This window comes from Podarcis filfolensis, assembly GCF_964270895.1.
Source record: "Podarcis filfolensis genome assembly, chromosome: W".
In the NCBI taxonomy this organism is placed as follows: Eukaryota; Metazoa; Chordata; class Lepidosauria; order Squamata; family Lacertidae; genus Podarcis; species Podarcis filfolensis.
This window is the reverse complement of record NC_139619.1, coordinates 40,793,020-40,919,734: the sequence shown is the minus strand read 5'-3', so window position 1 is coordinate 40,919,734 and position 126,715 is coordinate 40,793,020. Positions and strand designations below refer to the sequence as shown.

General features: G+C 46.2%; 1 protein-coding gene across 1 annotated transcript; it reads right to left on the bottom strand.

Annotated features, from left to right (window-relative positions):
- Positions 1-18,895: 18,895 nt before the first annotated feature.
- Positions 18,896-84,637, bottom strand: LOC310753815 (inositol polyphosphate 5-phosphatase OCRL-like; the record flags this gene model as incomplete). The annotated part of the gene is made up of 13 exons (XM_083595149.1): positions 18,896-18,962; positions 71,818-71,920; positions 72,004-72,115; positions 72,935-73,062; positions 73,753-73,837; positions 74,361-74,390; positions 77,272-77,423; positions 78,234-78,399; positions 78,862-78,972; positions 79,468-79,603; positions 81,010-81,113; positions 83,101-83,186; positions 84,628-84,637. 13 exons carry the CDS (start codon positions 84,635-84,637, stop codon positions 18,896-18,898), a joined length of 1,290 nt encoding a protein of 429 aa, XP_083451275.1.
- Positions 84,638-126,715: the final 42,078 nt, after the last annotated feature.

Genomic DNA, 126,715 nt, shown 5'->3' with positions numbered 1-126,715 from the left:
TTTTGACCTACTGTCACCCCTTTTATTTCTCCATTTTTCCTTATTGATTTCAGAAAGACCTCCAGTACCAAGATGAATAACAATGGGGAAAGAGGACATCCCTGCCTTGTACCCTTGGTTATTCTTATGTCTTCTGTAGTAATATTATTTACTATCAGCTTTGCTCTCTGTTCTGTATATATAGCCTTTATTCCATTAAAAAATTCTTTTCCCACATCCATCAATTCCAAATTTTTTAACATAAATTGCCATGATATATTATTGAAGGCCTTTTCTGCGTCCACAAATATTAACATAGCTTGTTTCTCATTCCTGGCAGTCAAATATTCTAAAATATCAATTATATTTCTTATATTGTCTTTCATCTGCCTGCCCGGAAGAAAACCCGCTTGATCTTTGTGTATAATTTCTTGTAATACCTTTTTCATCCTCATTGCCAATATACTTGCAAAGATTTTATAGTCTGTATTCAACAATGAAATAGGCCTATAATTTTTAACTTGTGTTAAATCGGAATCTTGTTTTGGAATAAATGTGATAAAGGCTTCTTTCCAGGTTTCCGGGATTTCTCTTTCTTTCATAATGTTATTCATAACTTCTTTCATTGGTACAAGTAGGATGTGTTTCATTTCTTTATAGTAACTTGCCGTAAATCCATCTGGTCCTGGAGCTTTCCCTTTTTTCAATTCTTTTATTGCCTCTTTTATCTCTTCAGTTTCTATTGGGGCGTTCAGTCTGTCTTTTTTTTCTGTCGAGATCTTCTGCACCTCTTTTTCTTTTAAAAATCTTTCTATTTTCCTCATATTATTCTTTTCTCTACTTTTGTATAGATGTCTGTAAAAGTCCAAGAATCCCTTTCTAATCTCTTTCGGATCATCTATTTCTGTACCTTCAATGATGATTTTATTAACAGTATTCTGTTCCTTCCTTTTCTTAATCTGCCACGCCAGCCATTTTCCTGATTTATTAGTGAATTCAAAGTTCCTTTGTCTCATTTTTTTTATATTCCATTCCACTTCTTTATTTATTATCATTGCAAATTGTTTTTGCAAAACCTTTATACCCTGTCTTATTTTCAAATTGTTAGGTTTTTTTATTAATTTTTGTTCATTGTCCATTACAGTGGTGCCTCACAAGACGAAATTAATCCGTTCCACGAGTCTCTTCGTCTTGCGGTTTTTTCGTCTTGCGAAGCACAGCTATTAGCGGCTTAGCGGCTTAGTGGCTATTAGCGGCTTAGCGCCTTAGCGGCTATTAACGGCTTAGCGGCTTAGCGGCTTTAAGAAAAAGGAAACAAACTCGCAAGAACTCGCAAGACGTTTCGTCTTGCGAAGCAAGCCCATAGGGAAAATCGTCTAGCGAAGCGACGCAAAAACCGAAAAACCCTTTCGTCTTGCGCGTTTTTCGTTTTGTGAGGCATTTGTCTTGTGGGGCACCACTGTATTTGCTTTAAAATTTCCTTTTTTCCTTTCTCTCTGCTTTTATTTTTCAATGAATTCTGCTGGATAAAAAATCCTCTCATCACAGCTTTGCTGGCATCCCATACTGTCTTCATTTTCGTGCCCTTGTTACAATTATTTACAAAATAATCTGTCAAATACTTTTGTGCCCTATTAATGATTTTTTGATCATCTAGAAGGTAATCATTAATTCTCCATCTGAAGGTTCTTTCCTCATATCCTTTTATTTCAAATTTTATTGCACTGTGATCCGAAATTACTCTTGGTTGAATTTCATTATCCAGTATTCTCGGAGTTAATTCATTGGATACCCATACTTGATCTATTCTTGACATTGATTGATTTGGCTCAGGATGAAATGTGAAGTCCTTTCCCAACGGGTGTCTAAGTCTCCATATGTCTATTAAATTACAATTCTTTGTCATCGAAAAAAAAAGTCTTAGGTAATTTTCCATCCTTACTCTGTTGCTCTCAGTCTGTCCATTTCCATTGACAACACTCCATTCATATCTCTCATTATTACTATCTTTTGGTCCATATATTCAAACAATTTTTCTTCTAAATTTTTGTAAAAATCAGTCTTATTATGTGTTCCCCATAAGGGAATAAGGGCAGATTTTTGTTTATTACAATATGCAGGAGTGGGCTGCAAAAGACGGAGTTTGGCCTCATTAGGTCCCCCTACCATGAACTCCTTGGGTGGGCCACCCTGCGTCCGCCTCGGCATCGCGCCTCGCTATTCTGCTACTCGAGATAACACTGAACTGCTCTGCAGGGTTGTTGTAAGGATTGCAAGTCAAGGAATCCAAAGTGCCTTTGAACATTGAAAAGCCCCTAGTCAATGCATTGAACTACTGTCGCTTTAAAAAGGAAACTCTGATTAGTAAAAGTTTGGGGAATTAAAAATTGGTTTGTTCTGGGGGCGCTGAAGCTGTGTTCTGGCTTGAAAACCCAGTGAGACCACTGGGCCATCTACTTCTGTATGGTCTGCCACAGCCAGCAGCTGCTCTCCAGGATTTCAGAGCTCTCTTTCCCATGAATGGGTTGAAACTGCCGCTTTTTGCATCATGTGCCTCTCCCAGTGGGCCACCCCGAGCCATTTCCTGTATAGCGTTCTACATCCCATGTAGTCCTGCTTCTTCCAGCTCAGTTCAGTTCATTCTGCAACTGTGCAAGTTAGGCCACATCTGCTTTATGCATTCAAAGCACCATCATGCCCCTTGACATGCTAACAGTTGCATCTTTGTATTCAGTCCCTTCAGCACCTTGGACAGCAGTCTCTCAAGGCTCAGCCACAGGTACCTGGTGCCCCATGCTTCCTAGGCCCAGGTCCGTGCTTTAAAGGCACTGTGTCCGAGTGTTTTGTTGTCCCAGGGCTTTCTAATTCTTTTTTTTATTTTAATTTATTTATTCAAAGTTATAACAAAACATATTTTCCAAAAACATATCCTTATTTCCCCACCCCCCCCCGTTTTTCCTCCCTCCCCCCCACAAACCCATCCTCCCACCCCACCCCCCGACTTCCCTCAGTTCCAGTCTTTGGTTTCTCCAATAACGCTATTTTCTGCATGTTACAGAATTGTGTAGATCTTCAAACTGTTTAGCGAATTATTATCAGTAAAAAAAAATGTGAATGTTTATTCAAAACCTGCCAAGGAGTCCAGTTCGCTTTGTTGCGTCTTCAAATACTTTGTAAAAGGTTCCCATTCATCCTTAAAGTCACAGTTCTCCTTGTCCCGTAACCTATATGTCAGTTTTGCCAGTTCTGCATAATCCATCAACTTTTCTTGCCGTGATTCTTTAGTTGGGGTTTCTTCAGTCTTCCATCCTTGTGCTACCAGAACTCTCGCGGCCGTTGTCGCATACATGAAAATGTTTTTCAACTTTTTTGGCAGATCTTTCCCTACAATCCCCAACAAAAAAGCCTCAGGTTTTTTAACAAATGGTAAATGGAACATTTTCTTCAATTCATTGTATATCATTTCCCAAAATTTTTAATTACTTTACAATCCCACCACATATGATAAAATGTTCCCTCCTTTTCCTTACACTTCCAACATATATTTGAACTAGTTTTGTACATTTCCCCTAACTGCACTGGTGTTGTGTACCATCTGTACATCATCTTCATGTAATTCTCCTTCAGTAGGGAACAATCTGTAAATTTTAAGTCAGTTTTCCATAATTTAACCCAATCTTCCATCATAATGTTGTGACCTACATCTTGTGCCCATTTAATCATAACTGATTTTACCTCTTCATCTTTCGTCTCCCATTCTAATAATATGCTATATGCGGCCTTCAGTAGTTTCACTTTCCCTTCAATCACTTCCGTTTGAAACCTAGATCTAGTATAACTAAATCCTTTCTTACTGTCTTCTTTATATGTTTCATGTAGTTGTGGATAATGCAACCAACTCTGAAAGTGGTCTTTGATCTCATCATAATCTCTTAATTTCCATTTCCCCTCATGTTCCTTTAATAAATCAACATATGTGAGCCATTTTCCTTTCTTTCCAAGTGGTTTGAGCAGTAATGCTTCATGTGGTGAAAGCCACCACGGAGTCTTTTGTTCCAATAAGTCTTTATATCTCTCCCATACTCTCATTAATGATTTCCTGATTATATGGTTGTAAAAGCTTCTATGAATCTTCCCTTTCCCGTACCATAAGTATGCGTGCCAGCCAAATCTGTTGTCATGTCCTTCTAGTTCTAATGCCTCTTGCTTGTCCAATCTCATCCAGTCCCTGATCCATACCAAACAAGCAGATTCGTAATACAATTTAAGGTCTGGGAGGGCAAACCCGCCTCTATCTTTTACATCTGTAAGTATTTTATGTTTTATCCTTGGCCTTTTGCCCCCCCCCCCCCCAGATAAATCTTAAAATCTCTTTCTGCCATTTTTTAAAGCATTCTTCTTTCAGGATGACTGGTATAGATTGAAAAAGAAATAACATTTTTGGCAACACATTCATTTTAATCGCTGATATTTTTCCTAACATTGAGAGATTCATTCTGCTCCATATTTCTAAATTTCTTTTTACCTCAAGCCAGATTTTTTCATAGTTATTTTTAAATAGGTTTATATTTCTTGATGTTAACCAAATCCCTAAATATTTAACCTTTTTATGGACTTCAATCTCAATGTTTTGTTCTAATTCGGTTCTTTCTTCTTCCTTCATGTTTTTAACTAATAATTTAGTTTTATTCCTATTTAGCTTAAATCCTGCCACTTCCCCAAAATTCTGAATTTTGTCTATTACTTTAGGGAGTGAAGTTTTAGGTTCTTCCACTGTTATCACTAGGTCATCTGCATACGCTTTTAACTTGAATTCACTTTTCCCAGTTTTTACACCTGTAATCTCTTTATTTGCTCTTATGTTTTTGGCAAGTACTTCCAAGACCAGAATAAACAATAATGGTGATAATGGGCATCCTTCTCTTGTTCCTTTTTGGATCTTACAGTCATCCGTAATCACCTGATTTATAATTAGTTTAGCTTTTTGTTCTGAGTAGATTGCTGCTATTGCTTTTAAAAACTTAGGACCACTTCCGATTTGTTCTAACAGCTTTGTCATGAACTTCCAAGATACATTAGCAAAGGCTTTTTCAGCATCTATAAACATCATTGCCACTTTCTTTTCATTTTTAGCCTCCAAATATTCTATTATATTCAGAATATTCCTTATATTCTCCTTCATTTGTCTTCCTGGTAGGAACCCGACTTGATCTTGATGTATATATTCATTTAATATTTTTTTAAGTCTGTTAGCTAAGATATTTGCAAACAATTTGTAGTTATTATTTAACAAGGAAATAGGCCTATAGTTTTTAATTCGCAGCACATCTGCATCTTGTTTTGGAATTACTGTTATATAGGCCTGTTTCCATGTTTCTGGGATTTCGCCTGTGTTCAGTATTTCATTCATGACATCTTTCAATGGGTTCACTAATTGTTCATTTAATATCTTGTAATATTTTGCTGTAAAGCCATCTGGGCCTGGGGACTTGCCATTTTTAGAGCTTTTTATTGTGTCAAGTATTTCTTGCATTGTTATCTGGGAATTAAGGGTGTTCCTTTGTTCTTCTTTTAAATATGGCATATTGCTATTTCTGATGTACTCTTCTATCTTAAATGTTTTTTTTCTTTCCCTTGTCTATACAACTCAGAAAAATATTTAACAAACCCTTCTCGTATTTCCTTCAGCTTGTCTGTAATTCTGCCATTTATGTTAATTTTATTTATGGAGTTCCTTTGTTCACTTTTATTCAACTGCCAGGCTAACAACTCCCCCGGCTTATTTGCATGCTCAAAATATTTTTGTTTTATTCTTTTTATTTTCCAGCTGATTTCCTCGTTTATAATCATTGAGTATTGGGTTTGTAATGTTTTGATTGCCTGTTTTACTGCCTCTTTATTTGCTTTGTTTGGCAACTGTTTCTCCTTTTTCCTAATTTCCTCTAATATTTCTATTTTCTTTTTCTCTCTCAATTTCCTTTTAAATGAATTTTGTTGTATAAAGAGTCCTCTCATTACAGCCTTGCTTGCATCCCAGACCATCTGTAACTTTGTTAGCCCTTGACTGTTTATTTCAAAATAATCCATCAAGGTCTTTTTTGCTTTTTCCACAAATTTGTGATCGTCTAATAAATCATCATTTAGTCTCCATCTAAAAGAGATTTGGTTTTCTTTTTGTAATTCCATAGTCAGGGAGTTATGGTCTGAAAAGGTTCTGGGATTGATTTCAATTCTTTTGACTCTTGTTTCCAATTCTTTGGAGATCCATATGGAGTCTATTCTCGAACTGTTGTCATGTACATAGCTGTAAAAAGTATACTCTCTATCAAACATATGTCTCACTCTCCCGATATCTATCAGCTTTAGATTTTGAGTCATGTCAGCTGCTCTCCAGGATTTCAGAGCTCTGTTTCCCATGAATGGGTTGAAACTGCTGCTTTTTGCATCATGTGCTTCTCCCAGTGGGCCACCCCGAGCCATTTCCTGTATAGCGTTCTACATCCCATGTAGTCCTGCTTCTTCTAGCTCAATTCAGTTCATTCTGCAACTGTGCAAGTTAGGCCGCAACTGCTTTATGCATTCAAAGCACCATCATGCCCCTTGACATGCTAACAGTTGCATCTTTGTATTCAGTCCCTTCAGCACCTTGGACAGCAGTCTCTCAAGGCTCAGCCACAGTTACCTTGTGCCCCATGCTTCCTAGGCACAGGTCCGTGCTTTAAAGGCACTGTGTCCGAGTGTTTTGTTGTCCCAGGGCTGTCTAATTGTGACTCATGTTCAGCATCCCTTTCCAGGGCAGCTTTATTTATTTCATGTCTTTAAGGAGTCCTCTGTGCGGGGCAAAGGCTTGTTGCTGGGACAATAGGAGGCTGCCTTATACTGAGTCCCACTATGGCTCTATCTAGCTCAGTCTTGTCCACAATGGATGGCAAAAACTCTCCAGGGTTTCAGAAAGAGGACATTCTAGCTGGAGATACAACACATTGAACCGGAGAGCTTCTGCATGTAAGCAGCTGCTTTACCACTAAGCTATGGCCCTTCTCCCATTGCTTCTGCCCTGAATGAACTGCAAGCCTGTCCTCCAGTCCTCCCAAAACTCTCTTTTGTGGCTACACGCTGCAGGAGGTCATTGGTTGCAGAAGTTGAGCTGTCTGCACAAGTGACTGAATCCATGAGAAGGCTGATCTGTAATGAAATGCTGACTTTCAGGCATCTCTTGAAGACCTTTTTTATGCCAACAGCTCTGTGCTATCATTTAAACATTTCTTGAGCACCCAGACATTTGAATTCTTTGGACTGATTTTAATGTCCACCCTCCACCCGCTTTTGTACATTGCTGTCTTTTATGACATGCCCTAGCTTCTGAGAAGCCTTTCGCTCAAACCAGTTAGACATGACATGAATTAGTCGTTTTATCCACCCGGCATGTATGGAACAGACCCTGACGAATCAAATGACAAGGCATAATTAATCCCTCAGCTGAACTGAACAGGGAGCAGCAGCTGGGGTAGAACATGCAAACAAGAAATTATTAGTTCAAGGTACAGAAGCCCCAGAACACCCCAGCCACATGGAGTTAAGAATAGCAATTCCAGATTAAAGGGCTTGCATCTGAGACATTTGTTCCTTCCTTTTTTCCAAGACAGGTGATGTTCCTACGAATACATGGGAAATTTTGAAAGGACCGTGGGCATTTCCCCTCCGCAGCTGAAGATCCAGAGCTATCTGAAGAGGGGGAAATACCAGGTCTTGCTCAGCTGGAGATGTCTTATTTCCTTTGAAGATATAAGCTGATTAGAATTTTAGGCTGCCGGGGCTGGGGCAAAATCTGAGGATGGGAAAAATGATATCACTGGCAGTCACATGGGAGGCTGCTGAAAATGCACATGGAGAAACAATGGGTCCTTGAACTGAGGGGACTGTTTGACCTGCAGGAGGAAGCCAGTTGTTGAAATGGAACATGGATCTGAGAAGGAGCTTAGAGGGAGATTTCAACATCCAGCTGGAGCCATCAATGGCAGTTCATCACTAGTTTGGAGTTGGGGACTCTTTTTCAGTCTTAAGGGCCATATTCTCCTCTGGGAAGCCTTCCAGGGGCCATGTACCTGTGGTGGGAGGGGCCACAGGTGAAAGTGGGTGGAGTGATGAATGTAAACTTTGGTTTCCTAAGGGAGGCTGGTTTCTACACACATTCAACTCTCCACTCTCTGTCCTTCATGACTCAAGGTTGCGAGGGGAGGGGTAGTACCTCTGGTGGGGGGCACGTTGTGCTCCCTCTGGGGTAGTTTGTCCACCTTTGGTCACTACAGCTCTCACCTGTGGCTCTTAGAAACTGTCAGTCTGCAGCAGCAGCCACACCCCAGGAATGGCTTCAACTGGCGGGCTAACCAGGTGAGGGGAGTTGATGGGTCTCAAACCCTCAGTGAGTTAGGGGCTTCCCCTGCATGCAAAGCTAGTGTCGGGTACTGGTTAGAGGAGGAGGAATGGTGGGCGGCTACAGCCAGGGAACCCCCCAGGGAAGCATCAAAGTGGGAAGGCCCCAAGCCAGGAGACTGCTGGTGGGATGCAGGAGACAGGTCAGAAGAAGAAGAAGAAGGGGGAGCAGATGGCTTGGAGGCTAAACAAGCAACAGGTTTAAGGGAGACTGAGGCAGCTGAGGAGGAGCAGGAGAAGGAGGTGGAGGCTGAGGCTGCAACAGATCCCCAGGCACCTGCCATGTCCACTGTTCCCTTCTCCCCTCCTCCTCTGTCCCCAGGAACAAGGGAGGCATTACATGGAGCAGAACAAAAGGCACAGAGAGCCCCTCCACGACTGTTGGGAAGTCAGCCGACTGAGGAGGAGCCTCAGGATAGGGATGCCATATTTCTAAAAGTAGAAACCAAGACACCCCGAAAGCTGTGGAGCTATTTTTAGGAAGACCCCCAAATTGTTGAGCTTCTTAAAGGAAGACCCAGAAGCTGTTGATGTCTGATAGCCCTACCTTAGGAGGAGGCTAAGATCCTCCGTTCTGGCAACTGGGGCTAGTCCTGCCTGTGGAGTTTCTCTGTCGGGTTTTGTCTCTCTGAAGAAAGAGTCCACCTTACTGCTCATCTCTGAGTTTTGATGCTGAACTGCAGCTGAATCAGCCCTGCCAGCCAGGCTCCGGACAATTGAGCAGATGAGACCACTAGGGGGTCCAACAGTCAAGAAGGTGGTTTCTGCCCGTGCTGTAGAGGGAAGTGACGAGCAGTGGGGCTCATCCACCTGGGAAGGTAGCTCATTTAAGAGAAGGAAGTCCCTGATCCTAAACCTGATTGATCCATTTAGCCCAGTATTGCCCACTTCCAGCCTGAGTGGCAGAAGCTCTCCAAGGTCTTGGGCAGAGAGAGGCTCCTACCTACATTGAGCTTCTAACTGCAGGTGCTAGGGACTGCACCTGGGACCTTCTGCATGCAATGCAGGTGCTGACACACTGAGGCTATGGCGCCTCCACAAAACCTTCAGGTATGGGCAGGAGGTGTTGGGATACTGCCAGGGAGATAATGTCCATCATGACTCCACGTCGTCTCCGGACGTCCATCGATCTCCCGTAGACACGCAGTATCAGCAATTAGCGACACGAGCTCCAGAAATAGATTGCCACATTCCTGGGCTCATGCACACTCTATCAGCAGATAATGCACAGCAAAAGTCGCACTCAGGAGAGCATTATTTACAAGTTTTATTCAGCGTTGATCAGAACAAAAAAAAACATGACTGCCTGCTTCAGTGTCTTCGACACCAAGAAGAAAAACGAAAGCAACAGAAAACATAAACATCCTGTGAACAGGAAATGCGCAGGCTGTGACACAAACATCCTGCTCCCTTTTAAGGTGGAACGGAAATATCCTAACATCCTCCCCCTGTCCGTGTAACCTGTAGTACCTGTGGTTCAACCCAATTGCAACCTTTGTACGTAAACCTTAAGTTGTTCTCTGTTAACAACCTTAGACAATAAATCAGCAGGAATTTCATTTCCTGCCATGTAGGACACCTGAATGAGTCCTTTCTGAATACACTCTCTTGCACGATGTAGCTTAATCTGCAAGTACTTGGTTCTTTGCTTGCAACTCTCTGAGTTCAGCAAAGCCAAACAGGATCTATTGTCTTGATACACTTGTATAGGACATTTCACAGAAACTCCGATGTCCTTAAACAGTTGCACCAACCATTCACAATCCATGAGTGAAAATGACAGAGCATTGAGTTCTGCTTCACAGGAACTTAGGCTAACTGTCGTCTGCTTTTTGCACAGCCAGTCAAACAAACAGTGGTTGTGCATGTAGCATACTCCAGAAGTGCTTGTACCATCCGTGGTGTCACTTCCAAAACTTGCATCTGCAAAGATTTCAAGACCTCCAGTCTTCTGACTGGTGAACCTCAGCCTGTAGTGCATAGTCCCTTTCAAATAGCGGGCTATGCGCTTCAGAGCTTTCCAATCCTGAACAGTAGGATTATTAGCATGTCTGCTAAGCAGTTTAGTGCTTACAGCTATGTCAGCTCTTGAACATCTAGCAATGAAATTCAACTTGCCTAGAATGCATCTGTACAGCGTAGTGTCAGAAAACGCTTCAGCAGTACTATCTACCTGGTAACCTGTCACCATCGGTGTGTCTGCTGGGTTTGCATCAACCAAATTCAACCTGGTTAATACATCAGCAATTTTCTGTGTTTGGTGTACCAGAAAATTACCTGCTTGGTCCCTCTCCACCTGCAGAGAAAGATAGTTGGATACCTCACCAAGATCCTTCATGTCAAAGTGCTCCTTCAGCTGAGCTAGGGTGCTTTGGTAGAAAGCCTGATTCTTCCAAAACATCAGAAGATCATCAACAAAACATAAACAATACAGTTTGTTTTGCCCCTCCTCTTTGACAAACACACACGGATCAGCTTTGCCCTGGTGAAAACCTAGAGAAAGCAACATCTCAGTGAGTTTTGTGTTCCAACACCTGGCACTCTGCTTGAGACCATATAAGGATTTCCGCAGTTTACAGACCATTCCCTTCTGTATCTGCATTCCATCAGGTGGAAGCATGTACAGCTCCTCCCCCAAAATCCCGTACAAAAAAGCTGTATTAATGTCATGATGGGAAACATGCAGTTTCTCCTCTGCAGCGATTTTGAGCATCAGCCGAATGCTCTCATATTTGACGGTGGGCGAGTAGGTCTCGTGGTAATCCTGTCCTGGTACCTGTGAAAAACCTCTGGCAACCAATCTGGCTTTGTGTCTGACAACCTTGCCATTCTGGTCTGTCTTGGCCTTGAAGACCCATTTGCTGCCAACCAGTCTCATTCCTGGGACTACCGGTACCAGTTCCCAAGTTTAATAATAATAATATAATAATAATATCTTTATTGTCATTGCCCCCTCTCAGGGACTAATTAAAACAATACAGTATAGTACAGCAAGGAAGATTAGATGACTTTCAAAGTCCAGGCTTCCCATTCAGGGCTGAGATCGCTCTGGAGAAGAAGCTGTTCTTAAGACGGCTCGTTCTTGTCTTCATCGTCCTGTATCTCCGTCCCGACGGCAGGAGCTCGAAGAGACAGTGACCAGGATGCGATGGATCTTTTACTATGTCCAGTGCCTTCCTATGGCACCTTGTGGCATAAATCTGCTCTAATGTGGAAAGTGGGCAGCCAACAATGCTCTCTGCTGCCTTAACAACTCTGCACAACCCCATCCTGTCCTGGGTAGTACAGCTTCCGTACCACACACATAAGCCATAAGTGAGCACGCTCTCAATGGCACAGTGATAGAAAGCAAGCAGCAGTTTCTGCGGAAGATGGTTTTTCCTTAGAATTCTCAAAAAGTACAGTCTCTGCTGCGCCTTCTTCACAAGCCCCCTTGTGTTGACACTCCAGGACAGATCCTCTTGTAATTCAATGCCCAAAAATCTGAACGTTGTTACCCTCTCCACACAGACCCCATCAATCAAAAGTGGCTGGATATTGCTCTTCTGTCTCCTGAAGTCCACCACAAGCTCCTTTGTCTTCCTTGTATTTATGAGCAAGTTGTTAGCTCTGCACCACTCTGTCAGCCGCTCCACCTCATCTCTATAGTCCGTTTCACCCTCCCTTTCAGGGATGAGCCCAATCACGGTTGTGTCATCTGCAAATTTGACAACCCTATTACTAGGGTGAGCAGCGACACAATCGTACGTGTAGAGAATATAAAGGAGCGGACTGAGTACGCATTCCTGTGGTGTTCCTATGTTAGTCTTAAGCATTTTAGAGGTATAAGGGCCCAACCGAACCCTCTGGGAGCGGTCTGACAAAAAGTCCAGTATCCACCCACAAAGTGATAACGGAAGCCCCAGATCTTCCAGTTTAGACATCAGACGTTGTGGTAGAATGGTATTAAATGCCGAGCTGAAATCTAAAAAAAGCAGTCTGGCATAACCCCCCCGCTGCTCCAAATGTGCAAGGACGGCATGGAGGGCAATCGCCACAGCGTCCTCTGTCGATCTTTTTGTTTTATAAGCAAATTGGAATGTGTCCAGTCCCTCTGGTAGGCAGGCAATGACATGATTTCGTACCAGCTTTTCAAAGCACTTCATGATTATAGGTGTGAGTGCTACTGGACGAAAGTCATTCAGATCTTCTGGGTTAGGTTTTTTTGCTATTGGAACGATAATAGAGGACTTTAGGCAGGATGGAACAATAGCCTGGGCTAGGGATCGATTTAAAATCCCAGTGAAAACTCCTGCTAGTTGATCTGCACAGTCTCTCAATACCCTTCCAGCTACCCCATCTGGCCCTGTGGCCTTCCTTGGGTTGATTCCCTTCAACACCTTCCTCATCTCTTCTTTTTCCACAGAGACTGCTACATTCCTTTGTACTGATGATGGTGATGGTAGTGATGATGGCAAAGCCTTCCCAGGGAGTGGTGGTGGTGGTGGTAAAGCCTCAGCAGGTGTTGCTGCAGATGTTACTTCAAAACGGGCAAAAAAGGCATTCAAATCCTCTGCGAGGGATGCCCCTCCCTCGTCTGCCAGGGAATCCTTGGATTTATACCCTGTTAATTCTTGTACACCTTGCCACACCTGCCTGGTGTTGTTACTTTGTAGATGATTCTCCAGCCGCTGTCTATACGCCTCCTTTGCTACACGGATACCTCTCTTTAGATCCGCTCTAGCTAAGCTGTACAGTGACTTATTTCCACTTCTGAAAGCAGTATTTCTTGCCTTTAGCAACCCCTGGACCTCCCTTGTCATCCAGGGCTTCCTGTTTGGGTAGATCTTTATCCGGCGCCTCTGTGTTACATTGTCAGTGCAGAACCTGATATAGTCCAACACTTGCTCAGTATGAGTCTCTATATCCTGTTGGGCGAATACCTCCCAATCGGTGTCATGAAAACAGTCTTGTAGTTGTTGGGATGCTTCAGCTGGCCATATTGTAATATCCCTCTTTATAGCTGGAATCCGTTTCCTCAATGGAATATATTCAGGAGTCAGAAGCAGGAACACATGATCAGATTGGCCTAGATGTGCCAATGGTTCGGCCTTATAGGCCTGTTTGACATTTGTATACAGCCTGTCCAGAGTCTTTTCTCCCCTGGTTGCACACTTTATGTGTTGATAGAATTTAGGTAGAACCACTTTCAAATCTGCCTGGTTGAAATCCCCGCATACAAGAAATGCAGCCTCGGGATACTTGCCTTGTTGTCTGCTAATGGCATCATGCAGAAGACCCATTGCCTCTTTGGTGTTCGCATCAGGTGCAATGTATACTATAGTTATCAGTACTGCTGTAAATTCTCGGGGGATATATATAGGTCTGCATTTAAGCATCATAAATTCCACAGTTGGAGAGCAGTGGCTAGCTATCACAGCGTGGTTTGTGCACCAGCTGTTATTCACGTATGCACACAAACCTCCCCCCCTTCTTTTACCAGAGTCCTCTGTTCTATCATGGCGGAACACTGTATAGCCCGTTAGTTCTATGGCTGAGTCAGGAGTAATTGGTGTCAGCCAAGTTTCTGTAAGCAGCAGAAGACAGCATTCACTCACAGTTTTCTCCGTTGCTATCCACAATTTCCACTCCTCCAGCTTATTCCCCAAAGATCTCACGTTCGCATAGAAAATGCTGGGAAGCGGTAAGTTATAATGTTGTGTCTTTAGCCTTAATTGCCTTAATCGCCTTCCTCCTCTGCAGCCTCTCTTCTGTTTACGGTCTCTCCTGTGTCTCTTTACTCCCCAGTTCTTTGAAGTCAAAAAATCTTCCTTGCAGACGCGGAGACACTCACAATTTGTGCAGCACTCACTCCGTAGCCGAATAGATAACATGTCCTGCCGACTATAAACAAGTCTATTTTGGCAGGACAAAAAAGCCAAATTCTGAGTTAAGGAGCAACCAGCCGCTGCATCTACACGCGCCGCCATCTTAGTTTGGTTCCTGTTCAAGGAATCAACTTCAGCCTTCATGGCATTAAGCCAAGGCTCAGCATCTTTAGAGGTTAACTCCTGAACCTCTTTGAAGCTTGAAGGTTCCCACACCTTCTCTAAGCTACTAAGAACAGCAGTTGCCGTCTTAGCAAACTCATCAGCAAATCTCTTTGGAGGTCTGCCTTTGGTCGCCCTTTCAGACCTGTGAACCAGACGCAAGTCTTCTGGACTCATCTCCTCCTTCTTAGGAGAAAAGTGACCAATGGTGAACAGTGGTTCTTCCAGTTCATTGTCAGATGCATCAGATGGTCTGACTGAGGCCTTTGCGCTCTTGTAGTCTGCTGTGTCATCACTGTCGCTGACACCAGCAGCAGCGCCGCCCACTGAACTGGAATCCGAACTCTGATCATCACCACCACCACCACCATCATCATCCTCATCCTCAGCTTTCTCAGCTTTCTCAGCTTTCTCAACATTATCTGCCTTTTTCACATCACCTTCATCCTCCTCTGGGTAACTCTGGAAAATTCCCACATTTTCCCCCCACTTACGATTGTACTCAACACTCTTTGTGAACTTAATGGACTTAGAGTTAGTCATCCATACTCTGTATGCACCTTTTTCGTACCCCATGAACAAACCATGTGCCCCACGCTTCCCAAGCTTGTTGCTCTGTGGGGTGTGTACCCACATGTCAGAACCAAAGATTCTCATGTGCTTGACGTTCGGTTTCTTACCAAACATCTTCTCGTAGGGAGTACAACCAATAGGTGATGACAGTCTGCGATTATAGGAATAAACAAACGTCGACAGAGCTTCCCCCCAAAACTTCTCAGGGAGGTTGGCATCATGCAACAAGGTTTTCAGGCCTTGAAGCAAAGTCTGATTTGCTCGCTCCGCAAGTCCATTCATCCATGGCGATCTAGGCGTTGACAAGTCATGCTGGATTCCCTTCTCAGTCAGGAAAGCTTCAAACTGCTGAGAAGTGAACTCCCCGCCCCGATAAGTAAACAAACAGCCGATACGTTTACTGTGAACATTCTCCAACCAAGCACAGAATGCCTTGAACCTAGGAAACACTTGCGATTTCTGCTCAAGCATAAACACATGAATGTACCTAGAAAAAGAATCAATTAGAACCATGAAGTACCTTGCTCCACCCAAAGAGGGCGCAAGTGGACCAACCAGGTCTGCGTGCACTAGCTGGTAGGGTTTGGAAGCCTGCCTGCTAGACTCCTTGCCTTTTGGAGCAACCTTCACCTTGTTCTCTGCACAAGATACACATTTCATGTGAAACTTACAGGGTTTGATGTTCAAACCTTCAACCAACTCAGGCATCTTGGCCAGCGCCTGCGAAGACATGTGACAAAATCTTCGATGTTGATCATGAATACATCCTGCATGGAGAACTTTGTTAGTTTGTGCAACACAACAAGAATCAACATTAGACATAATAGCATTGTCATCATAAGTTATACAGAATAAGCCATCCATAAACTTTGCAAGCAAAATGTCCTCTTTGCCTTTCCTGATGACACAGACGCTCCTCTTGAAGGAAATCTCAAAACCACGCCCAGTCAGCTGTGGGACACTAAGCAAATTGTCCGCAGCACCTGGAACAAAAAGTACATCTCTGATGGTAGTGTGCAGACTTGCCAGTTTCACAGTCCCTACTCCTGCAATTTGCAACGTCCTTCCATCAGCCAGGTGGATCGCTCCATCTTGAGGTGTGAAGGAGATAAACAGGTGCTTATCTTTTGACAAATGGCGGCTCGCACCAGAGTCCACAATAAATCTGGCCTTGGCCTTTGGAGCAGCTTTTCCACTAAGCAAAACCTTGTTTTCCACCGGCGTGGGCTTTTGCTGCTTGCCCCCCTGCTCCTGGCCATCAAACTTGCCTTTAGCCTTTGGTGAAGCTGTGCCAGCAAACAAAGCCTTGTTTTCCACTGGCGTGGGCCTTTCACCCCCCTTCTGCTTCAGGCCATCTGCAGGCATCTGTCTCTGTTTACTTCTGGCCTTCCGGCCTCTGCAAAGTTGACCTTGGCTCCCATGGGAAACAGAGCTCTCAGCTGCCGACTCCTTGGCTTCCCCTGGAGGCTGGAATGCTGCCTGGGATGACATCACAGTCAGCTCCCCCTACAGCTTGCAACCGGTGCCCTCGGCATCCCTGCATTCACTCGCATTCTGGGAAACAGCCAGGACCTCCGATGCAGTCAAACTCTGGGCTGGGATGACTGGCAGATGAGCAACTTTCAAAGCATTCCACATCTGACGTGCAGTCGTGTTGCCAGCTAGCGTAGCAATTTCCTCCAGAGAGACGGACAAGACTATTATGTCTACGGCTTTCGAATTCTGAGCCTTCCATCTATCTGTCAGAGGAACTGGAGGGGCTTCACACACAGTATGCCACACTCCAAACTGACGCAGCAAACTCTCACACCATTTTGCCCAGGTCTCATAATTGTGCCTGTTTAACTTTGGGCACTCAGCAGCTTCAGAGGCATGGAAAAACTCCATTCCAGCTCTTTACTTGAGCCGTGAGTCTTTTTCACTTCAGAGACTCCTTATCTTGGCACCCATAAATCACGAAGCCTGCTTGGCTCGGCTCCCAGGCCAATTAGGCCAGCCGGACATCAGAGACTCTTGCCGCGGCAAACAGAAAAGCCTCATTTGCTTTTGCTTTCCCACACATACCTCAGCAGTCTATCGCAGTCTTACTCTCCTGTAAGTGCCGTGAATCTGGGCCCGAAACCTGTTGTTGGGATACTGCCAGGGAGATAATGTCCATCATGACTCCACGTCGTCTCCGGACGTCCATCGATCTCCCGTAGACACGCAGTATCAGCAATTAGCGACACGAGCTCCAGAAATAGATTGCCACATTCCTGGGCTCATGCACACTCTATCAGCAGATAATGCACAGCAAAAGTCGCACTCAGGAGAGCATTATTTACAAGTTTTATTCAGCGTTGATCAGAACAAAAAAAAACATGACTGCCTGCTTCAGTGTCTTCGACACCAAGAAGAAAAACGAAAGCAACAGAAAACATAAACATCCTGTGAACAGGAAATGCACAGGCTGTGACACAAACATCCTGCTCCCTTTTAAGGTGGAACGGAAATATCCTAACAGGAGGCACTACTCGGCATCCTTATATTCCACCCTTCCTCCCAAAGGAGTCCAGGGCAGCAAAGACACAACAGTTAAACAACCAAAACATCCAAAAACAGTTCCTACACAGAAGCAGACTAAGAAAAATCTCTCCTTAGAAGGCTTCTTGAAAGAGGAAGAGGAAGTAGGCATTGAAAAGATAGCAGAGAAGGGACCCCCGATAAGATGGTACCTGCAGGAAGCCGTCATCTGCAGAGCAGAGCCATCCATTGGGTATATAAGGGGTGATATGATTTTTCAGGTGCCTTAGCCTCAACCAATACCTCAAACTATCAGTCAACCTCCTCAGTCTCCTTTATGCTTCTGATGAAATAGGCTATGCCTGCATAAGTTTTTGTTATGTTGTCCTAAAATACCACTACTCTTTTGTCTCTTCCTTCTGAAGGATCCCGGTGAACAAGCAAAAAGCCCTTGAAAACACACACACACACACACACAAGGACAAGACAAGACAGGGCTGTGCACCACAAACCATCCCAAAATAAGCCTCCATTCCCCATCAATCAATATTGGGCTAAAATCTATAGAACACAAAGCTAAATGCATCTAAAAACTGGTTTTGAAATAGCCTTGGTCTTGACTAGTCCTTCAGCATTGTGAGTTTAGGAGCTAGTCTGCAAGGGTGAAAATCTAATGGACGATTCCATTGTTGAATTAACCAAGCAAGGGTCATAGTTGCCACCTATGTACCTTGTGGTTGCTCTGTGCCAGAGGGCAAATGAGGGTGGGCCTCCTCCCTCGCCTGGCTGGGAATGAGAAAGGAAAAGGTCAGAGTTGTGTGAGAGAGCTGGGCTGGTCCGGTTGGCGCCAGCGCTTAATGGCGGTCTCCCGCTGAGCTCCGCTCAGGGAGACTGCTCCACGAGTTCGGGTCTGACCGCTACGGCGAAGCGGGGACCCCTAAAATCACAGGCGCAAAAGCCTGGGAACACGGAGACTCGGTGGGCACCTTAAGCGCCCCCCTTTACCGCAAAGGAGCCTTTTTAAAGGCTCCGGAGCGGCATCGGGTGAGCGCGGAGCTGAGAGTCGCTACCCAGCCCGTGGAGCGAAGCCGCGTCGCCATTAGCGGAGAGCGCCGATTCCTTCCTGACATTTGGACTGAATTGGATTACCCGTGAGTAAGACGGAAAGATATTATTAAAAGAAATTTCAAGAATTTGGCTGAAAACGGAGAAGGCAAAAAATAAGGAAGTCTGCCTTCCTCGGACTGCATGTAAACAAAGCAATGAAATAGGAAGCTGCAATTTGACAGGAAGCAGCTTTAAACTTAACGGACTCAGACATTGGACTTAATTCCCCCCCGCAGCAGGCAGGGGCAGGGGGGGGGGGGAATTGTGAACTGTTATACCTGCACGGAAGAAGCATAGAAGGGGAGACTTCTGCCGTTCTGAACCCTTGGGGAGAACTGCCTGGAAAGTGAGTCACCGAGACGGAGAGCTGTCATTTAGAGACTGGTAACAAAGTTGGCTCTTTACACCTTTTGCAACAAGTAAACACTTTATTGGATACAAATGGGCACTCTGGAAAGATACATCTGAGTATATTTGGAGAATATTGGAATAGTCTGTTACTATTGTTTTTCTTTTGAAGGGAACTTTTTGTTTTTGGTACTTGGAACTTTGAGCGGCTCCCTCTAGAGGCCGCAGAAAAATTGTTACAATTGCTGCAATTTTTACTGTGAGAAACAGGCCTGTGGAATTTCCCATTTGAAAGCTATTCCCGTGGGAATGACCTTGGGACATGAGTGGCCCAATAGAAGCAAGAGTAACGAGAGCTAAAGGAAAAGTGGAACAAAAGAGAAGGGCCTCAGTAACAAATCCAGTTGCACCTGTTATGACTTCTCCCATGGATGCTGCAGCTGTGGCCAATGCATTAGTTAGAATAAACGAATCTCTGGAAGCGCTTACGAAGCAGAGCACTGAAAATTCTAAACAGCTGAATGAACTGTCAACAAAAATAGATAAAAATACAGAGACAATAAATAAATTAGTTCAAGAAAGGGAGGCAACCAGAAAGATTGCAGAGGAAGCGAAAACCTCTGCAGAAGAAGCGAAAGTTTCTGCAGAAAATACACAGGAAAAGTTGGTGCCAGTCTGTAAAAAGCTAGAAGAACATGATGCTGCCCTGTCTTTATTGGAATTACAGAGGAAAAACAGAAATCTAAGATTAAGATTGATTCCAGAAAATGAAAAGGACAATCTGACAGAATATCTTACAAAAGAATTTCTGGAATTTTGGCAGGACAGCTTGAAAGAAGAGGAATTTAAGATAACAACTGCTTTCAGACTGGGCAGGAAACAAAACAGAAAGAGCCCTAGAGATTGTTTAATAACTTTGAGATCTCAGGAGGAGAGGGACAAGATACTAAATTTACATTTTCAAAGAGCTCTTGAGATTGGAGATTTTCGTGTTCAGATTTTTAAAGATATTCCTAAATATATCTTGGAAGTCAGGACCTACTATAAGGATTTGGTCACTTTACTGAGAAAGAACAACATACCATTCAGATGGGAGTTCCCGCAAGGCCTGTCCTTCAATTACAAAGGAAAGAAAATCAAGATAAAAACAGTGCTAGATAAAGAACAATTTTTGGCAAGGAACGAGGAGGACCTTCAGAAGGAAACGGTGGAAACTACAGACTCAGCAAAAATACCGGATATTTCAAACTTATCTTTTGGAGCTAAAACATTAACAGAAGAAGGTTTACTTGGAGCAGTTGGAGGAGTATCTAAGTAAAAAAAACAAGATGTCTCTGCAAATTTTAAGCTGGAATTGTAATGGACTGAACCATCCTAGAAAAAGGAGGGAGGTGTTTCATATTTTGAAAAAAGAACAATTAGACTTGATTTGCTTACAAGAAACTCATGTGACCAGAATACATCGAAAACTACTCATTAATAAAAGATTAGGACAAGAATTTATTTCATCTGACAAAGTGAAGAAAAGAGGAGTGGTAATTTATGCAAAGGAAAGATTGGTACCTAAACTAAAATTTAAAGATGAACAAGGAAGATATTTGGCAATTGAAATTCAAGTTCAAGGAGAAAAATTATTGGTAATAGGAGTCTATGCACCGAATGAAGGGAAGTCAGAATTCTTTAAGAAATTGCACGAGACACTAATGGACTATCTAGACTATAATGTAATTTTAATGGGAGACATGAATGGAGTGGTCTCTACAAATATGGATAAAGCACAAAGACAGGTGGTCTCCAAGGATGGGAGACTACCTAAGACCTTTTTGAAATGACTGACAACATGAACCTGATTGACATTTGGAGAACAAGAAACCCTCTTGAGAGAGAGGGAACTTTTTTCTCTGAGGCAAAAATGACTTGGACTAGAATTGGATATCTAGTGGGATGGCACCAAAGATTAAAAAAGTGGAAATCTGCCCAAAGACTTGTTCCGACCATAACGCCGTAAAGATGGAGATGAACCCAACAACAGCTGGTTCCTTTAGATGGAGGATGAATGACTCCCTGTTTAGAGATGAAGAGGTGTACAAAAAGGCCCAGAAAGCAATAAAGGATTACTTTGAGATAAACCTGAGAACAGAAGTGGAAAAAAGAGTAATTTGGGACGCAAGTAAAGCCGTCATGCGAGGTTTTTTAATACAACAGAATGCCATAAAAAGGAAGAGACAGAATGAGCAAAAGGATAAGATTTTGGAAAAGATAAAAGAAGGAGAAAAAAGACTGAGATCTAAACCAAAGTCACATGAAATTTTGAGAGAAATTAAGTTTTACCAGAGACAATATATGGAATTGATGAACCAAGAGATAGAATGGAAAATAAAACAAATGAGACAAAGGACATTTGAATCGGCAGATAAATGTGGGAAATTTCTGGCATGGCAATTGAAGAAGAGACAAAAACAGAATACGGTTACCAATTTAGAAGTGGAGGGAAAGAACATTTATAAACCAAATGAGATTAGAAACTGTTTTCAGAGTTATTTCAAGAGACTTTATGCACAAGGGCCGGTGAATGAAAAAGAAATAGAAGAATTTCTTAAAAAATATGGATTACAAAAAATTTCTGAACAAAGTAGAGTGATTTTGAACCAGAAGATAACTGACCAAGAAATTGAGGGAGCCATTCAAAATATGCAATTGGGAAAATCTCCAGGACCTGATGGACTGACCTCCAGATATTACAAAGCTTTGAAAGAATGGCTTATGCAACCGTTGAAGGAGGTCTGCAACGAAATTTTAGAGGGGAAGAAGGCACCTGAATCGTGGAAAGAAGCTTACATTACACTTATACCAAAGACAGAGACTGAAAAAAACCAGGTTAAGAACTACCGCCCTATATCACTACTCAATGTGGATTACAAAATTTTTGCAGACATTTTGGCAAAAAGACTGAAAAGAGTTTTGGTGGGGGAGATTCATAAGGACCAAGCGGGCTTTCTTCCAGGAAGACATTTGTCAGACAATGTGAGAAACATAATAGACATTATGGAGTTATTGGAAGTTAATATTAACACTAAGGCAGTTTTAATATTTGTGGACGCGGAGAAGGCCTTTGACAACATTTCTTGGAAGTTTATGAGAAAGAATCTTCAAGGGATGGGGGTAGGCCAAGGTTTTGAAAATGGTATAAGTGCAATTTATTCTGAACAAAAAGCAAAATTGATTGTAAATAATGTGGTTACAGAAGAGCTTGCTATTGAGAAAGGGACACGACAGGGATGCCCAATATCCCCACTACTTTTTATATCGGTCCTGGAGGTCTTATTAAACATGATTAGAGAGGATCAGCTGGTTAAAGGGATTCAGGTCGGAGCTAAACAGTATAAACTGAGAGCATTTGCAGATGACCTAGTTTTAACCTTGCAAGAGCCAGACACTAGTACGAAAAGAGTCTTAGAATTAATACAAATATTTGGTCAAGTAGCAGGTTTTAAGCTGAACAAACAGAAAACGAAAGTACTGGATAAAAATTTAACAGCTGTTGAAAGGGAGAAGTTTCAGAGTGAAACTGGTCTGACAGTAGCAAAGAAGGTGAAATACCTAGGGATTAATTTGACATCTAAGAATGTGAACTTAGTTAAAGACAATTATGAGAAATGTTGGTCAGAAGTTAAGAAAGATCTAGAAACATGGTCAAATTTGAGACTTTCCTTGTTGGGCAGAATTGCAGTTATCAAGATGAACGTCTTGCCGAGAATGCTGTTTTTGTTTCAAACATTGCAGATTTTGGACAAAATGGAATGTTTCAAGAGGTGGCAGAAAGATATATCTAAATTTGTCTGGCAGGGCAAAAAGCCCAGAATAAAATTTAAGATATTAACAGATGCAAAAGAAAGAGGGGAGTTTGCCCTGCCGGACTTAAAGCTTTATTATGAATCAGCGGCTTTCTGCTGGCTGAAAAACTGGCTGCTTCTTGAAAATACAGACATTTTGGATCTGGAAGGGTTCAATAATAGATTCGGCTGGCATGCGTATATATGGTATGACAAGGTTAAAGCTCATCAAGGTTTTAAAAACCATATTGTTAGGAAAGCATTATATAATGTGTGGACCCGGTATAAAGATTTGTTAGAAAACAAAACCCCTAGGTGGTTGTCACCAATGGAAGCTAAGGAAGTGAAAAAACTTAATATGGAATCAAAATGGCCAAAATATTGGGAAATTATAGAATATGAGGAGGGAAAAGTGAAACTGCAGAGTTACGAGAAACTGAAGTCAAAAGTAAGAGATTGGTTACATTACTATCAGATAAATGAAGTTTTTAAACAGGACAGGAAAATTGGATTCCAGGTGGAGAGGTCAAAATTAGAAACAGAGCTTTTGGAACCCAGTACTAAAAATTTGTCAAGAATGTATAACTTGCTGTTGAAATGGAATACACAGGATGAGACGGTTAAATCAGCTATGATTAAATGGGCACAAGATATCGGTCATGACATTATGTTTGCTGACTGGGAACAGCTATGGACCACCGGTATAAAGTTTACGGCATGTAATGCCTTAAGAGAAAACATTATGAAAATGATCTATAGGTGGTACATGACTCCAGTCAAGCTTGCAAAAATTTACCACATGCCCAATAATAAATGTTGGAAATGTAAGGAAACTGAAGGTACCTTTTACCACCTTTGGTGGACGTGCCCAAGGATTAAGGTCTTCTGGGAAATGATTTATAATGAAATGAAGAAGGTGCTTAAATGCACATTTGTGAAGAAACCGGAAGCCTTTCTCCTGGGCATGGTGGGCCAATTGGTATCAAGGAAACATAGGATGTTTTTTATGTATGCTACAACAGCAGCAAGAGTACTTCTAGCAAAGTACTGGAAGACACAAGAACTACCCACACTGGAAGAATGGCAGACCAAGGTGATTGACTACATGGGACTGGCGGAGATGACTGGCAGAATCCGTGACCAAGGGAGAGAGACGGTGGAAGAAGATTGGAAGAAATTTAAAGTTTATCTCAAGAACTGTTGCAAAATTAATGAGTGCTAAAATGTTTTGGGTCAGGTAAAACAGAATTGCGGGGAAAAATAATTGGATATGAGAAAAAGGATTCAAAGGGAAAAAAAGTGTTATAAGTTGACATTGGGGCTTGCTGGAAAACCTTAAAACAGGGATGCAGAAAGGGGAGGTATGAGGAAGTCGATGAAAGAAGGTTTAAGAAAAAATGTGAAGAAATTATACGTGTTTATATGTTTGTTTGTTTCTGTATTGTTTTGTATTGTCTATTATTAAGTGTTAAAAAACCAATAAAAATTTTATAAAAAAAAAAAAGAGAGAGCTGGGCTGGAAGTTGGCAGAAGTCACAGAGAGAGAGCCATGCCTGATTTCTTCTTGATTCGAAGGCTGTAACTGGAAGAAGCAAGACCTTCTGGGGCGTTAATGCTGTGAGCCTCTCCATCTTCGGCTCAGGTTGTATATGTGTGTGAATAAACCATATATCATAAAGACACCACAGTCTCTGCTGAGCCTCATTCCAAGGAAACTTGCTCTAACAACCTCACTAATGCAGCCCCTTCAGTCCTTTATTCTAGTTCCCCTTTCCATGCCGTACCATACAAGGCTTTGCCAGTATTTTCAGGGTCATCTTCCACGACAATTTAGGGTTGCCATATGTCTGGGGAAACCCGGACATGTCCTCTTTTGGGGGACCAACATGCCTATCTGGGCGATTTTTTACATTTTAAAGGAAATGTCCAGGTTGAGGGGGAGTTGGTGGGGTCTCGGGCTCAGGTGGCTCGGGAGTGGGCTGCTCTGCCCGTCATGGCCCCTGCCAGCCCGAGCTGGGGAAAGGGGCATGGCAGTGGCGACCCCGCCCACCTCTTTTCCCAGCTCAGGCTGGCAGTGCCTCAGGCTGTCCTCTTTTTTTGCTCTTGTACCTTCGTTTTCAAACAGCTTAGTTCTTGAACGTTTTGGCTCCCGGAACTGATTCCATTCAACTTCCAAGGTACGACTGTAATCAAAATAAAAACAACAACCACCCAGTAACCCACAATTGGATGACCCCATTGGGTTTTGGAATTATGGAGGGATGAAAAACTTACCGCATTCCACTTTCTCTACACTATGCGTGTACCCCTGACCGTGTCCTCCCTTACTCATTTCCCCCCTAAACTAGAAAGCCCCAAATGTTTTAGCTTCTCATCTGGGAGTTGCTCCAGCCCCTTGATAATTTTGGTTGCCCTCTGCTGAACATTCCTGCCCCCGCCCCCCAAGCTCTGCCTTCAACTGCAAACGTGGCAGACAATGCCTTCCCTGCAGTTGCACTGCCAAAAAAGTTCAGTTTTACTTTTAAGGACAGGAAATTCTCCTGCAGGCCATCTGTGCTAAAGAGAGGGTGCAGACCACCCAATTTGCATAAAAATAAGACAAGATTAAAAGTGTTGAGTTTTCCCCACCCCATGGAAAAGGAGCAAATGAAAAATCCTCTCCTGAGCTGTGGCTGCTACTTCCTGAGCATGAGAGATGAAAAGGGCCTGTATGGATTTGGCAAAGTCAGCATTCACAGTTCGAGAATCACACTTGGCTCATGACCAAGGGTGTCCAAAAATAGCAAAAGCCAAACCTTTGGCTCAGAGTTGAAATGCTGACGTTCCTCTTCTCTATGGCCTGCTGGTCAGCGGATGCCTTGACCAAGACCTGGTTGTCTAACTTTAGACCTTTCGCCTACACCTGCTGTTCTGGGCTATGAAACAACAGCAGCAATTCAGCCCTTGGCTCACTGCAAATCATGTGTGCAAACACAGAACCTGGCTTGGGGCTGCTTTGCCTCTGACTTACTTTGCAACATCCTCTCCCTCCAGAGGAATCTTGCTTTGAACAAAAGTAACCCACAGTGGAACGGGACGCGGGTGGCGCTGTGGGTAAAACCTCAGCGCCTAGGACTTGCCGATCGCATGGTCGGCGGTTCAAATCCCCGCAGCGGGGTGAGCTCCCGTCGTTCGGTCCCAGCTCCTGCCCACCTAGCAGTTCGAAAGCACCCTTAAGTGCAAGTAGATAAATAGGTACCGTTTTATAGCGGGAAGGTAAACGGCATTCCGTGTGCTGCTCTGGTGCTGGCTCGCCAGAGCAGCTTCGTCACGCTGGCCACGTGACCCGGAAGTGTCTGCGGACAGCGCTGGCTCCCGGCCTCTAGAGTGAGATGAGCGCACAACCCTAGAGTCTGTCAAGACTGGCCCGTACGGGCAGGGGTACCTTTACCTTTATCTTTTTAACCCACAGTGGAGGATCAACTTCACTTTATAAGCCCTGCCCCCCCCCCACTCCACCCCACATACGGGGAAAATAATACTGTTATAACTGACCTCTCCTGAGGATCCCTTGCTGTTATTCTGTGAGGTCCAAAGCTTTTCGTGACTCCACCAAGCCCCAAACAATGTGGTCCTTAAAAATATATATGCCTGCACCCGCTTTTACACTTCAGTGGCACTTACTTTGACATGTTGACCATGAATCAGTGTGGCCCTCAGCCTGAAATGGGATCAGCTATCGCTGGTCTGCCCCTTAACTCAGAAGTTGCTGGATCCACATTTCAAAGCCTGCCTTAAGACAGTAAAGCATATTTTTCTACAGCTGAGGTGGGGAATCTGTGTCCCTCCAGATTTTGCTGGTCTCCAATGCCCATCACCATCATGACCAATGGTCTGGGGTTATAGGATCTGGAGTCCAGAAACACCTGGAGGGCCTGAGCTTGAAATTAGGAGTGTCAGTTTTTCACTCTGGGCCTGTGACATTCTGAACAAAGGGACAGTCTCTGCAAGAGCGCTCCAATGCTGAAATGAAAAATATGGCATGTCAAACAATGGCTTGGGATCACACATCCGCTCTGGAAGTCCTAAGGCCAGATGTGTGGGAGCTGTTTGGGCTTACTCACTGATCAGAGAAAGGAGTTCTGGGCACATCATTTTTTTTTAAAAAAAACATTCCCTTCTTTTCCTTTTTAAATTTATGCGAGTGGGTTCTGAAACAAAACATTGCAGCTTGGCGAGTACTTATTCCCAAGGCAAGCCTAAGACATTTTGCTGCCTGAGGGAAAGGACAAAATGCACTGAGGTCAGCTGGGTTGTTAAAAAGGTAGCGGGCAAGGCACGTGACAGCTCTCTTCTCCCACAGAAGCCGCCTAGTCAGGAGGAAGAGCTGAGGGGAATACTTTGCTGATAAATCTCATGGTAGTAATGTGCCTAGATAATTAACATTTTCTGTACAAGTATGAAATTGGTATTGTTTAAACAGTTGAACAAAAATATATATTTCCTAATAACATCAACTCTGATTTGGACCTATTTATAGTATATCCTGAGATTTTACCAAGACATCTATATTTTGCATTATTCTCCAGACATGCCTGGAGTTGTTCAGTGACCCAGGAATGGTAAGTTTGAGACTGGACAATAATTGGACATAATGGCCAGGTCCAAATATGTCTTTTTAATAAGCAGTTGAACAATCACTTCTTCAGGTGGTAGGTTTCACTCGTTCAAGTCTGTCCACATCCTCAGAGGCAACAGGTTGTAATGGATCGCATCCAACTTGACTAGACCCAGTGGCGTAGTGGGCTGCGGGGGCACAGGGGCAGTCGCCCCAGGCACAAAATTGTTAGTGCTGCCTCAATACAGCTGCACGCTTCCATCACTGGGGTCCGATGACAACGGCTTGTCCATGCAATCAGGTAAGTGACCTCTCCAGACAATGGGATGGCTCTTCTTTTCTTATCTCTGTGGCTGTGATCCCCTGGGTGATGTGGATGCCATTAGGCAGTCGAATGCGCATGCATACTCCGTCTGTTTCCCTCCCTCCTACCCCCTCCTCCACGTGGCCCCGGGAACTGGCAAGCCATACTATGTCTCTGACTAGGCAGAGCTCTGGCACCCTCCTCCCTTGGTGGAGTCTACCTCTTTTTATCTGCAGAAAAACTCATGACAGGATTCATTACAGGAGATCTTGGACTCTGTATCAGACCCTGATGGCAAAGGTGGTTCTGTTAGACTGTGAACCACCTGAAAGAGTCTCCTGGTACTGTTTTCACCAACAGATCCAGCAACAATGGTCCTCCTCACCGTCGCTATCGCCACTTGGTAGGCTCGACGTTGAGCTCTAACCCGTGTGTGGTCTCATTTGAAGTGGGTTTTTCACCACCAGCACTTTAGCTGTCTCAGGAATTGTTTCATCACCCTCAGCCCCAGGGGTAGAACCACAGGGTCATCCAAGTGCCATGCCATTGGAGAGGGTGCTTTTTAAGGTTTGTGGAGCAGCACCCTCTTATTCCCCACCACCAAATGTGCTTTCCATGTGTTTGGCCGCCGTCTATCGGGTCTCCCCAGATGAATTTGCTATTAGAAGGAGGCATGTGAAGCCATCATCCTGGAAAGAGATTCTGGAGAGAAGCACTCGACCCAATTTTAGCCTTTGGTTCTGTGAGAGGCGCCCAGTGCTTGGTCTTACTAGCTGCAGCTCAACTTTAACTATGTTTACAGCAGAGGAGCAAGTCCTGGAGGGCTGGCTTCCTATTCTGCCTCTATGGGTGAGTTGGCATTGATGAGGAAAATTCCGGGGTGTGAGGCTACTCAACAGCCCAGCTCGTCGGGCAGAGCCCGCGGGTACTTGCGGTCAGAAATGAAGGAGATTCCAGCCACAAATTGGAGCAAAACAGCGGTCAGGAGACCAAGATCTTTTTTTGTTGCGCAACAGGTTCCCACAGGAGTAAGAACCCCGAACATGGGGTGACATTGACTTTTAAAACTTCCCACGGTCACCCAGAATACATTGCATACAGACCCAATCGCCTTCTCAATCGCTGGTCCAGGAATCAGCGTGTTTTAACATGAGTAGAATGTATCCTCTTACTCAAAATGCATCTCTGGGTTATTTGTGGGGCATAGGAATCTGGGCTGGGACAAACTTCCTCTACATGTGACTAAAGGTGGGTGTGGCCTCACCTGTGCAGGTAACAACAAAAGCACAGGGCAGGGCAGCCATCTCTCTCTCTTTCACCACATGCATCGAAGAAGCAACATCTGCTTAGCCAAAGATGCCCTCTTGGCCTCCAGCCAAGAGAGGACAAAGGGACTGTCTTCTTATGGAATAGTTTTCAAGTGTATGTTACTTTTCTAAGCTAAGTCTGCCTTCTGGGATCCGATTGTGAACAGAATGTGAGTAAACTCTTTTTATACTTTTATGGAAGACTGTGTCGTGTCTTATCTTTTATGAGGGAATAAGGGGAAAATACCAGAACAGTTATTATAGAGGCTTTAGCGAGCCTGAGCAAACGCATCCGCTGCCAATTTTAGAAGAGGGGAATGTTACTCTGCTAAATTGTGGAACTTGTTAAGACAAGTTGGATAAGGATATAATCAGACAATATATCCTCTCCTGCATCCTGAACATTCCCACAGGTCTGAGGGACGGTGGACAGGCCATAGGCAAACATGTCCAGACTTCTCACTCAGTACAAGCTTAACACAGGCAAACATGTGAAGGCACCTCTTAAGTAAAGCTGAAGGTAAAGGGAGCCCTGACCATTAGGTCCAGTCGTGACCGACTCGGGGTTGCAGCGCTCATCTCACCTTATTGGCCGCCGAGGGAGCCGCCATAAAGGTTCCGGGTCATGTGGCCAGCATGACTAAGCCGCTTCTGGCGAACCAGAGCTGCGCACGGAAACGCCGTTTACCTTCCCGCCGGAGCGGCACCTATTGATCTACTTGCACTTGGACGTGCTTTCGAACTGCTAGGTTGGCAGGAGCTGGGACCGAGCAACGGGAGCTCAGCCCGTCGCGGGGATTCGAACCGCCGACCTTCCGATCTGCAAGCCCTAGGCTCTGTGGTTTAGACCACAGCGCCACCCGCGCCCCTCCTGCACATCCATACCCTGGTGCAAGTCTGGTGATGGGCTCTTGGTTTCTTTGGCCAACTAACTGCTCAGTAATTGTCACCTTTGGGCACTTCCCTGGGTGTACACGTGTCCTCACACTTGAGGGATTATGGCGGGAGATAGAGGGGGAAAGAGTCCTTTCCTTAAGGGCAAGAATGGCGTTGGAATGGAGGAAATTGATGCAGGGGGTGGATTTTCTGAAGTGAGGGGCTTTTCCTAAGCCGGCAGTCCATAAGCGAAGTGGCTTGACAGATTTCTTGCAACAAAGGATCACTTTTGGCAATAGAAACCAGTTAATGGGCTTTTGATGGACTGAGTCCATTGTTCTCTCAGCAGGCGGCCACTCAGGAGCTCAGTCACGCTGGCAAAGCTCCACTGCTCCGCAGAACGGAAACAGGCAGCGGCACAAGAAAGATTCTGTCCACTAGAGGCCGCTATCCGCTATTGGCTAGCTGTCCAAATCCGATGCTTTTGATTGGGCTATACGCAGCAGTATGTAAATACAGAGTTCATGCCCAAGTCCCCGTTCATATTGATACGGTTTCATACCAGAAAGAGGGAAGCAGGGTCTTTTCTTCATAAAAAAAGATGTGGTGCTTGGTGCGACAGGGGAAGGAAAGGGCTTTCTCGAGCTCATTGTCTCGCGCCCTAGGTATGTGGAGGGGTTTCTGGGGAAGGCGAGATCCCTAGCGAATTTCCCCCTCGGAAATTCCGTATAGCATATTCTTAAAAAAGGGGGGGAAAGGAAAAAGGAGGGGGGGAGAGAAAAGACTGAAAGGGAAGAAAGGTTTCCTCTGTTCCCCTCCACTCTTCCAAAAGAATTCCGAGCTGAGGTGCAGAGCTCTTTCCTCCCTTGTGACCTCCCCACCCTCCTCCTCCTCCCTTCCACATAACTGGCTGTGTCACCTTGCCTGCCAATCATACCTCCCTTTGAACTGAAGCAGAGTTCCATCCCTGTTTGTGCCAGTTCTGGAGTCTAAAAGCCGAGGACCTAAATCAGCCAAAGGAAAATGACACCCTTCCTACCCACGCAAAAATGCAACTTTCATTGGTCTGTTTGCTACTGGACGTGGTCGCCAAGCTTGGCAAAAGGGGTTTGTTTTTTTTTATTTTGGTTTAAGAAGCGAAGCAATAGTTCATTTGCTTGCGAGTGTGGGAGTCTGCAATCCTTGGTGTTCCAGGGCTTTTTGCAAGTTGGAGTTGCCTCCAGTCCACCCCGGATGTAAGAACAGTCCTTCTGGATTAGACCAATGGATGATCTAGTCCAGCACCTTGTTCCCCATAGTTGCCCAGCAGAGGCTCACAACAAGCCCATAAGCAGGACCTGAGTGCAATGGCCCTCTCCCACTCATATTCCCAAGCAGGGCCGGACCTCTGATGAGCCAGAGTGAGGCAGCTGCCTCAGGCGGCCGATGCTGAGGTGAGGGGATTGAGCTGGGAGTGGCCTGTGGCCTGTCCTGTACCCCTACGTTAGCTGACTGCTCTCAAGTGCAGGGAAAGCTCCTGTCCTTTCCAAAGTACTTGGAAGAAGATTCAACAGTCAATCCAATTGGCTTCGGTACCGGAAAGATTTTGGGGTGTTTTACTGTTTTGGATGTTTCAATTTGCTGGGAGCGCCCAGAATGGCTGGGGCAACCCAGTCCGATGGACAGCATAGAAATCTCAACGTTGAATTTGTCTGATTTCCTTTCAGAGCCATTCAAGTTGGTACTTTTCAGCACCTATGGGTGTAGTGGCATCTGGACCATGGACCTCTCAGCTGGTGACTTGTGGGAGTCAGTCTGCAGCTCACCACACCTCAGCCAGTGGGATGTATCACCAGAGATTACAGAACCCCAGCCGAGTCTTCAGAGATGTCCTGCTCTCAGCAGAACAGCTTCTTCCAGAGCAGTGGCGGAGCAGGGTGGGGGCGGTCCGCACTGGGTGTCATCCTGCGGGGGGGGGGGGGACATTCACTGGTGGCTTGGGAAGCTGGGGGTCGTGGGTGGGCGCTCCCGGCTGGAGGAGGCAGGCAGGGGAGAGGACGGGAAGGAGGCAGGTGAGCAAAGAACGGAGGGGGGCAGGAAGGGGAGAGGAAGGAAGCGGGATCGGTGGGTGCGCCTTTCATTCTACCTGGAAGACCAGCGCCTACAGCTGGACTATCAAGTGGATTGAAAGGGTCACTTTGGGGGCAGCGCTGCAAATGCAGAAGGGATCTTGGCCGGTTTCTAAAAAGGGAAAGTGAGTTTCCCTCTGACGAACACTTTCTGCCTCCCCTCTGCAAAGCTCCACATGTTTTCGCCCCACCCTGTCCTCAGCCAACCCCCCACTTAGAAGCCACTCTTGGGTTATTGACTTCTGTGTGCTTGTGTATCTGTGTCTCCCGTGTGGGGTTCCTCTCTGCGTAAAGTCTTCAAGCTGTGCCTGTGTGCGCCTGACAAATCTGCCCCATTGCCTTTCCCTCGTCAAAATTTATCTTTCCCCCCACCTCCAGTCTCCGTTGTTGTCGGTCCTGGCTGAGAGGAAAAACAGAAGGCGGGGGGCCATCGGTCAGGGGTCCCTTCCAGCTCCACTCTTCTCTGGTGCAGGCTTGTGCAGAGTTCTAGGTACAAGTTGGGTGCAAGGGGTGCAGCCCATCTTATGCACCGCCGGCTCGGGAAGAAGTCCCACTGATCATGATGAGACTCGCAGGCGAGTAGATTGCTGCTGTGCAGGCCTGCTGTTGAAATCAATGTTTTCCTTTTCAGAGCATGGTGAATTCCCCATGACTAAAACCTCCCCTTCCGTAGTTTCTGCCAGGAGTGTGGGATGTAAACACAGGAGCAGTCAATGGGGAGGGATGTCTGTCTAGCAAGCAGGTAAACTTCCTGGGGACGGACTTCCTCCGCATGTGACCAGAGGTGGGTGTGGCCTCACCTGTGCAGGTAAATGATAAAAGCACAGGGCAGGCAGCCATATCTCTCTCTCTGCCATCTTCCTTCGATGAGGAAACATCTAAGGATGCTCTCTTGGCTCCCAGCCAAGAGAGGAGGTAAGAACTATCTTCGTATAAGATAGATTCTAAGTGTATGTAACTTTTTAAAGTCTGTCTGCCTTCTGGGATCATATTGTGAACAGAACGTGAGTAAACTCTTTTATACTTTTATAAAGACTGTGTCATGTCTTGTATTTTAAGAGGGAACAAAGGGGAAATTACCAGAGTAATTATTATAGAGGTTCTAGCGAACCTGTGCAAGCGTTACCTTTGCGAACTTAAAGTGGAATGTCTATAAACTCTGCTGATATTTTGGGAACTTGTTAGCAGAAATTGGATTAGGATATAATCTCACAATATATCCTCTCCTGCACCCCTGAACATTCCCACAAAGGGTTAGTGGCCCCAGTATTGCATATTTCTGCGTATTTTTGAAGGATTGCGTTGGATTGTGATTTTGAGTTGAGTAATATTTTTCTGAGTTAACTTCCTGGTAAGCACATGGTCCTTTGTTCCATAGTACAGTGGGGATTAAGCAACCCCCCCCCCCTTCCCTCAGAGTTCACAGTGACCCAAGGCAGTGAAGAATTGTTTTGTATTTTGAGATTTTTGAGATTTTGATTTTGAAATTTTGAAGAATTTTCAAATTTTGGATTTTAAGATGGTTAGAGCAGCTTTTGATAGTGATGCAAAGCTAGGAATGCCTGTGCTGAATGAACACAATTTCATACACTGGAAGCAGCGCTTGATAGCATGTTTAGATTATAAGCACATTTTGGAAGCTTTAGACCCTCAACCTACAGGATTGTCTGAGGGAGATTTAGCCAAGATAAGTGCTTGGAAACGCATGAACAGCGAAGCTAGACACATAATTTTGAGTGGACTTCGTGATGAGCAGCTATCATTAATAAATAGTACAGAGGATGCGTCTCAAATCTTAAAAGATATTGAGCGCGTGTATGGAGAATCTAGCATAAACTGCTTCAGAAACTTGGTGTGTAAATTAACCAGAGTGAGGATGAATTCAAAAGAGGAATTCACAGAGCACATCAACAAGTTTACTGAGATTATTCAAAGAATTGATCTGACTCCCAAAGCTTTTGATGAAGATACAAAGATAGCATTTTTGTTATCATCGATTGGACCACGCTTTAGCGCTTTTATAAGTTTGATGGACCATAGACAAGGTCTGACTTTTAAAGACTTGATTGGTTATTTAAAAGAAGAATGCAGAGATAGAGCTGAATCTCCAGTGAGAAATGCTAGAAGCATGGACAGCAGTTATGCATCTAGGCAATGTACAAAGTCCAAAGAGATGCCTAAGAAAGTGATTTGTTTCAATTGTAACAAAGAAGGACATATTGCAAAGAATTGCAGGGCTCCTAAAGCAAAGTAACCCCACCCCTTTCAGCCAAAAGGGGAAAAGAAGGGGAAATGTGAATGCACATGGCTACTGCAAGAAAGGAATTTAACTGTCCAAAATCGTGAGAATAGACGTAATAAATGGATAATTGATTCAGGAGCGAGCTCGCATTTTTCATATAAAAAGGACTATTTTAATGAGATAAATGATGAAGAAGGATCTGAAATTGAAATTGCAGATGGCAACATTGTTAAAGCAAAAGGTGCAGGTTCCATGAGTCTGAAATGCAATATAAACAATGAATGCATTGAGAACACAATCTCTAGAGTTTTGTATGTTCCAGAGCTGAGCTGCAATTTAATCAGCGTGTCCACTTTGGACAAGAAAGGTTTCCAGATCACATTTGGAAATGGAGAATGCAAGGTGACTAAAAATGGCAAAGTGGTTGCTCAAGCAAAGCTAATCAATGGTGTATATGAGCTTGATCTTTCAGAGAACCAGTCTGCAAAAGTGGCACATTCCAGCCAGAAGGATGAAGCAGATCTGGACCTATGGCACAGAAGGCTTGGACATAGGGATACCAACGTCATTCTGGATCTACAGAAAAGAGAACTTGTAAGAGGTTTGCAGGTAAAGCAGAGCAACAAAGCTCCAGCAAAGTGCATAAGCTGTATTACTGAGAAGGCTGTAAAACCTTCATTTCCACGTTGTGCAGAACAAAGAAGCAACAAAGTGCTTGACATAGTGCACACTGACATATGTGGACCCATGAATGTTCCCTTACTGGGAAAGAATGGATATATTTTAATATTTCTGGATGACTTTTCGAGATCTTGTGTTGTATATTTCCTCAAAGAGAAGAGTGAGACAGTGGACAAGCTCCAGGAATACATTGCCATGGTCAAGAATAAATTCCAGAGAGCTCCAGCTGTGTTAATGAGCGACAATGGAGGTGAGTACTGCTCAAATGAAATGCAGGCTCTCCTGGCCAAGGAAGGAATTGCACACGTAACCACAATTCATAGAATCATAGAGTTGGAAGAGACCACAAGGGCCATCGAGTCCAACCCCCTGCCAAGCAGGAAACACCATCAGAGCACTCCTGACATATGGTTGTCAAGCCTCTGCTTAAAGACCTCCAAAGAAGGAGACTCCACCACACTCCTTGGCAGCAAATTCCACTGTCAAACAGCTCTTACTGTCAGGAAGTTCTTCCTTATGTTTAGGTGGAATCTTCTTTCTTGTAGTTTGGAACCATTGCTCCGTGTCCGCTTCTCTGGAGCAGCAGAAAACAACCTTTCTCCCTCCTCTATGTGACATCCTTTTATATCTTTGAACATGGCTATCATATCACCCCTTAACCTCCTCTTCTCCAGGCTAAACATGCCCAGCTCCCTTAGCCGTTCCTCATAAGGCATTGTTTCCAGGCCTTTGACCATTTTGGTTGCCCTCCTCTGGACACGTTCCAGTTTGTCAGTGTCCTTCTTGAACTGTGGTGCCCAGAACTGGACACAGTACTCCAGGTGAGGTCTGACCAGAGCAGAATACAGTGGCACTATTACTTCCCTTGATCTAGATGCTATACTCCTATTGATGCAGCCCAGAATTGCATTGGCTTTTTTAGCTGCCGCGTCACACTGTTGGCTCATGTCAAGTTTGTGGTCAACCAAGACTCCTAGATCCTTTTCACATGTACTGCTCTCAAGCCAGGTGTCACCCATCTTGTATTTGTGCCTCTCATTTTTTTTTGCCCAAGTGCAATACTTTACATTTCTCCCTGTTAAAATTCATCTTGTTTGTTTTGGCCCAGTTCTCTAATCTGTCAAGGTCGTTTTGAAGTGTGATCCTGTCCTCTGGGGTGTTAGCCACCCCTCCCAGTTTGGTGTCTTACACACCACAGCAGAATGCCATAGCTGAGAGAAAATTTAGGTCCATTATGGATATGACAAGGTGCATGCTAAAGGATGCATGTTTGCCACAGAAGCTGTGGGCCGAAGGAGTATACACGTCGGTCTATTTGCAGAATAGACTGCCAACTAAAGGTGCAGAGCGCACACCATTTGAACTTTGGCATGGGAAAGCTCCCAATCTGTCGCACATACGTGTGTTTGGAAGTCCGTGTTACTTCCACGTGCCCAAGGAACACAGACACAAGCTTGACTCCAGGGCAAAAGCAGGTATCCTTGTGGGATACGCCTCTGGAGGCAAAGGATACAGAATTATGGACTTACAAACTGGTAAGACAAATGCATACCATGCGGTTTATTTTGATGAATATGGAAAAGTAGACATTAAGAACACTGTTGTGGATTCTTCCGAGGAGTCAGAAAGGACTCAAGAATTTGTATATTTCCCTTTTGAGACCCCACAAAGTAATAATCTGCCTTCGAGTGTTACAGCGCCCCCTACAGGCAACGTACCAGAAGACGCAGAGGACCAGAACCCTGGCGGCACCAGAGACGAAGAGGAGGACTCAGATGGGGACATGCCTGCGTTGGAGGAGGATGAGGAAGCTGATGCGGTCGCAGAACCAGAGGTCAGGCGCTCGTCCAGAACCAACAGAGGTGTCCTACCATTACGGCTGTCCTACTTTGCAGGGTCGGCAAAGAAGAGATACAGGAGATACACTTGGGAAGAGATACAGGAGATGCCAGCTGCAGAAGCCAGTCTCTGGAGGAAGGCCGCGCAGGAGGAGATGGATGCACTGCATCAGAACAAGACCTGGACACTCACTGAGCTGCCTCCCGGTAAGAAGGCCATTGGCAGTAAATGGGTTTTCAAGGTTAAGAAGGGGTCAGAAGGAGAAGTGCAGCGCTACAAAGCTAGACTTGTAGCACAGGGATTTTCACAGCGTTTTGGTGAAGACTATGATGAAGTTTTTGCACCAACCGTGAGGTACAGCAGCGCAAGAATGCTTTTGAGCATTGCAGCCTCCAAGAAAATGAGGGTGAAACACATTGACATTGCTACCGCTTTTCTACATGGGCAGATTTCTGAGGAACGTGAGTAATTGTATTTTAAGAGAGAACAAAGGGGAAATTACCAGAGTAATTATTATATATATATTTTTTTAAAATAATATTTATTAAAGTTTCAAAGAAGTTACAAAAATGAAAAGAAGAAAAAAAAGAAAACAAAAAATACAAAATACAGAAAAATAAAAACAATTAAAAACAAATCACTCTTCCCATGCCTTATCTTTCATTTGCTTGTTTCCCTGACCTCCTGACGCCTCCCTTTTTTGTATTCTAGTTCAATAGTTGTTTCAGCAAGTCCTTACCATTTTTGCTTTTATCTTGATATTTTATCTTGATATATTGTAACTTTACATTTTTACCTGTTAACAATCCATTTTTACATACCACTTTATAACATTATTGCTAAAACCACATAACTTCATTCCAGCATCCTTCTAACATTCCTTAATTTTACAGTGTTTCTTTAGATAATCTTTAAATTTCTTCCAATCTTCTTCTACCGACTCTTCTCCCTGGTCTCGGATTCTGCCAGTCATTTCCGCCAGTTCCATGTAGTCCATCAACTTCATCTGCCATTCTTCCCGGGTGGGTAAATCTTGTGTCTTCCAATACTTTGCGATGAGTATTCTTGCTGCTGATGTTGCATACATAAAGAAAGTTCTATCCTTCTTTGGCACCAGTTGGCCGACCATGCCCAGGAGAAAGGCCTCTGGTTTCTTCAGGAAGGTATATTTAAATACCTTTTTCATTTCATTATAGATCATCTCCCAGAAAGCCTTAATCCTTAGGCACGTCCACCAAAGGTGAAAGAATGTACCTTCATTTTCTTTACATTTCCAACATTTATTATCGGGCAAATGATAGATTTTTGCAAACTTGACTGGTGTCATGTACCACCTGTATATCATAACATTATGTTGGCTGACTGGGAACAGTTATGGACCACAGGTATGAAATTTATGGCATGTAATGCCTTAAGAGAGAATACCAGAGTAATTATTATAGAGGTTCTAGCGAACCTGTGCAAGCGTTACCGTTGCGAACTGAAAGTGGAATGTCTATAAACTCTGCTGATATTTTGGGAACTTGTTAGCACAAGTTGGATTAGGATATAATCTCACAATATATCCTCTCCTGCACCCCTGAACATTCCCACAAGGAGTTCAGCCTACACTCGAGTAGCACCCTGGCAGAGACACGTGCCCGACTGGCATGTTCCCTCCCTCCTGGTCGATCGTTTGGGAGCTTCATAAGCTTTCTTCAGCCCGAACATCACAGCGACCGATGCCAAGCGACACCGGCACACTTAGGGATCCGCAGAGTTTGTGCATCATGCGTGACAGACCTCAGCAACTCAGCATTTTGGCTAATCGACTTTATTTACATATCAACACACACACGGAGCACTGCAACATGGCTCCCTCTCTCTCGAGCATCAGACAGCAAAGAGAAAAAGAACAAAGGACAATAGTCCCACTTCACGGAACACAGGAACACAAACATCCTGTCGCCGTCACTTCCCACTCTGTAGAGTCAAAACATAGACAACAATCCCATGACTGCAATCATGGAGCTGGAATTCTAACAGTTTCAAGCGCTACCACAGGTTCCGCAGAATATCTGTACTGCATGGTTTAGTGTGGCAGCACCTGCCCTTTGGAACTCCCCGCCTCTTGCAACAAAGCACGTGCCTTTGCTAGACACTTTTCAGGCACCTGCTAAAAGCATTCTTGTTTAGGCAAGCATACCTAGGAGCTTAGGAAGTTGAAGAAATTTTCATCTCTTTTAATATTTTAGCTTTTGTATGTTTTAAAGTAGGATTGTTGATTTTTCTTGATTTTACTGCTGTGGTGGTTTTTTGGTTTTTTGTTTTGGTAAACTACTTTGCAGGCTTTTTAAAATAAATTTTATTAAATAAAGAAGCAATACATAGAACTCAGAATAGAAATATATAGGAAAATATATACCCCCCCATTTTCTTTATTTTTCCTTCTCCTCCTCCTGCTGCTGCTCCTCCTCCTCGTGTTCCTCACCTGAAGGAAAAGGCAAAGAACCACCATTAAAATTGGTGCCTGGTATGTGCAACCATATGCTGTATTTTTATTCTTTTTGGCAAGAAAATGGGCACACAAGGAGGCAGCAAACCTTTGTGCCCTTCCGAGGCACATGCGCAGTCTGCTACTGGCCTCTGGTCTCCTGCGCATGGGGTGGGGGTGGGGGGGGAGGCCACCCCTTCCACGCAGCGAAGGCGACCTTGGCATGGCTACCAGCTGCCCACAAAGGCGCACTGAACTGGGCTCCAGACTGTGGTGGGACTCCCCTAAGCCCCAGCCAACATGGCCAGCGCTCATCAGGGATGATGGGACTTGAAACCCATTGGGAGGGAGGGCCATGTGAAGACAGGATTCTCAAAAATACCTCTGGCTTGCGGCTCCTGGAGTGTTGCTGGCAACGCCTGGAGTTTCTCTTCAAGCTCCCAGAGCTTCAAACGGAATACTTCAGCTTCCTTAAATACTGTTTCAGCTGCATGCCACACCTCAGCCAAAAGAGCTGCTTTAACTCAGAAAAAGAAGGGAGCATCTGTGCATGTCATTCCGGTCAAGTTGCACCAAAGTGGGACTTGTTCATCTGAGCTCCCCAAGCTGGTTTTTCTAATTGTTTGACTGGGGTTGTTTGTTGGTTTTTCTTTAATTTGGAGCAAGGCCTCTTTATGTGCCCTTTCAATCCCCAAGAGCCAGCACTGTAAATCAGTTTTAAGGGAGTCTTAGAAGCACAGCTGCCGCCACCCCCCACCCCCCACACCTCAACATCACCAGCAGTTACACATACAGGCTTTTAAAACTTATTTAATATCTTTTTTAAAAAGTTAACCTTGTAATTCCTAAATCATTTTAAACACTTTGAAATACTTCCTAAAATTCTGCTTTTTAACATTTAGGTAAATGATGTAATAAAGGAACCCAAATGGCCAGATATTTCCCTGTTTCAGTTTTATCCCATAATGTATGCATTTTGCTACATGCCAACAATACGGAGTTGTTAGCACAAACATTCTGAGCGTCTGCACATGCGCGAGCAGTGAAACCTGGAAGTAACCCGTTCCGTTACTTCTGGGTCGCCGCGGGACGCAACCTGAAAAGACGTAACCTGAACCGAGCGGAAGAAGAGGTATGACTGTATTTGAGGATTTGCTTCTCTGATAGGAGTACCGGGTCTCATCAGATGACAGCCTCGGCCTTGAAGGCATCAAGATCTGCACAAGCAATTCTTAGCTTTACCAGAACTGAAGGCGGCAATGGGATTGCCCCTGCTCTGAGAAGATATACAGTGGTACCTCGGAAGTCAAACGGAATCCATGCCAGAAGTCCGTTTGACTTCCAAAACATTCGGAAACCAAGGCGCGGCTTCCGATTGGCTGCAGGAGCTTCCTGCACTCGATCCAAAGCCGCGGAAGCCCCGTCGGACATTTGGGCTCCAAAGAACATTCACAAACCGGAACACTCACTTCCGGGTTTGTGGCGTTCGGGAGCCAAAACATTCGAGTCGCAAGGCGTTTGGGATCCAAGGTACGACTGTATTGGTAAGGGGTCCCCACAGGTAACATGGGGGGGGGGAGAATGATGGGGGGATCGGGAGAGACAGGGAAGCCCGGAGGGAACGCCCCACCTAGCCCAGCTCCCACCCCAAGCCAATATCACCAGTGGCTGGAGCAAAAGAGCAGAGGAACCATGCACCGGGGACCGGCTGGGGGCTAGAAGAACGCGGCGTGGACCCTCCCCTGCCAGTGCAGGGGGGCACAGCAAAAACCATGCTTTATCTTATTTAGTTTATTTTCAGTCCATTTCTTATCCGTATTTTAAAACCCTAGGAACCCAGGTAGGCGGCCTGAACCACTGGAGCTCATTTCCTGGAACTGCCACCTCAGCCCTGAACTAGGGACCCAACACCAAGCCCTGGGGGTCCCACGGGAGAATTCAAACTGCCCCTTTTTCTTGTTCCCTTCTCTCTCTCTCTCTCTCTCTCTCTCTCTCCTCCTTCTTCTTTAGTTATACAAACAACCCTCCCTTTTTTATTAATACATTATTACTCATTATTCATCCATTTCTATTCACTTCTTACTCATTTAATCATTTTCATTATTATTACTTTCTCTTTTTTTTTAAAAAAAGTTTTTTTTAAATTTCTCATTAAAGAATTCTCTATATATATCTACTTTTCCATCCCCACTCCCCCCTTTTTCTATTTACTTATTAAAATGGTTTTTTTCTTTTCCTTCTCTTTTCTGAACAAACAATTTTCAGTAGGATTTTTTATGTTTTCTTTTTCTTTCTTTCTTCTTTTTCTCTCTATCTCTTTTCTCTCTTTCTTATCTTTTCTTTTCCATCTTGTCTTTTGTCTCACACTATAACTTGAACCACCACAGCGACTTTTGATTTTTAAATAGAATTCCATTAGCCTTTACATTTTTAACTTTTGACTCTTATCTGCAAACCCGCAGCCCCACCTCCCCACCTTAACACTGGGAGGGCCATGTCCCCGGAATTTGTGAAGACAGGATTCTCAAAAATACCTCTGGCTTGCGGCTCCTGGAGTGTTGCTGGCAACAGCTGGAGTTTTTCTTCAAGCTCCTGGACCTTCATACGCAATGCTTCATCATCCTTAAGTACTGCTTCCGCCCCCATCTTAGGGCTATTGGGCGCCTTCTTCAGTATTTCAACATCCTGGAGAGGACAGACACTTCCTGCTAGACATTTACTCCAGACATTTACAGAAGGCACAGAGGCACTGGTTGAAGAAGTTGGGAATGAGCAGACAGTGCTATTGCTGAGAAGGAGCTCCACCCCAGGGTGCTAAAGAGCTCTTTCCCTAGCCTGCAGGTGCCAGAAGGCCAAGCGCTGGTGTTGCAGTGGTGGTACTTCAGAGGAGTATGAGAAAAGGCTGCTCTGGATTCTGGGTATATAAATGGCCTTGCCTGAAGCTGTGGATTGTGCTCTGCATTAGCAGAGAGGCTCTACTTAGTTGCAAATGAAGCACATTTCAGTCATTATAGAAACCGGTGTTTCCATGCATGCTTGTTCAGGAACTATGTGAACTAGACAGCCGCTGTTTTAAACTAACCCTTTTTCTGGCAGGTTAAATGATTAAAGTTGACTTGATTCACTTCATCCGCCAACTACCCTTCTAAGCAACCAGAGCAATTGCAAATAAAAGGCTCTCCAACTGCTCGCTATCCCTATCTGCAAGCAAGCTCTCCCACAAAGTGGGGGGGGGGGACAAGGAATCCCCTCTGCTGTGCTTTGCCTCAACGCCCCAAAGACAAGCCGTCCAGCTGGAGAAAAGGGGGGAGGGGTGTACGCCACAGGAACGGCCAAGAAAGTTGTTTTTTGCTCAGCAATGAGACGTTAAAGCAGACATACCTTCGTCTGGGTCTCTTCTCTCTCGAGTCGGGCTCTCCCTCTACTCAGCGGCGGCGGCTGCAGCAAGGTCGGGGCACCCCCCCCCAGCCAGCGGATTGGCTGGCTGGAACTGGCTGGAATGTCCCCGGATTTAATTAATGTCCCTGGATGTAGTCGGGACCTCCGATGCTGCTTGCTGCCATGGCGTCAGCCATGTTGCAGAGCAGGAAGTCCACAGGCGTAAATCCGGAGACATTCCGGGGACAAATTTCTGCCGGGAAAAATTGCTGAATCCGGGGACTCTCCCTGGCAACCGGGGACGCCTGCTAAGACTCCTTCTGGCCTTACCTGAGCAGCAAGTGCAGCTTGTCCTGGATCACCGTGGATCCCTTCAGCTGCCATCAAGCTCCCAGGTGTGGATCTGTTGTCCTGACCTGATTTTTAAATAGAATTCCATTAGCCTTTACATTTTTAACTTTTAACTCTTTATCTGCAAACCCGCAGCCCCACCTCCCCACCTTAACACTGGGAGGGCCATGTCCCCGGAATTTGTGAAGACAGGATTCTCAAAAATACCTCTGGCTTGCGGCTCCTGGAGTGTTGCTGGCAACGCCTGGAGTTTCTCTTCAAGCTCCTGGACCTTCATAGGCAATGCTTGAGTTTCCTTAAATATTGTTTCAGCTGCATGCCACACCTCAGCCAAAAGAGCTGCTATCACTCAAAAAAAGTTTTAAAAGTTTTTTTTTTTAAATTCTCATTAAAGAATTCTATATATATATAACTACTATTCCATCCCCACTCCCCCCCTTTTTCTATTTACTTATTACAATGGTTTTTTTCTTTTCCTTCTCTTTTCTGAACAAACAAACAAACCGTTTTCAGTAGGATTTTTTGTGTTTTCTTTTTCTTTCTTTCTTCTTTTTCTCTCTATCTCTTTTCTCTGTTCCTTATCTTTTCTTTTCCATCTTGTCTTTTGTCTGACACTATAACTTGAACCACCACAGCGACTTTTGATTTTTAAACAGAATTCCATTAGCCTTTACATTTTTAACTTTTGACTCTTATCTGCAAACCCGCAGCCCCACCTCCCCACCTTAACACTGGGAGGGCCATGTTCCCGGAATTTGTGAAGACAGGATTCTCAAAAATACCTCTGGCTTGCGGCTCCTGGAGTGTTGCTGGCAACGCCTGGAGTTTCTCTTCAAGCTCCTGGCCCTTCATAGGCAATGCTTGAGTTTCCTTAAATACTGTTTCAGCTGCATGCCACACCTCAGCCAAAAGAGCTGCTATCACTCAAAAAAAGTTTTAAAAGTTTTTTTAAAAAATTTCTCATTAAAGAATTCTATATATATATAACTACTATTCCATCCCCACTCCCCCCCTTTTTCTATTTACTTATTACAATGGTTTTTTTCTTTTCCTTCTCTTTTCTGAACAAACAAACAAACCATTTTCAGTAGGATTTTTTGTGTTTTCTTTTTCTTTCTTTCTTCTTTTTCTCTCTATCTCTTTTCTCTCTTCCTTATCTTTCCTTTTCCATCTTGTCTTTTGTCTGACACTATAACTTGAACCACCATAGCGACTTTTGATTTTTAAATAGAATTCCATTCGCCTTTATATTTTAAACTTTTGACTTTTACATTTTTAACTTTTAACTTTTGACAAGCTCCCAGGTGTGGATCTGTTGTCCTGACCTGAATACAAAAGAAGTGATTTTACATCTCCATTCCAACACGAAACGAAAGCCCAGAGCCTGGCTTCATGCTCCCCCTCATCTGGAATATGGTCACTTCCAGCCCCCTCCCAGCCCAAGGATCTCCTTGTAGAGGACTGCTTGTATGACAGAGAGGTTTTCTGTGGAGTGCTGCCTCCCTCTGCTGGTGCAAGCTGTTTCTCCAGCAGAAAAATGCTTCCTGGTAGATTGGAAGTGGCCACCCCTCTTTCCTGAACCCATTCCATATGCATCCCGACCCCAACTATCAGGATTTGCCATCTGGCCTGACTCTACAGTGCTGCTGATACACAAGATAGGCAATAGCCTGCCACTCACTAACCTAACTGCAGCCTTGCAGGAAAAGAATATAAGAGCAGCCAGAGATTTTGTAGTCCAGCCTATTCACATAAGCAGACCAGTCCCCTGCAGCGCACACCCTCCTACTCAAAACCAAGTCAGCTCACCGCCATAAACTGGGCCTCTTTCTCCTGCTTCACTTCTGAGATATTTCAGGGCAGGCTGGATTAAAGTCGGCTCACATTCCTGGCAAGGCTGTTTTCGTCCACGGAGTTTGTTCTATGAGACACATGAGCCAAATAGCCGAGGAGACAGTTTTTTAGCTGCCTGTCATTCATACACTTTATACTGAAAGGATTTCAGGGGCAGATGCTCTTTTTCTGCATGGAGGGTGGGGGTTTCCAAAGGGGCACTATTCAGACCTGCATTCATGGCTTATGAGTCGTCGCCATGTGACAACTGCACATCATGCTGATGTGTTGAAGGGCTGATGTTGCACTTCCAGGTAGAAGAGCTCGTTGGCATTATTTTAGGCTCTCTGTCAATTGACTTTGTGACATGATGGGGGGGGGGGAGTTCTTATTTTTAGAGTATTTACCTGCAACCTATTATGTGGGAATCTCAAGGTACTTTACAACTAGGTCTGAAAATAGGCAAACATTGAAATGCAGCAGAATAAACAGGCCTACAGTAAAAAAATATCTTTCAAAGCCCATATTGGCTGGCAGCAGCATCCCCCCAAATCCATGATGGATAAACACTTTCCCCACATGGAGCAGAATTGCACCCATGTTGGCAAAGGCCTCCTTTCTAGAAGGGGGAGCAGAGGCTGCCCCCACCCACTGCTCTCTTCTCCCAGGCATCTGAAGAGACAAACAGCTCCCCTTCTCTACCTGGCTCCATCTCTCACCAGGCCCAAGCAGTATGGCCAGGGGTCAGGGATGGGGGCAGTTGTCCAAACCAGCTGGAGAGACTCAAGGAGGCATTACAGCCTCAAAGCCCTTTCCCTACCTCTCAATCTGGACTTACCTGGCCTTGCCCCTGGCCGCCTTTAGCCAGATCAGCTGTGCTCGGAGCTGGGACAGACCCCTCTGGAGACTTAGAGGTAGAGGAAACAGCCTGGGTCCCCGCAAAGGTGATCACACTTTTCCTACTCCCAGACTGCAGGCTAGAGAATGTCGCTGCATGCTGGTGACCCGTTCCCTGGGTGGTGCACTGGGAAGAAGAAACCTCATCCAGTGATGGGAGGGAAGGACTTTGGCCAGTGCCATGGGGCCTTTCTTCGGAAAGCTGCTCGGGGACCTGCAATGGAGCACTCCCCAAGGAGGAGGAAATGTGGGAGGCCTGCTGGGAAGGCTGCTGGGACCCCAACTCTTCCTGGCTAAGGGAAGCAGCTCTTCCAGTGGTATCTCTGGGAACAGAGGGCATCAAAGTGAGCTGGCAATGAGAAGGCTCAGCCAGGTGGGAGCCGGAGGTCTCTGGGGTCGCACCCAGGGATTCGTTGGGCGAACTTTTCTTCTCCATTCTGTGGACACGAAGGCAAGTCTTCTGACCACTGTACCAGCTGGTTTCAAAGGCTATTTTTTATGAAAGCTTGAAAAACAAAGAAAACACAGTGTCAGATAGCAAGCATTTTGAAAACATAAAAATGAAAAGAAACAGAAGACGAAAAGCTTTCTTCTTTGTTGCAAAGTAATGCCCAAGAATAAGCCCAGAGTAGGTAGGCCTTTTTACTCCTGGGGAAATCACCGGCAATTTCATGCCAAATGCAGCAGAGGGAAGGGGCACAGGAGCTGCTATGAAACAGACGATCCTCAAATCACAGCTGTTTGATGCAGGGATGGAATCAATCCTTTTGCTTCAGTAAAAACCTCAAGGGTCGTAGGTTGTGCTTAAATGAAGTGGATGGTGTTACAAAGGATCTCAAAATGAAAGACCGTTTTTCGATTTGAAAACTGTTGAATGATCTTTACCTATCCTGGGAACAGTACATGAAGAACTACATGAAGATGATGTACAGATGGTATACAACACCAGTGCAGTTAGGGAAAATGTTCAAAACTAGTTCAAATATATGTTGGAAGTGTAAGGAAAAGGAGGGAATATTTTATCATATGTGGTGGGAGTGTAAGGTAATTAAAACATTTTGGGAAATGATATACAATGAATTGAAGAAAATGCCCCATTTAACATTTGTTTAAAAACCCGAGGCATTTTTGTTGGGGATTGTAGGGAAAGATCTGCCAAAAAAGTTGAAAAACATCTTCATGTATGCGACAACGGCCGCGAGAGTTCTGGTTGCACAAGGATGGAAGACTGAAGAAACCCCAACTAAAGAATCATGACGAGAAAAGTTGATGGACTATGCAGAAGTGGCAAAATTGACATATAAGCTACAGGACAAGGATAACTGTGACTTTAAGGATGACTGGGAACCTTTTACAAAGTCTCTGAAGACGCAACAAAGTGAATTGGACTCCTTGGCAGGTTTTGAATAAACATCCACAATTTTTTTTTACTGATAATAATCAGCTCTACAGTTTGAGGATCTATACAACTTTGTAACATGCAGAAAACAGCAATATTAGAGAAATCAAAGACTGGAACTGAGGGAAGTTGGGAGGTGGAGTGGGGGGGTGGGTTCTGGGGGGGAGGGGGAAGGGGGAGGGAGGAAAAATGGGGGGGGGGGACTAAGGATATGTTTTTGGATAATATGTCTTGTTATAACTTTGAATATATATATATTTTTAATATCCTGGGAACAGTACACCGCAGTGGTGGGCAGTTCCACAGACCCTCCTCCTCTGCTCAAAATGCATACAGACCCATCTTTGCGCGGGGAAGATCCAGACAAAAGGAGTCTGTTTTCAAAGTACCCGCGGAGGGGTTTCCATCCTCTTGCCTCCCCCGCCCCCCGATCACTGTTTCACTCCGGAAGGCGTCTCAGACCTGGGTGGAGCAGCCACAAATGACAGGCAAAGAGACAAGGTCCTGCCCAGATTCAGGCTTCCTCATGATCGTGTGGAATCTGTACACGTTTCTGTTGGCGCTTCCACTAGTGATTTATCTGTACAATATCGGACTTCATTTCAGCCAACCACATCCTTCCTCTTCCCCCGACAGCATACTAGAGTTCATACGGATTTCAAAGCATGCTTTGGGAACTTGTATGCTTAGCTTTAAACTCCACAAAATTAGCCTATGGCTAGGATGCTATTTATCAAAGTCTGTGTCCATTAAGATATGGTCAGATACAAGTATGCTTTCCCCCTTGTTATACAATTATTATTTTTAAAATTGCATTCAACCATTTACTATTTAAACAGCTTATACACCACTTGACTATAATCATCTCTGAAGTGACACACGAGAAATACATTGCCGAAAAAGTTAACATTGAAGACATCAGACTTCCGTTACAAAGACCTGCTGGCATAAAAAAAGGATTCGGTAGGTGCTGGGTGCTCTGCCTGATGCTCTCAACTGACAAGATGTAGGTGTGGTTGAATCAAATGGGAACAGTGACCACAGTGCTATCAAATTCAACATACACAGTATGGAAGTGGACAATTGCTAAGGAAATCCAGAACAGACACATTTGACTTCAAAAGAGGAGACTTCCTCAAAATGAGGGATTGGGTAAAAAGGCAGTTGAAGGGGGAAAGTCAAGGATGGTGAGCCCTTCTGTGCTCCAGAGGGCCTGGGTGGCCTCATTCCCCTCTTGTTCTGAGCACTGCAGAGGGAGGCAAACATGTCCTTCCTGGGGGCTGGTCCCTCCCCGCCCTGTTCCTGGAGGGCAGCAGGAGGAGGGGGCTGCTGCAGCTGCCTCCTTTGGGGGCATGGCTCACCTTGCCTGCTCCTGCCCTCCTCCAACACACACAACCTTACCTGCCTCAGCCATCCATGGGGGCTTGAGAGTGTGTGAGCAGACTTTGTCATGGGAGGAGGCAGGCCTTGCAGAGGAGGAATGCTGGGGGCAGGCATTCAAACTCAGCCCTGAAGCTCACTGGGTGACCCTGGGCCAGGCACTCACGCTCAGCCTAACCTACCTCAAAGGGTTGTTGTGAGGATAAAATGGGGGGGGGGGAGAACTCTGCACACCAACTGGACCTCCTTGCAGGAAATGGGGGCTATAAATGTAATTGTGTTATTTGTACCCCACCCACCTCACTGGGTTTCCCCAGCCTCTCTGGGCGGCTTCCAACACATATTAAAACAACAAACATTCAAAGCCCCCCTATAAAGGGCTGCCTTCCAGAGGTTTGATAGTTGCTCATCTCCTTGTCACCTGTAGGGAGGGCGTTCCACAGAGAGGCTGCCACCACCGAGAAGGCCCTCCCTCTGCCTGGTTCCCTGCAACCTCGCTTCTCGCGGGGAGGGAACCACCAGAAGACCCTCGGAGGAGGACCTCCGGGCTGAAGGATGGGGGTGGAGATGCTCCTTCAGGTATACTGCGCTGAGCTTCCTGACCTAACATTTGCCTCGCTTAACATAATTAATTAGTAAGTGAAGTTTTCCTCTTCCATTCAAGCAGTACAGGAAGTAAGAACGTGCAAAAAGGAGTACTACTTCTAGAATTCCCAGCTCCTGACATAAAACAGCACAAAGGTTGCCTTTTCTTGACCATCAATCACCTGCGCAAAGTCCCTACACCACCCCCTATTGTGCTTCATTACAGCCCCATCGGTCAGGCCGGACACTGAGGTCCAGCGCTGAGGGCCTTCTGGTGGTTCCCTCATTGCGAGAAGCGAAGTTACAGGGAACCAGGCAGAGGGCTTCTCGGTAGTGGCGCCCGCCCTGTGGAATGCCCTCCCACCAGATGCCAAAGAAATAAACAAGTATACGACATTTAGAAGACACCTGAAGGCTGCCCTGTTTCGGCAAGCTTTTAATGACTGATGTTTTAATGTATTTTTAATCTTTTGCTGGAAGCCGCCCAGAGTGGCTAGGGAAACCCAGCCAGATGGGCCGGGTAGAAATAATTAAAAAATATAATTATTAAATTATTATACGCGTTAGAAACAGAATTTGAAGGGGCAGTCTTTTCTGGCATTGCCAAATGAAGCTGCTGACCCATTTCTAAGTCCTAAAATCCACAATTTCTCTGAATGCCTGAAAAACCCAGTGGTGCAGGACCTCCTAGCATGCCATCTGCTGGGGAACATTTCCTAGCACTTGGCTGGGAGCTGCTGCAGCGCTATAGTCAGGAAAGGCTTTCTGTATATCGGTAAGTCCCAACAGTTGAATAGGAACCTTCAAAAACAATGTATGTATTTGTATCTCATATGTTTTAAGCTATTTCACATGTCCACCAAGCACGAGAAACTGTCCCTTCATCTTCTTGACATTTCCAACAAATATTTGGTATGTTTACATGTATTCTAAATAACTTCTCGGGAGTTAGATGCCAACAATACTGAAATATATATATATTTAAAAGTCTATTTTAAGTCATAACTCAATTATTATTTTAACTCTTTAGTCCACATATGTTACCACTATTCCAACGGTACAATATAACCAAAAAAAGAGAAAATCTTGCCCCTTTAATCATGCACTTTTTAATCTGTTCCTCTTCCATTTAGGATTTCAACAAAAGTTTGTACATTTTTGATATCACATGATGTGCACAATTGTATCTCAAAACCCGTCTTCCACTCTTCCGTACCCCAAGTCTTCATTTCCAACTAGAATCTCTCAATCAATCAATCAATCAATCATTTATTTGTATGTTGCCTTTCCAAATTTCAAACCATGTGCAAGGCAGCTTACAAAAAAATTAAAATATTACATAACTGCAAACATAACAAAACTAGTCGTAAACAATGAACAAAATATCAAAAAGTACACAACGAAATTGAAAAAAAATCCACATAAATAATAAGATTCCATGGAAATCATATAATCCAAACTAAAGAGATAAAAAATTATCATCAGCAACAGCAACCCCCCCCCCCCGGAAAAAGAACCCATAAACAACACCCCAACCCTCTTTTATTAAGTGTAAAAGAGAAACCCCTTGTTTAAATTTTACAATCTCCCCGTTTCCACTTTAAGAACTCTCAGTAGATTAACCATTTCTCTTTATCCGTCACCCTTTTGTCTATAAAAAGGGTCTTCTGGTGAAACAGAGCCTTTGTGTATAAACTAACTTTATATCTATTTTCAGATTCTTAATACGCCACACACGTCTAATACAGTGGTTCTCAAGGTGCGCATTTACTCTGACTTGATCTACCACAAATATCCAAGCCATCTAACCCTGAAATCCTAACCTTCTAATTCCAAGTCTCTTCTTTCTCAATATCCCCCATTCCGTTAACCGCACCAAGCAACAAGCTGTAAAATGCAAGTTTAAAACGCAAGCGTTCCTTTGCATCTCGCAGAACTTTAAATGTAATTCGTGGTTTTTTCACCTGTCCTCCAAACTTCGGTCTTTTTGCCATCCTTTAAATGGGAAATCAGTAGTCGAGCCATACTTTTTGGTAAAATGTTCGTCTGGATCCCGGAAGTCCTACCTGAGAAGAACAATAGGAGTGTCCGCTAGCGCCAGCCACTTCTCCTTCTGCAAGCAGCGCCACCCGAATTCCCGCCTGGGATGAGCCGCTAAACTCAGCCGCCGGAGAACGACTGGGGTGGGCGGCAAGTGGGAGGGGGAAGTTGTGTGCTTCTGTCCCGTCAGAAAAGTGCTGGTCCTCCCCGGAGGCAGCCTGCTTGCAGAAAAGGGGGCTGGGCTGCCTCAAAGCCCGTCAAGGCCACAGGCTGCTAGCATGACTCATCCCGGCTTTATCATCTGAGGGGAAAGGGTGCGTGGTCTTAAATGCTGGCCTTGGCAACTTGGCTGAGCCATCTTGGGCCAGCTTAGCCTCCCTCACAGAAGGTTGTTCTGAAGATACACTCAGGAAAACACCCGAGGCATGAAGAAGAAGAACGAGGAGAGTCTGGAAAGGGGGGTGGGGAGCGCTCCCACCCCAGCCGCTCCAGGATGGGAAGTGCGTCCCAGGGGAAGCGGGATTCAGGCGGAGGAGGACGTCGGGTTGGGTGGGGGTTGCCAGGAGCAGCACAATGTCCTTCGAACCCCCGGCTTCCACTCTCCAGGCAGGCACCCAATGTGGCCAGCTGGCACTCCAGCCTTGGCGTGCAGATCCCGGGTTCAGCCCCAGATCTCTGGAGCGGAAAGGCTCTTGGGCGTGAATATGAAAGGCAGCATCTGTCAGAATAGGTCATACTGAGCCAGTACAGATGAACGTGACTATTGGTTCGCTTCCTCTGCTATCTGCCTTTTTGGGCACCTCAGAGGTGGCAGAGAGAGGCAGGGGAGAGACTCCGGCCTCTACAGAAGGCTGCACCCCTTTCCTCCATGTCCCCACCCCAACTCTTAGGACCAGAAGCAAGAGACAGCTTTGCTGAGCACGTGCCCCTTCCCAGGGAGATGCAACTCTGCACTACTGTTCCCTGAATTGCTTGCGAAGCCATACTCCAGGCTCCAGGCTCTTATTGTCACAGCCCTGCAGGATCAGACCAAGGCCCATCTAGTCCAGCTCTCAGCAGCCCAGCAGATGTCCAAGGGAAGCCCCAAGCAGACTCCAAATGCAGCCCCACTCTCCCCACTGGGGACACCCGCAACTGGTAAGCAGAGGTAGAGTGCCTCTGCGGCTGGAGGTGCAACATGGTCTAACCCTCCATGAATTTGACGAATCCTTTCTTAAAGCCATCCCCGTCAGTGCCTCTGGAAGGAGGAAATTTCAGTGTCACTAGGCACTCTGTGTCTGGCCTGAATCTGCCATCATTCCGCTTTCTTAAAGAGATCCAGGTTCTGATATTATGAGGAGGAAACATCGCTCTGCACCTTTCCCACATCATGCATACTTCTATGATGTCCCCACTTTCCCCCCCCCCTCGCAAAGCCCCAAAGCCTCCTACATTGTAAGCCTTCCTTACAGGGGAATCATCAGAACCACCTGTGCTGCAGAGCTTCTGGCTGCAGGCGACTCATGGAGATTTGCATTGACTGCTGCAATGCACCCCTAATGATTCAGATTGTATCATTATAGTGTCATTGTGTTGATTTGTTATTGATATATTAAAGGGGCCTGGGACTTGCCTGTCCATTCCCAACAGCAAGGGCCCCTCGCCAGTTGGCTTGCTTCCTCTGAGGCCGCCTCAGCTCCTGGCAGCCCACACCCCCTGGCCAGCCCCAGAGGCACCATTCTCTGGGGGAGAACAGCTGGGCAAGCCTTGGGGAGGCAGAGATGGCATCCGAGGAGGGAGGGAAGGAAAGAGGGACAGAGGCCAGTGTCTCCTGCGGCACCCCGACCATCATTCAAGGCACCCCAGCTGCCACAGCACACTGCTTGAAAACCACTGCAGAACTGGGATGGGAAAGGTTTCTAGTCCAACTAACTGGTCTGGAGAAGAGGAAAGGCAGCCATGCTTGCTCCTTTGTCTTCTCCGAGGAGACTTCCAGCCTGACTTCTCATCTTGAGGCCCCAGCGAGAAGTGGGAAGAGGAGGAGGAGGAGGAGGAAGCATCCCCAGAAGAAGTGTGCTCCCCACCAGTAGGTGCTTCCACCCCCCACTCCTAAATCTGCTTCCAACAGATACTGGGGGGGGGGCATCCTGCACCATCTGGTGTTAGGAGAATTAGAAGGTCTAAGATATAAACACATACATAAATACCGTAAGTAGTTCTCATCACAAAAGAACATGCAGGTAAACCCATGAACAGACAGGTAAACCCATCAACAGGTTTCCTGCCAGACAGGAGTCTGCTGTAGGCCGCCCCTTCTGTGATTTATGTATCGTTTTTCGCTGTATCGAATCGTATCCTTTTTGCTGTATCTTTCTCATTGACTTTAAGAATGGATCTGAATGTATTTTTCCTCAAAATGCTGTACTTTTTCTTGGTCAAATTTGAAGCTTTCCTTGTTGGGTCGAATTGCAGCTATAAAGATGAATGTATTGCCTAGAATGCTGTTTTTGTTTCAAACACTGCAAATTGTGGACAAGATGGATTGTTTCAAGAAGTGGCAGAAAGATATCTCTAGATTTGTCTGGCAGGGCAAGAAGCCCAGAATAAAATTTAAGATATTAACTGATGCAAAGGAAAGGGGTGGATTTGCCCTGCCAGACTTTAAACTTTACTATGAATCAGCAGCATTCTGCTGGTTGAAAGACTGGCTGCTTCTTGAGAACACAGACATTTTGGATTTAGAAGGTTTTAACAATGTTTTCGGGTGGCATGCATATTTGTGGTATGACAAGGTTAAAGCACATAAAGCATTTAAGAACCATATTGTCAGGAAAGCTTTGTTCAATGTTTGGATAAGATATAAGGATCTATTGGAAAACAAAACACCAAGGTGGCTGTCACCAATGGAAGCAAAAGCCCAGAAAAAGCTCAGTATGGAGGCCAAATGGCCGAAATATTGGGAAATTTTGGAACAAGAGGGAGATAGACTAAAACTGCAGAGTTTTGAGAAACTAAAAAACAAAGTGCGAGATTGGCTTCATTACTATCAGATAATGGAGGCATATCATTTGGACAAGAAAACTGAAAACTGTATATCATGAAAATGATATACAGGTGGTACATGACCCCAGTCAAGCTTGCAAAAATATATCACTTGCCCGATAATAAATGTTGGAAATGTAAAGAAAATGAAGGTACATTCTTTCACCTTTGGTGGACGTGCCCAAGAATCAAGGCTTTCTGGGAGATGATATATAATGAAATGAAAAAGGTATTTAAATATACCTTCCTGAAGAAACCAGAGGCCTTTCTTCTGGGCATTGTCGGCCAATTGGTGCCAAAGAAGGACAGAACTTTTTTTATGTACGCTACAAGAGCAGCAAGAATACTTATTGCAAAGTATTGGAAGACACAAGATTTACCCACTTTGGAAGAATGGAAGATGAAGATGATGGACTATATGGGATTGGCAGAAATGACTGGCAGAATCCGGGACCAGGGAGAAGAGGCGGTGGAAGAAGATTGGAAGAAATTTAAAGACTATCTACAGAAATATTGCAAAATTAATGAATGTTAGAATGATGTTGGATAGAAATTAAGTGGTTTCCAGCTGTAATGCTTTAAGAATATGGAAGAAGGGTATGGTGTTGGATTGGAAATAAGTGGTATTAGTAACAAAGTTAATAAGAATATGCAAAAATGAATTGATAATGGATGAAAATACTGAGTTATAAAATGTCAAGATATAGAGATAAGATAAATGAAAGAGGGTAAGGATTTGCTGATTTGATTATTTAAATGGGAATACAAGAAGGGGAGGTGTGAGGAAGTCAAAGAAACAAGCAAATGAGTTTTAAATTATGAAAAAGAATTGTTTTTAATTTTTTGTATCTTTTTTGTGTGTGTTTATTCTTATTTTTTTCTTGTTTTTTTATTATGTGTTTCTGCATATCTGTTTTTTGTAAAATCTTAATAAATATTTCTTTAAAAAAAAATGCTGTACTTTTCTAAATGTATCCAAATGTATCCGCATGGGTTTTTGTATTTCCCCCCAATCTCATCGCCTAGAGAATGTTCCTTAAATGTAACAATCACTTGTTCCAAATGTATTTGATTCAAATGTATTTAAGGCCCCACTTTTCACATGGTGTCCTGTTGTGTGTTCGGAAAGTACTCTTTATTGTTTGATTTGGGTTAATGTCAGAATAAAAGCGAGTTCCTTCAAAATAACACATTCCTTTTTATCTTACCAATTTCTCATATTGTAAGAAGCGGAAGAAGAAACCATAGAGAGCATTCATATTTTCCTTCTGATCAATGAAGTCAAACGTTACAATTATCCATTTTAGAATGAGCACCTATAGGGAGAAGACAGATCTCAGTAAGCCAAAGCAAGGCCAAGACAACAAACCCCTTCTGGAATATGCTCAGCGTGTACAACATCTAGCTGAATCATCACCAGGATAACTAAGTCAGACTGGGGGAAATATCATTCTTCAGAACCAAGACATCATTACCATGCTTTCCAAGTTACCTGAAAGTCAGTAGAACACTTGCGAGCACAGAGCCAAGACACAGCTGAAAGAAGAGAATCCTACAAACTTTGGGGTTTGTAGATGGTTGTAAAGGTTGCTGAAAGGTTTCTAGTTCACTAGTTGGAAACAGCTTCCAGGCTAGGCAGGACCAAGGTTGCTTTGTAACTGTTCCTGTCTGCCTGCTTGCCATCGTGCATATTTGTAAACCATTTCTGCCAAAATATATCCATCTGCAATAGTAGTTTCTGGAAGCAGACCCTGCAAGAGTGCACACTCCATGAATTCCATTTGAAGAGTGTTACGGAATGGAGGGGGGGCATATGAACGAAGTCTTACTCCCGAGTAAGAGACGTAGAGCCCGAGGCGATGACCTCAAGGGAACCCTGCCACACTAGGACTCCCCTCGCCCCGTCACAACGTTGCACCAAGCACCGCACAAAAGTCCAAAACCCTGAGAAGAAAGCGCCATTTCTGACCCCGTATCCCGATGCTATACACGATCGATGTATTTGATGAATGAACAATGTATTTGCATGAGGATGCGCTCTAGCCAATCAGATGGCGTTGAATGTAGCCCTTCAGCCAATCGCAGCAATGCCATGGCTCTGCAGAGGCAGCTCAGCTCCAGCTGTTTTGCACGCTCCACTGAGCGCTGACAAGGTGATGACAGCTCCCGCTGCGAGAACAACGGACTGAGTCAATCGAAACCTCCTTACCCTGTTAATCCAATCAAAACTAGATGTTGTTTAGTCGTTTAGTCGTGTCCGACTCTGCGTGACCCCCTGGACCAGAGAAGAAGAAGAAGAAGAAGAAGAAGAAGAAGAAGAAGAAGAAGAAGAAGAAGAAGAAGAAGAAGAGGAGGAGGAGGAGAAGGAGGAGGAGTTTGGATTTCATATCCCGCCTTTCACTCCCCTTCAGGAGTCTCAAAGCGGCTAACAATCTCCTTTCCCTTCCTCCCCCACAACAAACACTCTGTGAGGTGAGTGGAGCTGAGAGACTACAAAGAAGTGTGACTGGCCCAAGGTCACCCAGCAGCTGCATGTGGAGGAGCGGAGACTCGAACCCGGGTCCCCAGATTACGTGACTACCACTCTTAACCACTACACCCCTGTCTTCCACTGCCTCCCGCACTTTGCTCAAACTCATGCTGGTAGCTTCGAGAACACTGTCCCACCATCTCGTCCTCTGCCGTCCCCTTCTCCTAGTGCCCCCCATCTTTCCCAACATCAGGGTCTTTTCCAGGGAGTCTTCTCTTCTCCTGAGGTGGCCAAAGTCTTGGAGCCTCAGCTTCAGTATCTGTCCTTCCAGTGAGCACTCAGGGCTGATTTCCTTCAGAATGGATAGGTGTGATCTTCTTGCAGTCCATGGGACTCTCAAGAGTCTCCTCCAGCAGCAGAATTCAAAAGCATCAATTCTTCGGCGAATGTGAGCGGTATTGGCTTAGGCATTGATTGGACCTGACTATATCTGACTCCTGCCCATTGTGCAGGAAGTCCCAGTAAGGGTAAGCCACCGGTAGGGGGAGCCCTGTCGATGCGAGCCAACTCAAGCTCCCCCTGGTGCTCCCGTCGGGGTCGTGTCAAGGCCTTAGTCCCCCAGCCGGGCTTCAGACTAGATCAACACCCCCGGATTCCTTTAACGGAATACCCTTAAGCATGGAGGGGCAGGTGATGGCCACACCTCCCCTCCCCCACACAAGGTCAAACAATGCCTAACCGCAACCCTAACTAAGTTGTGACGATTGCTACGAGGTAGGCGAAAACCAAGTGTCCAGTGCCAATTTGCCAAGTGGTAAAATTCCTACCAGGCCCCTCGGACAACCAAGGCGACCAACCAAAGTCCACAGCAAGGCCATTGCCTAACCTGCAAAATAGGGAGGGAGGGCGGGTGATTGAGGAAGCGAGCCAAAGAGGAAGTCCTCTGGGGGTTGGCTGGCCCGGCTCTGATGTGGCCGGGATCCCATAGGCAACGGGGGACAGAGTCCCCCGCCCCTGGTGGGGAGTGGGTGGCCACGTGGTCCACCACAACTCCTCCCCACCGGGAAGTGGAGCGGATTTCCCAAGACATATCCTGTATTTGCATGTTACCCCAACACATTCCCCCTATGTTAACCATGTATAACCCTCCCCTTTTCTGGTGGAGTGCTGATGTTTAGCGAACTGTCTGCTGGGATAAGATAGGAACTTTTAAAAGTCCTTGTCACCCCGTTCTCGGGGTTCAATTCCTCTCTGAACCTGTTGCGCGATAAACTTTGGTCTCCACTATTTGCTCCGGTTGGTGGCTGGACTCCTTCTTTGTTCCGCAGGGACCCACGGGCTCTGAGCAGCCTCCCATCTGGATTTTTCCGTAACAACAGAAACTCGACTAACCCTCTTGAGAGAAGAAAGGTGGCTTTTGCTCCCGCTGCAATGTTGTAATCTAAATAAGCACATCTTCCTACAAGTGAATAGTAGCCACCTATCTGGGGGGAAATAAAGTGGTATGCTGAGAGACATGGTTACGGTGGAGAGCAAATCTGTGTTCCACAATCCGAACATCCCGAGAGAAACCAGGTGGCAGCTTTTTTTTACTGTGTCCACAGAACTCAATGAAAGCCTGTGGGATGTAAACACAGGAGCAGTCAGTGACAACATTCCTAGAGTGTACATGTTAGAACATGGGGAGGGATGTCTGTCCAGCAAGCAGGTAAACTTCCTGGGGACGGACTTCCTCCGCATGTGACCAGAGGTGGGTGTGGCCTCACCTGTGCAGGTAAATGATAAAAGCACAGGGCAGGCAGCCATCTCTCTCTCTTGCCTCTTGCCTCTCTCATCTTCATCTTTCAAAGAAGCAGGATGCCCTCTTGGCTCTCAGCCAAGAGAGGAGGATAGGATTATCTTCCTGTAAGATAGATTCTAAATGTATTTTACCTTTTTAAGCCTGTCTGCCTTCTGGGATCATATTGTGAACAGAACGTGAGTAAACTCTTTTATACTTTTATAAAGACTGTGTCGTGTCTTGTATTTTAAGAGGGATCAAAAGGGGGAAATTACCAGAGTAATTATTATAGAGGTTCTAGCGAACCTGTGCAGACGTTACCGTTGCGAACTTAAAAGGGGGAATGTTATAAACTCTGCTGATATTTTGGGAACTTGTTAGCACAAGTTGGACTAGGATATAATCTCACAATATATCCTCTCCTGCATCCCTGAACATTCCCACAAAGGCAACCAATGGTTTTGCAGTTGCTTTCCATGGACATTTTGCAACCAAGCACAGAATTCCTTGAACCTCGGAAACGCTTCTGATTTCTGCTTGAGCATGAACACATGAATGTACCTGGAAAAAGCATCAATCAATACCATGAAGTACTTTGCTCCACCTAGAGAGGTTGCAAGTGGACCAACAAGGTCTGCGTGGACAGTCTGGTAGGCTTTAGATGCCCACCTGCCAGAAACCTTGCCCTATTGAACTGTGTGTCATCATGATGGCCTTGGCCGGTTGTGAGTTGTGAAGGCCGCTTCCTGCAAGGCCCTTTCCACCTGGCCTGGGGGGCAGGGCCCAGACACCAGCTCTACTAAAGAGGCTCCTGGTGAGACCAGAGGGACATCGCTCGGCCTGACAAGAAGCCCAAACTATTGGATTCTTTTGCCCCATCTTTTTGTGCCTGCTAAACAGCCGTGTCATGCTTATGATCATATTTTATTCTCTTGGGAATTCTGCTGTTTTAAATGTGCATTTTATATTTGACTTTACTTAGCAATGTTGTTGTTTTTTGGGGGGGGGTGCTTAAGTTTTTTGTTTTGTTTTTGTTAACTTTGTGTTAAATATGTATTCTGTAGTTGACTTCCTTTGTAATGTTTTATTTTGAAATCTTTAATATTTCAGTTTTTGGTTAACTATGTTGCTTTAACTGTATACTCTATATTTGACATTCTTCAGATTGTTTTATTTATGTTTTAATATGCTGTAAACTGCTTTGAATTTTTTCTTGAAAATATAAAGCACTATAGAAATGAAATAAATAATAATAATAATAATAATAATAATAATAATAATAACAACAACAATAACGTTCATTGAAATGTTGTGTCCAAAGACTGCAGTCGATGGAGAGATCACCCCTCCCTCAATTTTCTATCAGATTATTTAGATTTGGTAAATAATTCTTAATGCTATTCTTATTGTATTGATTATTATAATTGATTTATGTAGTTCTGACGGTTTAGCTGCCTTGAGCATGAAAATAGAAAGGCAGGATACAAACCTAATCTAATAAAGAGCCCTCCTCCTCCTCCTCCTCCTGAGCCTGGGGCAGGACCGTAGCCTGAGAGAGAGAGGGTTGCACAGTTCCCCAATTATTTTGGAGGAATTCCACACCACACATTTAAAGCTCTTACACCACTTGAAAGAGTCCAGGCTTTCCCTCAAGAATCCTGGGAACTGTAGTTTGACAAGGGTGCTGAGAGATGTTAGATCTGTAGCAAACAGAGGTTCCCAGGATGTGTTGGGTGAATCTGTGACTCTTAGTGCAATGCTTTTTGAAATGTGTGGTTGTGACCATTGTCCTCATAACAGCACTGGGGTTCGGATTGCAGTGTGTGTGTGTGTGTGTGTGTGTGTGTGTGTGTGTTGCAGAATGGTTTAATTAGCTCATTCTCCTCCTAGCACATCGTCTTCATTCAACTCTGGCTGTTGACTGAATGCTTTCTTATAATTATTCTTATGTTTAAGTGGGCTTTGGCCTCCTTCCAGACAGCAGCTTGAAAGGGAAGCAGAGGAAAGCTCAAATGATGACAGAAGGCAGGGGCATCCAACAAGCAAGAGTTTTGGTTTGGATGTGACACTTTTAGACTTCCCCAGGCCATCCCGAAGCCCCAATTTCACTCGGCCCCATTTCACTCTGGTCCATCTGAGTATCTCCTTTCCACCTATGCCTCCCCTCCCCCCCAAATATTCACAATTAAGAAATCAGAAAACAACCCCCACCTCTCTTTCGACAGAACTAGATGGAATGATCAGGCATAGCAACTCCTGCAGAGAGGATAAAACCAAAATGTTTCCAAGGGACACATTTATCAAACAAGCTATCTGCCCATAGCTCAGTCAGTAGTGTGAGACTCTGCATCTCAGGGTCGTGGGTTGGAGCCCCACGTTGGGCAAAATATTCCTGCATTGCAGGGGGTGGACTAGATGACTCTTGTGGTCCCTTCCAACTCTACAATTCCATGATATCCTGTGAGGAGTAGTCTGAAGTGAAGGCACAAGACAGGAGTTGATCATCATGTGAGCTGCGCACAGGTGGGCTGAAGCGAGCTGCTGACCAGTCCTGTGGAGCCTCCTTTTATTGAGACAAATATGCAAGCTAGGCAGATACATTTTGGGCTGTGACCTTTACACACCTTTGGTCCCAAGATCGTGGGGTGGTACAAAGTTATTTTGGCACCTGTTTCCACCGCGTCATTTTCCCCTTGCACAGTGTATGACGAAGGAGACAAAAGGTCTCAGGGACAAAGGTTACAGACAGGACACCGCAGACTGCTGGGACCGCAAAAGGTCAGACAGAGGGAACGATGTTCCAGACAGCCATGACTTTGTCTGTGAGGGGGAGTATGCTACGCACCCCAGGGTGACGCGTGCAGGCAGACTGTGGCTGCCTGCTGGTGGGGAGTGTGCTCCCTCTGGACCCCACTGCCCACTCCGCGATTATCCCTACAGTAGTCAACTGAGTTTTACTCAGAAGAGATGCGTCAAAATCAACACAGCCATGTAATTTGTGCCCATCAATTTAAATAGGTCTGCTGTGGAAAGGACTGATGTTGACTACAACCCTGATGTTTTCTGATTATTTTATAGAGCGTTTCCCTCAATACCAAAAAATGGAGGCAGAGACAATTTACTGAATTTCAAAACCACCGAAGCTTTATTGAATGAACGAATCAATTTATTACAGCCACAAACCAGAATATGGATTTATACAGAGATAGAGAACATGTAGAAGAAGAAGAGGAGTTTGGATTTGATATCCCGCTTTATCACTACCCTAAGGAGTCTCAAAGCGGCTAACATTCTCCTTTCCCTACCCCCCCCCCAACAAACACTCTGTGAGGTGAGTGGGGCTGAGAGACTTCAGAGAAATGTGACTGGCCCAAGGTCACCCAGCAGCTGCATGTGGAGGAGCGGAGACGCGAACCCGGTTCCCCAGATTACGAGACTACCGCTCTTAACCACTACACCACACTGGCTCTCATATATATGTAGGTTAAAATTAAAATCTATAAGCTAGAACACAGTAAAGAATACAGATGTGAAACTATTAAAATGTGTAGTTTAAGACCTTAACCGCTAATTTTAAATATGCATGTCAATGCTTTATTATAATTAAGGCAGGTAAAATAATTATTACTCTTAATAGTGTTCATTGCTATGAGGCTTCTTGAAGCAATTCAGAATACAATCAACATTAGCAGAACACTTTCCTTTACAAGGACAATTTAAAAAGCAACAATTTAAAAGCAATAAAAAAGTAATATTGCATAGGAAAGAATTCTAAAACAACAGCAATGATCACAATTAGCAACAACACACAATGAAACAGCAAGCAAAAATTGCCACTCCATCATCGCTGAGTCTTGAAACTTGTGTCTTCTCCCCATAATCGAAACTGACATCAAGTCTTATGTCATCTGGAAGAGAATGAAGGAGAAGAGAGATGAATTTCTGCCACATTTACTGATTCACCAAATTGACCTGGCCCCCATTCCACCCTATTTACAAGGAGGCTTTATGGATCCTGTCTTTGGTGGCAACGACTCCTTCCAAGCCTGCAGTATGGCCATCTTTGTGCTGTGGCAGGATTTCACAGCCACATGACCCAGGAGGTCTGCATCAAGCAAGGATGCTGCAGCTACTGAGTGGGCTCTCCTTAGTCTGGAAAGTACGACTGAGGGAATTGGCTGGCTCAGGGGGCGTGACCAGCCCTATTTATCGCTGGCGCGGCCGGGGATCTCCCTCTTTTGCCGGACTTGGTTTTTCGCCTACCTGGGGGGGGGGGGGGGGTTGCGAGTTGATGTGCATCAGCAGGACTCCCTCTACTGGTGGTTAACCCTTCCCGGACTTCAAGCGGACAGGCTGAAGCCGGATAGTCAGTTAGGACCAATGCCTAAGCCAATACCACTCATCACCTGTAACCAATAAAGTTGTGGCCATATTTAGCCCATTAACCTGAAATAATTGTGTCATGTGTCTTTATTTCCACTTTGGAACTCGCCACGCAATAGGGCTCTTTTTGTTTTTTTATGCACCCACAGACCCCAAACGGCTCTCCACAGGAACACAGTGGTGCATCTCATGTATGGGGGGGGGGGGATTCCAACACTCCCCCCACCCCCAGCAAAGGAAAGATAAGAGAAGCATTTCCAGCATTTAAAAGAGCCCTCAGCATAATGCTTTTAGGACAGCAGCCCTGCCTGGAGAGCGAAGGGGGCTGCTAGGAAGGTCGTCAAAGCATCAAGGCATAGATGAGCCAAAGAATGCAATGAAAACTCTCTTAGAGTCAGAGTGACTGACAGGAAGACTGACAGAACCCCTGTCTGTTGCAGTTGATGGCTGAAGAGTTGAGAAACGGAGAAGGGGTAGAGAGAGGGGGGTGTATAGTGGCTAGAATTCTGGACTAGGAGGACCTGGGAGATCCGAGTGCAAATGGCCCCTCAGTCATGAAGTGCACTGTTTGATGTTGGGTCCAGTCACTCTCATCCTAGCCTGCCTAACAGGTTTGTTGTGAGGGGGAAAACAGGGGGAAAGGCAAGCCATAAATGCCACCTTGAACTGCTTGGATGAAAAGTGGGCTACGAATGTAATAAAAAGCATCCCAAAATAATGATCATGGAAGGTACCCTGGGGATCATCTAGTCCAACCCCCTGCAATGCAGGAATATGCAGCTGTACCTTATGGGAATCGAACCTGCAACCTTGGTGCTATCTGCAGCTCCCTCTAACCAGCTGAGCTGCAATGAGATTTGAGGGAGAATGGGAAGGCAGGTGGGAAGAGAAGTTAAGCTGTTCAGGAAGGGGTTGAATTCCATGGGGATGCTGGCCGTGTGGGGGACCCCAAACCCTCGCCCCAGAAGATTACAAAAAAGAAGCAGTCGAAATCCTACTTACAGATTCACGATGCTGGCCATCTCTTCAGGTGAAATCCCCTCCTGTTTAAACTCAACTGCTTTAAAATGCTCACACAACACTAACTCTGACCCTTGCCTCTAACCCTATTGCTACTCCTCTCTGTCTAAAACATACAGGAAAATATGTGCACAAAATATACAGATGAAAATGAAATGATAAAGTGAAAGCATTTGTTGAAATACAGTAGAGAACTCACGCCTCCCGAGTTGAGGGAGGCCTTGCTTTGCATGCAGGAGATCCCAGGTTCAGTCCAGGATCTCCACCAGACAGGGCTGGGACTGCCCCCTGTTTGAAAACCCTGCAGCGCTGCTGCCAGTCAGTGTAGGCAGTGCTAGGCTAGATTGACTCTGTCAAGTGCAACTTCCTATGAATGCTCCTCTTATACGATTTCTCGAAACACAAGCAAGCTACCTTATCAACGAGTTGTGAGAGTTCATTCATGGCTTTTAACAAACAGCAGAAACCATTTTATTATTTCTATGTGAGTACAGAAATCCTGAATATGAAAGGAAGGAAACTTCCTGCCTCTGCAATAAAGGCAGCTGCACTGCTAGGTGAGCTGTCCCGATGCCAACTGAAACAGACCCTCCAAAGATTCAAAGGTGAAAAGGGAATTTTGAGCATCTGAGCACAACTGGGCCGTCTTCTGCGTTAACGTGAAGTGCAGGAAGTGATTGCCTTGAGCAGGGGTAGGCAACCGAAGGCCCGGGGGCCGGATGCGGCCCAATCGTCTTCTCAATCCGGCCCACGGACAGTCCGGGAATCAATGTGTTTTTCCATGAGTAGAATGGGTCCTTTCATTTAAAATGCACCTCTGGGTTCTTGGTGGGGCATAGGAATTCGTTCATTTTCTCTCTCCAAATTATAGTCCGGCCCCCCACATGCTGTGAGGGACGGTGGACCAGCCCACGGCTGAAAAAGGTTGCTGACCCCTGGCCTTGAGCCTCCTCAGGACTGGCGCAGGGGCCGTGCATTTCAGGGTGCCAGCCAAGGCCCCTGCCCCAGTACTGATTGCTGATTCTACTGAGTCCATCAGTATATTGTTGTGAAGTGACCTGGCATTTTTAATGAAGTGCAATATAGGCTTGTCTTACATCTTTAACAACAACAACAACACAGTAAATTGCACAGAAGAATTCCATGTTGCCTGTGGGAGCGGCTGGGTAGACCTCTTTGCAGCTGCATGATCCAGGCATTTGATCTATAAGCAACTGGTCAATCTTCATAATTGGCTCTGACTTCGTGTAGGAGATGGAACGCATTCTTCTATTTCTCACCCCCGTATTCCACCCCCACCCCCCTCCTCCTATACTCGGACGGTGCCGACTACTCATCTCTACAGAGTGAAATGTTTATGAGTCCTGCAGATCTAGTCTCAGACGTCAAACCTCTACCCCAAAGACGGGGGAGCCTGTGACCTTCTAGAGCATACATTTCTTTGGACTGCTATATGCTGAAGTGAACAAATGTTTTGTCTGAAACCCTTGAGAGCTTCTGTGGGCCGCCCGAGAGAGCACTGGGCTAGAGGGATCATGGGGATGACTTGTTCCACAACAGCAGATGGCATGCAGAAATTTAAACTGTAGCAAAGGGAGGTAAACTGTCTAGCTAGCTAGCTAGCTATGTCTTGCTGAAAGTGCATGCACTCCTCTTAGCCAAAGCCCCAATAACTGCAAGCGTGGAGCCACACAAACACGCCTGATCTCAACACTGTCTTGGGGGAAACTCCCGATGCTGGAAAATTCATGTGCTCAATTTCTGCACATTGAGACAGGAGCCAAAGAAAGCACACGCAGAGTAGGGGGGCTCATAAAAAAGGTTTCTTTGGGAGGGGGTGGGTTGAGGTTTGCTCCGATGTGAAAGCTAAAGAGCAGGCTTTCACAGAGAAAGGAGCAGAGTGAGGCGGAAACTACCGGGACCCGTGCTTTCCAGGCACGCTGACGGGAGGGATGAGTCCAGCATTGCATTGTTGGGTCGTATTTTCAGTGACAACTATTTATGACAGAGGTTTACAGAAAATTGATCTAAAACCTCTGCTTGTAAGAGGCTATGGGCATTTGAAGAAGCCCATCATAATCTTTACATGAAATGTATCTTTAGAACACCGGTGGCGTCATGTCCCCATTTGTTGCCTTAGTTTCTCCATCAATGCACCACCCACAATTTGCCATCATATTGGCATCAGGTGTTTTCCAGGCCAGTGAATGTCAGCAACCCCTTCTTCTAAAGCTGCTTCCCCAGTTTCATCCAAAATAGAAAGAAATGCCATTTGGTAGCCCATTGAGAAGCTTTGGGAAGTAATGAAATACATTTCTGAAAGTTATTTATGGATGCACAAGGTCACCACATCTTTGCTTAAGGTGAATGGAAAGGAACATTTCCCCAGGCGGCACACCACTGTCCCCGAATCTTGTCCGCTGCTTGGTCATTTCAACAGATTGTGTGTCTTAGTAAGATTTTGTACATTTCAGAAAGCTTTCCCTTGCCTACAAATGAAGTGCATGATTTTTCAAAAACTTATTAATGCCCCGTGCTTTTACTTCTGGTGTGGTAAAAAATTGCAGAATCTGGCTATCATTTAAAGCAGTGTAAGACGCTGGTTTACGTTTCCCCTCACATTTGGTGACTAGGTAGGGATATGCAGTTTTGTGTTTTGTTTTTTGAAGAGTTCCTAAGGAGTCCTGCTGCTTCCGAGTTTTATTTTGGGGGTTGTTGTTGTTTTTGTTTACAAAAAGGTAATCCAGTTGTAACCTTTTTCTAGGTACAATTCTGTACATTCTGGTACTACCTGTTCACTCATGGTCCCTCCAAATCCCTTTGTTTCTTTTAGCAATGTGTCCTTGTGTATCTGCTACCTTTGCTTACAGAATTTCTCCTGAGGGGCGCTTTGAACATGTCCCGTAATACATGTGGATAAAAGGAATCGCCTTTGTTAATTTCAAAAGCCATTTTATTTCTTCCATGATTTTCTTCTGTTGTTAATTTATTTTGCAAACGCAAGTGGGGTTTAGTCACCAGAGAGGTGGAGTCTGTGGTTTTGCTCAATAGGTCATGGTCATTTCAAGAGCCATAGGGCCTGAGATGGTTCCAGCTCTAATTTACGTGTAAGATTAGGAGTCCAAGAATGTGGAATCAGTACTGCAGAAGGTCAGTTCTGACATACTTCCCCCCTAAATAGTGGGTGAAGTCCTTTTGGAAAGGACTCAAAGGTTTCAAAGTGTCAAGTTTTGCTGTACTGAAGGACTGTCCATATCTAATCTATTAGAACATTGAACCCTCCTCCCCACTCCAGGAATTTTGCTATCCAAAGTGGGTTTGAATTTGGATAATAAAAGTTTCCAGTCGAGTAGATTTATATATTTTAGTGAAGGTAAGCAACTTAAAATGACCACAGACCCAGTAAAACTCATTACAAAGAGAAGAGAAACAACATTTAAAAGCAGATACAAATAATGAGGCATTATTCTTTTCTCAAGAAACCAGCAAAATTTCACTTTTCCTGTTTTATTTTAAGCATGCTTTTTATTCAAGTTTTTAACAAACAACAAGGGGGTAAGCTGCTGACTATAGGCAGACTATCCTTTCTCAAGGGCCATTCCAAATGTGTACAATTGATGGCTCCAAAGTAAGCTGCACTCTGTGAGTCCAGAGGGCAACTGGTGCCATTGTCCCTGTTAGCATTTTGTAAGAAAGGGCACCAAGATTTCATCAAGCTGTCTGCCTTGATGAGACTTGCAGTGAGGATCCCTTTGATAAGCCATCGGCAATGCATAAAGGAGGGCAGGTGGCTTGGTGAGCAGGGAAAGTCTTTCAAAGATTTGGACCAGCGATGTGCCTTTGCTTCGGGCAAAGGGTGATGGTGGATGGATCATAGCTACCTAACTCAGCACTGTCTGTACTGATTGGCAGTGGCTCTACAAGGTTCCAGGCAGGTGATGTTTTCAGTTTCACCTGGAGATGCTGGAGACTGTTCTGGGACCTGCATCACCAGTGAGCTCTGGTCCTCCCTTAAGGAGTTCGGCGGCTCAATGGTCTGACTCTGTGGAAGGCACCATGCTATTCCCCTTTAAATTAGCCATTTCGACAGAAAACATGAGAACTGGAATTTTGCTCTTGAATTGATTTTTGGATCGCCTGCATGCCAAGCACATACTTCTACCACTGGGCCAGCACCCTTCCTCAGTGACTGAGGTCTCATTGCACACAGCCATCCAGCAAGCAAAAAAATGGTATTGTTAGAAGGGCAGAGTGGGGAGCAAGAGATTCAGGGGCCGGTTTTAGACCCACAGTGCTCGGGTTTATTCTGCTGCCTGCTTGACATTGTGCCTCCTTTCCCCCTACCTTTTATTCCTATGAAAGTTTCACAGTGTCGCTGCTTGGGATTCTGGATAATCTATGGTGTTTTTCTTTTCAGTTTTTTTAATTAATTTTCCAAAAAAATTTTAAGACAAACAAACAAACAAACAAACTGAAATATACTCAGAGTCGCAAAGTGATTTCATGCTCTTTATTCAGCTCATAGTGGTGAGGAGGAATGAATGAATGTCTCCTCAAAGTATCTGCTTTATATACATTATTTACACAATGGGCTGCACATGATTGGCTAATTCCGGAATTCTACTGTAAGCCAATCAGGTTGTGGATTCACTTCTATCTGGAGCATGATTGGGTGGTTCCTGCCAACCAATCATACTGCTGCATTGTTCTAGGACCAATCAGACTGCTGCATTCTGAATCCTATTGTTCTAGGACCAATCAGACTGCTGCCTTTTGGATCCTATTGTTCTAGGACCAATCAGACTGCTGCAGTTTGGATCCTATTGAACTCAGTACATAACACAAACAAACATACATCCTAATTGTAATTAAACCAATCTTGATAACATTGTTAAGTGACTTCCTCAAATCCCCCTGGTTGAATTTCATTGTATTTCATTTTAACAGTTTTCCAAAATCAATCTTCTTTAAAAAAAAAATATAACTTGATCACTTCACATCTTTCATTCTTTCTAATCTAGCTTGAAACATCTTAATTCCTATCCTTACATATTTAAACCCTAAGCCTATCTCATATTTGCAAGCTTTTCCAGTTAGGTTATCTTGACATATTTAGCTAAATAATCTTTGACTTTTGTCCATTCTTCCTGGTACTCCTCCTCCTTCTGGTCGCGGACTCTTCCCGTCAGGTGGGCTAGCCCCGGGATTCTGGAGAATCTATGTGACTAGATGCTTGTAACGTATGCCAGGCAATCTGGCACAAGTGGGTAGGGTTGCCATCCGCCGGGATTTGGCTGTTGGAAACAAGTGTCCATGCGGGAAACGCTTGAATGTCCAGGAAAATCCCAAGGTATAGCAATTCTACACGTGGGGAGTAGGGACGCAAGCGCAAATCAGAATAAAGCAAAGGCTGGGAAAGTTCAGACAGAAACACACACACACACACACACACACACACACTATTCCTCAAGATTTGTGTTTAAGACACAGGATCATAGAATTGTGGAGTTGGAAGGGACACCGAGGACCATCTAGTTCCGTTATTCCCAATCAGGGGTCCGTGGCCCCATCCCTTGCCTCCCTCCAACTAATTTTCTCTCATATTGGCATGGCAATAGCATACATTTTATGGGTGGTCTTGTTGTTTTTAGTATACCTAAAATCCTTTGCTTATTACCCCACATTTTGTTCAAAAAATTGCTTTGCAGAGGTAACTACCATAGAGTTATCAATTTTTTCAAAAGTAGGGGGTCTGCGGCTTGGCTTTTGAAAAATAAGGGGTCCTCAGTAATTAGCCAATTAGGAACCACTGATCTAGTTCAATCCCCTACAATGCAGGAATAATGCAGTTGGCCTATACAGGGATCAAACTTAGGACCTTGGCATTATCAGCACCCCGCTCTGAACATCTGCGTCACCTTCAGAGTTGTTGTCGTGGGAGCTGTAGTTCACCAAAGTAAATATTGAAAGGATCCTCTTTTCACATCAAGGACAGACCATGCCAAACATCTACCTTATGCACAAAATTGACTCCCCAAGCTCTTCTTGTGTTTTAAGACGCTGGGATGTGGGGAGCCGGAAATTCCACTGGGCTGGCAGAAGCCCCTTTTGTGACTCAATCGAGCTCTGTCTTCAACCCCCATTTTAGTTTGGAAAACTCCTCCCTTTTCCTTTAACACACTCCCCTCCCCCCACTTTCCTGCATTCCACTCTTTTTCATATCGAAAGCAATTTCTAATGTCCACTGCCAGGACCAGCTGAGGATGTTCTTGCTTGAGGCAGAAACACCCTGAGCCTTGCCTCTGCTTCTCCTTTAGGAAAGGAGGCTGGAGAGGAGCAGGTTGTGTTGGCGAAACCCTCACAAGGGCCTGACCGTGGTCACAATAGTGGCATGGCTGCAAGCATGGTGCTCTATGGACCTTGATCTGCCCCCCCTTGAGCCAATGGCCTCGCAACGCCTCATGCGCAGGTTGGCCCTGCCAATTCCTAGGGTGCCCAGTTGGATTATTTCAGTGGGGAAGGGGGAAGTTCCCAATCCCGTTCCACTGCTCAGCACCTGCTTCCCCCCCCTCAAAGTGATCCATCTAGCCTCCACTCCATCCCACTTCAAATGAAAATAAGTAATAAAAGAGCTCCCATCCAGACTCTGCAGTCTCCATAGCTGCTCTCAGAGCTCCAGTCTCCTTTGGTCATTTTTGGGACTCCCTTGAGAAGAACAAGTGGACATCTAGGAGTTGCTGTTGGTGGTGGTGGCGGGAGCAGGGCTCAGCTCCTCCTGCTCTTAAGTGTGCTCTGCTCAGTTCTGCAGCCTTATCCCTTGGCACCAGGTGCACATATGCTCTCATAACCCCCTCAAGCCAAGCCCAGTTCTTTTTCTTCCTCTGCTCTCCCTCCTACCACTGAGCCCTGGAGACAAAGCTTAATGGGGAGAGGGGAGGGCAGACCTCCCCTCAAGAGTCTATTCAATAATTCGCAGCCAGCTGCTGCTGGGCTGAAACTTGCAAGCTGCAAGCAGTATGAGGAAGGAAAGCAATTGAGAAACACCTTGGGGAAGCAATGTAGCCCTCTTTCTGCACCTGCAAGCCTTGTTGTGAAGAGCGAAGTCAGATTCCATGGTATCTGCACGACCTGATGCCCCATGCAGCACCCCCTCTCCACAGCCTCTCCCTCATGTGTGCTGCGAGGGCCCAAGGCGGCTACATTTGGAAAGTCTGGCTGAGCTTCAGAGCAGTGGAGAAACCAGCAAAGGCAAGTGTAGCTCCCCTCCAAACACCAGAACAATCTCTGCACAACGGATCTTTCATTTTGAAACAACCGCTTCCCAATAAATTAAGAGTGTGTGTGCACCAAGTACAGGAACCCAGGACAGAAAAGCAGAAAGACAAAGTTGCAGAACTTGGGGTCGGGTGGGGAGCCCAACCCAACCCAGCTGTACCCACTGCCTCAGCTCCCCTCCTGCTTCCCAGCCTGCGCCCCCTCCTCCTCCCTGGTCCCTTTAGGCAGTGCTTAGTGTCTCATGAAGAATGAACACCCTAGAACTCTACTTGGCAGAATGGGGACAGATAGCTGAACTATAGAGAGCAGGCTAAGGCGTACGTGGGCCACAGTGGCTGCCCTGCCCCTTCTTGATGAGCATCAAGGCTGGGGGGACAGAGAAAGAGGTCCTGCAATCCCAGGACAGGCCAGGAATCCTTATGCCTGGTACCCACCAAGAGTAGCACATGCTCAGCTGCAGCAGAAGGGGAGAGCGTGGACTACTGCGCAGGGACTGAGAGCAGCAGTGGTGGTAGTAGGATGGGCAGGGGAATGACTGTCCTCCAACAGGGTCCCTCCCCAAGCACCCTGAACCTGCTGCCAATGCCCTGGAACCATGTGGAAAGCCAAGTGTGCAACCGTGTCAGGAGTCAAGAGGAAAAGGTGGAAAGGGCAAAGCACAGGGAAGGGAGCTGGCACATGGCAAGATGGCACAAGGGGAAGGGCAGGCACCAGAGAACAGAGGCTGGGCCTTGCCTCTTCCCTCCCCACTTCGTCTCCAGTCACGCTTGGCACCTTTCGCAGTCATCCACCCCCAGCAGGAAGCCCAGGAGGAAGCCGATGGCACTCGGCAGAACGTTGGGCAGAGGCCGTAGCAGGAGGCTGGCGAAGAGGGTGGCTGCAGGGAAGCGAAAACATTTGCATGAGAGGAGGCGGGAGCAGGAGGAAGGCCAGCTCCCAGCCAGGACAGGCAGGCCTTACCTAGCATGTTGCCACTGACATTGTTGCTCTCAGAGTATTTCAGCAGCTCCCGCAGGAAAGCCACCACGAAGCGGAACACGTTCTGGTGCGACCGCGGCAACTGGCAGATCACCTGCAAGACAGGGAGGGGCGGTTTGGAGTTTCAGTGCAGAGCTTTGCTAGAGGAGGGGCATGGATCACTAGCACGGTGTACTTGTTATGTTTGCAGGTTTAGACCTGGCATAAAAAAAAAAAAGAATGTTTAAAATGGTAACCGGACTAGAACTCTGCTGGGAACTTTGGGGAATAATGCAACTGCAGAGTCGGAAGGGACCACAAGGGTTAACTAATCGAACCCCCTGCAATGCCTAAGGTGGGACTCGAACTCAGGACACTGAGATGAAGAGTCTTATGCTCTACCAACTGAGATATCTTGGGGGAAGGGCCATAGCTCTGCAGTAAACCACCTGCTTTTCATGCAGAAAGTCTCAGGCTCCACCCCCAGCATCTCCCAGGAGGGTAGGGAACATCCCTTGTCTGAAATCCTGGAGAGCCACTGCTTGTCAATTTCAACAATACTGAGCTAGATGGCCCAGTATATGGCCGCTTCCTGGGTTGGAAATTCAAGCGAGGTTCACTGAAACAGGTGGGCTATTGTTACAAGTCCTGGTCAGAAAGCAAAAAGGCAACATGTGCGCACCCCACCCCCCTCCACAACGGAGAGGGATGGTTATCAAAGGAGACATCAGCAACCTCTGCAGTTAACAAGGCTTCCCAGACCAGACTAGCCCTCCTGCCAGTGTGCCGGTTTACTGGCTTTCAGGGATGTTTTAGTGGATTTCCTGTTACTCGCGGCAACATTTGGACTAGATGACTTTGGAAATCCCTTCTGATTCTATGCTTCTGTACACACCACAGACCAGCCAGGAAGAGATGGGGCTCTGGGGCCGACCTGGCAACAGAGGTGGCTGTCATGTGAGCACTCAAGGCAGCGCTGATACAGTTCATAGCAAAGGACTGGTTCTGGCACTGCCTCCAGGAAGATGAGCAGAGCTTCGGCCACCGAGTGGTCACTGCCAGCTATTGACAGCCTGGCAAGGGAAGTGTTCTGTCCTGTTACCTGCAGCCTGCCTCCTTCCCAGGCTGGTCCAAAGCAAGAAGCTTGGTCCTTATACATCTGGGCCCACCTTGCAAGTTTCCCCTTTTGGCGCAAGGTGGACCTTGAACCCGCAGCCCTGAGATTAAGAGTGTCACGCTCTACCAACTGAGCCACCCCACTGTAATTATCCCACACCTCCCCTCTTGACGAAGCTGCCTGCAAAGCTGATCTGCCGAGGAAATGTCCTTCTGCAGGCATGGTTTCAATCCAAACAGCAAATACTAGTGGTCAACTCCAAAAGTGCGGTCAACAAACCCTGCTTGCCAAAGAACAATTGAACGCACCCTTGAAGCTCCTTTGCAGCCATGTCTTTACCTTGACACCACGTATGATGCTAGATGTGGGGCCTGCGGGCCTGTCAAGATTCCCCACCTCTGCTCTATCTAGCCAGGCTGATGTTTTCAAATGGGGGTTAAAGCTGTGAAGCTGTTTGGATGCATGACTGGACTTGACTGTGGGCATTTCATTGTGCTGTGTCCCAGAGCCTTAAGGATGGGCTGGCCTAGGAACCTAAGCCACCAGGTATATAAAAGTGAGGTCCACTCCAGCCAAGAGCGAAAGAAAACCACCAAGCAGCCCTGCTCCCCAACAATGTCCCCCAGAGAGGATACGGATCGTCTCGGAAATGCTGGTGTCCAGGCACTCAGTTATCTCCTGCAGCTCGTCCTGCGTCCCCGGGGTCTGGAAGAGGTCCTCCTGAAGCAGAGTATCACCCATGCGTTCGGAAGGGATGAGGTACATCCTGGATAGCATGAAGAACAATCCAGCCCTGGGGTGCATAATGTGAGGTCGAGGAATGCCACAGTGGAGAGAAGCCCATCACCAAGAGAGCTGGCGCAAGGGCTGAGAATTGTATCCCGCCTGCTTTCCACAGTAGCATTCCTACTACCCTTCTCCTGATTTGGGGCAATGGGAGAGTGAAATCATTCCCCGCTTCTTCTAGTGGCCAGTCTCAGAGAGCCGCTTTGCTAGGGAGAGACAGACAATGGTTGGGAACACTTGGGTTCTTCTGAGCCGCTCTAAGGAAGACCGTATGCTGGATGTCCCACCCGCTGCCGCTCCACCAAGGTGCCACTATACTCACAGCAGGAGTTTGTAAGAGCGAGTCGGTAGCTAAGATATAAATCAATTGGGACGTTTGGAACCTGCACACCCCAAAACTGGTACTGGATTCCAGCCCACACCCATCCTTTCAATGGTACCGTCCCCCTCAGCTCACCTGGTGGCAGGCATTCTTGAAGAGGTGGTCCACCAAAAGGCAGATCTCCTTGGCCGCTCAGTGGAGTCATCACCATCCTGGGGTACGATATCCAGAAACTGCTTCTCCTGGAGGTCCAATGACAAGGGGGACTGGCATGAGAGCCTGACAGAATGTGTGCCTGTATGCATTCTTTCCTTGCTCCAGCTGGGTGGACAAGTCTTGCCCTCTGAGGCCACAACTAGGGCTGGGTGATAGCTGGCTTTCAACACAGTGATATATCACTAGCTAAACATTGCAATACACCAATATATCACGATGTCTGAAATAAGATGGAGCTATGTAGAGGCATTCGCTGGCTTCACGGTTTCCCCCGCATTGTGATTTCTGCTGCCCCCTGCAGGAGGGCAGGGGAAAGCTGAACCGGCAGAGTCCACAGGGGCTGCAGGAATCTAGAGAAGCATTGTCTGGCTTCACAGTTTCCCCCCACATGGTGTTTTTTGCATAGTACACACACACATCATGATTTGCAATATATTGCCAGGTCAGAAATTATGAAACCAGTCTCACTATCTAGACTTCAAGCTGATTTGAAAATATATCTATATTGACGTATTGCCCGGCCCTAGCCACAGCAAGCATCTCAAGGGGGAAAACAAAAAACAAATTGCTCGCACCCCAAATCCAAGCTCCCCCTCCCCCTATTAATATGCAGCTCGTAATCCTCCCACTCCGGATGTGCAGTTCACCCAAAAGCTTACTGAATATGCAGCTGTGGACATGAGGTTTGGCTAACATTTTATTTAAATTGCTGGAACCTGCCCTGGGACCTTAGGGTGAAGGGTAGGAAATAAGTAACAAAAACAGCAACAGAACATGGATGGGCCTTCATAGGTTGATGGGCTGCAGCCCCAGCCAGCATGATGAGATGATGGGGTCACATGTTCACCACCCCTTGTCTAGAGCACGTTGCAGAGGCAGTGGTAGAAACTGAGCAACAGCTGGAGCCCCAGCCCACGACTTTGTCTGGGCAATGCAGCACACAGCAGCTGGTGAACCATGCCTCCTGCCTCCTTCCCATCTTCCTCTCCAGAAATGTTCAGGGTGGTTAGTTCTATCTCAAGCTACCACATTCAAGAGAAAGAGAAAGAGAGGAGGGGGGAGCAAGAGAGCTTTAGGAGCACAGCAGTGGCAAGCAGCCCATCACTAAAAGGAGTTGACAAGGATGGAGAATTTGATCCCCTCATCCCCAGGGCAGCTGTTGATTAGGACCCAGTTCATCCCGCCACCAATACTCCCCGCCCCTGTCTTGAGAGAGAGAGAGAGAGAGTGTATTGATGTGGGGAATGACACATACTGTATCAGAGTCTTAGTGCAAGAGTAGCTGGTGCATGCTAAAGAACACAGGAGCCTTGCTGGGTTAGATCAGCATTTTGTTCCCAGAATGGCCAACCACATGCCCTTGGGAGTCCATAGGGACACGGGGACAAGAGCACTCTGTCCATCATGTTCCCCAGAAACTGGTAATCAAAAGCATGTGGTTTGTGATAATAGTGGCAAGAAATAGCCCTGACCGGTAGCCACTGATAAACATATCCTCCATGATTCTCAATGTCTACAGCTGTCCAAATTGACAGTCACCACTGTCTCCTTGTGGCTAGGATAATACACCCAAGTATATCTGATTTCGAGAGGAGTGACATTTCCCTGAGCCACCCCAAAGCAGCCACTACCGCTTCCCAAATGCCAGTGCTCAGGTGGTAAGAGTAAGCCAGAGTGGCATAGCCTGTGCAGCAGTGGCTGAGCACAGAAACAAGGAGAAAACTGGCTCTTGGGGCCAGAGGGGGCTGGCGCCTGCATCATGAGACTGGGCTTTTTGCCTCCCGTGCTGCCAATCGCAAGCGGACCCAGAGTCAAGCAGCGCAAAATCAGTTACAAGCAGTGCTGGCAAATTCTGGTTTCGTCTCCGTTCTCCTCTGCCGAGTTCTACAAGGGCCACGTTGAGACTAGGGAAGAGAAAAACGCAGAGAGCTAGAGTCACCACCTGGACTGGATTTGAGTCAGAAGGCAGGCAGGTGAGGTTGGTGGGGTAGTGCCTGGTTTGCCCTAAGGGACCAGCTGCCACTGCATGGAGCAGCTGCTGATCGTTGACAAGGGCAACTCCATTTACGTGCCTTCGAGGCACATGCACACTGCCGCAAAGCTGGAAGGGGCACTTGAAGGGGCAAAAATGTCCCCCCCCCAAGAGCACAAAAGCGGCAAAGTGGCATGGAAACAGCATCTCGACTCCCTCCCAGGAGCTTTGGCACCGACCTCTCAGGCCTGTGGAGAGTTGGAGCAAGGAGTTTTGCAGGGAGGCTGCTGGTTTTCAAAAGGCCTTTCCAAAGGGCTTCCGGAAGTTTAGAGGGTGTTTGCAGGCTTTTCCAATGCTGTCCCCAATATACGCAATTTCATTTAAACGCACGGTACCTCGGAACGCAACCCCCGTGTAAACGGGGCGTTGCCTGTACCTGATTTGAGCCCGCTACAAGAACATCTAGAGGATAGCAAAACAACTGTTACCTTTTCTAGGAAGCTGTCTTCTCCCTGAGATCAGAGGAGGAAGGCAAGAGCAAAAGACAACCAAGGGTGTTAATGGCACAGGCCCTGAGAAGAGAAAGAAACAGCCCGTTGGCTGAACAGTATCTGGGCAGATGGCAGGGAAATGCACACGGTTCAGTGGCCCTGCGAAAGGGCAGGTGGGAGGACCAGAACCTGGGATGACTCAGTCAAGGCAAACAAAGGGCATGAACAGCACACAGGAAGCGGACGCACAGCTACAGAAGCTGAAGCTGAATGCAGCGGAGGACCCCCAGCCCCCACATTTCTGAGTGGAAGAGCAGCTGTTTTTCAAGCAGGCAAGCAGAGTGGGAAGGGTAGACATCCAGCACAAGGCTTCCAAGGAGGTCCCGAAGCAGCTTGGTAGGTAGCTCCCACTGATGGTGAGGAAATAGTCCTTGCCACGGTCAAGGTGAAGGACAAAGATAGCCTCAATCTTCTCTTCCTTGCTGACGTACACATCCAGGGAAATGTCCACCGTCTCACCTAAAATGGGAGGAGGTCAGGTAGATACACTCTTTGGCACAGCCAGGTTTGCTTGTCTGTAAATTAAAAGTGAAGACAGTGAAGAATTGAACAGAAGGACACAATGCGAGCCTGCTGGATCAGGCCAATGGCCCATCTAGTACAGCATCCTGTTCTCACAGGTGTATGGGGGAAACCTTAACTTCAAGAATTAGGAGAAGAAGCGACTCAGTCCCCCCCCCCCCCCACTTTCCTCTCTAGTCCTCCAAAGCAGCAGCTGCACAGAAGATGGTGACAGAATACTGGAGGGTAAGAGAAAGTGATCCTAACAAAAGAATATAAAAAGGGAAAGGATTTTTGCGCCCCCAATGTAACTTTCTTTTTTAGTTTACATTTCATTGAGTTTTTAAAAGTTTGGCTAGTTGTATATGTTCCCCAAGATATTTTTGTGCCTCCACAACATAAAAATATGCATTGTTTTAAAAAAGTAATTTTTGGACGGACTGCTCTCACTGGTTCCCTGCGATGCCAAAAGGTGTTTGGGGACCCTCCAGCATTGTTTGGCTTCAATTCATTTGTGTGTGTGTGTTTGTTTAAAGCTGGCCACACACACTTTTACACTTTGGGCTCCACTGCTTTGACGTGTGGCCCTTGGAGGCTTGAGCATGGGGCAATGCAGCCCACAAATGTTAAGCCTCCCCTGCTCTACCAAACTCCCAAGGTTTGAGGGAGGAGGGTTGGGAAGAGGAGGAGAAAAGGAAGGCCTTCCCTAGATGACCCTTGGGGTCCCTTTCCAACTCTACAGTTCTCTGATTCCAGAGAGAGACGCGCTGGGCTCCAAGTATCCCTCGCAGGGCTCAGCGCAAAGCCATGGCTTCCAATACTGGCTGTCACTGAGCTTGGGGATAAAGGAGAAGTGGAGGGTGACCTGCCCGTTGTTTGTGATCTGGAACCTCTCCTTCTGCAGCTGCCGGAACTTCACATTCTCAAACGGAAACTGCAGAGCAAAAGGGGGGGGGGGAGGAAAGAGAGTGCTTGCCTTCAGCAGAGGCAAGGAAACGTGCTCCAGGGGGAAGTTTGTCCTTGGCCCCGGGCTCTCATTTAGGGGACTGCACATGCAACAGGTCCACGTGGGGCTCTCCAGATATTGCTGCACTTGCCACTGGCCATGTTGGCTGGGGATGATGGGAGTTGTAGTCCAGCATCTGGAGGGCACCACGCTGGCTACCCCTGGAGTCTTTGCCTGCGAGGAAGAGGAAGAGGCTGCCGCTCAGTGGAAGGGCATCGGCCTTGCATGCAAAGGTCCCAGGTTCTATCCCCAGCATCTCCAGGTAGGGCTGGGAGAGATCACCCGGAAATCCTGGGGAACCGCTCAAGACTGAGCTAGATGGGCCAAGGGCTTCTTTCCCCCCTGGTCTTTTTGCAGCAAACCCTCTTTAAGGGGTTGGAGAGGATCCTATTCGTCTTTACCTCCCTCCAGGGAGGGAAGGAATTCGTTCTCCATCCTGTCCATCAACTGAACAATATCCTCAAACACTTTCCGGTACCGTCGGTCAGCCACAACCTTCACCTATGGGGGGGGCAGAGCACATTTGTTGGAGCTATCGACTGAAAGGGGGGGGCATGAGTTAAGAGCAGAAAGGCCTGATGCACCCCCCTGTTCCCAGCCCTGAAAGAGGCAAGTACTGTAACTCTGAGAGCTTCCCCAGGATGGCAGCGGCTGTGACTTCCAGAGCCAATGGGCTGAAGCCAAATGCTCCAAGCCAAGTACCACAGAAGCTCCATTGCATGAATGGAGCCAACGGTTAAGGTATACAGTTCATCCCATGTGGTCTGCCATGCCTGCAGGAGCAGCGTGTACTCAGAAGAGTGGAGAATGGAAGCCTAGGGATTTAACAGAGCCAAAACCTGCCCACTCCTTGCACCGGAAGTCATTGGCCAAGGAGGAGCTCTGTGGAAAGGGGCCTGGTTGTTGGTCAGGGCCTGCCCAGATTCGAGGAGGTGCCACATAGCAGGCAACTAAAAACCCTGAATAGACGATAGCCCTGGCCAGGGCAGGTCTTACCCCTGTGAGGAAGAGGGAGCTGACGGGCTTGTGGTCGCTCCTTTTCAATTCCATGTGGCTTCGGTAGCTGAGCTGATTCACGCTGCCTCCTCTCCAGAGGATTGGCTCACACCATGCTGGCACACGGCACTTCCCACTGCAAGGAGACAGTTGGACTGGCTGAGGCAACACACAAGGCTCACACAGTCCAACTTTGGCTCCACACACGGCCTGTGATCTTGACCACGGTTAAGAGCTGGAGATGATGGGGCTTGGGAGTCCAACTTCTGAAGGGGCGGACCTTGCAGGTGTGCAGGCATTTTGCCTCATGGAGAGAGTTGTCAGGAAATCAAAAGCTGCCATCTACCAGGTCAGAATGAATTTCTGACCTCCCCCAGTTTGGATTCCTACATTGCAGGGGGTTGGACTAGATGACCCTCGTGAAACCCTTCCAACCCCACAATTCATTAATTAAGTCTCCTCTGGCTGGCAGCAGCTCTCTGTGGCCCAATCCTTTTTCAGGTGGAGGTGCCTTTCAACTTGAGACTCTGCATACAAAGCATATGGCACACCACCAAATGATGATCCTTCCCCAAAGCAAGGGGCCCCGTTATTCTTGTTCAGACACTATTTTTTCAGTGATCCAAAAGACCTTTTCTGGCACCTGAAATGCTGCCCAAAGGAGCCTGCCCTTTTCCGGCTTCGTCACTACATGTTCCGCCTGTCCTTTTGATTTCCCCATTACCACAGCAAGAGCAATGAAACTAGCAGGCCTAGGTGGCTTCTGACAGTTGTCAAGAACCACAAGAATATGCCAAATCATGGATGGTGAGGCTCAATGGCTACTAGCCATAATGGCCACAGAACATACTCCACCAAGAGAAGCAGTATGGCTTGGAGGAGGGGAGCGTGCTGTTGCACCCAGGTCCTGTTTGTGGGCTCCCCAAGAGGCATCTCATTGGCCAATGTGAGAACAGGATGCTGGGCCAGATGGACCAATGGCCTGATCCAGCAGGGCTGCTCTCATGCTCTTATGAGAGAGCACCAAGTCTAATTCCCAGACTTCCTTGACACAAAGAGGATTCTCATTCAGCCTGCTGCACCTTTCAAGGAACTGCAACACTGCTTATACACACCACGAAACAGAGGATGCTGATTATCAGGACAAATGTGGGGAAAAGGAGCCAAAACATTTCCAGAGCAGGGATGGCTTGAGGAAGACAACATATCACAGCCTTGCATTTCACAACTCGCCTAGCAGCCTTTGGCAACCCGGAATTCCATGCAAGCAAAGTGAGCAGGTGAAGGAGAGCTGGATCTCTCTCTTCCTCTGTGGCTTGGTGTCCATTCTGGCTGCAGAGGAAAGGAAGTCCGTCCAGCCCTCAACTCTAGCCCTCCTCCAACAGCTTGCTTAGCAGAAAGCCATGTTTAAAATATATGTTTTACTAGCCTGCTCAGGAGGATGGAAAGGCAGGACACTACTAGCATCTCAGCAGACTAGGAAAAACAAACAAGCCTTGCAGAAGAATGTTTGAGAGGACTTACTTACAAAGGCTCAACTATCAAGCAGGATCTGTTTTAGAGTCAAATTTGTACGTCGGGATGAACTTGATCTCTCCCTCTGTGAAATCAGCAAAAGCTGTCTTTTGGGTACGCTGAATGTTTAGCTAAAGCCAAAAAGAAATTGCTTATCAGCAGAGAAGCAAAAGACCCCCTGTTGCCTGACAATGGAATCTATTAACAGCCACTGTTGTGCTGGAAGACCAAGGTGAAGTACTAGTAGGTTAAAGGTAAAGGGACCCCAGGTTGGACAGTGTTCTCGAAGCTACAAACATGAGTCTGACCAAACTGCGGGAGGCAGTGGAAGACAGGAGTGCCTGGCGTGCTCTGGTCCATGGGGTCACGAAGAGGCGGACACGACTAAACGACTAAACAACAACAACAACTACAAAGGGACCCCTGACCATTAGGTTCAGTTGTGACCGACTCTAGGGTTGCGGCGCTCATCTCGCTTTATTGGCCAAGGGAGCCGGCATACAGCTTCCGGGTCATGTGGCCAGCATGCCTAAGCCGCTTCTGGTGAACCAGAGCAGCACACAGAAACGGTGTTTACCTTCCCGCCAGAGCGGTACCTATTTATCTACTTGCACTTAGACGTGCTTTCGAACTGCTAGGTTGGCAGGAACAGGGACCGAGCAAGGGAAGCTCACCCCGTCGCGGGGATTCGAACTGCCGACCTTCTGATCGTCAAGCCCTAGGCTCTGTGGTTTAACCCACAGCGCCACCCGCGTCCCTACTAGTAGGTTAGCCAAGTGCAAAAAAAGGGGTATACCTGCTGAAATCCTATCTTATACACAATTATTAAAGGTACAGGATGCTTGTGCATTTTTGCCCCATGTCATCTTAAATTACTTTGCTGCATCACACGACAGGAAAATCCTCTAACTCAGGAGCAGCAGACACGTGGCCCTCACAATGCTGCAGAACTACAATTCCCATCATCCCTGATTACTGGCCATGATGGCTGGAGCCAACAGGAACTGCAGCTCAGTAACATCTGGCAGACCACAGGTTAGCCATACCTACAATATGCAATGTTATATGTACCAATAATCCATACAAACTGTTAACAACCACCAGAATACACCCCGACACTATGAGCAACTGCAAAACCATCCTTTCGCATCCTACGTTGGCTCCCAGGACGTTTCTGAGCACAATTCTGAGTGTTGGTGCCAACCTTTAAAGCCCTAAATGGCCTCAGCCCTGAAAGAGTGTCTCCATCCCCATTGTTCAGCCCAGGCATCAGGGTCCAGCACCGAGGGCCTTCTGGCGGTTTCCTCACTGTGAGAAGCAAAGTTACAGGGAAGCAGGCAGAGGGCCTTCTGAGTAGTGGCACCTGCCCTGTGGGACACCCTCCCGTCAGATGTCAAGGAGATAAGTAACTATACAGCCTTTAGGGAAGTTTTTAATGTTTTATGATGGTTTTGCGTATGTTGGAAGTCTGAGGCTGCCCCCCCTTGCCTTCCTTGCAGCATCCTTCTCAAAGGGCTAAGGCATGACTACGCTCACAGAGTTTAAATCCACCATAAGGTGCAGCAATCAGGCCTCTGTTTCAACACAAAATACCAATGATCCTTATGCCAAGTGGGAGAAAGGTCGTCAACATGATGAACACACAAACCTTGGAGAGAAAAATGTAAAACAAAAAGCACCAGCAATTTAATTGGACTTAATGGAAGTATCTGCTGATAAGAACATGTGAGCAACGCAGATTTTCCAGACAGATGCAAAACCTAGAGCAGGAAACCTTAGACCTTTAGATATTGCTGGACAGCAGCTATGCTGGGGCTGATGGGAGTCCAACAACATCTGGAGCGTGTGCTGAGCTAGGAAAGCCCTCTAACTGGGAAACTGCAGAGCAGTCCTACTTATTCCAAGGCAACCCTCCAACTTAATTGGGACTTGCTTCTAATTCAGGTTGCACAAACCTGCAACCTTAAAAAGCATTTGTAGAAGTCGCAGTCATCCTATGTTCTTTGCTCCTAACTGCCTGAAAGTGGCTTCTCTAGCCTAGGCTGGGGTATCCCAGACAAAGGAAATAAACAGGGCAATATCCTAAACCACCACATATAACACAAAGATGTCTCTCACCTGGTCGTAGGTCAGAAGTCTCTGAAGCTCATTTTTAGTGATCAGATGACAATGCTGGAAAAAAGCAAAGCAACCACAGCTACAGGCTAGCTCACGGGGTCGGGGGGGCGGGGGGGCAGCCTGCTGCCACTTCCTGCAATATGTAGTAAGACTGATAACTAGGATTGGGCAATATGATCATATTAGGCTAGTGCTCTGTGAACTAGACTGGCTCTTGAACTGCTTCCAGGCCCAATTCAGAGCATCCCATTTGGCCTTTCAAGTGTTTCAAGGTTTGGGAAAAGGGTACCAGAAGAAGGCCCACTTATGTTTGCACTGCCTCTCCACTGACTAGAATCCCTTTCCCAGGGAACTCCTGCTCTTTCAAGCATGGCAGGGCCTTTTCAGTCATGGCACCCGACCTTTCAGAATAATCTCCCAAAGAGGTTCACCTGGCCCCTGCTTTGATGTCCTTTCAGCAAAGACTTTTCGAATTTCCCCTGGTACGTTAATTCATGGGCAGGGCGCTTGTGGCCCTCCAAACCCTGCTGTAGTACACAGGAACATAGGAAGCTACCTTATATTGAGGCAGACCATTGACCCATCAAGCTCAGGACTGACTACATGGACTGGCAGCAGCTTTCAGGCAGAGATCATGCCCAGCCCGATCTGCACACACTGGTGACTGAGCCTGGAACCTTCTCCATGCAAAATGGCCGCTCTGCTTTCGCCTTACTGCCCTTAACAAACTGCAACTCCCACCCCGATCACTGGAGAAGTTGCCCACATTTGCTATAATCTAATCTAATACATCTCTGCCACTCGCTTTATGTTGCTCTCTACTGGCTGCTCTAGTAGAAACCTTAGTGGTGCAGCTGCAGCAGCAGGGATCGCCGACACTGCACCCTCCTGGTGTTGCTGAAGTGGAACTCTCATGAGCCCCAGTCAGCAAGGCCAATTCTTAGCAATTATGGGAATTTTGGTCTATCAACATTTGGAGAGCACTATGCTGCCTGCCATAAAGAAGGCTGATCACCGAAGAATGGATGCTTTTGAATTCTGGTGCCGGAGGAGACTCTTGAGAGTCCCATGGACTGCAAGAAGATCAAACCTCTCCATTCTGAAGGAAATCAGCCCTGAGTGCTCACTGGAAGGACAGATCGTGAAGCTGAGGCTCCAAGACTTTGGCCACCTCATGAGAAGAGAAGACTCCCTGGAAAAGACCTTGATGTTGGGAAAGATGGAGGGCACAAGGAGAAGGGGACGACAGAGGACAAGATGGTTGGACCGTGTTCTCGAAGCTACTAGCATGAGTTTGACCAAACTGCGGGAGGCAGTGGAAGATAGGAGGGCCTGGCGTGCTCTGGTCCAGGGGGTCACGAAGAGGCGGACACGACTAAACAACTAAACAACAACAAATGCTGCCTACCCTGAGCTACACACAGGCAGGAAAGTTACAGAAACATGACTCAGTTTGCTTCTCCAGATAGCGGAGACCAACAAGTTACATCAGCCAAGGCTCTCTCCCTCCAAGCCCTCAAAACGCACTCGTTTTCATGATTGTCAGCTGCGGCAGACCCTGGTCAGGGGGCAGGAAGCTCATCTGGGCACAGATATCCTTGTAATCCTGGTTTCGGCGCTCAAAGTCTTCCACGTGGGCAGCAAGGTGGGAATTGACCATGCAGAAGCTGGTATTGTTGCAGACAAACCTCGCGTCCACACACCCCTTGTTACCCTGCAGGGGCGGAGCAAAGATGGCTGTTAGTGAGCAAGCAGGAAAGAGGGGGGAACTGGTTGGCAGAGATTAGAAAAACAGATAGACAGACAGAAAGATAGACGTGGGGAATTCCGCTGTCAGGGTCTACTCCCCATCTTCCCCATGATGCCTGTGCCCACTGTCTCCCTCATCACTTCCTTGATGCGGCTGAGCTGGTCCTTCCTGACAAAGATGAGCACCAGCTGCACCTAGAAGATGCAAGGTACTGGGATGTCTATCAGCTCTGTTCATTGCTTGCTGTCCTGGGCCGGCTGGATGCAGATAGGAGTGGCAGGTGGCACCAACTGGGGATCCCCCAAGGGAAGAAGGCTCAGAGCCAGGGAACTGGTGGGGGGTCGTCAGAGGGAGAAGAGGGAGCAGACTGTGAGCAAGAGGAGGTGTTGGAAACTGAAGAGGCAGGAGGGCAGGAAGATTCTACGGCAAACAGCAGTCCAGAATCCGAGGCAGAAGTGGAGGCTTGAGGCGGGGGTCAAGAGGCAGAGATCAGGCAGGCTGCTGAAGAAGCCAGGGGGTCTCCCCATCCTGCTGCGATCAGCTCCCCTCCCTGCTGGTCTCCCAGAACACAGAGAAATTAAGAGGATGGAGCAAAGACAGGCAAGGTGTCAGAGTCTCAGGTTGCTTGGGAAGGACCAGGGGGAGGAGGAGACTTCAGAGAGTGGTGGGAGGGTAGCAACCTTCAGCCTTCACAACTACCTCACTGGGGCAAGACCTGTTGGGAAAGGTTTCTGTGATCACTAGGCCTGCACGGTTTGGGTTTCTTTGAATAAAGAATGTTGGCTTCTTTTGAATAAAACACCACTGACACCAGGAGTTTTTTCTTGCTGACCTCCTCCTCCTCCTCCTCACTCCAGCTCCTGACAGCTGTCTGGCTGCTGAAGAAATGGGTGGGGTTGGACTTACTTTCTTGTACTTGGATTTGGAACGCAAAGCCTTTCCCACAGCTGTCAGCCACTCTTGCTCCTTTGTCGAGTCCAAGTAGAAGAAAGCCTCTGTGCTCAGGTCCAGCTCCTGGAACCGAATGCCCAAGTGCCAAAGAGAAGGATGTGGAACTGCAGGAATAGGACTCCCATCGGAACAGACGTGCTGGTTAAATATGCAAAGACAACAGGAGTGTGCAAGGGCAGGCAAGATCAGGACCAAGAACAAACAAGTAATACCAGCCACTTCCTCCTCAGCTTAGCTATTCGGGGCCCCAAAGGAGCTTTGCTAATGAAAGAAAAAAAGCCTTTTCCTTGTATTTTTTAAGATGTGTCAGCCAGCCTGATATCTAAGCACTATCCCAGTAGCCACAGGCAACCAGAAATTCTTTGAAGGCAAGTGAGTTGGTTGATCTTTCCATTCTTCCTTCACCTGGCAACCTGGTTTCCAGGCTGGCTTTCCGGGAGCAGAAACCCACCTCTCAGATCTGCTGTGCCAAGCTTGTTTGCTAGAAGATTACCCCGTAACACCCTTGTCCTCTTTGCAAACCTCCTAAATGGCTAGCCTTCTGTGTTTCCATTTATTTTTTTTAAAGATATTTATTGGAGTTTTACAAAGATATAAATTTAAAAGATCATATAAAAAGAAAAAATACAATAAAAGAAACATAGAAAAATACATAAAGTAAGAAAAGGAAAATAAAAACAAATCCATTTTTGTAACCCTAACTCGTTATCTTATTTCCTTGGCCTCCTCACACCTCCCCTTTTTGTATTCCCATTTAAATAATCAAGTCAGCAAATCCTTACCCTCTTTCGTTTATCCTAACTCTATATCTTAACATATTATAACTCTATATTTCCATCCATTTATCAATTCATTTTTGCATATTCTTATTAACTTTGTTGCTAATGCCACTTATTTTCAGTCCAACATCATTTTAAGATTCATTAATTTTACAATGTTTCTGAAGATAGTCTTTAAATTTCTTCCAGTCTTCTTCCACCAACTCTTCTCCCAGGTCACGGATTCTGCCAGTCATTTCCGCCAATTCCATATAATCCATCACCTTCATCTGCCACTCTTCCAGGGTGGGTAGCTCTTGTGTCTTCCAATGCTTTGCAATAAGTATTCTTGCTGCTGTTGTTGCATACATAAAGAAAGTTCTATCCTTAGAAGATCTACCCACCGTGGAAGAATGGCAGATGAAGGTTATAGACTATATGGGACTGGCAGAAATGACCGGCAGAATCCGAGACCAGGGAAAAGAGACGGCGGAAGAAGATTGGAAGAAATTTAAGGACTATCTTAGGAAACATTGTAAAATTATTGAAGGTTAGAACGATGTTGATTCAGAAATTAAGTGGTTATAAGCTGTAATGATTATGTGATTAAGAAAAGAAAGGTTAAAAATTATACAGAAATTAGGGGAAGGATTTGCTGAATTGAATTAATTAGAGATTGGAATACAGAAAGGGGAGGTATGAGGAGGTCGGGAAAGTAAGTTTTATGAATATAAGGGATTGGAATTATACTTGTTGTTGTATGTGTTTTGTATGTTTTGTATGTATTTTTACTGTTTTTGTTTTTTGTTTTGTTTTTTCTATTTTATATAAACTTTTAAAACCTTAATAAATATTTTATATATAAAAAAAAAGAAAGTTCTATCCTTCTTTGGCACCAATTGGCCGACTATGCCCAGGAGAAAGGCCTCTGGTTTCTTCAGGAAGGTATATTTAAATACCTTTTTCATTTCATTATATATCATCTCCCAGAAAGCCTTAATCTTTGGGCACGTCCACCAAAGGTGAAAGAATGTACCTTCATTTTCTTTACATTTCCAACATTTATTATCGGGCAAATGATAAATTTTCGCAAGCTTGACTGGGGTCATGTACCACCTGTAAATCATTTTCATAATATTCTCTCTTAAGGCATTACATGCCGTAAATTTCATACCGGTGGTCCACAACTGTTCCCAGTCATAGAATCATAGAATCATAGAATCATAGAGTTGGAAGAGACCACAAGGGCCATCGAGTCCAACCCCCTGCCAAGCAGGAAACACCATCAGAGCACTCCTGACATATGGTTGTCAAGCCTCTGCTTAAAGACCTCCAAAGAAGGAGACTCCACCACACTCCTTGGCAGCAAATTCCACTGTCGAACAGCTCTTACTGTCAGGAAGTTCTTCCTAATGTTTAGGTGGAATCTTCTTTCTTGTAGTTTGGATCCATTGCTCCGTGTCCGCTTCTCTGGAGCAGCAGAAAACAACCTTTCTCCCTCCTCTATGTGACATCCTTTTATATATTTGAACATGGCTATCATATCACCCCTTAATCTCCTCTTCTCCAGGCTAAACATGCCCAGCTCCCTTAGCCGTTCCTCATAAGGCATCGTTTCCAGGCCTTTGACCATTTTGGTTGCCCTCCTCTGGACACGTTCCAGTTTGTCAATGTCCTTCTTGAACTGTGGTGCCCAGAACTGGACACAGTACTCCAGGTGAGGTCTGACCAGAGCAGAATACAGTGGCACTATTACTTCCCTTGATCTAGATGCTATACTCCTATTGATGCAGCCCAGAATTGCATTGGCTTTTTTAGCTGCCGCGTCACACTGTTGGCTCATGTCAAGTTTGTGGTCAACCAAGACTCCTAGATCCTTTTCACATGTAGTGCTCTCAAGCCAGGTGTCACCCATCTTGTATTTGTGCCTCTCATTTTTTTTTGCCCAAGTGCAATACTTTACATTTCTCCCTGTTAAAATTCATCTTGTTTGTTTTGGCCCAGTTCTCTAATCTGTCAAGGTCGTTTTGAAGTATGATCCTGTCCTCTGGGGTGTTAGCCACCCCTCCCAGTTTGGTGTCATCTGCAAATTTGATCAGGATGCCCTTGAGTCCATCATCCAAGTCGTTGATAAAGATGTTGAATAAGACCGGGCCCAAGACAGAACCCTGTGGCACTCCACTAGTCACTCTTCTCCAGGATGAAGAGGAACCATTGATGAGCACCCTTTGGGTTCGGTCAGTCAGCCAGTTACAAATCCACTGAGTGGTAGCATAGTCAAGACCGCATTTTACCAGCTTCTTTACAAGAATATCATGGGGCACCTTGTCAAATGCCTTGCTGAAATCAAGGTAGGCTACATCCACTGTGTTCCCTTCATCTACCAGGCTTGTAATTCTGTCAAAAAACGAGATCAGGTTAGTCTGACATGACTTATTTTTCAGAAATCCATGCTGACTATTGGTGATCACAGCATTCCTTTCTAGGTGCTCACAGACTGTTTGCTTAATGATCTGCTCCAGAATCTTCCCTGGTATTGATGTCAGACTGACTGGGCGGTAATTATTTGGGTCCTCTCTTTTCCCCTTTTTGAAAATAGGGACAACATTTGCCCTCCTCCAGTCTGCCGGGACTTCGCCTGTTCTCCAGGAATTCTCAAAGATGACTGCCAGTGGTTCTGAGATCACATCTGCCAGTTCTTTTAATACTCTTGGATGCAGTTCATCTGGCCCTGGAGACTTGAATACATCTAGACTAGCCAAGTATTCTTGTACTATCTCCTTAGTTATTCTGGGCTGTGTTTCCTCTGCTGAATCATTTGCTCCAAATTCTTCAGGTCGGGCATTGTTTTCTTTATCGGAGAAGACTGAGGCAAAGAAGGCATTGAGGAGTTCAGCCCTTTCTGTGTCCCCTGTTTGCATTTCACCATCTTCTCCTCTGAGTGACCCCACTGTTTCTTTGTTCTTCCTTTTGCTACGAACATACCCATAAAAGCCTTTTTTGTTGCTTTTAACCTCTCTAGCAAGCCTGAGTTCATTCTGTGCTTTAGCTTTTCTGACTTTGTGTCTACACGTGCTGGCTATTTGTTTGAATTCCTCTTTGGTGGTTTCCCCCCTTTTCCATTTTTTGTACACATCCTTTTTTAATCTTAACTCAGTTAAAAGTTCTTTAGATAGCCACCCTGGCTTCTTTAGGCACCTTCCATGTTTCCGTCTCATTGGTATTGCCTGAAGTTGTGCTTTTACTATCTCCCTCTTAAACTCCCAGCCATCATGAACTCCCTTTCCTTTTAGTATTACTGTCCATGGGATCTCACCAAGCACTTCCCTAAGTTTTATGAAGTCGGCTTTCTTAAAGTCGAGAAATTGAGTCCTAGTATGCTTGGCTGCTCCTTTCCGCTGTATAGTAAACTTCAGAAGAGCATGATCACTCGCGCCTAATGATCCTTCCACTTCTACCCCACTAACCAGGTCATCAACATTGGTTAGGACCAGATCTAAAATGGCTGTTCCTCTTGTTGCTTCTCCCACTTTCTGGACAATGAAGTTGTCTGCAAGGCCAGCGAGGAATCTGTTTGACCTTATGCTCTTGGCTGAGTTTGACATCCAACAAATATCCGGGTAATTGAAGTCCCCCATTACTACTATCTCCCTTCCTTTTGCATGCTTGGCCATCTGTTCCAGGAAGGCATCATCTATGTCCTCCGTTTGGCTTGGGGATCTATAGTAAACTCCCACAATGAGGTCACTGTTATTCTTCTCTCCCTTAATTTTGACCCAAATGCTCTCACTTTGGCTTTGAGGTTCTAAACCTTGGATCTCTTCACAGGTATACACATCCCTGACATATAACGCCACTCCTCCTCCTTTCTTGTCTGGTCTGTTTCTCTGAAATAGATTGTATCCCTCCATTATTACATTCCAATCGTGGGACTTATCCCACCAGGTTTCAGTGATTCCTATTATGTCATATTTAGTTTGCTGTACCAAGAGCTCAAGCTCATCTTGTTTATTTCCCATGCTTTGCGCATTAGTGTACAGACATTGAAGTCCATTAATCATTCCCCCGTGTCTCTTATTTAAGGATTTTTTCCTCCCACCACTAGGTCTGCGTGCTGTTTGCTCCATTCGGTCTATGACATTTGGATGATCATCTTCATCAATTGATAGACTCCTACCTTCAGGAGCACTGTCTCCCTCCCCCACATTAGTCAGTTTAAAGCCCTCCTGATGAGGTTTCTGAGATTTTTTGCAAAAACATTCTTCCCAACCGTTGTGAGGTGCAGCCCATCGCTTGCCAGAAGTCCATCTTCAAGAAACTGCATTCCGTGATCTAAGAATCCAAACCGTTCCTGTTTACACCATTTGCGAAGCCAGTTGTTCACTTCCACTATTTTTCCCTCTCTCCCTGGGCCACGTCGTTCAACTGGGAGGACAGATGAGATGACAATTTGTGCATTTAATTGCTTCAATTTCCTGCCCAGAGCCTCGTAATCTCTTTTGATCTTCTGGAGGCTATTGCTTGCAGTGTCATTGGTTCCCACATGAACCAAGAGGAAGGGGTATTTGTCAGTGGGTTTTATGATTCCTTGCAGTCGTTCAGTTACATCTTGGATCTTAGCCCCGGGGAGACAGCACACTTCCCGAGACATCTTGTCAGGCCCACAGATCACTGCTTCTGTTCCCCTCAGTAGGGAATCCCCTATCACCACTACACGCCTCCTCTTAGGTCTGGTCGGGGTTCTTCCGTGAGCTGTCCGTTCCAAGGTCGCCTGCACATTCCCTGAGGACTGCCTTTGCTGCTCGTCTTCATATACCTGATCGACTGTAATGAGGGAGAGATCCTCAAATGGAGTCTGCTCTTCGTCTTCCATGCTAGGGGAAAGGACCTCAAAGCGATTGCGTATTTCTAAACAATCAGAGCGAACCCTGGGCCTCCTACTTCTTTGAGTCACGTTTCTCCATATATCTGGCTCCTGTGTTGGTGAACTAGCCTCCTTCTCAGGGGAGTCCCCTGTCTCCTCCTTGGTGGAGACGGTGTGCTCTGTTGCTTCCAAGAAGAGCTCCAGCTCTCTAATTCTTTGGAGCGTAGCTACACGTTCCTCCAGTTGCTGGACTTTGTCTTTTAAGAGGGCAATCAACATGCAATTGCTGCAGGTAAAGCTGCCTGCAACCTTTGGCAAGATGGCAAACATTGCGCAGGAACCACAGGCGACTGCAGCTGTTCCCTCACCCTCCATCTTGAGAAGGTGTCGTTGGGGGTGACTACAGCGGTCCTCCACCATAAAAAGCGTGAAGACAGGACAAATAAATCCCCCCAAATAAACCTATATCTCCCCCAACAAACGTTTGAGACTAGCTCCCCTAAATCTAAAAGATGGATCAAACTGCGCGCGCCACTAGGCGCGCGCCGCTGCCCTACAAGCTCTGACAAGCTCCTCCAACAGCTTATCACCTACCTCAACAGAAGCCCTGCCCCCTCTGACCTTTGCACAGAGAAAGCAGCTAATCAGCCACAAGAAACTCACACAAGAAAACCCTTTTTGTTCCTTCTTCAGCTGCTGCCCTACAAGCTCTGACAAGCTCCTCCCACAGCTAATCACCTACCTCAACAGAAGCCCTGCCCCCTCTGACCTTTGCACAGAGAAAGCAGCTAATCAGCCACAAGAAACTCACACAAGAAAACCCTTTTTGTTCCTTCTTCAGCTGCTGCCCTACAAGCTCTGACAAGCTCCTCCAACAGCTTATCACCTACCTCAACAGAAGCCCTGCCCCCTCTGACCTTTGCACAGAGAAAGCAGCTAATCAGCCACAAGAAACTCACACAAGAGAACCCTTTTTGTTCCTTCTTCAGCTGCTGCCCTACAAGCTATCAAACATAATGTTGTGACCAATATCTTGTGCCCATTCAATCATAGCAGATTTAACCATTTCATCCTGCGTATTCCATTTCAACAGCAAGTTATACATTCTTGAAAGTATCTTAGTTTTGGGGTCTAACAATTCTGTTTCCAATTTTGATTTTTCCACCTGGAAGCCAATTTTTTTGTCCAAATTATAGGCCTCTCTTATTTGATAATAATGAAGCCAGTCTCGCACTTTATCTTTTAATTTCTCAAAACTCTGCAATTTCAATTTATCTCCTTCTTGTTCCAAAATTTCCCATTATTTCGGCCATTTGGCCTCCATATTGAGCTTTTTCTGAGCCTTCGCTTCCATTGGTGACAACCACCTTGGGGTTTTATTTTCCAATAAGTCTTTATATCTTATCCAGACATTGAACAATGCTTTCCTGACAATATGGTTTTTAAATGCTTTATGTGCTTTAACCTTGTCATACCACAAATATGCATGCCACCCAAAAACATTATTAAAACCTTCTAAGTCCAAAATGTCTGTGTTCTCAAGAAGCAGCCAATCTTTTAACCAGCAGAATGCTGCTGATTCATAGTACAATTTAAAGTCCGGCAGGGCAAATCCACCTCTTTCCTTTGCGTCAGTTAGTATTTTAAATTTTATTCTGGGCTTCTTGCCCTGCCAGACAAATCTAGAAATATCTTTCTGCCACTTCTTGAAACAGTCCATCTTGTCCAAAATTTGCAATGACTGAAACAGAAATAACATTTTTGGCAATACATTCATCTTTATAGCTGCAATTCGACCCAACAAGGAAAGCTTCAAATTTGACCATATTTCTAAATCTTTTTTCACTTCTGTCCAGCATTTCTCATAGTTATCTTTAAATAAGTTTAAGTTCTTAGCAGTCATATTAACCCCCAAGTATTTTACTTTCTTAGCTAATGTCAAACCAGTCTCCTTCTGAAACCTCTCTTTCTCAATCGGTGTTAAGTTTTTCTCAAGAACTTTAGTTTTTGACTTGTTCAGTTTAAATCCTGCCACATGACCAAATTCTTGAATCAGTTCTAATACTCTTTTCGTACTAGATTCTGGCTCCTGTAACGTCAAAACTAAGTCATCTGCAAAAGCCTTCAGTTTGTATTGTTTGGCTCCAACCTGTATACCTTTAATCAGACGGTCCCTTCTAATCATATTTAACAAAACCTCCAGGACCGAAATAAAAAGCAATGGGGAAATTGGGCAGCCTTGTCGTGTCCCTTTCTCTATCTTAAATTCCTCTGTCATCACATTATTGACTATTAGCTTAGCTTTTTGCTCTGAATAAATTGCACTTATACCATTTTCAAACCCTTGGCCCACCCCCATTCCCTGAAGATTTTTCTTCATAAAATTCCAAGAAATATTGTCAAAAGCTTTTTCCGCATCTATAAAAATTAAAACTGCTTTGGTATTGATATTCACTTGCAGCTTCTCCAAAATATTAATTATGTTCCTCGTATTGTCAGACAAATGTCTACCTGGAAGAAAGCCGGCTTGATCTTTATGTATCTCTTCAGTTAATACCTTTTTTAATCTGTTAGCCAAAATATCAGCAAAAATTTTGTAATGCACATTAAGCAGGGATATGGGACAGTAGTTCTTAAGTTGTGTCTTTTCAGACTCAGTTTTCGGTATGAGTGTAATATCAGCTTCCTTCCACGACTCTGGCGCCTTTTTCCCCTCCAGAATTTCATTACAAACCTCCTTTAGTGGCTGAATTAACCAATCTTTCAGAGATCTATAGTATTTGGAGGTAAGACCATCCGGCCCTGGAGATTTGCCCAACTGCATATTCTGAATGGCACCTTCAACCTCCTGTTCTGTAATTTTGTGATTCAACATTATCTTATTTTCTTTTTTTTCAATAAATATTTATTAGATTTTCCAATTTTATATAAACACAAAAAGAAAAAGAAAAAGAAAAATATTAAAAACAAGTCAATTTCCATAACAATTTTTCAATAACATGTTTCTTTGACTTCCTCGTACCTCCCCTTCTTGTTTTCTAGTTCAACTTGTTAATCCAGCAAATCCTAATCTCTTAACATTCCTTTTAAAATAACACCTTATTTTCCACTCAACTTTTTTAAATTTAGTGACTTAAACAATTTTAATCCCTATTATCTTTATCATAACAGCTAGAGACCACAAAAATTCAATCCAACATCTTTTCAGAGTTCATTAATTTTGTAGTATTTCTGTAAATAGTCCTTAAATTTCTTCCAATCTTCTTCTGCTGACTCTTCTCCCTGGTCGCGGATTCTGCCGGTCATTTCTGCCAGTCCCATACAGTCAATCAACTTCATCTGCCATTCTTCCAGAGTGGGTAGATCTTGAGTCTTCCAGTACTTTGCTATAAGTATTCTTGCTGCCGTTGTAGCATACATAAAAAAAGTTCTGTCCTTCTTTGGCACCAAATGGCCGACTATGCCCAAGAGAAAAGCCTCTGGTTTTTTCAGGAAGGTATACTTAAATACCTTTTTCATTTCATTATAAATCATTTCCCAGAAAGCCTTAATCTTTGGGCACGTCCACCAAAGGTGAAAGAATGTACCTTCAACCTTCTTACATTTCCAGCATTTATTATCGGGCAAATGATATATTTTTGCAAGCTTGACTGGGGTCATGTACCACCTGTATATCATTTTCATAATATTCTCTCTTAAGGCATTACATGCCGTAAATTTCATACCTGTGGTCCATAACTGTTCCCAGTCAGCAAACATGATGTTGTGTCCAAGATCTTGTGCCCATTTAATCATAGCTGACGTAACCGTTTCATCCTGTGTGTTCCATTTCAGCAGCAAGTTATACATTTTTGACATAATTTTATTTTTAGGTTCTAGCACTTCTGTTTCTAATTTAGATTTTTCCACCTGGAAGCCAATTTTCCTGTCCAAATTGTAAGCCTCCATTATCTGAAAATAATGAAGCCAGTCTCGGACTTTATTTTTTAGTTTCTCAAAGCTCTGCAGTTTCAGTTTATCTCCTTCTTGTTCCAAAATTTCCCAATATTTTGGCCAATTGGCCTCCATATTGAGCTTTTTCTGAGCTTTCGCTTCCATTGGTGACAACCACCTTGGGGTCTTATTTTCCAATAAATCCTTGTATCTGATCCAAACATTAAACAGAGATCTCCTAACAATATGATTTTTAAATGCTTTGTGAGCTTTAACCTTATCATACCACAAATATGCATGCCATCCAAAAACATTGTTAAAACCTTCTAAATCCAAAATGTCCGTGTTTTCAAGAAGCAGCCAGTCTTTCAACCAGCAGAATGCTGCTGATTCATAGTACAGTCTGAAGTCTGGCAGGGCAAAGCCACCCCTTTCTTTTGCGTCAGTTAAAATCTTATATTTTATCCTGGGCTTCTTGCCCTGCCAGACAAATTTAGAGATATCTTTCTGCCACTTCTTAAAACAGTCCATCTTGTCCACAATTTGTAATGTTTGAAACAAAAATAACATTTTAGGCAATACATTCATCTTTATAGCTGCTATTCGACCCATCAAGGAAAGCTTCAAATTTGACCATGTTTCGAGATCTTTTTTCACTTCTGACCAGCATTTCTCATAATTATTTTTAAATAAGTTCCCATTTTTAGAAGTCATGTTGATCCCCAGATATTTCACCTTCTTCACCACAGACAGACCTGTTTCATTCTGAAATTTCTCTTTTTCAAACAATGTCATATTTTTCTCTAAAACCTTAGTTTTGGTCTTGTTCAATTTAAATCCTGCCACCTGACCAAATTCTTGAATTAATTCTAAAACTCTTTTGGTACTAGATTCAGGCTCCTGTAACGTCAAGACTAGATCATCTGCAAATGCTCTCAATTTATACTGTTTAGCTCCGACCTGTATGCCTTTAACCAACCGGTCCCTTCTAATCATATTCAGCAAAACCTCCAGGACCGATATAAAAAGTAAAGGGGAGATTGGGCACCCTTGTCGTGTCCCTTTTTCAATCTTAAATTGTTCCGTAACCACATTATTTACAATTAATTTAGCCTTTTGTTCAGAGTATATTGCACTTATACCATTTTCAAAACCTTGGCCTACCCCCATACCCTGTAAGTTCTTTTTCATAAAACTCCAAGAAATGTTGTCAAAGGCTTTCTCCGCGTCCACAAATATCAAAACAGCTTTAGTATTTATGTTCACATCTAACTTTTCCAAGATGTCAATTACATTCCTCAAGTTATCAGATATGTGTCTTCCCGGCAGAAAGCCCGCTTGGTCCTTACATTATCTTATTTTCTTGAGAGATTTTTTGTAATCCATTTGTTCTTAAAAATTGGTCTATATCAGTCTCTTTCTGTGGCCCTCTTTCTGTGGCCCTTGTGTATATAGTTGTTTAAAATATCTCTGGAAACACTTTCTAATCTCCAATGGATTCTGTATATTCTTTCCTTCCACATCCAGATTTGTAATAGTATTTAATTTTTGTCTTTTTTTCATCTGCCAAGCTAGCAGTTTCCCACATTTATTAGCTGATTCAAATGTCTTTTGTCTCATCTGCTTAATTTTCCATTCAACTTCCTGATTTATCATTTTCATGTATTGTACTTGATATAATTTTATTTCTCTCAGAATCTCTTGCGACTTTGGTTTCGCTCTTAATTTCTTCTCTCCTTCTTTTATTTTTTCCAAGATTTTACCTTTTTTCTCATTTTGTATTCTCTTCTTTAATGCATTCTGTTGAATCAGAAACCCTCTCATAACCGCTTTGCTTGCGTCCCAGATTACTCTTTTTTCAACCGTAGTCTTCAAATTTATCTCAAAATAGTCTCTCAGGATTTTTTGGGCCTTCTTAGTGACCTCTTGATCTCTAAATAAGGTGTCATTCATCCTCCATCTGAAGGAACCGATTGGTGTTAATTTCATCTCCATCTTCACTGCATTGTGGTCGTGGCAGGTTTTTGGGCAAATTTCCGCTTTTCGAATCTTAGGTGCCAGTCCTCTAGTTATCCATATTTGGTCAATTCTTGTCCATGTCATGTTGGCTTCAGAAAAGAATGTTCCCTCTCTTCCAAGGGGGTTCTTGGATCTCCAAATGTCAATCAAGTCCATATTGTCAGTCAGTTCAAAAAAGGTTTTTGGTAGTCTGCCATCTTTAGTTACAACTTGTCTCTGCGACTTATCCATATTTGTAGATACCACTCCATTCATATCTCCCATCAGGATAATATTATAGTCCATGTAGTCAAGCAATGTCTCTTGCAATTTCCTAAAAAAATCAGATTTCCCCTCATTTGGTGCACAATCAAAAATTTTTCTCCTTGTGATTGAATTTCAATTGCCCCCCATCTTCCTTGTTCATCTTTAAAAACAAATTTCGGTGATAGGCTCTCTTTAGCATAAATAACAACTCCTCTCTTTTTAACCTTGTCCGATGAAATAAACTCTTGACCCAATCTTTTATTAATCAGTACTTTCCTGTGAAGCCTTATCACATGAGTTTCCTGTAAACAATTTAAGTCCAATTGTTGCTGTCAGAGCTACCCTAGGTCCCAGCTCACAAAGGACCAACGCTGCTTCGTTGTTAAGTACAAAAGTCTTTATTGAAGTTCAGTTTCACTTCCAGAGCCGCAGCGCGCAGCTCTACGTCTCAACTGTCAGACCGCTGATGCTCCGTCTAAGTCTCCTCCCCCTTGACACCAATTTAAGATTCTAGCCTTGCTCCACCTTTTTCGCTGCTCTTTCCTCCTCTGGGTCCGCCTGCCCGCCGGGGTCTCACCCCTTCTAGCCTCCTCTGAGGCTGATTCCCCTGAGCCGTCTCCCTCCCTCCGGCGGGCTTTAGGAGCTGGTTCCCCATCCGGGTCTCCTGCTGTCCCGCGCGCCTGCACATTTGAACTTGGCGCGCGCGCCCAGCCAGCAGCTTTCCTCCTGACCGTTTCACTGCTGCTGTCACTGCTTCCCCCTTCGGGGGGGCTAGCTGCAACTGACCTCCCTTCCGTTCCTCCACTCTCCGATGGAGGCGTGGTCAGCCCTGACTCCCTCTCTGGAGGAGACGCTGGCCCTGACACATGTGACTCTTCCCCCCCACTACGCTCTGGTGGGGAAACTGGTCCCGATCCTCCACTGCTGTTTTGGGGTTCCCCTCTGGCTCCTTGTTTCTGGTGAGTCCCCCCTGGGACCCCCCTTGCCCTGACCATCGGCGCCCCCTTCTGGGAATCTTCTGATTCACTGGAGAAGCTCATGGAATCTCTCGGGCCACTGTCATACTCCCCTACGTTGCCCTCGGATTCTTCCCCTTCGCTCTCCCATTCCTCTCTCCCCATTGCTCCTGCTCCTGATTCCCTGACATCCATCCCCCCCTCGAAGCCCCCCCTTCCCCCCTCCCCCTCTTCGGGTGTGGGTTCCGGGTGCTCCAGTGCTGTGGGTGTGAGTGCGGGATACCATTCTTCCCCCCTGGTGTGTAGCCGGTCCGCTGGATCCGGCCCAACCGCAACGGGCTCGTCGACGTCGATTTCCTCTGCTTCCATCTCTCTGCTGATGTGCTCGAATCCAGGATCCTCCCGCAACACGTCCATGTCCTCCCCTCCCCCGGGTACCTCTGGTGAGACTGCTTGCAAAGGTCCCCGCAGCAGCTCCCTGCGCCACCCCACCTCCGGTTGAGTGTCCCACCAATAGGAGCGGTCTGTGGCAAACCCCGAGAGTGACCCCTCCGGGGAGCTAGTTTCCGGCGTCGTCTCTTCAGCTGATGAAAAACCCTGGAACGTACTGGCTGACAGTGTGGGTGTGAAGAGCCAGTCGTCGAAATACTCTGCCGGCATAGGTCTGTGTGGGAAGAGTGCATGGAACTCATCTTTAAGATAGTGCTCCTCCACGGCATAGCACGGTACCCACCTGTTGGCGCTGGCTGGGGTACCTTCCCTGGCGAGGAGGTATTCCACCCCCTCTTCCCCCCACCTCGAGTCCAAAATCTCCGTGACCTCGTTGAGTGGCATCGCCCTCCGTGACCCCTCCCTCTTCGGAGATTCGTTAAGCGGGTCTGGCGCGTTCCCTGGCGCCTGAAACCTGTGGGGTGCCCTGTAGGGTGTGAGCACTGACCTATGAAAGACTGGGTGCATTCTGGAGCCCTCCGGGAGCGTCAACCGGAAGGCCACTGGATTGATTTGCGCCACGACCTGGTAAGGCCCCAGCTGCTTGTGTTTGAGCTTCCTCTTGGCTAGCGTTCTGGCCGGCACTGCCTGGGCAGCTAACCAGACCCAGTCCCCCACCTGGATGTCCTCCCCGACCCTCCTGTGCTTGTCTGCCTGCACTTTGTAGGCGTGTTTCGCCAGTTCCAATTGCCTTCGGAGTTGCTTGTGAACCTCCTGTAACTCTGCTGCTAAGTGCTCTGCTCCCCTTGGCTCCCCCTCCCCCTTCGTCTCTAACCCCGGGAAAGTTCTGAGATGCCGCCCATTATTGGCGAAGAACGGTGTCACTCCTGTAGACCCGTGCTTCGTGTTGTTGTAGGCAAACTCGGCCAGCGGTAGGTAGTCCACCCAGGTCGAGGGTTGTTGATTGGCATAGCATCGCAGGTACTGCTGCATGATGGCGTTGACCCTCTCCGCTTGTCCGTTGGTCTGCGGGTGTCGTGCCGACGCTAAGTTGATCTTGACGTTCAGGATGCCCAGCAGCTTCTGCCAGAAGCTCGAGACGAATTGGCGACCCCGGTCGGACAGGATGGACCGCGGCAAGCCGTGAGCTTTGAACACGTGGTCTATGAACAGCTTGGCGGTCTGTTCCGCTGTGGCCACCTTCGCACACGGAATAAAGTGCGCCATCTTGGTGAACATGTCTACGACCACGAGTACCGTTGTTTTGCCTCGCGAACTGGGCAGATCTGTGACAAAGTCCAGGGCCACTCTCTCCCACGGTTCGAGCGGCGTCTGTAGGGGTTCTAGTAGACCCGCCGGCTTCCTGTGTACCGGCTTGGCCCTTTGGCAGGTGTCACACCTGGAGACGTAATCCGCGACTTCTCCCCTCACCTTGGGCCACCAAAAGTCTCTGGTTACTAATTCCACCGTCTTGTCCTTGCCGAAGTGCCCAGCGCTGGGCGCGTCGTGTAACTGCTGCAAGACTTTCGCGCGGAGGTCGTCTCCGGGTACGTAGAGAGCCCCTTTGCGGATGAGCAGTCCGTCTCGTATTTGGAACTCGTCGTCCTTCGCTGCGCCTTTTCGCACCTCCTCCATCTTGGATTGCGCGAACGAATCCGTCTGCAGCGCTCGACGCACCGCGTCCAGGTCCACGGCAGCTGAAGCGCACGCCCACGCTTTCGGTGCGAAAATGTGCTTGGCCGCCACCGGCGACGCTTCCTCGAGATACTGCGGCTTCCTGGATAGTGCATCCGCCATGACGTTGTTGTCTCCCGGGATGTATTCTATCCAGAAATCGAAATCCGCAAAGAACTCCGCCCAGCGAATGTGTCTCTGGTTCAGGAACCGCGCCGTGCGCCAGTACTCCAGGTTCTTATGGTCCGTGCGGACTTGCACTGTGTGCCTGGCTCCAACGAGGAAGTGCCGACCCGCCTTGAAAGCTGCATGAATGGCCAGCAACTCCCTGTCCCAGATGGTGTACTTCTGTTCCGCCTTGCTGAGTTTCCTGGAGTAGAATGCGCACGGTCTCCATTCCCCTTGCGGATCTTGCTGCAACAGGACGGCCCCCACCGCTCTGTCCGAGGCGTCCGTCTCAACCCTCATTGGTCTGCTGGGGTTTACATGTAGCAGCTGTTCTTCAGACGCGAAGAGACGCTTGAGTCTCCGAAAGGACTGCTCCGCCTGGTCCGTCCAGGTGAACTTCTTCTTCTTGGAGCTGAGGGTGTCCGTGATGGCCGCCGTCTCCTTCGCGAACCCCTTGATGAACTTGCGATAAAAGTTGGCGAAGCCGACGAACTTCTGGACCTCCTTCCGATTGCCCGGGCTCTTCCAGTCCAACACCGCGCGGACCTTGGTGCTGTCCATGGCGAGTCCCTTGTCGGACAGCTTGTAGCCCAGGAAATCCACCTCCGTCATGTCGAACTGGCACTTCTCTAATTTGGCGTAAAGTCTGTGCTCCCGTAGCCTCTGCAGGACCTCCTTGACGTCCCTCTCGTGAGCCTCCTGCGATACCGAGAAGACCAGGATGTCGTCCAGGAAGCAGACGCACTTCTTGTAGAGGAGTCCCGCTAACACGTGATGCATGAAAGCTTGGAAGGTATGGGAGCCATTTTGCAGACCAAAAGGCATTACGCCATATTCATAGGTGCCTAAAGGTGTAAACATGGCTGTTTTCCACTCATCGCCCTCCCGCATGCGTATAAGGTTGTACGCCCCTCGTAGATCCAACTTGGTGAAGATCCGTCCCTTCCTCACCGTCGCGAGCAGGTCGTCGATCTTGGGCATGGGGAATGCTGCGGGCTTTGTTTTGGAATTTATGATCCTATAATCAACTATGAGCCTGCGTTGGGGCGTGTCCTTCTTCTTCACGAAAAACACGGGACTGCCCCCCACTGCTTTAGATTCTTGGATGAACCCCCGCTTCAAGTTGTGATCTATGAACTCCCTGAGTTCTTGCAGTTCGTCTTCAGACATGGAATACAGTTTCCCAGTCGGCAGCGTCGCTCCCGGCAGGAGGTCAATCTTGCAGTCGTAAGGCCTGTGGGGAGGCAGGTTATCCGCTTCCCTCTCGCAGAAGACCTCCAAAAACTCCTTGTACTTGTTGGGTACCGCTTGCACCATGCCTAGGTGTAACTGCGGTTCATCCTCTTGCCCCTCCTCCTCCTGGCGGGTCTGGATGCAGTGTTCTGCGCAGTAGGAGGAGCAGAAGGTCAATTGCCGCTGGTACCATGCTAATGCCGGGCTGTGCTTATCCAGCCAACTCATACCCAACACTATGGGCGTGTCTGACAGGTGGGTGACGTTGAAGCTGATGACTTCGCGGTGGTTTCCAATTTGCATCACCATCGGTGGTGTTTGCTGTACCACCTCTCCTCCCAGTAGCTTCCTGCCATCGACCGTGACGACATTTAGGGGCATGGTGGCTGGCAGGAGTGCTATGCGATGTTGCTTGATAAAGTCCACTCCTACAAAGTCTGCGTTGCTCCCAGAGTCAATGGTTATTGGTACTTGCAGGGTGTGCCCATTGGGCAACTGGAGCGATGCGGTGAGTTGCACCACTGGTTTGGGTGGGAGGGGGTCTGTGGGCTGTAAAATCTCTGGGGACTGCTTCACTGACTCGCCTGGTTGGGCCCCAGTCCTTCCCCTTCCAACCAGGCTTCTTCTTCCCCCTGCAGCTGTTTCGGCTGCTGACCTGTTCCCTTTACTGTTGCTGAGGCTGCAGTGTGCTTCTGGAGCCTCTGGGGACACTCTTTGGCCATGTGCTGTGCACTGTCGCAGATGTAGCACTTCCTGGTCCCTCTAGGGTTTTTAGTTGCCTGCTATGTGGCACCTCCTTGAATCTGGGCAGGCCCTGACCAACAACCAGGCCCCTTTCCACAGAGCTCCTCCTTGGCCAATGACTTCCGGTGCAAGGAGTGGGCAGGTTTTGGCTCTGTTAAATCCCTAGGCTTCCATTCTCCACTCTTCTGAGTACACGCTGCTCCTGCAGGCATGGCAGACCACATGGGATGAACTGTATACCTTAACCGTTGGCTCCATTCATGCAATGGAGCTTCTGTGGTACTTGGCTTGGAGCATTTGGCTTCAGCCCATTGGCTCTGGAAGTCACAGCCGCTGCCATCCTGGGGAAGCTCTCAGAGTTACAGTACTTGCCTCTTTCAGGGCTGGGAACAGGGGGGTGCATCAGGCCTTTCTGCTCTTAACTCATGCCCCCCCTTTCAGTCCATAGCTCCAACAAATGTGCTCTGCCCCCCCCCCCAATAGGTGAAGGTTGTGGCTGACCGACGGTACCGGAAAGTGTTTGAGGATATTGTTCAGTTGATGGACAGGATGGAGAACGAATTCCTTCCCTCCCTGGAGGGAGGTAAAGACGAATAGGATCCTCTCCAACCCCTTAAAGAGGGTTTGCTGCAAAAAGACCAGGGGGGAAAGAAGCCCTTGGCCCATCTAGCTCAGTCTTGAGCGGTTCCCCAGGATTTCCGGGGGATCTCTCCCAGCCCTACCTGGAGATGCTGGGGATAGAACCTGGGACCTTTGCATGCAAGGCTGATGCCCTTCCACTGAGCGGCAGCCTCTTCCTCTTCCTCGCAGGCAAAGACTCCAGGGGTAGCCAGCGTGGTGCCCTCCAGATGCTGGACTACAACTCCCATCATCCCCAGCCAACATGGCAAGTGGCAAGTGCAGCAATATCTGGAGAGCCCCACGTGGACCTGTTGCATGTGCAGTCCCCTAAATGAGAGCCCGGGGCCAAGGACAAACTTCCCCCTGGAGCACGTTTCCTTGCCTCTGCTGAAGGCAAGCACTCTCTTTCCTCCCCCCCCCCTTTTGCTCTGCAGTTTCCGTTTGAGAATGTGAAGTTCCGGCAGCTGCAGAAGGAGAAGTTCCAGATCACAAACAACGGGCAGGTCACCCTCCACTTCTCCTTTATCCCCAAGCTCAGTGACAGCCAGTATTGGAAGCCATGGCTTTGCGCTGAGCCCTGCGAGGGATACTTGGAGCCCAGCGCGTCTCTCTCTGGAATCAGAGAACTGTAGAGTTGGAAAGGGACCCCAAGGGTCATCTAGGGAAGGCCTTCCTTTTCTCCTCCTCTTCCCAACCCTCCTCCCTCAAACCTTGGGAGTTTGGTAGAGCAGGGGAGGCTTAACATTTGTGGGCTGCATTGCCCCATGCTCAAGCCTCCAAGGGCCACACGTCAAAGCAGCGGAGCCCAAAGTGTAAAAGTGTGTGTGGCCAGCTTTAAACAAACACACACACACAAATGAATTGAAGCCAAACAATGCTGGAGGGTCCCCAAACACCTTTTGGCATCGCAGGGAACCAGTGAGAGCAGTCCGTCCAAAAATTACTTTTTTAAAACAATGCATATTTTTATGTTGTGGAGGCACAAAAATATCTTGGGGAACATATACAACTAGCCAAACTTTTAAAAACTCAATGAAATGTAAACTAAAAAAGAAAGTTACATTGGGGGCGCAAAAATCCTTTCCCTTTTTATATTCTTTTGTTAGGATCACTTTCTCTTACCCTCCAGTATCCTGTCACCATCTTCTGTGCAGCTGCTGCTTTGGAGGACTAGAGAGGAAAGTGGGGGGGGGGGGGACTGAGTCGCTTCTTCTCCTAATTCTTGAAGTTAAGGTTTCCCCCATACACCTGTGAGAACAGGATGCTGTACTAGATGGGCCATTGGCCTGATCCAGCAGGCTCGCATTGTGTCCTTCTGTTCAATTCTTCACTGTCTTCACTTTTAATTTACAGACAAGCAAACCTGGCTGTGCCAAAGAGTGTATCTACCTGACCTCCTCCCGTTTTAGGTGAGACGGTGGACATTTCCCTGGATGTGTACGTCAGCAAGGAAGAGAAGATTGAGGCTATCTTTGTCCTTCACCTTGACCCTGGCAAGGACTATTTCCTCACCAAGCTGCTTCGGGACCTCCTTGGAAGCCTTGTGCTGGATGTCTACCCTTCCCACTCTGCTTCCCTGCTTGAAAAACAGCTGCTCTTCCACTCAGAAATGTGGGGGCTGGGGGTCCTCCGCTGCATTCCGCTTCAGCTTCTGTAGCTGTGCATCCGCTTCCTGTGTGCTGTTCATGCCCTTTGTTTGCCTTGACTGAGTCATCCCAGGTTCTGGTCCTCCCACCTGCCCTTTCGCAGGGCCACTGAACCGTGTGCATTTCCCTGCCATCTGCCCAGATACTGTTCAGCCAACGGGCTGTTTCTTTCTCTTCTCAGGGCCTGTGCCATTAACACCCTTGGTTGTCTTTTGCTCTTGCCTTCCTCCTCTGATCTCAGGGAGAAGACAGCTTCCTAGAAAAGGTAACAGTTGGTTTGCTATCCTCTAGATGTTCTTGTAGCGGGCTCAAATCAGGTACAGGCAACGCCCCGTTTACACGGGGGTTGCGTTCCGAGGTACCGTGCGTTTAAATGAAATTGCGTATATTGGGGACAGCATTGGAAAAGCCTGCAAACACCCTCTAAACTTCCGGAAGCCCTTTGGAAAGGCCTTTTGAAAACCAGCAGCCTCCCTGCAAAACTCCTTGCTCCAACTCTCCACAGGCCTGAGAGGTCGGTGCCAAAGCTCCTGGGAGGGAGCTGACATGCTGTTTCCATGCCACTTTGCCGCTTTTGTGCTCTTGGGGGGGGGGACATTTTTGCCCCTTCAAGTGCCCCTTCCAGCTTTGCGGCAGTGTGCATGTGCCTCGAAGGCACGTAAATGGAGTTGCCCTTGTCAACGATCAGCAGCTGCTCCATGCAGTGGCAGCTGGTCCCTTAGGGCAAACCAGGCACTACCCCACCAACCTCACCTGCCTGCCTTCTGACTCAAATCCAGTCCAGGTGGTGACTCTAGCTCTCTGCGTTTTTCTCTTCCCTAGTCTCAACGTGGCCCTTGTAGAACTCGGCAGAGGAGAACGGAGACGAAACCAGAATTTGCCAGCACTGCTTGTAACTGATTTTGCGCTGCTTGACTCTGGGTCCGCTTGCGATTGGCAGCACGGGAGGCAGAAAGCCCAGTCTCATGATGCAGGCGCCAGCCCCCTCTGGCCCCAAGAGCCAGTTTTCTCCTTGTTTCTGTGCTCAGCCACTGCTGCACAGGCTATGCCACTCTGGCTTACTCTTACCACCTGAGCACTGGCATTTGGGAAGCGGTAGTGGCTGCTTTGGGGTGGCTCAGGGAAATGTCACTCCTCTCGAAATCAGATATACTTGGGTGTATTATCCTAGCCACAAGGAGACAGTGGTGACTGTCAATTTGGACAGCTGTAGACATTGAGAATCATGGAGGATATGTTTATCAGTGGCTACCGGTCAGGGCTATTTCTTGCCACTATTATCACAAACCACATGCTTTTGATTACCAGTTTCTGGGGAACATGATGGACAGAGTGCTCTTGTCCCCGTGTCCCTATGGACTCCCAAGGGCATGTGGTTGGCCATTCTGGGAACAAAATGCTGATCTAACCCAGCAAGGCTCCTGTGTTCTTTAGCATGCACCAGCTACTCTTGCACTAAGACTCTGATACAGTATGTGTCATTCCCCACATCAATACACTCTCTCTCTCTCTCTCTCAAGACAGGGGCGGGGAGTATTGGTGGCGGGGGGGGGGAGGGGAGGGGGGATGAACTGGGTCCTAATCAACAGCTGCCCTGGGGATGAGGGGATCAAATTCTCCATCCTTGTCAACTCCTTTTAGTGATGGGCTGCTTGCCACTGCTGTGCTCCTAAAGCTCTCTTGCTCCCCCCTCCTCTCTTTCTCTTTCTCTTGAATGTGGTAGCTTGAGATAGAACTAACCACCCTGAACATTTCTGGAGAGGAAGATGGGAAGGAGGCAGGAGGCATGGTTCACCAGCTGCTGTGTGCTGCATTGCCCAGACAAAGTCGTGGGCTGGGGCTCCAGCTGTTGCTCAGTTTCTACCACTGCCTCTGCAACGTGCTCTAGACAAGGGGTGGTGAACATGTGACCCCATCATCTCATCATGCTGGCTGGGGCTGCAGCCCATCAACCTATGAAGGCCCATCCATGTTCTGTTGCTGTTTTTGTTACTTATTTCCTGCCCTTCACCCTAAGGTCCCAGGGCAGGTTCCAGCAATTTGAATAAAATGTTAGCCAAACCTCATGTCCACAGCTGCATATTCAGTAAGCTTTTGGGTGAACTCCACATCCGGAGTGGGAGGATTACGAGCTGCATATTAATAGGGGGAGGGGGACGGCGACGGAGGTAGCAGCCTAATTAGAGCCTCCGACTTCAACTAAGCGTTTTTATTAGTTTTTATTAGTTTTAGCCTCTTCCAGACCTCAAAACTGCACCTTAAGGACTTTAAAGACTATTGGCTGTCTGTCTCGTCGCCTCGTTTTAATTAGTTTAGTCTTTTATTGTTTTATTGTTTATTTATTGTTTTACCGTCGCACTGTTTACTGATACTGCTACACTGACTTACAACCTTGGAGCTCCCGGACGACGGATTGGCTTGAAATACAGCTAAAGAAGCAGAGGAAACCGCTGAACTCCATTGAGCCTAACTTCGATAAGATAAGTCCAAGAACTCCCCCATGAATACCCTCCCGCCCCAAGTTAAGGCTTAAAGAGGGAAAGGTAGGGAGGCTCCCTGATCCAACAGCCTGGATACCGGTTTTCCAAACTTTACCTCTACCTTTATTTCTACAATAAAGTGCCCAATAAGGGAAGCTTCCAACTTAGAGAATGGTGTTCACAAGACAGAGCTATAAAGAGCTGGGAATCCCCCTCACCAAAGCGGCTGAACCCTCTACAAGAGGAAGGCAGGTGAAAATCTCACAATATTTTAAACCGAAAACAGACAAAATAAATAATGCTGACAAACGATACCCCCACGAATGGTCCATAGACCGCACCAGGTACGGGGAGCCTATGGAAACAGACGAAGAAGGGGTGGGAGTCAATCTGGCAACGGAAATAAAACAAGCTGCCATAGAAGATGAAACCTCAGTGAATCAACCGGGGCTGGAGCAGGAACAAGAGCCACAAGAGGAAAACCCAGTAACTAAGACAGATGACCCCTCCCAAAGACCCAGGCCCGGGGAGAAGATGGGGTTTCACACGAATGAGGACCTGGAGGACACAAGAGCCCAATATCTGGACTTGGAATGCCTCCCCTACACACTAACAGGGCTATATAATGATCTGTTAAATGAACAGAAGTTGCAGATAGGCAGAGAACTGGGACACATCAAAGACTTCCTCTCAGAATGCTTGGGCCTACTTACCACCCTGACTGAAATAACTAGGAGAATAGACATCTTGCATTCATATAAAGTTCTCTCTAGCACACCAAACGATAACAGCATTAAGGAAAATAAAACCCGACATGAGGTGGAAAAAAGGAAAACATCTAGGATAAAAGCAAACCAGAAGGGAAACTTAATAGACCCTAAGAAACCCCTCTTAAAGGGGAAGTGTCCCAGGAATAAAGAGAAGAAGCCCAAGAACGTAAAAATGGGAAGGAAGACAAAGCTCCCATCTCGAACAAAGAAAATGAACTTCACAAGACTATTTAAGCTACTAGAGAATTCAAATTCAACGAGCCCAGCTAACCCAGTTCTGCCACCCCTTGATAAAAGTCGAAGCCCAAGCCCAAATAAAAACCTCCATAAGGCTGGGCTTTTCAATTCAACAGAGGAACTCCATAAGGCTAGGCTTCATAATTCAACAGAGCAATTAGCGCTCCCGAATGGAACCGCGGGAAAATCAAGGGAAAACCCGAGCCCTAAGCAAGAAACTACTCCTAAAACAACATACTCTCGCAGAAATCTAATTCTTAATAAACAAAAACTTATCATCCTACCTGTATACATGCACAAAGATCTCCTTTCCCCAGCACAACAGAGAATCTATATTCTCAAGAAAACTGAATTAGCCGTTAGAGGGCTCGTCCCAGCAGAAAACATCATTAACGTTAAATTTCTGCCATCAGACAAGGACCTAAACAGAGTTGTGGTAACATTCAGAGACTGGCACACAACCAAACTAGTTTCAGACAATAAGGACACGCTACAAAGGGTTGGATTGCAGGTGACTCGCCTATTCGAAGTGTCCGGTACTCCCACTCCTCTCATCGAAACAATCAAGACTGATAAGATAAAAATAAAGCCGACAATGTCTATGATGGACAAGAACTGTAAGATGCTTCAACTAGAGGCAGATAAAGCCCCAAACCAGCTGGCTAAAAGACCAAAAACCCTATCCCCAAACCACGTACCAGATGAAAGCTCCAGCATAGAGAAGGAAAACCGTTTCATAGCAACTATTGAACAAATACATAAAGCTCAGGACGCACTAATTGAAAGATTAGCATCCATAAGGAAATCTATTACACTCCTAGCCACACCCGTCACCAGGGAATTTAACTATGCAACTTATACCACAAAACCTTTATCCAACAGTGAGTGGACACTAAGGCGATTCCTATCGCCAGAGGAACTCGGACCTACGGAACCACCTATAGCAAAGAAAACAATAACACATCAAGCTGAAATAGCGGTACCACCAGGCAAGAACGGTTCAATCTTTGTGGACAACCTAGGAGCCCTAGACACCATTCACACGGATGACTGAAATAAGGTCACGAGGAAAGAACGCCCCTCCGGGACACTAAAATATGTCCAAGCACACACCGTGCCAAAATGTCCCACTATACACCCCAAAAGGGACATAATGAATGATAAATTCCAAATTGGCCAGAAGCCTAAGTTTGATTGTCCCTTGAGATGTCTGACAATCAAAAATCACAAGCTGACCACCTGTACGTGGAACATCGCAGGGTGGGGAGCTAAAAGCAAAGATCCCAATCTAATGGACTTCCTCACTAAATTTGACATCCTATTCATCCAGGAAACCTGGTCGATAGACGAGCTCTACCTGGATAATTACCACTCGTGTATAAAAAGAGCAACACCTAGTCAAAGAGGGGGCAGACCCAAAGGAGGCTTAGCCTTACTGTTCTCAACGCAGATACAAGCTAATATTACCCAATTACCCTCCAATGATGAATGGTCTGTAGCAGCAGTTTTAGATTTTGGACAAAGCAAACTGCTATGCATAAACTTATACTTACCTACATGTCGACGGCAGGCACAAGTAGAACAACTATGGAAAGAAGTGGAAGCCCACTTGGTGCAATGGAGGAGACAACACCCGTCAGCCATGATACTACTAGCTGGTGACCTAAACGCAAGAGTGGGCCCCAACGACAATGCCCTATACGCACATTTTCACCAATGGCCTCCAGAAATGGAAACTATCCCACCCCTAATGACAAGATCATCCTACGATAAGACATGCAACATTGGAGGACTACATTTAGCACAGATGGCCTACAGACAGAATCTACACTTACTGAATGGGGCTATACAAGGAGATTATCCTGGTCAATATACATATTGGTCAGGACACAAACTGTCAACGATAGATTATTGCATTGCTTCCCAGGACCTGATCCCTAGGATATCAAAATTCAACATTACAGCAAGAGCTGAAAGTGATCACCTACCTTTATCCCTCGTGTGCGATTTACCCTTTGATCTGCCCAAACCACAACACAGATATCAACCAGATCTAACACCTGGAACAGGCCTCAAGAAAATCAGATGGAATGGACAAGTGAGCGAGCGGATATCTAATTGGTACAAATCTGAGGAGAGCTACCGTCTCTCAAAAGCAATTATGAAAGGGTGCCTAGAAACAGAGGAGAGCGCCCTGAACATGATGACAACATATGAAATGCTTATACAAAAAATTCAAGAGTTTGTTGTAAAACCGAATTCCAAGTCTCCCCATCATAGGAAAGCTTCCAGGGAGTGGTTCGATCACGAGTGTATAACCTCCAAGAAATCATTGATCCACTCCTTCATCTGCCATAAGGATAATCCAACAGAGGATAACAGACAAAAGATGCTTGAAGCCAAAAGAAGCTACAAAAAACTCCTGACACAAAAGAAAAGATACGCAATGAAGTTATTATGGCAGCAACTGATAGAGGCCTCCAAATCAAGTAACCCATCATTATTCTGGAGAATCGTAGCTGTACAGCCGGATAGGGGCCTATCACAACTATCCTGCTGCATATCAATGAAAGCTTGGGAAACACACTTCCATAATCTTTACGAGGAATCTAGCGATGAGTCCTATGCATTAGACATACCGGAAGATCAGATACAGCCATGGCCAGCAGTCTCAATAACAGAGACTCATCTGCTGATTGACCAACTAAAGAACGGGAAAGCCCCCGGAATTGACTGTATACCAGCGGAACTTTTTAAAACCAATGCGAACTGGTGGGCCCCCTTGCTAGCCTCTCTGTTCACATATATAGATAGAACTGCACAGATTCCACACGACTGGGGGACTTCCATCATTATTCCCATTTACAAGAAAGGCTCGAGGGACGATCCCTTCAACTATAGACCTATAAGCCTCCTGAATATAATAAGTAAATTATACGCTAAACACCTCAGCGAGAAACTGTGCGAATGGATAGAAAGAGCGAAGATTCTTGATGATGCACAGGCAGGATTTAGACAGGGGAGATCCACAATGGATCACTGCCTGATCCTACAGCACCTAGCTGAGAAATACACGTCGCACCACAATCACCACCTATTCGCAGCATTTGTAGATTTTAAAGCAGCCTTTGACTCCATCCCAAGAACCCGACTCTGGGACAAACTTAACAAATCATCCATAGACCGACGTCTGCTGCTACTAATATACAAATTGTACAACAACACACGACTTCGTATAAGATGCAGCCAAAGAAGGTCAACTCTCTAATTTCATTAGAACAACAAAGGGAGTTAAACAAGGATGCATTTTGGCCCCCTTTTTGTTCAACATCTATATAAACTCCCTAATAGACCACCTACAAGGAGCGGATACACACGCCCCAAAATTAGCAGACAAAAAACTGCCTATCCTACTCTATGCAGACGATGCGGTTATATTGTCCCAGACTCAGATGGGCCTCAAAAGAGCTCTTAACAGCTTATCCCAATACTGTAGAGAAGAGAAATTAACAGTGAACTACCAAAAAACAAAAATCATGGTTTTCTCTAACAAAAGAAAAATATACAGATGGAATTTAGACAATCAGGAGATTGAACAAGTGACATGCTTTAAATATCTAGGAGTTATATTCCAAGCATCAAGGAAGAAGACTGCCCACATAAATTACAGCTCCTCTACAGCACAAAAAAGTACAACAGCAATCCTAAGATTCCATCGTACAACGGGAGGAAATTTCATTCCTGCTACAATTAAACTATTCGTTGCAAAACCAACAGCACAAATACTATACGGCGCACCACTCGTCTCCCTCTCTAATCTAGACCCATATGAAAAGATACAATCAGGTTTCCTTAGATCACTCCTGCAAACACCTAAATGTGTCCCAAACGCCGCCCTATGACTGGAAGCGGGCTTATACAGCATTAAAGCCAAAGTATGGATAAGAACCTTATGCACTTGGCTAAGACTTAACAACTCGCCGGCTGGACTACTTTCCCTGATGCTTCTTGACAAATTCCAATCTAGTTGGTTGAAGGGCACTCTCAGAAAACTGGCCACATATGGTCTCTCCCCAGAGTATCTATTAAGTTTAGAAAGGGGAAGGGCCAAGAACATAATCAAAGAAAGACTCAGGGACATTGAAGCCCAAAATGACTTTAATCAACTTCCGATAACTTACAAACTTCTATACATCCCCCAAAGGCCCCATCTAGCAAACTATCTCAAAGTTCTAGACAACGCTAAACACCGATGGGCATTTTCCAGGGCCCGCTTTAACGCTCTCCCTTCAGCTCTTCTAGAGGGAAGATACAATAAAATACCGATCGAACAAAGATTATGTCCCTGTAAAAGCAATGAAATCGAAACCATTGGGCATGTCATCTTATACTGCCCATTATATCGAGACTCAAGAAAAGAGCTGATCGAACCAATTCTGAGGAAAATACCTCGCAGTACAGACGACACCTATATCAGACACCTCTTAGCTGACAAAGAGCCCGAAATTAACAGGTCCGTGGCAAAGTACTGTTACATTGCAACAAGAATAAGATGAGCAATGATGTCAACAACGGAGTTCAAATTGTAAACATCGAAGGAACGATAATAAACAGTAGCGACACCTGAATTGAATTTTTAAAACTTTAAAAGTCAAAACCTGGTTATAAATATAAGCACCAATTCTGTGAATTGGCCATATTACTACTGTATTTGTAGCACAATACTACTTTTAATGTCATATTTTTATAAATTGCTTCCTGGTCACTGACCGTATTAAAGATATTTGATTTGATTTGCCCACAGTCAAGTCCAGTCATGCATCCAAACAGCTTCACAGCTTTAACCCCCATTTGAAAACATCAGCCTGGCTAGATAGAGCAGAGGTGGGGAATCTTGACAGGCCCGCAGGCCCCACATCTAGCATCATACGTGGTGTCAAGGTAAAGACATGGCTGCAAAGGAGCTTCAAGGGTGCGTTCAATTGTTCTTTGGCAAGCAGGGTTTGTTGACCGCACTTTTGGAGTTGACCACTAGTATTTGCTGTTTGGATTGAAACCATGCCTGCAGAAGGACATTTCCTCGGCAGATCAGCTTTGCAGGCAGCTTCGTCAAGAGGGGAGGTGTGGGATAATTACAGTGGGGTGGCTCAGTTGGTAGAGCGTGACACTCTTAATCTCAGGGCTGCGGGTTCAAGGTCCACCTTGCGCCAAAAGGGGAAACTTGCAAGGTGGGCCCAGATGTATAAGGACCAAGCTTCTTGCTTTGGACCAGCCTGGGAAGGAGGCAGGCTGCAGGTAACAGGACAGAACATTTCCCTTGCCAGGCTGTCAATAGCTGGCAGTGACCACTCGGTGGCCGAAGCTCTGCTCATCTTCCTGGAGGCAGTGCCAGAACCAGTCCTTTGCTATGAACTGTATCAGCGCTGCCTTGAGTGCTCACATGACAGCCACCTCTGTTGCCAGGTCGGCCCCAGAGCCCCATCTCTTCCTGGCTGGTCTGTGGTGTGTACAGAAGCATAGAATCAGAAGGGATTTCCAAAGTCATCTAGTCCAAATGTTGCCGCGAGTAACAGGAAATCCACTAAAACATCCCTGAAAGCCAGTAAACCGGCACACTGGCAGGAGGGCTAGTCTGGTCTGGGAAGCCTTGTTAACTGCAGAGGTTGCTGATGTCTCCTTTGATAACCATCCCTCTCCGTTGTGGAGGGGGGTGGGGTGCGCACATGTTGCCTTTTTGCTTTCTGACCAGGACTTGTAACAATAGCCCACCTGTTTCAGTGAACCTCGCTTGAATTTCCAACCCAGGAAGCGACCATATACTGGGCCATCTAGCTCAGTATTGTCAAAATTGACAAGCAGTGGCTCTCCAGGATTTCAGACAAGGGATGTTCCCTACCCTCCTGGGAGATGCTGGGGGTGGAGCCTGAGACTTTCTGCATGAAAAGCAGGTGGTTTACTGCAGAGCTATGGCCCTTCCCCCAAGATATCTCAGTTGGTAGAGCATAAGACTCTTCATCTCAGTGTCCTGAGTTCGAGTCCCACCTTAGGCATTGCAGGGGGTTCGATTAGTTAACCCTTGTGGTCCCTTCCGACTCTGCAGTTGCATTATTCCCCAAAGTTCCCAGCAGAGTTCTAGTCCGGTTACCATTTTAAACATTCTTTTTTTTTTTTATGCCAGGTCTAAACCTGCAAACATAACAAGTACACCGTGCTAGTGATCCATGCCCCTCCTCTAGCAAAGCTCTGCACTGAAACTCCAAACCGCCCCTCCCTGTCTTGCAGGTGATCTGCCAGTTGCCGCGGTCGCACCAGAACGTGTTCCGCTTCGTGGTGGCTTTCCTGCGGGAGCTGCTGAAATACTCTGAGAGCAACAATGTCAGTGGCAACATGCTAGGTAAGGCCTGCCTGTCCTGGCTGGGAGCTGGCCTTCCTCCTGCTCCCGCCTCCTCTCATGCAAATGTTTTCGCTTCCCTGCAGCCACCCTCTTCGCCAGCCTCCTGCTACGGCCTCTGCCCAACGTTCTGCCGAGTGCCATCGGCTTCCTCCTGGGCTTCCTGCTGGGGGTGGATGACTGCGAAAGGTGCCAAGCGTGACTGGAGACGAAGTGGGGAGGGAAGAGGCAAGGCCCAGCCTCTGTTCTCTGGTGCCTGCCCTTCCCCTTGTGCCATCTTGCCATGTGCCAGCTCCCTTCCCTGTGCTTTGCCCTTTCCACCTTTTCCTCTTGACTCCTGACACGGTTGCACACTTGGCTTTCCACATGGTTCCAGGGCATTGGCAGCAGGTTCAGGGTGCTTGGGGAGGGACCCTGTTGGAGGACAGTCATTCCCCTGCCCATCCTACTACCACCACTGCTGCTCTCAGTCCCTGCGCAGTAGTCCACGCTCTCCCCTTCTGCTGCAGCTGAGCATGTGCTACTCTTGGTGGGTACCAGGCATAAGGATACCTGGCCTGTCCTGGGATTGCAGGACCTCTTTCTCTGTCCCCCCAGCCTTGATGCTCATCAAGAAGGGGCAGGGCAGCCACTGTGGCCCACGTACGCCTTAGCCTGCTCTCTATAGTTCAGCTATCTGTCCCCATTCTGCCAAGTAGAGTTCTAGGGTGTTCATTCTTCATGAGACACTAAGCACTGCCTAAAGGGACCAGGGAGGAGGAGGGGGCGCAGGCTGGGAAGCAGGAGGGGAGCTGAGGCAGTGGGTACAGCTGGGTTGGGTTGGGCTCCCCACCCGACCCCAAGTTCTGCAACTTTGTCTTTCTGCTTTTCTGTCCTGGGTTCCTGTACTTGGTGCACACACACTCTTAATTTATTGGGAAGCGGTTGTTTCAAAATGAAAGATCCGTTGTGCAGAGATTGTTCTGGTGTTTGGAGGGGAGCTACACTTGCCTTGGCTGGTTTCTCCACTGCTCTGAAGCTCAGCCAGACTTTCCAAATGTAGCCGCCTTGGGCCCTCGCAGCACACATGAGGGAGAGGCTGTGGAGAGGGGGTGCTGCATGGGGCATCAGGTTGTGCAGATACCATGGAATCTGACTTCGCTCTTCACAACAAGGCTTGCAGGTGCAGAAAGAGGGCTACATTGCTTCCCCAAGGTGTTTCTCAATTGCTTTCCTTCCTCATACTGCTTGCAGCTTGCAAGTTTCAGCCCAGCAGCAGCTGGCTGTGAATTATTGCATAGACTCTTGAGGGGAGGTCTGCCCTCCCCTCTCCCCATTAAGCTTTGTCTCCAGGGCTCAGTGGTAGGAGGGAGAGCAGAGGAAGAAAAAGAACTGGGCTTGGCTTGAGGGGGTTATGAGAGCATATGTGCACCTGGTGCCAAGGGATAAGGCTGCAGAACTGAGCAGAGCACACTTAAGAGCAGGAGGAGCTGAGCCCTGCTCCCGCCACCACCACCAACAGCAACTCCTAGATGTCCACTTGTTCTTCTCAAGGGAGTCCCAAAAATGACCAAAGGAGACTGGAGCTCTGAGAGCAGCTATGGAGACTGCAGAGTCTGGATGGGAGCTCTTTTATTACTTATTTTCATTTGAAGTGGGATGGAGTGGAGGCTAGATGGATCACTTTGAGGGGGGGGAAGCAGGTGCTGAGCAGTGGAACGGGATTGGGAACTTCCCCCTTCCCCACTGAAATAATCCAACTGGGCACCCTAGGAATTGGCAGGGCCAACCTGCGCATGAGGCGTTGCGAGGCCATTGGCTCAAGGGGGGGCAGATCAAGGTCCATAGAGCACCATGCTTGCAGCCATGCCACTATTGTGACCACGGTCAGGCCCTTGTGAGGGTTTCGCCAACACAACCTGCTCCTCTCCAGCCTCCTTTCCTAAAGGAGAAGCAGAGGCAAGGCTCAGGGTGTTTCTGCCTCAAGCAAGAACATCCTCAGCTGGTCCTGGCAGTGGACATTAGAAATTGCTTTCGATATGAAAAAGAGTGGAATGCAGGAAAGTGGGGGGAGGGGAGTGTGTTAAAGGAAAAGGGAGGAGTTTTCCAAACTAAAATGGGGGTTGAAGACAGAGCTCGATTGAGTCACAAAAGGGGCTTCTGCCAGCCCAGTGGAATTTCCGGCTCCCCACATCCCAGCGTCTTAAAACACAAGAAGAGCTTGGGGAGTCAATTTTGTGCATAAGGTAGATGTTTGGCATGGTCTGTCCTTGATGTGAAAAGAGGATCCTTTCAATATTTACTTTGGTGAACTACAGCTCCCACAACAACAACTCTGAAGGTGACGCAGATGTTCAGAGCGGGGTGCTGATAATGCCAAGGTCCTAAGTTTGATCCCTGTATAGGCCAACTGCATTATTCCTGCATTGTAGGGGATTGAACTAGATCAGTGGTTCCTAATTGGCTAATTACTGAGGACCCCTTATTTTTCAAAAGCCAAGCCGCAGACCCCCTACTTTTGAAAAAATTGATAACTCTATGGTAGTTACCTCTGCAAAGCAATTTTTTGAACAAAATGTGGGGTAATAAGCAAAGGATTTTAGGTATACTAAAAACAACAAGACCACCCATAAAATGTATGCTATTGCCATGCCAATATGAGAGAAAATTAGTTGGAGGGAGGCAAGGGATGGGGCCACGGACCCCTGATTGGGAATAACGGAACTAGATGGTCCTCGGTGTCCCTTCCAACTCCACAATTCTATGATCCTGTGTCTTAAACACAAATCTTGAGGAATAGTGTGTGTGTGTGTGTGTGTGTGTGTGTGTGTTTCTGTCTGAACTTTCCCAGCCTTTGCTTTATTCTGATTTGCGCTTGCGTCCCTACTCCCCACGTGTAGAATTGCTATACCTTGGGATTTTCCTGGACATTCAAGCGTTTCCCGCATGGACACTTGTTTCCAACAGCCAAATCCCGGCGGATGGCAACCCTACCCACTTGTGCCAGATTGCCTGGCATACGTTACAAGCATCTAGTCACATAGATTCTCCAGAATCCCGGGGCTAGCCCACCTGACGGGAAGAGTCCGCGACCAGAAGGAGGAGGAGTACCAGGAAGAATGGACAAAAGTCAAAGATTATTTAGCTAAATATGTCAAGATAACCTAACTGGAAAAGCTTGCAAATATGAGATAGGCTTAGGGTTTAAATATGTAAGGATAGGAATTAAGATGTTTCAAGCTAGATTAGAAAGAATGAAAGATGTGAAGTGATCAAGTTATATTTTTTTTTTAAAGAAGATTGATTTTGGAAAACTGTTAAAATGAAATACAATGAAATTCAACCAGGGGGATTTGAGGAAGTCACTTAACAATGTTATCAAGATTGGTTTAATTACAATTAGGATGTATGTTTGTTTGTGTTATGTACTGAGTTCAATAGGATCCAAACTGCAGCAGTCTGATTGGTCCTAGAACAATAGGATCCAAAAGGCAGCAGTCTGATTGGTCCTAGAACAATAGGATTCAGAATGCAGCAGTCTGATTGGTCCTAGAACAATGCAGCAGTATGATTGGTTGGCAGGAACCACCCAATCATGCTCCAGATAGAAGTGAATCCACAACCTGATTGGCTTACAGTAGAATTCCGGAATTAGCCAATCATGTGCAGCCCATTGTGTAAATAATGTATATAAAGCAGATACTTTGAGGAGACATTCATTCATTCCTCCTCACCACTATGAGCTGAATAAAGAGCATGAAATCACTTTGCGACTCTGAGTATATTTCAGTTTGTTTGTTTGTTTGTTTGTCTTAAAATTTTTTTGGAAAATTAATTAAAAAAACTGAAAAGAAAAACACCATAGATTATCCAGAATCCCAAGCAGCGACACTGTGAAACTTTCATAGGAATAAAAGGTAGGGGGAAAGGAGGCACAATGTCAAGCAGGCAGCAGAATAAACCCGAGCACTGTGGGTCTAAAACCGGCCCCTGAATCTCTTGCTCCCCACTCTGCCCTTCTAACAATACCATTTTTTTGCTTGCTGGATGGCTGTGTGCAATGAGACCTCAGTCACTGAGGAAGGGTGCTGGCCCAGTGGTAGAAGTATGTGCTTGGCATGCAGGCGATCCAAAAATCAATTCAAGAGCAAAATTCCAGTTCTCATGTTTTCTGTCGAAATGGCTAATTTAAAGGGGAATAGCATGGTGCCTTCCACAGAGTCAGACCATTGAGCCGCCGAACTCCTTAAGGGAGGACCAGAGCTCACTGGTGATGCAGGTCCCAGAACAGTCTCCAGCATCTCCAGTTGAAACTGAAAACATCACCTGCCTGGAACCTTGTAGAGCCACTGCCAATCAGTACAGACAGTGCTGAGTTAGGTAGCTATGATCCATCCACCATCACCCTTTGCCCGAAGCAAAGGCACATCGCTGGTCCAAATCTTTGAAAGACTTTCCCTGCTCACCAAGCCACCTGCCCTCCTTTATGCATTGCCGATGGCTTATCAAAGGGATCCTCACTGCAAGTCTCATCAAGGCAGACAGCTTGATGAAATCTTGGTGCCCTTTCTTACAAAATGCTAACAGGGACAATGGCACCAGTTGCCCTCTGGACTCACAGAGTGCAGCTTACTTTGGAGCCATCAATTGTACACATTTGGAATGGCCCTTGAGAAAGGATAGTCTGCCTATAGTCAGCAGCTTACCCCCTTGTTGTTTGTTAAAAACTTGAATAAAAAGCATGCTTAAAATAAAACAGGAAAAGTGAAATTTTGCTGGTTTCTTGAGAAAAGAATAATGCCTCATTATTTGTATCTGCTTTTAAATGTTGTTTCTCTTCTCTTTGTAATGAGTTTTACTGGGTCTGTGGTCATTTTAAGTTGCTTACCTTCACTAAAATATATAAATCTACTCGACTGGAAACTTTTATTATCCAAATTCAAACCCACTTTGGATAGCAAAATTCCTGGAGTGGGGAGGAGGGTTCAATGTTCTAATAGATTAGATATGGACAGTCCTTCAGTACAGCAAAACTTGACACTTTGAAACCTTTGAGTCCTTTCCAAAAGGACTTCACCCACTATTTAGGGGGGAAGTATGTCAGAACTGACCTTCTGCAGTACTGATTCCACATTCTTGGACTCCTAATCTTACACGTAAATTAGAGCTGGAACCATCTCAGGCCCTATGGCTCTTGAAATGACCATGACCTATTGAGCAAAACCACAGACTCCACCTCTCTGGTGACTAAACCCCACTTGCGTTTGCAAAATAAATTAACAACAGAAGAAAATCATGGAAGAAATAAAATGGCTTTTGAAATTAACAAAGGCGATTCCTTTTATCCACATGTATTACGGGACATGTTCAAAGCGCCCCTCAGGAGAAATTCTGTAAGCAAAGGTAGCAGATACACAAGGACACATTGCTAAAAGAAACAAAGGGATTTGGAGGGACCATGAGTGAACAGGTAGTACCAGAATGTACAGAATTGTACCTAGAAAAAGGTTACAACTGGATTACCTTTTTGTAAACAAAAACAACAACAACCCCCAAAATAAAACTCGGAAGCAGCAGGACTCCTTAGGAACTCTTCAAAAAACAAAACACAAAACTGCATATCCCTACCTAGTCACCAAATGTGAGGGGAAACGTAAACCAGCATCTTACACTGCTTTAAATGATAGCCAGATTCTGCAATTTTTTACCACACCAGAAGTAAAAGCACGGGGCATTAATAAGTTTTTGAAAAATCATGCACTTCATTTGTAGGCAAGGGAAAGCTTTCTGAAATGTACAAAATCTTACTAAGACACACAATCTGTTGAAATGACCAAGCAGCGGACAAGATTCGGGGACAGTGGTGTGCCGCCTGGGGAAATGTTCCTTTCCATTCACCTTAAGCAAAGATGTGGTGACCTTGTGCATCCATAAATAACTTTCAGAAATGTATTTCATTACTTCCCAAAGCTTCTCAATGGGCTACCAAATGGCATTTCTTTCTATTTTGGATGAAACTGGGGAAGCAGCTTTAGAAGAAGGGGTTGCTGACATTCACTGGCCTGGAAAACACCTGATGCCAATATGATGGCAAATTGTGGGTGGTGCATTGATGGAGAAACTAAGGCAACAAATGGGGACATGACGCCACCGGTGTTCTAAAGATACATTTCATGTAAAGATTATGATGGGCTTCTTCAAATGCCCATAGCCTCTTACAAGCAGAGGTTTTAGATCAATTTTCTGTAAACCTCTGTCATAAATAGTTGTCACTGAAAATACGACCCAACAATGCAATGCTGGACTCATCCCTCCCGTCAGCGTGCCTGGAAAGCACGGGTCCCGGTAGTTTCCGCCTCACTCTGCTCCTTTCTCTGTGAAAGCCTGCTCTTTAGCTTTCACATCGGAGCAAACCTCAACCCACCCCCTCCCAAAGAAACCTTTTTTATGAGCCCCCCTACTCTGCGTGTGCTTTCTTTGGCTCCTGTCTCAATGTGCAGAAATTGAGCACATGAATTTTCCAGCATCGGGAGTTTCCCCCAAGACAGTGTTGAGATCAGGCGTGTTTGTGTGGCTCCACGCTTGCAGTTATTGGGGCTTTGGCTAAGAGGAGTGCATGCACTTTCAGCAAGACATAGCTAGCTAGCTAGCTAGACAGTTTACCTCCCTTTGCTACAGTTTAAATTTCTGCATGCCATCTGCTGTTGTGGAACAAGTCATCCCCATGATCCCTCTAGCCCAGTGCTCTCTCGGGCGGCCCACAGAAGCTCTCAAGGGTTTCAGACAAAACATTTGTTCACTTCAGCATATAGCAGTCCAAAGAAATGTCACAGGCTCCCCCGTCTTTGGGGTAGAGGTTTGACGTCTGAGACTAGATCTGCAGGACTCATAAACATTTCACTCTGTAGAGATGAGTAGTCGGCACCGTCCGAGTATAGGAGGAGGGGGGTGGGGGTGGAATACGGGGGTGAGAAATAGAAGAATGCGTTCCATCTCCTACACGAAGTCAGAGCCAATTATGAAGATTGACCAGTTGCTTATAGATCAAATGCCTGGATCATGCAGCTGCAAAGAGGTCTACCCAGCCGCTCCCACAGGCAACATGGAATTCTTCTGTGCAATTTACTGTGTTGTTGTTGTTGTTAAAGATGTAAGACAAGCCTATATTGCACTTCATTAAAAATGCCAGGTCACTTCACAACAATATACTGATGGACTCAGTAGAATCAGCAATCAGTACTGGGGCAGGGGCCTTGGCTGGCACCCTGAAATGCACGGCCCCTGCGCCAGTCCTGAGGAGGCTCAAGGCCAGGGGTCAGCAACCTTTTTCAGCCGTGGGCTGGTCCACCGTCCCTCACAGCATGTGGGGGGCCGGACTATAATTTGGAGAGAGAAAATGAACGAATTCCTATGCCCCACCAAGAACCCAGAGGTGCATTTTAAATGAAAGGACCCATTCTACTCATGGAAAAACACATTGATTCCCGGACTGTCCGTGGGCCGGATTGAGAAGACGATTGGGCCGCATCCGGCCCCCGGGCCTTCGGTTGCCTACCCCTGCTCAAGGCAATCACTTCCTGCACTTCACGTTAACGCAGAAGACGGCCCAGTTGTGCTCAGATGCTCAAAATTCCCTTTTCACCTTTGAATCTTTGGAGGGTCTGTTTCAGTTGGCATCGGGACAGCTCACCTAGCAGTGCAGCTGCCTTTATTGCAGAGGCAGGAAGTTTCCTTCCTTTCATATTCAGGATTTCTGTACTCACATAGAAATAATAAAATGGTTTCTGCTGTTTGTTAAAAGCCATGAATGAACTCTCACAACTCGTTGATAAGGTAGCTTGCTTGTGTTTCGAGAAATCGTATAAGAGGAGCATTCATAGGAAGTTGCACTTGACAGAGTCAATCTAGCTTAGCACTGCCTACACTGACTGGCAGCAGCGCTGCAGGGTTTTCAAACAGGGGGCAGTCCCAGCCCTGTCTGGTGGAGATCCTGGACTGAACCTGGGATCTCCTGCATGCAAAGCAAGGCCTCCCTCAACTCGGGAGGCGTGAGTTCTCTACTGTATTTCAACAAATGCTTTCACTTTATCATTTCATTTTCATCTGTATATTTTGTGCACATATTTTCCTGTATGTTTTAGACAGAGAGGAGTAGCAATAGGGTTAGAGGCAAGGGTCAGAGTTAGTGTTGTGTGAGCATTTTAAAGCAGTTGAGTTTAAACAGGAGGGGATTTCACCTGAAGAGATGGCCAGCATCGTGAATCTGTAAGTAGGATTTCGACTGCTTCTTTTTTGTAATCTTCTGGGGCGAGGGTTTGGGGTCCCCCACACGGCCAGCATCCCCATGGAATTCAACCCCTTCCTGAACAGCTTAACTTCTCTTCCCACCTGCCTTCCCATTCTCCCTCAAATCTCATTGCAGCTCAGCTGGTTAGAGGGAGCTGCAGATAGCACCAAGGTTGCAGGTTCGATTCCCATAAGGTACAGCTGCATATTCCTGCATTGCAGGGGGTTGGACTAGATGATCCCCAGGGTACCTTCCATGATCATTATTTTGGGATGCTTTTTATTACATTCGTAGCCCACTTTTCATCCAAGCAGTTCAAGGTGGCATTTATGGCTTGCCTTTCCCCCTGTTTTCCCCCTCACAACAAACCTGTTAGGCAGGCTAGGATGAGAGTGACTGGACCCAACATCAAACAGTGCACTTCATGACTGAGGGGCCATTTGCACTCGGATCTCCCAGGTCCTCCTAGTCCAGAATTCTAGCCACTATACACCCCCCTCTCTCTACCCCTTCTCCGTTTCTCAACTCTTCAGCCATCAACTGCAACAGACAGGGGTTCTGTCAGTCTTCCTGTCAGTCACTCTGACTCTAAGAGAGTTTTCATTGCATTCTTTGGCTCATCTATGCCTTGATGCTTTGACGACCTTCCTAGCAGCCCCCTTCGCTCTCCAGGCAGGGCTGCTGTCCTAAAAGCATTATGCTGAGGGCTCTTTTAAATGCTGGAAATGCTTCTCTTATCTTTCCTTTGCTGGGGGTGGGGGGAGTGTTGGAATCCCCCCCCCCCATACATGAGATGCACCACTGTGTTCCTGTGGAGAGCCGTTTGGGGTCTGTGGGTGCATAAAAAAACAAAAAGAGCCCTATTGCGTGGCGAGTTCCAAAGTGGAAATAAAGACACATGACACAATTATTTCAGGTTAATGGGCTAAATATGGCCACAACTTTATTGGTTACAGGTGATGAGTGGTATTGGCTTAGGCATTGGTCCTAACTGACTATCCGGCTTCAGCCTGTCCGCTTGAAGTCCGGGAAGGGTTAACCACCAGTAGAGGGAGTCCTGCTGATGCACATCAACTCGCAACCCCCCCCCCCCCAGGTAGGCGAAAAACCAAGTCCGGCAAAAGAGGGAGATCCCCGGCCGCGCCAGCGATAAATAGGGCTGGTCACGCCCCCTGAGCCAGCCAATTCCCTCAGTCGTACTTTCCAGACTAAGGAGAGCCCACTCAGTAGCTGCAGCATCCTTGCTTGATGCAGACCTCCTGGGTCATGTGGCTGTGAAATCCTGCCACAGCACAAAGATGGCCATACTGCAGGCTTGGAAGGAGTCGTTGCCACCAAAGACAGGATCCATAAAGCCTCCTTGTAAATAGGGTGGAATGGGGGCCAGGTCAATTTGGTGAATCAGTAAATGTGGCAGAAATTCATCTCTCTTCTCCTTCATTCTCTTCCAGATGACATAAGACTTGATGTCAGTTTCGATTATGGGGAGAAGACACAAGTTTCAAGACTCAGCGATGATGGAGTGGCAATTTTTGCTTGCTGTTTCATTGTGTGTTGTTGCTAATTGTGATCATTGCTGTTGTTTTAGAATTCTTTCCTATGCAATATTACTTTTTTATTGCTTTTAAATTGTTGCTTTTTAAATTGTCCTTGTAAAGGAAAGTGTTCTGCTAATGTTGATTGTATTCTGAATTGCTTCAAGAAGCCTCATAGCAATGAACACTATTAAGAGTAATAATTATTTTACCTGCCTTAATTATAATAAAGCATTGACATGCATATTTAAAATTAGCGGTTAAGGTCTTAAACTACACATTTTAATAGTTTCACATCTGTATTCTTTACTGTGTTCTAGCTTATAGATTTTAATTTTAACCTACATATATATGAGAGCCAGTGTGGTGTAGTGGTTAAGAGCGGTAGTCTCGTAATCTGGGGAACCGGGTTCGCGTCTCCGCTCCTCCACATGCAGCTGCTGGGTGACCTTGGGCCAGTCACATTTCTCTGAAGTCTCTCAGCCCCACTCACCTCACAGAGTGTTTGTTGGGGGGGGGGTAGGGAAAGGAGAATGTTAGCCGCTTTGAGACTCCTTAGGGTAGTGATAAAGCGGGATATCAAATCCAAACTCCTCTTCTTCTTCTACATGTTCTCTATCTCTGTATAAATCCATATTCTGGTTTGTGGCTGTAATAAATTGATTCGTTCATTCAATAAAGCTTCGGTGGTTTTGAAATTCAGTAAATTGTCTCTGCCTCCATTTTTTGGTATTGAGGGAAACGCTCTATAAAATAATCAGAAAACATCAGGGTTGTAGTCAACATCAGTCCTTTCCACAGCAGACCTATTTAAATTGATGGGCACAAATTACGTGGCTGTGTTGATTTTGACGCATCTCTTCTGAGTAAAACTCAGTTGACTACTGTAGGGATAATCGCGGAGTGGGCAGTGGGGTCCAGAGGGAGCACACTCCCCACCAGCAGGCAGCCACAGTCTGCCTGCACGCGTCACCCTGGGGTGCGTAGCATACTCCCCCTCACAGACAAAGTCATGGCTGTCTGGAACATCGTTCCCTCTGTCTGACCTTTTGCGGTCCCAGCAGTCTGCGGTGTCCTGTCTGTAACCTTTGTCCCTGAGACCTTTTGTCTCCTTCGTCATACACTGTGCAAGGGGAAAATGACGCGGTGGAAACAGGTGCCAAAATAACTTTGTACCACCCCACGATCTTGGGACCAAAGGTGTGTAAAGGTCACAGCCCAAAATGTATCTGCCTAGCTTGCATATTTGTCTCAATAAAAGGAGGCTCCACAGGACTGGTCAGCAGCTCGCTTCAGCCCACCTGTGCGCAGCTCACATGATGATCAACTCCTGTCTTGTGCCTTCACTTCAGACTACTCCTCACAGGATATCATGGAATTGTAGAGTTGGAAGGGACCACAAGAGTCATCTAGTCCACCCCCTGCAATGCAGGAATATTTTGCCCAACGTGGGGCTCCAACCCACGACCCTGAGATGAAGAGTCTCACACTCTACTGACTGAGCTATGGGCAGATAGCTTGTTTGATAAATGTGTCCCTTGGAAACATTTTGGTTTTATCCTCTCTGCAGGTGTTGCTATGCCTGATCATTCCATCTAGTTCTGTTGAAAGAGAGGTGGGGGTTGTTTTCTGATTTCTTAATTGTGAATATTTGGGGGGGGGGGGAGGCATAGGTGGAAAGGAGATACTCAGATGGACCAGAGTGAAATGGGGCCGAGTGAAATTGGGGCTTCGGGATGGCCTGGGGAAGTCTAAAAGTGTCACATCCAAACCAAAACTCTTGCTTGTTGGATGCCCCTGCCTTCTGTCATCATTTGAGCTTTCCTCTGCTTCCCTTTCAAGCTGCTGTCTGGAAGGAGGCCAAAGCCCACTTAAACATAAGAATAATTATAAGAAAGCATTCAGTCAACAGCCAGAGTTGAATGAAGACGATGTGCTAGGAGG